Source organism: Coregonus clupeaformis, chromosome 23 (genome assembly GCF_020615455.1).
Source record: "Coregonus clupeaformis isolate EN_2021a chromosome 23, ASM2061545v1, whole genome shotgun sequence".
NCBI lineage: Eukaryota > Metazoa > Chordata > Actinopteri > Salmoniformes > Salmonidae > Coregonus > Coregonus clupeaformis.
In genome coordinates, this window is record NC_059214.1 from 39,393,652 (window position 1) to 39,537,830 (window position 144,179).

General features: G+C 43.9%; 3 protein-coding genes and 1 long non-coding RNA gene across 5 annotated transcripts; 1 reads left to right on the plus strand and 3 right to left on the minus strand.

Annotated features, from left to right (window-relative positions):
• Window positions 1–14,052: 14,052 nt before the first annotated feature.
• Window positions 14,053–45,435, plus strand: LOC121536974 (integrin alpha-4). The gene is made up of 28 exons (XM_041844669.2): window positions 14,053–14,488; window positions 14,838–14,953; window positions 15,814–15,908; window positions 18,459–18,588; window positions 18,832–18,899; window positions 19,584–19,713; window positions 20,193–20,278; window positions 21,132–21,194; window positions 21,382–21,519; window positions 24,152–24,260; window positions 25,444–25,538; window positions 26,200–26,290; window positions 27,612–27,657; window positions 28,072–28,226; window positions 32,822–32,976; window positions 34,931–35,080; window positions 35,974–36,050; window positions 37,491–37,641; window positions 37,851–37,949; window positions 38,250–38,326; window positions 41,766–41,855; window positions 42,297–42,384; window positions 42,504–42,611; window positions 42,800–42,925; window positions 43,177–43,302; window positions 43,450–43,548; window positions 43,849–43,968; window positions 44,574–45,435. The coding sequence occupies exons 1-28, from the start codon at window positions 14,307–14,309 to the stop codon at window positions 44,673–44,675; spliced, it is 3,072 nt and encodes a 1,023-aa protein (XP_041700603.1). The 5' UTR covers window positions 14,053–14,306; the 3' UTR covers window positions 44,676–45,435.
• A 3,038-nt stretch (window positions 45,436–48,473) lies between these two features.
• LOC121536976 lies at window positions 48,474–50,832 on the minus strand. The gene is made up of 2 exons (XR_005994934.2): window positions 50,663–50,832; window positions 48,474–48,779 (listed from the first exon to the last, which is right to left on the minus strand). It is a non-coding gene; the product is annotated as an uncharacterized LOC121536976 (long non-coding RNA).
• Window positions 50,833–52,772: 1,940 nt separating this feature from the next.
• LOC121536975 (ceramide kinase-like protein) lies at window positions 52,773–112,956 on the minus strand. 2 transcript variants are annotated; one of them, XM_041844670.2, is made up of 7 exons: window positions 112,232–112,956; window positions 101,294–101,527; window positions 85,664–85,795; window positions 59,175–59,249; window positions 54,027–54,204; window positions 53,511–53,579; window positions 52,773–53,177 (listed from the first exon to the last, which is right to left on the minus strand). In XM_041844670.2, exons 1-7 carry the CDS (start codon window positions 112,590–112,592, stop codon window positions 52,991–52,993), a joined length of 1,236 nt encoding a protein of 411 aa, XP_041700604.1. In that variant the 5' UTR covers window positions 112,593–112,956; the 3' UTR covers window positions 52,773–52,990. The 2 variants fall into 2 exon arrangements, with proteins under 2 accessions (XP_041700604.1, XP_041700606.1); XM_041844672.2 differs by lacking the exon at window positions 101,294–101,527.
• Window positions 112,957–115,884: 2,928 nt separating this feature from the next.
• LOC121536973 (neurogenic differentiation factor 1) lies at window positions 115,885–118,903 on the minus strand. Its single transcript, XM_041844668.2, has 2 exons — window positions 118,724–118,903; window positions 115,885–118,092 (listed from the first exon to the last, which is right to left on the minus strand). The coding sequence occupies exon 2, from the start codon at window positions 118,081–118,083 to the stop codon at window positions 117,019–117,021; it is 1,065 nt and encodes a 354-aa protein (XP_041700602.1). The 5' UTR covers window positions 118,084–118,092; window positions 118,724–118,903; the 3' UTR covers window positions 115,885–117,018.
• Between the last annotated feature and the right edge of the window lie 25,276 nt (window positions 118,904–144,179).

Below are 144,179 nucleotides of genomic sequence, written 5' to 3' on the forward strand. Positions count from 1 at the left end.
GCCATCAAAAGGAACATACAATTTGACATCCCAATTAGAATCTGGCAAAAAATATTTCAGTTATAGAACCCATTGCTCGTTATGGTTGTGAGGCCTGGGGTTCCCTCACCAACCAATAATTCACAAAATGGGGCAAACACCAATTTGAGACTCTGCATGCAGAATTCTGCAAAAACATCCTTTGTGTACAACGTAAAACACCAAATAACGCATGCAGAGCAGAATTAGGATTATACCCGCTAATGATCAAAATCCAGAAAAGACTCGTAAAATTTTACAACCACCTAAAAGGAAGTGATTCCATTACAAAGCCATCACCTACAGAGAGATCAACCTAGAGAAGAGTCCCCTAAGCAAGCTGATCCCGAGGCTCTGTTCACAAACACAAACAGACCCCACAGGACAGCAACACAATTAGACCCAACCAAATCATGACAAAACTAAAATATAATTACTTGACACATTGGAAAGAATTAACCAAAAAACTGAGCAAATTGGAATGCTATTTGGCCCTAAACAGAGAGTACACAGTGGCAGAATACCTGACCACTGTGACTGACCCAAAATTAAAGAAAGCTTTGACTATGTACAGACTCAGTGAGCATAGCCTTGCTACTGTAGGCAGACCTGGCTGTCAAGAGAAGACAGGCTATGTGAGAGAGAAAGAAAGTGTCAGTACTCTACTCTGCTGTGGTGTGGCATCTTGGCTCTGCCTCTCTCTCTAATCTATAACCCCCAGGCACTGGGCTGTGAACTTGGCAAATATCTGATTGGCTGGGGTGAGCAGGGGGTAGGGGAGAGTGAGAGGGGTGTAGAGAGGGGGTAAGGGGGGGGTGCATCAATGACAGGGGCGCAGCTGGTAGTGAAGCGAGAGTCGCCTCTCTGTCTGTGTTGGTATCTGCAGCATGTCGAGCGAACGATGTGTGAAGTACAAAAAATGAATCCCTCAGTCTCAGGAGAGCCCTGCATATGTCAAGTATATCGTCCCATTATGCCAATCCATTTATCAAGCCACTGAATGCCAATTAAAATCCCAGGATGGTGCAGGTACAGTATATGGTGCCTGGGCTGCTGGTTGGTTCCTAACCTCAGCTACAGCTGAGCTTCTCTGGCTCGATAGGCTAGGCTCCTCACCATACCCCTGAAGGCCTCTCCCTGTGGAATGCTTGACGGGCCGAGGTGTGGGTGTAGTAACCTTCCTAAAAGGGCAAGTACACCCCACACACCACCCTCAGCAGTGATGTCCTGTGCAGAAACAGGGGGAGGCAGCGGTGCCCCACTTTCTCTTTCAGCCTGCTGCCTGCTCCCTGCCTGCCCCCCCGATGAAGATGTCAAGGATAAGGCTCGGCCTGGGCTGCACCGCTCCATGCCAAATGTCCTGTTTGGCGTGGAAATGAGATCAGGTTAATTTCATATCGAGATGATGGAGCGGGCGGACGATCAGATTCAGCTGGACCACTGGACCACAGCTGAGCCAGGCAGGACTAGGAGAGAGAGAGAGACAGAGAGAGAGAGAGAGAGAGAGAGAGAGAGAGAGAGAGAGAGAGAGAGAGAGAGAGAGAGAGAGAGAGAGAGAGAGAGAGAGAGAGAGAGAGAGAGAGAGAGAGAGAGAGAGAGAGAGAGAGAGAGAGAGAGAGAGAGAGAGAGAGAGAGAGAGAGAGAGAGGCAAAATAAAAAGAGTGTGGAGGTGAAGTAGATGGCGGTAAGAGAAAGGAAAGAATATTGGTGAACATTGGAGAAGAGGGCTAGGTGGAGACAAAGCAAATTAAACCACCACGGGACAGGCATGTTGTCAGTGAGAGAGAGACAGAAAATCACTGTAAAGTTCCATTTGAGATGACTGTTGTTTCTGCTGGGATAATAATGACTTATTCTAAAGGTCCAAGTGATACATTTGAGTCCGTCCACAAACACACTAACATCATCTGATTTAAAAAGCCATTTCTTATTCATGGTTGTGGTTCTGATTCTCCATGGTTGCTCACACACACACTCATGCATGCACACATATGCACACACACACCCATCTGCTGATGGATTCAATTAGCTTCAGTGTATCTGCGCCCACTGGGACTGTTGCTAGGGGGTTTGTTTGTCCTGAGGGGACTCTGTTGCTAGGGATCTACTAATCTATTCTCCCTCTCATTTGTTATTTTGACAGCTCTCCTGCATTATCATCTGACTGATCTCATGATCGGCTGTGAATGGCTAAACATTTACTATGGAGTCGCCCAGTTTTTGACAATGAAAAGCATTTATCCACTAAGCTGGAGTCTCAATTAGGATCTCAGGATTCATCTGACAAGAGAGGGCTAATGTCACTCAAGTTGGAACAGCATCACCCTCTGTGTGTGTGTGTTTGTGTGTCTGTTGGTAATCTTCTTCTTCTTTTTGTTCTTCCCCTTCTTCACTGTCTTCTTCTTCATCTCCCTCCCGACAATAAACATCACCTGTACAGACCAGTGTTGCGCACTGATAAATGGCATATTAACCCACCCAGTCCCATCATATATTTACTCCTGGTAGTTGATCCTCATGCTAACACAGAACCAAGGTAGTGCATCTCCTGCCTATAATGCAGAACCACCCCTCCCTATACCCTCTCCTCCTGGCCCATTGAAGTTTTGTAGTGGGTCCTGTGGAACCAGAGCATGCCTTGGCCACAGCTGGGGTCTGTCCTGAGCTGCTGCCCTGGGTGCAATTCACAGGCAGCTCATTATGGCTCTCCTCTCCTGAGAGATACTAGAGCCTCTCACAACCATGTGGATCGAGCTCAGGGTATGTGTGTGTGTGTGTGTGTGTGTGTGTGTGTGTGTGTGTGTGTGTGTGTGTGTGTGTCCTGAGATACTGTACACTAGGGCCTCTGACAGCCATGTGGATGGTGCTCAGGGGGGTATGTGAGGAGAAGAGAGGAACATATTGGGGTATTCTGATCGTTTTTATTGTCTTAGCTTTATCCACACTAACATTGGGATTTCATTGCTTCCTTTGATAGGAGAAACTGATGTTTCTGATGAGTGGTTTTCTAATTCTAAGTAAACACAGGGAAGATGCTATAAATCAATGGAATGGTTCACACATGGTGGTCAGACAGATATACAACCAGCCAGGCACATTTTCTGGATTATTTTCACGTTTATGGGGAGTGTTTCAAGTTGTTCAAAAGGCAACTCACATTTTTAAAGTTTAGATTAAGTGCCTGTAAATATGATGGCATCATACTAATAGTTTACACTGGTATAACAAGGCTGGTGTAATGGGCGGTACCTTTGACCGTTAGTATCTAATACAAGATATGTCACATGTTTTGAAGTACAACAGAGTTAAGAATGTACCGTAAGCTCACTCCACAGCTAGCTTGAAATGTCACCGATGGAGCTATCTAATTGGATATCTTTTTTGATATCTCAAACAGTTGGTACGTTATCAAGGAGGGCAGTCAAGTGTGTCTGCGAGCAGAGGATCACAGGTTTGAGCCCGTATGGGGATAGGACAGTGGAGTAAGCTACACTGTTAGCAGCACACTGATGTCTGTTTCAGAAGCAACACTGATGTCCTGTATGATGCCACCTTGCTAATGGCTTACAGTGGCATACAAGGTCTGGGACACTGGCTATGGAATGAGTTCACATACCTACTGAGACTATGCCTTGGAGAGAGTTGGTGGGCATTCAACAGCCAGCACATAATGCCACAGACGTACTCTTACAACCTCAGTTATTACAAACTGATGTAAAGCGTTGGGGCAGAGATGGGTGGTGGCATGGGGTGGTAGGGTACATACTGTACCCCGTAGAGTAGATTAACCACATCCTGCTATGGCACACACCAGTGGAGGCTCCTCAGAGGAGGAAGGGGAGGACCCTCCTCCTCAGTGAATTTCATACAAATTAAAATAGTGAAACATTTAAAAAGTTATCATTTTTAGATAAAACTATACTAAATATATTCACGTCATCAAATAATTGATTAAAACACACTGTTTTGCAATGAAGGTCAACAGTAGCCTCAACAGCACTCTGTTGGGTAGCACCATGGTGTAGCCGGAGGACAGCTAGCTTCCGTCCTCCTCTGGGTACATTGACTTCAATACAAAGCCTAGAAGGCTCATGGTTCTCACCCCCTTCCATAGACTTACACAGTAATTATGATAACTTCCGGAGGACGACCTCCAACCTATCAGAGCTCTTGCAGCATGAACTGACATGCTGTCCACCCAATCAATGGATCAGAGAATGAATGTAGTACAGAAAGCATAAGCTACAGCTAGCTAGCACTGCAGTGTGTGGTGAGTAGTTGACTCAAAAAAAGAGAAAGACAATAGTTGAACAGTTTTGAACAAATTAATTTATTCAAAAAAGAAATAGAAGCAAGAGAGAGAGCAAGAGAGAGAGCGAGAGAGAGAGAGAGAGCGAGAGAGAGAGAGAGAGAGAGAGAGAGAGAGAGAGAGAGAGAGAGAGAGAGAGAGAGAGAGAGAGAGAGAGAGAGAGAGAGAGAGAGAGAGAGAGAGAGAGAGAGAGAGAGAGAGAGAGAGAGAGAGAGAGAGAGAGAGAGAGAGAGAGAGAGAGAGAGAGAGAGAGAGAGAGAGAGAGAGAGAGAGAGAGAGAGAGAGAGAGAGAGAGAGAGAGAGAGAGAGAGAGAGAGAGAGAGAGAGGGAGCCGTGATGTTAGAGCTGTATTGGTAGAGGGCAGTGTAAGTCCCTAGTCTACATGGCTACTCTAGTCTAGTGCTCTCTCTCTCTGACAGCGAGGTCCACAACGTTCACTTTCACTTACTTAGCTAGAAAATGCAGCTAGCTAGTTTAGCCTACTCAAACACCCGGCTCAAACAGATGCTATGTTAGCTAGCTGGCTGACTATCCAACACAACAATGGAACTCTTCCAAGTCAAGGAAGCTTTTGGTTTTACTAATTTATTGCCACCAGGGCCCGCCGGTGTAACTGCTAAACTGCTTACTGACTGTACACTGTACTTCATGATTGTAGTGGGTTTACTGACACATTAGTTCTATTAGCTATGTTGACAATGACGTTATTTTAGCTAATATGGTGACAATGATGTAAGCTGTGTGTAGCGCTTATGATATGGTTTGGCTTGGAAAGGTTTTTAACCTGGTCACATACAGCTGATGTGTTGTGCATTTAAGTCCAAAAGCGAAGAGAAAAGATGAGAGGAGGAGAGTACGTAGATGCGAGAAGGAATACAACGTGGCTGCTATGAAAGTGAACTGTGTCTACATGTGATCAGGGGTGTATTCATTCCGCCGATTCTGTTGAAAAACGTTTCTTAAATGGAAGCAAACGGAACGAAACGGTGATATACTTTACATAACTGAATTTGTCCAAAAGTTACTTTCGTTTGCAACTATTGGACTAATGATTACAACCTAGAACAGCTAGACGCAGGCAAGAGTGTGCAAGGCAGTATTGAATGTATCACTGTCTGTCACTTCAAATGTTTCTCTCGACCTGTGTGCACCTACGTTGTAAACTTTCATTCATAGGCTAAGTTGTAGCAACCTCATGATGGGTATAGGAAACATTTGAGTATCATGTAGTAGCATATTACATTGAACTGGGTGAATGGAATATGAATGACAGTCATCCAATATGCTGTAATAGAAATAAGGCCATGCTCATGAAACCAGTCATCCACCGCAGGAGCCTCGGTCTGGCTCTGGTGCCATGGTGCTAGAAACGGTTGGTTACCTAAAACACATTGGAATGGCGTTAGGTTAGTAGAGGAGTGGCGGAGAGAGTTCTGGGCATATTCTGCCCATGGCAAGAACACCGACCATTCCCCTGGCCGGTCCTGGCAGGAGGACCGCAGGAACCTACCCACATCCTGATTTACCCGTTCCACCTGCCCATTTGACTCGGGGTGGAAACCAGCGGTCAGGCTGACCGAGACCCCCAGATGTTCCATGAATGCCTTCCAAACCTTGGACGTGAACTGGGGACCTCGGTCGGACACTATATCCTCTTGCACCCTGTAGTGCCGGAAGACGTGAGTAAACAGGGCCTCCGCAGTCTGCATGGCCGTGGGGAGACCGGGCAGAGGAAGGAGGCGGCAGGACTTGGAAAAAGGGTCCACAACGACCAGGATGGTGGTGTTACCTTGGGAGAGGGGAAGATCAGTCAAAAATCAACACTAAGGTGAGACCATGGTCGTTGTGGAACTGGTAAAGGTTGTAACTTACCCGCTGGGAGGTGCCTAGGTGCCTTACTCTGGGCACACACCGAGCAGGAGGAGACGTACACCCTCACGTCCTTAGCCAAGGTAGGCCACCAGTACTTTCCGATCAGGCAGCGCACTGTACGACCGATACCTGGGTGACCAGAGGAGGGTGACGTGTGTGCCCAGAAGATCAGACGATCACGGATAAGAGCAGGCACGTACCGCAGCCCAGCTGGACACTGAGGTGGAGATGGATCTGTGCGTAATGCCTGCTCTATATCCATGTCCATCGCCCATACTACCAGCACCACAATGCAGGAGGCCGGGAGTATGGGGGTGTTGTCTCTGGGCCTCTCCTCTGTGTCATACAGTCGGGACAGTGCGTCTGCCTTCACGTTCTTCGTACCCGGAATGTATGACAGTGTAAAATCAAACCGGGTGAAGAATAGGGCCCACCTGGCCTGGCGAGGATTCAGCCTACTCGCTGCCCGGATGTACTCCAGGTTACGGTGGTCCGTCCAGACGAGGAAAGGGTGTTTCGACCCTTCGAGCCAATGCATCCACACGGTCAAAGCTCGGACAACAGCCAACAGCTCCCGATCACCAACGTCGTAGTTCTGCTCCGCCGGGCTGAGCTTCTTAGAGAAAAAGGCATAGGGGCGGAGCTTGCATGGCGTGCCCGAGCATTGGAATAGGACAGCGCCTATCCCTACCTCGAACGCATCCACCTCCACTACGAATGGTAGTCATGGATCGGGGTGAGCCAGTACCGGGGCTGAGGTGAACAGACCCCGCAGTCTCCTGAAGGCCAAGTCAGTCTCAGCAGACCAGCAGAGCCAGGACGGCCCACCTTTCAACAGGGATGTAATGGGAGCTGTGACCTTGCCAAAGCCCCGGATAAACCTCTGATAGTAGTTGGCAAAGCCAAGGAAGCGCTGCACCTCCTTAACCGTGGTTGGAGTCGGCCAATTACGCACAGCTAAAATGCGATCTCCCTCATTCTCCACACCTGAGATGGTAATGTGGTATCCGAGGAAGGAGACGGACTGCTGGCATAAGGGTCATTTTCCAACAGTCGGGCCAGCACTTTGAAACCAGGGACACATGCTCTGCGAGCGTAGCGGAATACACCAGGATGTCATCGATGTAGACCACCACACCACGACCAAGCATGTCCCGAAACACCTCGTTCACAAAGGACTGGAAGACGGATGGAGCATTCATCAAACCGTAGGGCTTCACCAGGTATTCGTAATGCCCCGTGGTTGTGCTGAATGCTGTCTTCCACTCATCCCCCTCCCGAACACCCACCAGGTTGTATGCACTCCTGAGATCTAGCTCCTGTCAGTCGTCCTCCCGCAGATGGCACCGGAAATGGTTGAACAGGGCCCGTTCGTTCCGCTGCCAGAGTCCGAAACTCCAACGCGAAGTCCGAAACTCCCTGCCTCAGGTGGACCAGCCGCTCGCCCACCTCTCAACCCTCGGGCGGGTGATCGAAGACCCGTAGTCCTCCAACGCGGCTCCTCCTTCGTTCCAAACCACGTTGGCCCACTCCAGGGCTTTCTCCCGAGAGGCAGGAAATGAGGACGGACACCTTCTCCCGCTCCAATTGCGCCAGCCTGATGCTGGAGAAGTAAAGCTCCAGTTGGAGGAGGAATCCTTGGCAGAGCGCCGCCGTCCCGTCGAACGCCCGTGGTCTGGATATCTGGATCCCCCTGGGTGCTGGGGTGTAGGTGGCTGGATCCGGTTGGCCAGCTGGTCTCGACAGATCGGGTTCTCTCCTCTCCAGGCGTTAGACGACCTGAAGAACCTGATCCATCGCTTCCCCCAAGCTGGACCCGTGCCACGACTCCAGGCATGCGCTCTTCTCCCGCTGACTCCATAGCAAGGGGTAGGTGATTCTGTGATGAGTGTGATAGATGGAGTCAAGCGCAGGAGGGTAATCACAGAATGCAGAGTTTATTCCGTCGTACCCAAATAGCGCTGGATAGCGACACACGAAACAGGCACAGGGGAAAATCTACCCTGGCAATACAAGGTAACGGTAGCTCCAACAATAACAGGCACAGGGGAAATATCTACCCCGGCAATAACAAGGTACGATTAGCTCCACCGAGCTACACTACTCTCACAAATAAACAATCACCCACAAGGACAAGGGGGGCAGAGGGAACACTAATACACGGACTAATGAGGGGATAAGAACCAGGTGTGTGTAACTGACAAGACAAGACAAATGGAATGATGAATAATGGAGCGGCAGTGGCTAGTAAGCCGGGTGACGACGAACGCCGAAGCCTGCCAGAACAAGGAGGGGAGGCAGCCTCGGCAGAAGTCGTGACAGTGCCCTAATGATCACAACCCTGATATTGTTCCACCTCCTGCTGTATCAGAGATGTCACAGTGATTTCATCATCAGTGTTCCAATGGGAAGGTCCCCACCTTGCCATTATGTGCCATAGCACCAGAGGTATTACAGTTTACTACATGTATTAAAATACCTCAGATGACCTAAAGCCCACATTAAACATCCAGGCTTTAGAGAATAACCTCAAATGGATATATTGTAAAGGGCACAGTCATAAACTGGGATTTCTTATTTTTTCTAAGGGTGAAAAATATAGATGTTTCTTTCTTCAGGAAAAATTTATGTGACCTTTATGCTCCCTGTGTTAAACAAGTATTTTTACTCTCTCTAGCTGGAACACGAGGTAAGATGAAGTAGACAGCTGAGTGAACTGAACATCTGGACACAGACGACATAGACGGTCAGGTTAAATGTTTAAACACAGCCATGTGTGTACTGTGTTTATGAGAATCAGCATAATCCCTGAACGAGGGAACAGGAATGTATCTCTCCAGTCGCCAGGATTGTCGTAATACTACTATTAAGAAATTATCGGGGAAGCCTGGTGGTGTAGGGCTGAATCAAAGCTCCCATCTGGGCCGTGTGTGTTTGTGTGTGTGTGTGTTCAACAACATGAAGGGTTGTTTACAATGGTGGGATCATCTGGTGTCCACTCCACTTGTGTCTTGTGTCATTTGGAACCAATTGTCCATCCGAGTGACCGATCCTTGCATGGACAGTTAGTGCAATATAACTCACTCCCAGTTCCATTCAGCCCCACTAGAATAAGCTCCATCCACAAAGCATTAGCTCATCCCTGGGCTGGGCACAAGTGAACTCAGTTTAGTGTTTGTTCAATTGCCTAACTAAAGATGTCCCTCACTTGACATACCCCACGATTAGTTTCCATAAATCAACTCAATTACCTTTGACTAGAGAAACTATACATTGGGGTCTTTGTTTGTTTACATGATGACATTTCCTCAACAGAGCTAAAGAGGAGTCCTGAAGGAAAGTTTGCCCAATACTGCGGACAGAGAGATGTAGTAAGGCTTTTGTTTAGTTTATGACTTCAACTGTACTCCTTAAACAGAGAATATTCAGAGAATATTAACTAATGGGGATGAGGATAAGGGATGGAGAAAAACATGCAGTCATCACACACATACACAAATATAAACAGAGATAGAGAGAGAGAGAGAGAGAGAGAGAGAGAGAGAGAGAGAGAGAGAGAGAGAGAGAGAGAGAGAGAGAGAGAGAGGGCCATTAAGAGTGAGGAATCTCACATTAATTCTAGATGTTTAAATTGAGAAATGTCTTTCATAATTTTAGCTGAGTAATACTGGCTCATATTGTCATTGAACAGCTAGCATCATTACTCCAGCTGGAATCTGTCTGAATCAGTGGCAGAAGGCATTCCATTCACACACCAAATAAGGACATGTGAGTTGAGCTGAAAGACAGTCATGAATGTGAAATGTTAAGTAAGTCTTTGAAAAGAGAGAGAACTGCTTTATTACATGTTATGTTATGACTGCTGGCATGCATTCGCTGTTCTTAGAGATGTCATATGTGAGAGAAAAAGTTGGTTGAAATCAAACTGTTAGTGCAGTGCAGAGTTAGAAAACGCTGATTCATTGTCAGTTAAGGCAATCAGACTAATGAAGTTCCATTATATTAATTTGGACATTTAGACCTGTCTCTTTCATTTCTCTTTCCTTCTCTGTCCTTTATATGCTATTTTCCTTTACTTCCATAGGTATAACACACAGGAGGTTGCTGGCACCTTAATTGGGGAGGACGGGCTCGTGGTAACGGCTGGAGCAGAATCAGTGGAATGGTATCAAATACATCAAACACGGTTTCCATTTTTTTTATGCCATTCCATTCGCTCTGTTCCAGCCATTATTATGAGCCGTTCTCTCAGCAGCCTCCACTGGTATAACACCACATTACAAGCCTAATTAGCACACCAAATATTTTCTATGCTGTGTGTGGACTCTCTCACAAAAAAATTGTTTCAACCACCAACCTACTGTTAGGCCAACTGACCTACTATTATGCCAACCAACCTTCTGTTAAGCCAACCTACCTATTTGTTAAATCAACCAACCTACTGTTAAGCCAACCGACCTACTGTTAAGTCAACCGACCTACTGTTAAGTCAACTGACCCACTGTTATGCCAACCGACCAACTGTTAAGCAAACCGACCTACTGTTAAACCAACCAACTTACTGTTAAGACAACCGACCTACTGTTAAACCAACCAACCTACTGTTAAGCAAACCGACCTACTGTTAAACCAACCGACCTACTGTTAAACCAACCAACCTATTGTTAAACCAACCGACCTACTGTTAAGTCAACTGACCTACTGTTAAGTCAACTGACCTACTGTTAAGCCAACCAACCTTCTGTTAAGCCAACCAACCTATTTGTTAAACCAACCGACCTACTGTTAAGCAACCGACCTACTGTTAAATCAACCAACCTACTGTTAAGCCAACCGACCTACTGTTAAGTCAACTGACCTACTGTTAAGCCAACCAACCTTCTGTTAAGCCAACCGACCTATTTGTTAAACCAAACGACCTACTGTTAAGCCAACTGACCTACTGTTAAGCCAACTGACCTACTGTTAAGCCAACCAACCTACTATTAAACCAAGTGGACTTTGCCCAAACTCCCATCCAGCCCTCCACCAAAAATAACTGAGCAGGCAATTAGCCCAGCAGACCATTGGCAAGACCAGCACTGGCTCTGCATGGTTTATTGACACAGTGGGAATAATATCACTGGTTGGGTGCAGTAGATTATTAGCACACAAAAAACACACAAACACACACGCATGCATGCACACACACACACACACATGCATGTGCACGTATGGAGATGCTAAACAAGTTTATGTTAATTAACGGTCAATTACTGTGAGACCCGCAGTCTTTTGCATGACAATAACCGGCTGACAGAATGTCATGACCGCCACAGCCCTACGGTATGCACACACACGCAAACACACACACACATACACACACAGACACAATTCCTGACAGATGCTAAATTCCTCCCAAATTACACAGCAGGTCATTAACTTAAATTCACATCACGTTAAGAACTGACCAATTTGGGAAAATACTGTTGACAGACCAGACAGACATTCCCCCTGGTCTTGCCCTGTAGGATAACATTCCCAGTTTCCCTCAGACACTGACACTCAATCATAGTCCATATTAATTTGCTCTTTAAAATAACATATCAATAGACTAATTCCATTTGTTTTGAAAGAACTTTATTGTTAGTAAGATAAAAAATGTATATGTTTTGTATAAGTTACTTTTTCTATTCCTTCACCTATTACAAAAAGCGAATTTAGCATTATATTGGCGTAAATGTATAGTAGACCAGCCAGTGCTGCCACATAGCAAACAATCAATTTTAGCAGCATCTATAGTGCCTTCAGAAAGTATTCACACCCCTTGACCTTTTCCACATTTTGTTGTGTTACAGCCTGGATTTTAAATGGTTTAAATTGTGGAATTATGTATTCAACCCCTTTGTTATGGCAGGCCTAAATAAGTTCAGGAGTACAAATATGCTTAACAAGTTACATAATAAGTTGCATGGACTCACTCTGTGTGCAATAATAGTGTTTACAATTATTTTTGAATGACTACCTCATCTCTGTACCCCACACTGTAAGGTCCTTCAGTCGAGCAGTGAATTTCCAAAACAGATTCAACCACAAAGACCAGGGAGGTTTTCCAATGCCTCGCAAAGAAAGGGACCTATTGGTAGATGGGTACAAATAAAAATACATCAATATTGAATACCCCTTTGAGCATAGTGAAGTTATTAATTACACTTTGGATGGTGTATCAATACACCCAGTCACTACAAAGATACAGGTGTCCTTCCTAACTCAGTCGCCAGAATAAAAGTAAAGATACCTTCATAAAACAATGACTCAAGTAAAAGTGAAAGTCACCCAGTAAAATACTACTTGAGTAAAAGTCTAAAAGTATTTGGTTTTAAATATACTTAAGTATCAAAAGTAAATGTAATTGCTAAAATATACTTAAGTATCAAAAGTAAAAGTATAAATAATTCGTAATTCCTTATATTAAGCAAACCAGACGGCATAATTTTCTTGTTTTTTATTTTATTTACTGGAAGCCAGGGGCATGCTCCAACACTCAGACATAATTTACAAACGAAGCATGTGTTTAGTGAGTCCGCCAGATCATAGGCAGTAGGGATGACCAGGGATGATCTCTTGATAAGTGTGTGAATTAGACAATTTTCCTGTCCTGCTAAGCATTCAAAATGTAAAGAGTACTTTTGGGTGTCAGGGAAAATGTATGGAGTAAAAAGTACATCATTTTCTTTAGGAATATTGTGAAGTAAAAGTAAAAGTTGTTAAAAATATAAATAGTGAAGTAAAGTACAGATACACAAAAAACTACTGAAGTAGTACTTTCAAGTATTTTTACTTAAGTACTTCACACCACTGTTTAAAACAGTTACAGAGTTTAATCGCAGTGAAAGAAGAAAACAGTGTAGTTACTCCACAATACTAACCTAATTGACAGAGTGAAAAGAAGGAAGCCTGTACAGAATATAAATATTCCAAAACATGCATCCTGTTTACAACAAGGCACTAAACTAATACTGCAAAAAAAAATTGGCAAAGCAATTAACTTTTTGGCCTGAATATAAAGTGTTAGAGTATGTTTGGAGAAAATCCAATACAACAAATTACTGAGTACCACTCTCCATATTTTCAAGCATAGTGGTGGCTGCATCATGTTATGGGTATGCTTGTAATCGTTAAGGACTGGGGAGATTTGTAGAAAAAAAATGAAACTGAATAGAGCTAGAGGAAAACCTGGTTCAGTCTGTTTTCCACCAGACACTGGGTGATGAATTGACCTTTCAGCAGGACAATAGCCTAAAATCTGTACTGGAGTTGCTTACCGAGAAGACAGTGAATGTTCCTGAGTGGCCGAGTTACAGTTTTGACTTAAATCTACTTCAAAATGTATGGCAAAACCTGAAAATGGTTTTGTGGCAATGATCAACAACCAATTTGACAGAACTGGAAGAATTATTTTAAGAATAATGAGCAAAAAAACATGTTTTCACTTTGTCATTATTAAGGCTGTAACACGACGAAATGTGGAATAAGTCAAGGTGTATGAATACCGTACTTTCTGAAGGCACTGTCTGTGTGTGGCTTTGATTCAAATCAAAATGTATTTGTCACCTGCACAGGATACAACAGGTAAGCGATTTGCTGTAGGCCTACTGTTCTCCATTCTGAAACTTTAAAAACTTCTCACTCAAGGGTTGTACTGTTAAATCCAGTGGACACATATCTCTCTCAGTTTTAATGGTGTGGATAGAAGGTTTCAGGGTGGGTTGGAGGGTTGGAGGGTTGGGCTATAAGTTTGATGAGTTTGGGGAGCAGCATGCACGCTGCCCGCCAGAGGTTTAACTCACTTTTTGAAGTTTCACGTGACAGAATTTAGCCATGAGCCTGATGATGTGAGGTCGCGCACAGGCAGAACGACCGACGCATGAAGAAGCGCAATAGGAGTTGAGCGCGCCCAATCTCTATTCAACTCTATCCAACTGCCATTCTAAAGTTTGTGTTGCGATGTACGACTTTTCTCTGTTTCCCTGGATTTGAATCAACGACGTTTTTATTTTATTTTGTTTTCATCTGCCATTACTTGTAAGCTCTTCGTGTTAGAAAAGGTGGTATTTGTTTTACAAAAATGGAGCGAAAGAAGCCGGGGAATCTTTCTTGCTGTTGGAGCTTTCTTCTCTCATACTTCTGTTGCTGTAGTCTCACTGACTGTTACAATTTGGACGTAGACCACCCCATTAGTTTCAGTGGACCAAATGGATCTTTATTTGGATATTCTGTATTGTTACACAAGAACAAGAAAAACACATGGTAAGTGATTCAAACATGGTTGTAGGCTTTAAAAAAAAACACTTTATTCATAGAACACTATAACTGAATAGGCTACACACATTTAGGCTATTAGGCCTAGTTGTTGATGAATTAACAAAGTGGGTATTCATCCCCAAAATGTGTGAAAACTGTTAATTAGGGATTCTATAAACACAAGTACCTTTTGACACAAGAAACCACCAGAAACTGCACATTAAGAGTATCCATGTTGCCTTTTGAGTTTTTCAGTGTGAAGGATTTTTGTTGTTGTTGATATCCCACAGCTGTGGTATTGATGTTTATAAAACTGTAAGGTTAGTGATAATAATTTCCATATTGTCTGTTATAGGTTATTAGTCGGAGCTCCAGTTGCGAATTCACCTTCCTACCCAGCCGTTAAAGAACCAGGAGCAATTTATAAGTGCAGCATCTCGGACAAGAGAGAATGTCAGCAAATATCAACAGGTTTGTAATATTGATGTATTGAATATAAACTCGACTTTACAAAGAAAACAATTTGTGGGGCTTCCAAGTTATTTGACCAACGTGGTTTTGGGGATTTGTGAACTGACATTGACACATTTCCATTGGATTATAAGAAAGCACGTTTGTCAAATAACCAGAACCACTTCATTTTTAACATGGAGGCCCCAAAGATTGTTTTCAAAGGGTTTATATAGCATTATTAAAGGTCATTGCCACCTCTCAATTTCTCTCTCTCTCTCTCTCTCTCTCTCTCTCTCTCTCTCTCTCTCTCTCTCTCTCTCTCTCTCAATTAAATTTCAATTTAAGGGGCTTTATTGGCATGGGAAACATATGTTTACATTGCCAAAGCAAGTGAAATAGATAATAAACAAAAGTGAAATAAACAATAAAAAATGAACAGTAAACATTACACTCACAAAAGAATAAAGACATTTCAAGTGTCATATTATGTCTATATACAATGTTGTAATGATGTGCAAATAGATAAAGTACAAAAGGGAAAATAAATAAACATAAATATAGATTGTATTTACAATGGTGTTTGTTCTTCACTGGTTGCCCTTTTCTTGTGGCAACAGGTCACAAATCTTGCTGCTGTGATGGCACACTGTGGTATTTCACCCAATAGATATGGGAGTTTATCAAAATTCTCTCTCTCTCTCTCTCTCTCTCTCTCTCTCTCTCTCTCTCTCTCTCTCTCTCTCTCTCTCACTCTCTCTATCTCTCTCTCTCTCTCTCTCTCTCTCTCTCTCTCTCTCTCACTCTCTCTATCTCACTCTCTCTATCTCTCTCTCTCCCCGTTTGGTGTGTGTGCTTGCGTGTGTGTGTCTGTACTACAGGTGTGGATAGTTGTGGGAAGACTTGCTTCTCTGAGAGTGACAACCAGTGGCTCGGAGTCAGCCTGTCCAGACAGCCTGGTGATGGCCATGTATTGGTATGTTAAGTCATAAATGTATTTATAAAGCCCTTTTTACATCAGCAGGTGTCATAAAGGGCTTTACAGTGATGATCATGTATTGGAATGTAGATTAGGCCCAGTAGAGGTAAACAAATGTTACAATCCATTCTCAGATGGTCAAGTATTGGTGTAAATTCCAGTGATATACAGTCTTTGTGCCCATTCAAAGACCCAAATCAAATAATGAGATGGGTTACATCTTGTATTGGTGAACTTTGTTTAAGGCCAGGCACCACACCCTCATAGGGTATTTATTTTCCCTTAATCATATCACAATCCACTTTTACCAGTTGAATGTAGGATAACCACACACAATTTGGTGAATGCAGATGCTTCTGAAGCTGAGAAAAATTAGTTGGAGTGTGGGAAGAGTCTAACTTTCGGGAAATGGCAGTTGAAGACTGAATTTAGACTAACGCCAAACGCCTATTTAGACCCTATCACCATAAACAAATCAAAATATATATATATATTTGAGATTCTTCAAATAGCCACCCTTTGCCTTGATGACAGCTTTGCACACTCTTTGCATTCTCTCAACCAGCTTCATGAGGTAGTCACCTGGAATGCATTTCAATTAACAAGTGTGCCTTCTTAAAAGTTAATTTGTGGAATTTATTTCCTTCTTAATGCGTTTGAGCCAAACAGTTGTGTTGTGACAAGGTAGGGGAGGGTATACAGAAGATGGCCCTATTTGGTAAAAGACCAAGTCCATATTATGGCAAGAACAGCTCAAATAAGCAAAGATAAACAACAGTCCATCATTACTTTAAGACATGAAGGTCAGTCAATACGGAACATTTCAAGAACTTTGAACGTTTCTTCAAGTGCAGTCGCAAAAACCATCAAGCGCTATGATGAAACTGGCTCTCATGAGGACCGCCACAGGAATGGAAGACCCAGAGTTACCTCTGCTGCAGAGGATAAGTTCATTAGAGTTACCAGCCTCAGAAATTGCAGCCCAAATAAATGCTTCACAGAGTTCAAGTCACAGACACATCTCAACATCAACTGTTCAGAGGGGACTTTGTGAATCAGGCCTTCATGGTCGAATTGCTGCAAAGAAACCACTACTAAATGGCACCAGTAAGAATAAGAGACCTGCTTGGGCCAAGAAACACGAGCAATGGACATTAGACCGGTGGAAATGTGTCCTTTGGTCTGGAGTCCAAATTGGAGATTTTTGGTTCCAACCGCCGTGTCTTTGTGAGAAGCAGTGTGGGTGAACGGATGATCTCCGCTTGTGTATGGTGTGGGGGTGCTTTGTTGGTGACACCGTCTGTGATTTATTTAGAATTCAATGCACACTTAACCAGCATGGCTACCACAGCATTCTGCAGAGATACGCCATCCCGTCTGGTTTGGGCTTAGTGGGACTATCATTTGTTTTTCAACAGGACAATGACCCAACACACCTCCAGGCTGTGTAAGGGCTATTTTACCAAGAAGGAGAGTGATGGAGTGCTGCATCAGATTATCTGGCCTCCACAATCCCCCGACCTCAACCCAATTGAGATGGTTTGGGATGAGTCGGACCACAGAGTGAAGGAAAAGTAGCCAGCAAGTGCTCAGCATATGTGGGAACTCCTTCAAGACTGTTGGAAAAGCATTCCAGGTGAAGCTGGTTGAGAGAATGCCAAGAGTGTGCAAAGCTGTCATCAAGGCAAAGCGTGGCTGTTTGATTTGTTTAACACTTGTTTTGGTTACTACATGATTCCATATGTGTTATTTCATAGTTTTGATGTCTTCGCTATTATTCTACAATGTAGAAAATAGTAAAAATAAAGAAAAACCCTTGAATGAGTAGGTGTGTCCAAACTTTTGACTGGTACTGTATGTCCATTTTAAAGTGGTTAAAATTAATTAAAATGTATGACGGCAGTATGATAGAGAAAATAAAATATACATTTTCATGACGTTTAAAATTGTTTATTTTTACTTTCTGAAAATACTCATATTAATTAATATGGGGGCGGCGCACAATTGGCCCAGCGTCGTCCAAGGTAGGGGAGGGTTTGGCCGGCAGGGATGGCGTTTGCAATGCCAGGGTTGTGGGTTCAATTCCCATGGGGGGCCAGTATGAAAAAAATAATGTATGCACTCACTAACTGTAAGTCGCTCTGGATAAGAGCGTCTGCTAAATGACTAAAATGTGATGTATGTAATGTAATTGACCAAAGTACCAACAAATCTCAGAATTGATAGGTAGATGCAAAAATGTCATTTCAGCCTGTAGTGCCTGGTCTTAAACAAGAAACAAGACTAGCATCCTTTGCAACCCTACCAGACATATCAAATGATCCCCTATTACATTGATGTTTCTAGTTAGAAGACCCACATCATTTACATGTTTTGTGTTTAGCCTATAGTCTGTTGTCGTTTAACCTTATTTTGGAAACTAGCTGCTGGACAGTGCTCGCACTATTTCACATATTTTGTGTGTAGCCTATTCCATTGTTGTTACATTCCTCCTCTCAAACAGTTGCATTTCCTCCAACAACATCTGTGCTGCTTCTCGTTCCACAGGCATGTGGGCATCGTTGGAAGAACGTGTTCTATTCCAGGAACGACAACCAGAACAAGCTGCCTCATGGTGTCTGTTACAGATACGAGGCTGACCTCAAACAGGCTCAACCACTCATCCCATGCTACAAAGGTACACTGGTTTGCATTTACATGATATCTGTTTCTTATTCATTAATGCATATCGTAGCAAAATGTTTTGCAACAGAAAAATGAAAATGTGGGTTATAAATCACATAAATCAGTCAATAACCGAGGCCAACAGTTCTCGCCATGTCTAACACCTGTAAGCAACCTGCACTGAGCCTGAGAGCTTGTTGACAGTAAGCTTGCTTTATTTGCCTAAATGAAAATGCATCTGCCCCTCTTTCTGCAGATCACCAACGGAAGTTTGGTGAGGACTACGGATCATGCCAAGCAGGAATATCCAACTTTCTGACTGAGGTATCAGTTCCTCTACATATTCTGTTTAAACCTGAAGTTTATGTATATGCTGGTAATGCACTTGTACACATACACAAACACGTGTACATGTACACATACACATACACAAGTCACAAACTTTAAATGCACATAACCCATCAAACTGGGAACATTCCCAGAACATTAGTTAAGATTCCCTTTAAGTTCTAGTTCGTTTTTTTTCTTCTAAGATTAGGATGATAACATCCCCAAAACATTCAAATAATGTTTTTGATAACAAAATGTTTTTTTTTCTTCAGAAAATGTTTTAAATTAAATATCCTTGGAAGGTTTTCCTAACATTCACTAAAATGTTGTGCACAACATCTGTAACAACCACCACAGGACATTCCCGAAACGTTCTCATTAGGTTTCCAGGTAATGTTTTAACACAATGTACCAGTAATATTTTAAGAACATACTGCTGCAACAAAATATGAGAGCAACGGTCTGGGAACATTCTTTTAACATCAGGCAAATGTTTTATACAAACATTGTATAATGATCAGCACAACTGGATAGTTTTTGTGAGAATGAACATTTGCCACAACCTAAAAAAATTTATGGGAACTTTCACAGAACCAATTTTGGTTTGCTGGGAAATCACAAACATAAAACACAAACTGATCAATACTCTGATGTATGTGTTGTGTTGTTTTTCTTCAGGACTTGATAATAATGGGAGCCCCAGGGACATCGTACTGGACTGGGTCTGTCCTGGTCTACAACACCTCCAGCAGGGTCCTGTCTGCGTATGTGGATGACAACAGCACTGTCCTCTATGGCAGTTACCTGGGTCTGTTAATAATAATATGGTTGGAGACGATCAGAAGACTTGTCTGGTTGTCACACGTGTCATAAAGACACTCATTTGTTTTTGAGTTGGTGAAGTGTAACGTAAGGGAATACAGAGAGGAAGCATGCTTTTGTGTGTGTCTGTGGGGGAGGGGGGAGGTTGCTCAATATTTGCTCAATTGTAGTTACTGCAAATCATCATGCCAGTTACGTCTGGCTTGTTGCTCTTATCTCTTGTATCAACCAGTGCCATCTGGTTCTACGTGTGTAGTTGGGTATACTAAAGTTGTGCTAAGGTTGTACTAAGGTTTACAAATGTTGTATTAAGGTTTTACTAACGTTGTTTTGACATTGTATTAACGTTGTGATACGTTTCCATTGCCAGGCTACTCTGGTAGTCTGATTCTTTGGTTATATTAAAGTTGTACTAATGCTGTACTGGCGTTGTACTAACGTTATGATCCTTCTTTTCCTCACCAGGCTACTCGGTTGGGGCCGGCCACTTCCTCCACCCTGACTCCACAGAGATCGTTGGCGGTGCGCCCCAGCACGGGCAGACTGGTAAAGTAAGAGTTAATTTAATTCCTGCTTTTCCTTTTTCCCCCATCCTATCCCCATCACCCCACCACCCGTCTGTAGAAAGAAAGCACAGAACCAACACTTATATGTGGTTCGCTTCTTATGACCGGACAAGCTAAAGGCGGTAAGTAGAATACAGTATGTGTTTGAATCACCAATCAGGGTGATGCTAAATATATGATGCATTGGGCATTCCTCATGCTACTGGTGAAATGTATGAAAGATGTGCTACTGAAAAAGACATATGGGTTTTGCGCTGGTCTGGACTGGTACAGATGTACGATCTTAATTTGATCACCCTGTTGCAGGAGAACTTTCCTGCAATGCAGGACATTTTAAACTTGTCGGAAGGCTTTTATTCAGAGGTGCTTTAAGGATCTTATCGTCAATACATTCAATTTACATTTAAGTAATTTAGCAGCCACAGACTGTGTCCCAAATGGCATTCTTTTCCCTATTAAGTTCACTACTTTTGACAAGGGCCCATGAGGTCAAGTAAATTAATGTATCTGCAGAAAGTGGCCAATAATTTTGTCTTGTGGCAATTCTGTGCACATTTTATGGAGGAATCGTTTATTTTATTTTTTTGAAGACTGTAAAAGTTGCCAGTTCTTACCAAATACATGTCCCACAGGGATGTTAAGATGGCAGATGGGAGATATTTTATCAGTAGAAAGCAGATTATGTCTGTGTGGGTATTGTGATACAAATTATTATTATTATTATTATTATTATTATTATTATTATTATTACAATCTAAGTAGTGAATGCATTTTACCATTCATCCTTAGTTGGCTTTAAGTCCTGATGTGACCAGGTCTTTTCTGTCCTCTGATCCAGGCCTACCTATTCAGAGCTGAAGAAAACATGCTGAAGATAATCAGTGAAGTCAAGGGCAGCAAGGTGGGAATTAGTAGCCAGATATCTTTACAGCCAGTTTCCCTGACACAGATTAAGCCTAGTCTTGGACTAAGAATCTCCATTGAACATGCTCTTTAGTCTAGGACTGGGTATAATCTGTGTCTGGGAAACCGGCCATTAATGTCTTGATTGACTGTATTGACTTAAAACCTGTTTTCCTATACTGTAGCTGGGCTCGTATTTTGGTGCCAGTGTGTGTGCCGTGGACCTGAATGGAGATGGCCTGTCTGATCTACTGGTAGGATCTCCCATGTACAGCACCGTGAGAGAGGAAGGACAAGTCCATGTCTACATCAACCAAGGAGCCGTAAGTACTGGGATCTTTCCCAATTAATTTTTCCTTCAATTCAATACAACTTTATACACTGCTCAAAAAAATAAAGAGAACACTTAAACAACACAATGTAACTCCAAGTCAATCACACTTCTGTGAAATCAAACTGTCCACTTAGGAAGCAACACTGATTGACAATACATTTCACATGCTGTTGTGCAAATGGAATAGACAACAGGTGGAAATTATAGGCAATTAGCAAGACACCCCCAATAAAGAAGTGGTTCTGCAGGTGGTGACCACAGACCACTTCTCAGTTCCTATGCTTCCTGGCTGATGTTTTGGTCACTTTTGAATGCTGGCGGTGCTTTCACTCTAGTGGTAGCATGAGACAGAGTCTACAACCCACACAAGTGGCTCAGGTAGTGCAGCTCATCCAGGATGGCACATCAATGCGAGCTGTGGCAAGAAGGTTTGCTGTGTCTGTCAACGTAGTGTCCAGAGCATGGAGGCGCTACCAGGAGACAGGCCAGTACATCAGGAGATGTGGAGGAGGCCGTAGGAGGGCAACAACCCAGCAGCAGGACCGCTACCTCCGCCTTTGTGCAAGGAGGAGCAGGAGGAGCACTGCCAGAGCCCTGCAAAATGACCTCCAGCAGGCCACAAATGTGCATGTGTCTGCTCAAATGGTCAGAAACAGACTCCATGAGGGTGGTATGAGGGCCCGACGTCCACAGGTGGGGGTTGTGCTTACAGCCCAACACCGTGCAGGACGTTTGGCATTTGCCAGAGAACACCGAGATTGGCAAATTCGCCACTGGCGCCCTGTGCTCTTCACACTGAGCACGTGACAGACGTGACAGAGTCTGGAGATGCCGTGGAGAACGTTCTGCTGCCTGCAACATCCTCCAGCATGACCGGTTTGGCGGTGGGTCAGTCATGGTGTGGGGTGGCATTTCTTTGGGGGGCCGCACAGCCCTCCATGTGCTCGCCAGAGGTAGCCTGACTGCCATTAGGTACCGAGATGAGATCCTCAGACCCCTTGTGAGACCATATGCTGGTGCGGTTGGCCCTGGGTTCCTCCTAATGCAAGACAATGCTAGACCTCATGTGGCTGGAGTGTGTCAGCAGTTCCTGCAAGAGGAAGGCATTGATGCTATGGACTGGCCCGCCCGTTCCCCAGACCTGAATCCAATTGAGCACATCTGGGACATCATGTCTCGCTCCATCCACCAACGCCACGTTGCACCACAGACTGTCCAGGAGTTGGCGGATGCTTTAGTCCAGGTCTGGGAGGAGATCCCTCAGGAGACCATCCGCCACCTCATCAGGAGCATGCCCAGGCGTTGTAGGGAGGTCATACAGGCACGTGGATGCCACACACACTACTGAGCCTCATTTTGACTTGTTTTAAGGACATTACATCAAAGTTGGATCAGCCTGTAGTGTGGTTTTCCACTTTAATTTTGAGGGTGACTCCAAATCCAGACCTCCATGGGTTGATACATTTGATTTCCATTGATCATTTTTGTGTGATTTTGTTGTCAGCACATTCAACTATGTAAAGAAAAAAGTATTTAATAAGATTATTTCATTCATTCAGATCTAGTATACAGTATACAACAGACAACCTTGATTTCCCTGATTCCTCTTCTTGCCTTCTCAAAACTCATTGGAGGAGAAGGTCAGGGGGGAGGGACCTTGGATCCTCTCCTCCAATGTGGCTTGAGAAGGAGGTGAGGAGAGAGGATGCAAAGAATCGAGGAAAAACTAATTGAGAGAGATACAACCTTTCTTTCACCCCTATCATAAAAAAGTTATTGTGCAGTTATTGTGTTTCTAGCTGTGTGAGTTTTGCAAATAGCCTTGAATCTAAAGTAATTTGATGGTCCATTACCTATTGAAATGTTTACTATAAACTTTGCGAGGCTGTTATATGGAACACTGTCCCTGAAGATACAGTACTTGTTAAAACAGAACAACAACAAAAGAGACTTCCTCACCTCACCTCACATCTCACACACATACTGTTATCATCACAACTTCATTCTGTAATTCTTAAATATGATAGTAGTTAAGCATTTCATACAATACTGGTGTTGTGCACTGTTATAACAAAACCTTTTCAAAACCAAAGATGGTATCACTTAACATTAAGTTGCTCTTATACCTGTGTAGTAACATCTACACTAACTATTCAGCTTTCAGAACAATCAGATAATTCTATAGAAATGAATATGCTCAAGTAAAGAGATTTTTATTTTATTGTCATTTCCTATAAAAAGAAGAGGCTGGAGTTACTATATTACTGAACTGTCTTATACACTGGCAGATGATATAAAACAACCCAGCATGATGATAACAGGACCTAAGGACTGTTTCTATGACTGATGAGTTTGTATTATGGAACGCTAAACCAGCGGATATCTGCTACTTTTATAGCGTACTACTAAGGACCAGGCAACTGTGCATGACATGACTAACTTTACGTAATTACCAACCTAATGACTAAATAACTGCAATTACATGGAGCTTAGCTAGCTACTTCCCCCACATATCTCCATCAGCAAACAACAGTTTTTTCTCCCTGAATCCACTTTACAAGCCATTACCCTGGGAAGAGGAGAGAAGGAATCTTAAGACTGTAAATTAATGTGTTTTTAAGGCTAATATGAAGGAAGCAGAGTTTCAGTTGGTGGGAAGCAACTCGTATGCTGCCAGATTTGGGGAGACCATAACTGATCTGGGAGATATTGATGATGATGGCTTTCCTGGTGAGTGTTATGCATATGTTTTGCAAAGATGTAAAGCAATTCTTACTTTATATTTAAAGTTATAATGATGTGTCACAGTACAGCAAAACTATGATGACAAAATCAGCTACCCTAGCTAAGATGCCAATGTTCTGCATAGTTGTTTGTAAAAAATAAATACAAATAAAGTGAAATTGAACTTGGTGATATTCCAAGTAGGTGCTGTTCCAATTGTTGCACAATAAAATCTCCCCATATTTCAGTTGAATGGAATGTAGCCTGATCCACCATCCGGACCGCTGCGCTCTCATTTCGTTTCAATGTAAGCTCGCAAGATCAGGATGGTTGATCAAGGCTATGAGCAATGGGCAGCTCTAAAAGTAACAGAAAGCGAGCTATGCCAGTCAGAAAGAACTAGACTGAAGTCTGTGGTGATATTGGGTAACTGGGTACGAAGACACACACCATAAACCAGCCCCAGTCAACACAGAGGCAATACCACCAACCAACCAACCAACCAACCACATCCCCTACAGCTGATCACAGGGCCCCAGCACACTTCTAACTGCCACTTACACCAGCCTAACTGCCAGTTCCTCAACATCAGCACAAGCACACACACACACACACACACACCAGGGTTGGGGTCAATTCCATTTAAATTCCAGTCAATTCAGGAAGTACACTGAAATTCCAATTCTCTTCAATGCTTTTCAGTTAGGAAAATCTGGAATTGGAATTTGGTTTACTTTCTGAATTGACTGGAATTGAAATTGAATAGACCCCAACCCTGACACACACACACACACGCACACGCACACACACACACACACACACACACACACACACACACACACACACACACACACACACACACACACACACACACACACACACACACACTGTCCCAGCTCCCAGTGTAGACTAGACTTAGGTTACGTGCAGTCTGAGAGCAGTCGGTGGATATGAGGGTGTGCCTGCATGGTTGATTGTGAGAACGTTGTTATTTAGGTCATTATGTCCATGTAAACCTGTAACTTAACCTATATGTGTCTCCAAAATAGCACCCTAATTCCTATATAGTGCACTAATTAACTACATTACCCTATGGGCACTGGTCAAAAGTAGTGCACTATATAGGGAATATGGTGCCATTTGGGACGTATCCTAAATTAACCCCTGACTGACTGTAAATGTGTTCCAGATGTGGCAGTGGGGGCTCCGCAGGAGGAAGAGCTGCGTGGGGCTATATATATCTACAATGGGAGGAAGACAGGGATCTCTCAGACCTTCTCTCAAGTATGTACACAGCTACAGCTACATCCCTTCCAGCTGCTGTTTGTCTGCAGACTTCAGGGACAGGAGATTACTGGACGGAAAGAAGGAGGGATGGAGGGAGGGAAAAAGGGAGGGAGGGAGTGAAGGGAAGAGGGGTTAGGGTGTCCCTCCTCTGACCAATGATCAGGGACAATAGATTGGAGGGAGGGGGAGGGAGTGAGATAGGACGTGAGGATCAAATGTGCCTTTGTTTCTCTGTTTGCTCTCAGACAGTCGGAAGAGAGTTCCTCACTCTGAATTGCTATGATTTCCTTAAACTGTTTGGCCTCCTATTTTTCTCTGTCTGAGCATGTGCGACGGTTTAAATTAAGCAGTTACATTTAAATTACCTTCTAGTTATGCAATACCATGGAGATAAATCAATGTATATATGTAAATAAATGTATCTCAATGTGGAATACAACCTTTTGGAGAAAATGTAGTTACTGTATATCCAAATATAGATACATTACATTTCTTGCATATCAAAGCTCCGTATTAGAGAAAAACCTGAAATGTGTACTGTACAGCTTACATAGACAGCTCTCTTGGTTTGGGAAAGAAAATGAAGTGTATGAAATGTGTACAGTACAGAGGGTTGTTAGCTGTAAGAATAATCAGGCTGTTCTTGTTCCATCATCAGAGGATCACCAGCTCTGTTCTGGGTAATGAGTTAAAGATGTTCGGCCAGTCTGTGTCCGGAGGCATCGATGTTGATGGAAACGGTTACCAAGGTAACGATCCCTTTCTTGACTGTCACCGTTGTGTACAGTGCTTCCCTCCAGTACAATGTTTGAGTCTGTCTCTGTTTCTCTACGGCTGACTAGAACAGAACACACTGTAATGTCCCGTTATTATGTCACACATTAGTAAGGTCGTCAAAACATGGCGGTGGTGGGAAGAGAACTGAGGACAGGGGATGGGTAAATATATATGTGTGTGTGTGTGTGTGTGTGTGTGTGTGTGTGTGTGTGTGTGTGTGTGTGTGTGTGTGTGTGTGTGTGTGTGTGTGTGTGTGTGTGTGTGTGTGTGTGTGTGTTGGCTGCTACCCAGGGAAAACCAACTTGGGCAGTGATAATATCCTGGGGTTTAAATTAGTGATGGTTGTCTGCTTACTCTCTGCTTCTCATCTTCTTATCTTCCTCTAGTGATACACTGTAAACTAAACAGCATATCCTGTAGACTGACAGAGAGAGAGAGAGAGAGAGAGAGAGAGTCAGTCATCTCTTAGCTAGTCATCTCTTAGAACTGGTACATTGTAAAGTATTGTGTGCTGTCTGTGAATAAAACATTTCATTTGTTTTTTTCATGTGTTATTTGTTTTAATTGTTGTTTTTATAGATTGATTTGTAACGCAAGTGTTAAATACTTATCTAAAAACAAAACGCATCAGTTTATTACTGTTGATATCTGGTTATCTTGTTAGAAGTCTGTCTAAGATGTTGAGTGGAGATTATTGGATTTTTATTAGGGAGGAAATTACTGATGATTGTGACTTTGCTCTGGGATCTGAAGTGAATCTTTTGGCCAAATTCATAGCAAATGGTCCAAATAAGATCAGTTAACTACGTCCACACTGTAAAATAAATATTGTTGTTTATATGGTAACTTACTGGCAGCCAGTTACCTGTAAGTTACTGTAGAAAAAAAGTAGAGTATGTTACCATAAATTCCAAAGAAACTTTGGTTTAACAGTACATTACTGTAAAGTTTACAGGATTTTTTTTTACAGTGCAGTAAACTGTAAAAATGTGAAAAGGTGAATACATTTTGTCTGCAGGCTGATGTTGATTGAATGAACAAATGAATGACCGATTGACTGACTGACTGAATGAACGAATGAACAAATTAATGAATGAATGAATGAATGAATGAATGAAAAACATTCCACTGATACCTTATGAGCTGTTCTAAACTGAGTAACAAACTGGTTTAGAGCTTTAACAAGTACTAGAGCTTTAAGTCTAGAGAGCCTTGCAGCCAGATAGGCCTATAGCAGGAAATTGCATGTTCAAGATAATGACAACTATCTATCTGCATCTCTCTAAACCACAGATGTAGCAGTAGGGGCCTTCCTCTCAGACTCGGCTGTGGTTCTGAGGTAAGAACTGTGGTACATATCACATCACATCCACTAGATAACTGATCTCTGAAACTAGAATTACTGCATTAATGTCAGAGATGTCAGGTAGAGGTTAAACTTTCACTGAATATTGGTGAACATTTTATCTTACATTTCATTAATTTACTTTCTGAATATGACCTCAGTGAAAGTGGCCTGGCCCGTTTATTTGACCTGTATACTGTAGTTGCCTGGCCTGTATATTTTGAGCAACCATTTTTACCTTTTATAATACCTTTTGGTTTGTAGATTTGTTTATCTTCTGTCCCATAGACTGTAGCTCCCATATTCTAATGCAAATGTACAATTGTATTTGCTTTGACACTGAGTGTTAATGTGTTGTTTTAATGTTGTTGTTGTTGTTGTTGACATGTTGTTGTCTCCCTGTGCCAGGACTCGTCCAGTGGTAGTGGTAGAAGCCTTCATGCCCCTGCCTGTCAGTGTGAACCGCTATGTAGCGCTGTGTTCTGACAACGGTCTTCCTGCTGTCTGCATCAATGCTACAGTCTGCTTCAGGGTCCATGCTCGACTCTTTACCTCTTCAATAGGTGAGCAGACCCTCTCCCCGTGCTCCTGGCTCCCTCATAGCCCTGCACTGTGAAATCAACCTGTCTGTTTGCATTATGTTAATCGTTACATTAGTGAAGGTTATGTGTGCAGTGGCACTTACAAACAAAAGCCAGTTTTGGTTCTAGTGTGTGTACTTAATAGTGACCAAAAACTCATTTTCCAAACTCATTTTCCAATGTGAGCATTATTATACTACTAGTTTGTATGTGGAAAATGGTATAATGCACAAAGTCTAGTATATTGTGTCTCTCAGGAAATAGTCATGAAAGCCCCTGCCCTGGACTAGTTGACAGAAAACACTATTGTGTCCGAGACAGACTTTTTCTGTTTCCTTATCACTGTCAGTCCCTCCATCTTATCACTAGTCCCTGAGGCATGGGTCAGTTGGTTTAGTATGTTAACCCTGCCTTAACAACGGTTATCTCTGCAGAGCATTCCTCTGGTGAAAGTGTCCGTTAGAGCCTGTCCTGATAGATAGACTGATGTTGTCCATCAGGTACACGTTTTCTAACCACCTGTTGTCCTCAACATTATGTTTTTGGTGGGATTTCAGTTATTCAAAGTTATCTGGTATCACTGTGAAACATCACTGTCCTTTGATAGTAAACGAAAATGACTAATTTGAAGTGTCTTGCGAAATAAAACACAAGTCAATGTTATCCTCATTCAAAATATGTTTTCTCCATCTACAGTACAGTACATTTATGATTAGGAATGGGTCTGAGGTTGAGGCTGGGGCTGGGGCTGAGAAAGAGGCTGGGTCTGGGGTTGAGGCTTGGTTGCGGGCTGAGGCAGCAGACTTTGTGAAAATTAGTATTTGTGTCATTCTCAAAACTTTTGACCATGACTGTACAGTACATTTGTGATTAGGAATGGGTCTGGGGTTGAGTCTGGGGCTGAGAAAGAGGCTGGGTCTGGGGTTGAGGCTTGGTTGCGGGCTGGGGCTGGGGCTGGGGTTGACGCTGGGGTGGAGCCTGGGGTTGAGGCTGGAGTTGAGGCTGGAGTTGAGGCTGGGGCTGAGTCTGGGGTTGAGAATGGGGTTGAGGCTGGGGTGAAGGCTGTGTCTGGGGCTGAGACTGGGGTTGAGTCTGGGTCTGGGGTTGAGTCTGGGTCTGTATGTCTGGGTCTGGGGTTGAGGCTCGGTCTAGGTCTGTATGTCTGGGCTTGGGGCTGGGGTTGAGACTGGGGTTGAGTCTGGGGTTGAGTCTGGGTCTGGGGTTGAGGCTGGGTCTAGGTCTATATGTCTGGGTCTGGGGTTGATGTGTGTCTGCGGTTGAGGCTTGGATTAGGTCTGTATGTCTGGGGTGAGGCTGGGTCTAGGTCTGTATGTCTGGGGTGAGGCTGGGTCTGGGGTTGAGGCTGGGTCTATGTCTGTATGTCTGGGGTTGAGGCTGGGTCTATGTCTGTATGTCTGGGGTGAGGCTGGGTCTGGGGTTGAGGCTGGGTCTAGGTCTATATGTCTGGGTCTGGGGTTGATGTGTGTCTGCGGTTGAGGCTTGGATTAGGTCTGTATGTCTGGGGTGAGGCTGGGTCTAGGTCTGTATGTCTGGGGTGAGGCTGGGTCTAGGTCTGTATGTCTGGGGTAAGGCTGGGTCTGGGGTTGAGGCTGGGTCTATGTCTGTATGTCTGGGGTTGAGGCTGGGTCTATGTCTGTATGTCTGGGGTTGAGGCTGGGTCTATGTCTGTATGTCTGGGGTTGAGGCTGGGTCTATGTCTGTATGTCTGGGGTTGAGTCTGGGTCTAGGTGTGTATGTCTAGGGTTGAGGCTGGGTCTAGGTCTGTATGTCTGGGGTTGAGGCTGGGTCTAGGTGTGTATGTCTAGGGTTGAGGCTGGGTCTAGGTCTGTATGTCTGAGGTTGAGGCTGGGTCTAGGTCTGTATGTCTGGGGTTGAGTCTGGGTCTAGGTCTGTATGTCTGGGGTGAGGCTGGGTCTGGGGTTGAGCCTGGGTCTAGGTCTGTATGTCTGGGGTTGAGGCTGGGTCTAGGTCTGTATGTCTGGGGTTGAGGCTGGGTCTAGGTCTGTATGTCTGGGGTGAGGCTGGGTCTGCGGTTGAGACTGGGTCTAGGTCTGTATGTCTGGGGTTGAGGCTGGGTCTAGGTCTGTATGTCTGGGTTGAGACTGGGTCTGGGGTTGAGGCTGGGTCTAGGTCTGTATGTCTGGGGTTGAGGCGGGGTCTAGGACTGTATGTCTGGGGTGAGGCTGGGTCTGGGGTTGAGTCTGGGTCTAGGTCTGTATGTCTGGGGTTGAGGCTGGGTCTGGGGTTGAGGCTGGGTCTAGGTTTGTATGTCTGGGGTTAGGCTGGGTCTGGGGTTGAGTCTGGGTCTAGGTCTGTATGTCTGGGGTTGAGGCTGGGTCTGGGGTTGAGCCTGGGTCTAGGTCTGTATGTCTGGGGTTGAGGCTGGGTCTAGGTCTGTATGTCTGGGGTTGAGGCTGGGTCTAGGTCTGTATGTCTGGGGTGAGGCTGGGTCTGGGGTTGAGCCTGGGTCTAGGTCTGTATGTCTGGGGTTGAGGCTGGTTCTAGGTCTGTATGTCTGGGGTTGAGGCTGGGTCTATGTCTGTATGTCTGGGGTGAGGCTGGGTCTGGGGTTGAGGCTGGGTCTAGGTCTGTATGTCTGGGGTTGAGGCTGGGTCTAGGACTGTATGTCTGGGGTGAGGCTGGGTCTGGGGTTGAGTCTGGGTCTAGGTCTGTATGTCTGGGGTTAAGGCTGGGTCTGGGGTTGAGGCTGGGTCTAGGTTTGTATGTCTGGGGTTAGGCTGGGTCTGGGGTTGAGTCTGGGTCTAGGTCTGTATGTCTGGGGTTGAGGCTGGGTCTAGGTCTGAATGTCTGGGGTTGAGGCTGGGTCTAGGTCTGTATGTCTGGGGTTGAGGCTGGGTCTAGGTCTGTATGTCTGGGGTGAGGCTGGGTCTGGGGTTGAGCCTGGGTCTAGGTCTGTATGTCTGGGGTTGAGGCTGGGTCTAGGTCTGTATGTCTGGGGTTGAGGCTGGGTCTAGGTCTGTATGTCTGGGTTGAGGCTGGGTCTGGGGTTGAGGCTGGGTCTAGGTCTGTATGTCTGGGGTTGAGGCTGGGTCTAGGGTCTGTATGTCTGGGGTTGAGGCTGGGTCTAGGTCTGTATGTCTGGGGTGAGGCTGGGTCTGGGGTTGAGGCTGGGTCTAGGTCTGTATGTCTGGGGTTGAGGCTGGGTCTAGGTCTGTATGTCTGGGGTTGAGGCTGGGTCTAGGTCTGTATGTCTGGGGTGAGGCTGGGTCTGGGGTTGAGGCTGGGTCTAGGTCTGTATGTCTGGGGTTGAGGCTGGGTCTAGGACTGTATGTCTGGGGTGAGGCTGGGTCTGGGGTTGAGTCTGGGTCTAGGTCTGTATGTCTGGGGTTGAGGCTGGGTCTGGGGTTGAGGCTGGGTCTAGGTTTGTATGTCTGGGGTTAGGCTGGGTCTGGGGTTGAGTCTGGGTCTAGGTCTGTATGTCTGGGGTTGAGGCTGGGTCTAGGTCTGTATGTCTGGGGTTGAGGCTGGGTCTAGGTCTGTATGTCTGGGGTGAGGCTGGGTCTGGGGTTGAGTCTGGGTCTAGGTCTGTATGTCTGGGGTTGAGGCTGGGTCTGGGGTTGAGGCTGGGTCTAGGTTTGTATGTCTGGGGTTAGGCTGGGTCTGGGGTTGAGTCTGGGTCTAGGTCTGTATGTCTGGGGTTGAGGCTGGGTCTAGGTCTGTATGTCTGGGGTTGAGGCTGGGTCTAGGTCTGTATGTCTGGGGTTGAGGCTGGGTCTAGGTCTGTATGTCTGGGGTTGAGGCTGGGTCTGGGGTTGAGCCTGGGTCTAGGTCTGTATGTCTGGGGTTGAGGCTGGGTCTAGGTCTGTATGTCTGGGGTTGAGGCTGGGTCTAGGTCTGTATGTCTGGGGTGAGGCTGGGTCTGGGGTTGAGCCTGGGTCTAGGTCTGTATGTCTGGGGTTGAGGCTGGGTCTAGGTCTGTATGTCTGGGGTTGAGGCTGGGTCTAGGTCTGTATGTCTGGGGTGAGGCTGGGTCTGGGGTTGAGGCTGGGTCTAGGTCTGTATGTCTGGGGTTGAGGCTGGGTCTAGGTCTGTATGTCTGGGGTGAGACTGGGTCTGGGGTTGAGGCTGGGTCTAGGTCTGTATGTCTGGGGTTGAGGCTGGGTCTGGGGTTGAGGCGGGGTCTAGGACTGTATGTCTGGGGTGAGGCTGGGTCTGGGGTTGAGACTGGGTCTAGGTCTGTATGTCTGGGGTTGAGGCTGGGTCTGGGGTTGAGGCTGGGTCTAGGTTTGTATGTCTGGGGTGAGGCTGGGTCTGGGGTTGAGTCTGGGTCTAGGTCTGTATGTCTGGGGTTGAGGCTGAGTCTGGGGTTGAGGCCGGGCCTACTGTAGGTTTGTATGTCTTGGGCCCTTGTTCATGTGAACACTGGATGCTCTCTGAAACAAAAACCTCATGCTCTCTCTCCCTCACCCTTCTTTCCACCCTCCCTCCCTCCCTCCCTCCCTCCCTCCCTCCCTCCCTCCCTCCCTCCCTCCCTCCCTCCCTCCCTCCCTCCCTCCCTCCCTCCCTCCATCTCCTTCACTCACTCTCTCCCATAGAGCTCCAGTATAATCTGACAGCAGACACGCACCACAAGGAGTCCTTCCCCTCGCGTTTCCATTTCCACGGAAACGGGACGTCCAACGCTACAACAGGGCGGGTCAAGATCAGACATGACCAGCTGACCTGCGTCCCCCACCAGGCCTTCATGAGGGTGAGTAAGAGGTCAGGGGTTAGGGGTCGGGATGTGGGAGTCAGCAGCTGTAACCACTGAGAACTGTTGCCAGTTATGCAATGACTTCAGGTCAGTTTAGAACCCCAGCCCAGACATTATAATCACTAATTCAGAGTCAGTTATTGTAAGACCCTATGCATGGCATCATTCTGCTTGACATCAAAGCACTGACCTCAAGTCAGTTTAGACTGTGGAGTCAATTATTAAAATATCATCATGCTACTGATATAGATCAAATTACTGACTTCAGGTCAGGTCAGCATGCTACTGATAGAGTTCAAAGAACTGACTTCAGGTCAGGTCAGCATGCTACTGATAGAGATCAAAGCACTATGAGTCAGTAGAGTAGAGGGACATTAGGCATGGTTTGATGGTCATAGACCTGTTTTACCTTTCAGACGATGACTGGTTTGTTATCAGGATGGACCATCAGTTGGTTAGCAACTGCGTCAGCAACCAATGACTCATTCAGTCTAGGTCTGATAAAAGGGTCTAATAAGATGGACAGTAGGTGACGTTGGGAAGTCCAGAACAACGTATCACTTTACATGGGAAGGAGCATAGTGAACTGGATAATAATAAAGGGGTACTGGGAGGAAAGGAGGGGGGTGGAGGGGAGCCCCTCTGGACTCTCTCTCGCTCTCTCTCTTTCTATCTATCTCTCTCTCTCTTTCTATCTCTCTCTCTCTCTCTCTCTCTCTCTCTCTCTCTCTCTCTCTCTCTCTCTCTTTCTCTTTCTCTCTCTCTCTCTCTCTCTCTCTCTCTCTCTCTCTCTCTCTCTCTCTCTCTCTCTCTCTCTCTCTCTCTCTCTCTCTCTCTCTCTCTCTCTCTCTTTCCCTCATTCTAATCAGGGCCATCTAAGCTAGCTCATGTTTTAACCCATGCACTAATTAATGGATGTCTCTCTTTGTGCTGGGCCATACTGGGCTGTTCTTATTAATAGCTAGAGATGGAGTTATTGGAGACCATAAACCAGCATCATCATCTGTCAGAGGAAATCCCAATGAGGGTGTGTGTGTGTGTGTGTGTCTGTGTATTTTTTAAGTGTAATTAATGGGCAATGGCAGTAATGAATGTTATAAACAGACGTAACAGTACAGCAGTACAGAGGACTGGTAGGGGAATGTGACTGACTGATGTGACATGGGATATAGTGGGGCTAATAGTGGCTCAGGGGCTTTTGCCTTGTCTTTTGGTCGTCCATTTTAGAGTTTAGCTGTTGTGTAGGTATATTCCGCCACCCACAACAGTACAGACATGAGTCAGTGTGTAATTGTAATGTTGTTTATGTTAATGAATGGCCTCTGGGGAGTGTGTTTTCCATGTGTACAGAGAGAGAACACAACATGCTGTTACTCGGTTGTGACCAAACCAAACCTCATAGAAAGCTTTGCATGCATAGCTAATGAACCGCTAGTTTATAGCTGCTATACGTGCTCACTGATAAAAGGAGAAAGGGTGGGACATAGGAATCATGGTCTCGTTCTATAGATACCATTCTTCACAATGTTATGTATTCAATCATTAAGCCATAGAAATGTATAACAGTCCTTTTTTGGTATCATAACATTATGACTTAGTCAGAACACCTTTAGCAACAATTTAGCAACAGCTAAAATATACATCTTTGTCTTCAATAAAAACTGTATGTCAGAATTAGGAGATGACTGTAGTTTGCTGTCCATCCTTAAGCTAAAGGCATGCGTCTGAGCTGGAGGAGAGGCTCTTCGGGACATCTGCAGTGGCCACAAGCCAACTCTTTTAGTGGGACAGACAGCACAGGACACTGTAACATTATGCCAGAGCACAGGCAGGCCCCCACAACAACCTACCCCAGAACATAAATTAGCACAGTCAAGCAAGAAGCTCCCCTCTTCTCAAGGTTGTATGTAAATTAATCCTTTCATTTTCTCTTTCTCTTTACCTCTTGTAGAAAGATGTCCAAGATATCTTCACGCCCATCCGTTTTGAGGTGACGTACGCCCTCAGAGAGCACACTGTCCATAACGGGGGATCCACTTTTCCTGCTCTGAAACCCATACTGCAGCAGAGAGGGGAACACGGTAACCTGGTGGCCAATAAGGTGAGTCTCATAGGCCCAGTTTTCCAGACACAGATTAAGGCCTAGATTCAATCAGATCAAGCATTAACCGGCAATAGCGGACACATTTTACATTTTAGTCATTTAGCAGACGCTCTTATCCAGAGCGACTTACAGGAGCAATTAGGGTTAAGTGCCCAAGGGCACATCAACAGATGTTTCACCTAGTCGGCTCAGGGATTAGAACCAGCGACCTTTCGGTTACTGGCACAACGCTCTTAACCACTAAGCTACCTGCGGACACCCGCGTAGCTGATGTTTTGGCGGTGTCGGAGGTGTAACTGAGTTGGAGCGGTCAAATCGGTGAGCAGATGCAGATCATTGTCACGAAGCCACACCCATCTCACTCGCGTTAGAAGTTCAGAATGAGAAAGTGTAGGCTATACAGAAATAATGATGCTCAAATTGAAAATCATTAAACAAAATAAATAATGAGGATTTATATCATCCTTATCGAGGTGTAGATTATCTCACATTCCAGTGTTCCAATTTGTAAACAAGGCTGCATGGGATTTCTCTTAATGCGAATCCATGCAGCCAATGGAAAAACTATCATTTTGATGTCATGGATGGTCAGTCCTTGTATCCATAGCTCTGTCTATGAATTTGAGAGTGGTTGCATTTTTCCTATCTCTCAGCTTTTCAACGAAACGGAGCCGGGGTGATCGCTTTGTTATTGTTTCAATTAAAGGATTCTAGCTTTAAGAATCATGCTCTATGGAGAATCTACATTGAAAGTGCTCTTTTGCCCAGGTACTAGGCTTAATCTGCGCTACAGTTCTCCACTCATATTGATGCATGTTATGGTAGAGGATTCATAACTGTACGGAAGGCCCCATCATCTTACACTTTGTTTGGACCTTTCTTCTCTACAGACAATGTTTGCTCGGTACTGTTCATTGGCCAACTGCTCAACCAATCTGCAGGTCTCTGCTCAACTGGTGTTACCACAGTAAGTACTGTAGCATTTCATCATGTTCAATTACAATATGTTCAGGTGTTTTCTTTTTCTCACAACCTTTTGTCTTGAAGCTTTGACTTTCTATTTCTCATCTCTGCTGTGGACAAAGCTGAGCTCTTGAAACAAACAGTATTTCTGGAGGGAAAACAACCTTCATAGGACCTAGATCAGGTGTTGTCGGTAGAGCCTCCATTACAACAATATGGTCACACTTCCCCTTAAACGCTTAACCGCCAGGCTATTTTAGCCTGTACCTCCCAGATAATAATACATTATCTGATTATTCATGAGGCGTGTGTGTGTGTGTGTGTGTGTGTGTGTGTGTGTGTGTGTGTGTGTGTGTGTGTGTGTGTGTGTGTGTGTGTGTGTGTGTGTGTGTGTGTGTGTGTGTGTGTGTGTGTGTGTGTGAGTGCGTGTGCTTGCGTTCTTTTGTGCAGACTTGTGAGCCCCTCAGTGTTGGTGGTGTCAAGGAAACACACACACCCCACCACCCACTATAGGCCCTGGTCAAAAGTAATGCACTATGTAGGGAATATGGTGCCATTTAGGATGCAGCCCTAGTCTCAGTGCCAGCTCAGTTCAGTTCCCCTCCCTAAGTTGTGGTTACTAATTTCCTGCTGTAAAGCCAGGAAACCAGCACGTCCCAGATGGCACCCTATTCCCTATGTAGTGCACTACTTTTGACCAGGGCCCATAGAGATATAGGGAATAGGGTGCCATTTGGGACATGTTGGTTCTCTGTGGTCCTCTGTAGCTCAGCTGGTAGAGCACGGCGCTTGTAACGCCAAGGTAGTGGGTTCGATCCCTGGGACCACCCATACACAAAAATTTATGCACGCATGACTGTAAGTCGCTTTGGATAAAAGCGTCTGCTAAATGGCATATTATTATTATTATTATTCTCTCTGTTGTTTCTAAAACTGTCACTGTTTAGTCTGCTGGTCTCCTCTGAAATCATGAGGCTGGCACTTTTTGGAAAGTTATACGACTCAAATCTAGTGAAGTATGAAATAAGGTGTTTTGTTGTATGACTGAAGTCAATTGAAGTAAGGCAATTGCCTGCACAAGAGGGTATGATTAATTATGGTTTTAGCACAGATGTGGGCTAGTCACAGGTATAAGGAGAGAGCCTTTCAGTTTTATAATTAAGCAATAAGGCCAGAGGAGGTATGGTATATGGCCAATATACCACGGCTAAGGGCTGTTCTTACACACGACGCAATGCGGAGTGCCTGGATACAGCCATTAGCCGTGGTATATTGGCCATATACCACAATCCCCCAAGGTGCCTTATTGCTATTGTAAACTGGTTACCAACGTAATTAGAACCATACAAATGTATTTTCTACGGTCTGATATACCACAGCTTTCAGCCGATCAGCATTCAGGGCTCAAACCACCCAGTTTATAATAAGACTGTTGTTATTGCAGGAGACACAACAACATGCCGTACTTTGCACTTGGCAATGGGAAGACCATCATGTTGAACACAGCCCTGGTGAACACTGGAGATGATGCATTCCTCCCCAGACTCCAGCTCCGATTCCCCAGTAACCTGCACTACATCAAAGTGCTTGACACAGTAAGTGTTTGATTGATGTATTTATTTATGTGATGATTACCCAAAGTTATTCAAGTTCTCATATGATCACCAATGTAATTTAGACGTTGTTGCACTGACAGTTCAAGAAAAACACACACAATGCTGTGAAAAAGCAGAAGAATCTGTGCCCTCTTGGATTGCAATAAGTAACTCACACAATCCCATGATCTATCTGTTATTGTTTTCAGGAGGAGAAGTTTGTGAGCTGTGACATTTCAGAGGAGAACAAGACAATAGTAGGAGTGGATTGCAGTGTGGGAAACCTGTACCTCAGCTCTGGGGCCAAGGTGGGTTTCACACTCAATCGTACTCCAACCTTACTCCAATGTTACTCTTACATTACTCTAACACTACTCCAATGTTATACTCCAACCTTACTCCACTGTTACTCCATTAAACTGGATCTGAGTATTCTCACTGCTTGTTGGAAACACCATCAGCTGATGACTAATTTGAACTAATTACTCAGACCAATTTATTTAGTTAGGTGCCAATGTTCCTGCTGTTTTCAAGGTGGTGTCTTATTTTCCACAGCTTCTGCTGTTGTCTTGCTTGGTAGCTAATGAGACTCTCCGTCTTTTCTGCAGGTCAATATCAGTTTTCTGTTGGATGTGAACCAGAGTAGTAGTGTTGGTGACGTTAGCATCTTCATCAACGCTAGTGGGTAAGTACAGACCCACCTTTGTTGAATGATCCTGCAGTGTTATTGAGCGCAATGTTTCGACCCAAAGGTCTTTGTCAGTATCTTTCTTTCATGACTTTTGCAAGTAACTGCTTTTGCAAGTAAGTGCTTACACTACTTCTGACCTAAGAGCAGATCTCCTAATCCCCGAACACATTCTCTCTCCGAAATACATGAAATAATCAAATCACAGGAGGCCGGTGGCACCTTAATTGGGGAGGACAGGCTCCTAGAAATGTCTGGAACTGAATTAAATAGAATGGTATTGAACTCATCAAACACATGGTTTCCATGGTTTCCATGTGTTTGATACCATTCCATTTACTCCATTCCAGACATTATTATGAGCTGTCCTCCCCTCAGCAGCCTCCTGTGAATCTAATGGCATGTTTTTGAAACTGACGTCTTGTTACAATGTCGGTGACGTCTTGCTACTGGCCAGCCTTATTAAACCAAACAGGCAAACAGAGAATTGTAAAACAGCCCAGTGAGACACAGTGAGATATGATGTAGTTAGTTTATGTGTTTGTTCTGTTGTTAGGGGAACAGGAAACACAAAGTCTGAGTTAGCTGAACCCTTCAAGTCAGAGGGTGCTGCAGGTTCCCTCTTTTGGGTTCTGTCCCGTAGTTGTTAGATTGTGTGGTTAAGAAATACTTCTGGCATTCTGTGTTTTGTCATTTGGGTAAATAATGGCTTTGGAATGTTTGGCCGTTCCAGAACACTCTAGAACAGGGGTGTCAAACTCATTTTAGCTCAGGGGCCACATGGAGGAAAATCTATTCCCAAGTGGGCCGGACCGGAAAAATCATGGTATATATAACTTAAAAACAACAACTTCAGATTGTTTTCTTTGTTTTAATACGATCAACATACAACATAAAGCTGGAGCCTGAGGACAGTGTGTCCAAAATAGTACAAGCACAACATCACTATTAATCATAAAACACGTCAAGTTTATTTGAAAATTCTAAAGAAAAAGAACACACAAACACACACTGCCTCAGTGATTAACAGAACTGTTTCACAGATCACAGAACTATATCAGGGTGTCATTTCTCAGGCAGAAATGTAGATGCAAATAATGAAATCCTGTTCCCCAAACAAGTGCAAGAACCACAGAGTCAAGAATAGGTTAAATATACAAATAAAATAAAATCAATTAAAAACAATAGCACATCAACATAAAAACATATAAACATAAATCTGAAAGCGTTGCTCAAACTCCCGTAACAGTCCCGTTATTTTATCTTTGAACGGCTTCATGTCTGCCACATGTTGGGTCGCGCACACATTTTTCAGACAGGGGAAGTGAGCTGCATCACCACCGGCAAGTTGCGTCTCCCACAATGACAGCTTCAACTTGAAAGAACGTATGCTGTCATAATACTGCGTGACAACTTTGTTGCGCCCTTGCAGCTGTTTGTTGAAGTTATTCAGGTGCTCTGTAACATCCACCATAAATGCAAGGTCCTGCATCCATTCTGCGGAATGAAATTCTAACACTGGTTTGCCCTTTTCTTCCATGAACTGTTCAATTTCTTCTCGTAAATCAAAGAAACGCCTCAGCACAGCACCTCGGCTTAACCATCTTACCTCAGTGTGGTATGGCAGGCCATAGATGTGGTCTTTCTCTCTGAGAAGGCTGTCAAACTGACGGTGATTCAGGCTTCTGGATCGGATGAAATTAACAGTTTGGATGACCACCTTCATGACGTTATCCATCTTTAATGACTTGCAACACAAAGCCCCCTGGTGCAAAATACAGTGAAAAGTCAAAAATCACGTCCTCCATTTGCAGATTGCACTTTCTCTCTGAACTTTGTCACAACGCCTGCTTTTTTCCCGATCATTGAGGGCGCACCATCTGTAGCCAGGCTGACAGCGCGGGACCAGTCCACTCCGACCCTGTCCAGCGCGCCGACGAGTGCGGTAAAAATATCAGCTGCTGTTGTTGTATCTGTCATCGGCACCAACTCCACGAACTCCTCGGTGACGGTCAATGTGTCATCAACTCCGCGGATGAAAATGGCCAGTTGTGCAACATCTGTAATGTCCGTGCTTTCATCAATTGCAACCGAAAACGCAATAAATGACTTTACTTTTTGCTTCAACTGGCTGTCCAAATCCACTGAAAGATCGGAAATCCTGTCTGCAACTGTGTTTCTTGTCAGGCTGATATTTGCAAAAGCCTGCCGCTTTTCAGGGCACACAATCTCCGCTGCCTTCATCATGCATGTTTTTACAAATTCACCCTCACTAAATGGTTTTGAAGCCACTGCGATTTCATTAGCAATGAGGTAGCTAGCTTTCACTGTAGCGTCACTGATGTCTCGGCTGTGAGTAAACACAGACTGCTGTTTCTTCAGACCCGCCAACAGTTCATTCACCTTCTCTCATCTCCGCTGTCCTTGAAAGTTGTCATATTTGTCGGCATAAAGACTCACATAGTGGCGGGACTGAAGGTTATATTCTTTCAGCACTGCAACATGCTCTGAACACACCAAACATACAGCTTTCCCATTCAATTCCGTGAATAAATAGAAGGATGACAATTTTTCTTGGAACACTCTGCACTCTACGTCCACTTTTCTCTTTTTGACAGAGACATATTGGGGCAATGAGGGTGCCAAAGCACATAATGTTAAAAGTAGAAGCCGTAATAAATATTGCGGGCAAAACAAAGTAGCTCATTGGCTGCACGTGCTTGACCTACTTGCTCTGCCCCGGTATAAACAGTTTGCTTGCTTAACACAATTGCTATTGCGCCATCCAGTGGACGCAATTGGAACAGCAGTTTATTTTATTGAAAAATTGCAGCGCATTTTTATACTTGACAAAATTATTATTAATGTTTTTTATTATTATTATTTTTTTTAATCATCTCGCGGGCCGGATTAAACCCGTTTGCGGGCCTGATCCGGCCCGCGGGCCGGACGTTTGACACCCCTGCTCTAGAACATTCCATGTTTGAACTTAACTGGAGTTTTGTTCAAAGACGATAAATATGAAGTTACTAAGACCTGACTTCCTTCAAACATATTTTGAACAGCATTTGAATTGGATCAAAGGTAGTTAATGTTATAAACTCCTCTTTAAGGGCCCAATTCAATCAGATTCACATAGGTGATGTTTTGACTTGTCGGAGGTGAAACTGCATTAGAGCTGTCAAATCCACAAGCACCTCCCAGCATTATACCTAAAGCGGACATTGCCCTTGGCTGCACGGAGTCACATTAAGAGAAATCCCATGCAGCCTTGTTTGCAAGTTCGAACACTGGAATGTGAGATGTAATCTACATTATTTTGCTTTGAGTCCTTTACCAGTATAATGGCATGAGCTATGTTATTAGGCCTGCATCACTATACAATGTAATCAAAATAGATAATTTATTATTTTATCTTACATTGTGTCTTTTCCAGGGACAATTATGAAAACGAGGATCTTCTGCACGACAACTCTGCCACTTTGATGTTACCACTGAGATATGGAGTAGATGTCAACATCCATGGGTAAGACATTGATTTACAGCAGGGGTAGGCAACTAGATTCAGCCGCGGGCTGATTTTTGTTGGGGTGGTTTGTACACCTGACCACAACTAAGCCCAAAAAGAGATTGTATTTGAAAATAACAATCATTTCATTACTTCATTGCATTGATACACGATCAAATATCTTTTTTTAATTCATGGGAATACTTAGGAACAGATTTCCTAAATAATTTTTTTTTGCTGAATTCCTGGGGATTTTACAGTCTTTTTGACCAAAAACTATTTTTACTAAAAACTTTGGGGGACCAAAACAGACCACCCGAGGGACGGTTTTGGCTCGCGGGCCGCCTGTTGTCGACCCCTGATTTTACAGTAACAAAGACAGTTCCTTGCTCTTCATTGGCAGTATATATAAACACATATTATTGTAATTCATAAGATAATCACTGCTCTCCTTTGCAGGTTTATGACTCCAACATCCTTTGTATTTGGTGACCAGGAGCCTATTCCAGTTGATTGCTACACAGAGGCATTCAATTACACTTACAAGGTATGTACAGTACACACTTATGAGAGACTGATAGACTCACTAGAGCTTAGTTGGAGATTTTGAATGAATTAACGAGTTTATACTGACCTAATACCTGTGTACTTTCCTCCACTTGACAGGTTGTCAATATTGGTCCAAGCAAATCTCTCAACACGATAGTGGAGATTGATATTCCCAAGATCCTATCGCCATATCCATACAGATTACTCCACATCACAGACTTCCAGGTATGTTTGGGAATATTCATAACTTGTCACATGGATGTCTATTTATAAACGTTTAACTAGATTATAGTTATATTATTATATTTTTCTGTTATTCAACTTTTCTATTCTACTTAATACAGTATGAGCATGTTTGCATTGTGATATAAGCATACATTAATTAATGTTTAACTTTATTTTCCATCTGTCAGACGTCTCTTGGAGAATGCTCCATTAAAAACGGCTCCATTGCAGTGGAGGATGACTGTGAGGTGCCACAGTCCTCTTTCATCAAAGAACTGGTCTTCTTCTTCTCCAAAACCAGCAAACGCAAAATGGTAAATACCACCCCCTACATACTCCTCCCATCTGATATATAGTTATCTATACCACTCATTTTGTTGAGGAAGTGGCATTCCAATTGAGTGTCCTTTGTCCTTATTTCAGCATTACCATTGAATTGCTGATTGTTGTATGTTTGTATATTTCCTGTCCTTTTTTATTGTGAGAGCTTAGATGAGGAAGATTTCCAATGTATCCATTACACATAAAATAAAATATAACCTTGAATTTGAACCTTTCTCTCCAGTTCTGTGCCCATGGTGACGGCCTGTGCCTGACTCTCGAGTGTAGACTAGGAGACATGGATATCGGGAAAGAAGCCTCCATTCACATGGAAGTGAAGCTGAACCCTACCGTTCTACAGCTCTCACCTGTAAACACTTCACTTCTGCTACACATACACTTGTAAATCTCATAAATGTACCTGTGTGTGTACGGGATGGTCTGAGTGTTCCCCCCCTTTCTTGTCATTCTATTTCTATTGTCTACTCAAGTTGATTTCCCTCCCCTCTCTTCTCAGGGTCGTCATGGAGTGATGCTGATGGAGAGTACTGGCATCATCACATCACCAAGGGAGGACCCTCAAACCATCCTCCTACAGCAGATCCCTATCGCTCAGGTAAGTAAAAGTGAATCTTATACAGTAGTCTTATGGAGAATACACTCATTACGATTTATATACTATGTCCCTTTTCCACAATTGAGGTCACTCAAGTCCATGTCCTGGTAGAGTGAGGAGGTGTCAGGAAAGCTCTGTAACCTCCAGTACCTCTGTTGAGTTTCAAACTGTATAAACTCTGGTATCCATAGGACAGTGCCGGTAATGACAGCCCTATGTAAAATACCTGCTATGCTGTGTCAGGTCATAGAGATATTATATCAGTTCTATAATATAGTTTTATTTAATTCTGTGTCTCAGGTTGTGTTGGAGGCCCACTTCAGCCAGAAGCCTCAGGCAGCAGTGGAGGTGTTTATCATTGTAGTGAGTCTACTGGTGGGACTCCTGATCCTGACCCTGCTCATCTTCGCCCTCTGGGAGGTCAGTACTACTCCCTTATATCATACACAAGACAGGATGCAAACACACTACAAAGTGAATCTGAGAGGTGATTTGAAGGAGTCAGGCGCAGAAGGGTAAATCACAGAATACAGAGTTTATTCCGTAGTACCAAGTTACGCTGGATAGCGTCAAACAATCCAGTGCACAAAACAGGCGCACTGGAACAAAACAGGCACACGGTGAAAATATCCCCGGCAATACAAAATACACAGAGCTCAACCAAGCTACTCTCTCCTCACATTCAACAATCACCTACAAGGACAAGGGGGGCAGAGGGAACACTTATACTAATGAGGGGATACAAACCAGGTGTGTGTAATAGACAAGACAAAACAAATGGAATGATGAGATATGGAGTGGCAGTGGCTAGAAGGCCAGTGACGACGAACGCCGAAGCCTGCCCGAACAAGGAGAGGAGGCAGCTTCGGAGGAAGTCATGACATGGAAACCAATCACAGTTTTCTTCTCCTCCTTCTTCCTTTTCTTCAAATACATAATTTGAAGTACTATATTTATAGATGGTAGCTGTATATCAATGTAAATACTGTAATCTGAAACTGAACCCTGTTCTCCTTCCTTCTCAGGCTGGTTTCTTCAAAAGGCAGTTCAAGAAGGAGGATGAGATCAGTAAGGATAGCTGGGACTATGTACCCAAAAATTTGACTAAGACTGAGAGTAGATCCTAAGAGTGAGACCAAGACTGAGAGTGACTGTGTCCTAATACAGAATGGTGCTATACTACAACATGGACTAACTGCTGTGGAACAGCATTTTACTAAGAGGCACATTTTGACTGAAATCATCCAAACCCAAGGGAAAGAACTGATGGACCATTGAAATTGTGGTGGCTCTTGACAAGGAAAGAAAGAACGTAATTTCCCTAAAACATGAGGAAAAGGCTGACCATGTGTAAGTTTAAAATGTGTTGTCAGCGGGACAAATATATTACACTTTACCTCTGGGCTTGGTGGAGTGAGACTATAAAACATTGGAGTGTTTACATGGAATGTACGTTAGAACATGTTATGTACATTAGAACACAGAATGTGTACATTAGAACATGGAATGTGTACATTAGAACATGGAATGTGTACATTAGAACCTGCTTTCATTTCCTACCAAGATCTCAGGACATGAAGACGGAACATTCCATGGTCTTGTTCAATAGGCACAAACCGAAACAAGGAGGTACTATCTGTACCTGTCCATTAATTGAGGCCCGCTCATTTTCCGTTGCAAAACATTTTGCTACTGTGTGCCCTAATGAACACGACCCATGTCTCACAGACCTGACTACTTGGATTCAGTCGCAGTACAAAACATTTATGAATGCACTGCTGAAGCGTTTCTTTATGCATAGAAACTTCATCTGTATACACTCAGTGGCCAGTTTATTAGGTATACCACCCCGTTCACAAAAATGGTTCACTCCTACAGACAGTGAGTCACGTGGCCGTGGCTTGCTATATAAAGCAGGCAGAAAGGCATTGAGGCATTCAGTTAATATTCGATTGAACGTTAGAATGGGCAAACGAGTGACCTAAGTGACTTTGTGCGTGGTATGATCATCGGTGCCAGGCGCGCCGGTTCCAGTATCTCAAAAACGTCCGGCCTCCTGGGCTTTTCACGCACGACAGTGTCTAGGGTTTACCGAGAATCGTGCCACAAACAAAAAACATCCAGTCAGCAGCAGTCCTGTGGGCGAAAACAGCTAATTGATGAGAGGTCGAAGGAGAATGGCAAGAATCGTGCTAGCTAAGAGGCGGGCAACAAACAGGCAAATAACGGCGCAGTACGACAATGGTATGCAGAACGGCATCTCGGAACACACAACTCATCGGTCCTTGTCACGGATGGGCTATTGCAGCAGACGACCACACCGGGTTCCACTCCTATCAGCTAAAAACAAGAAGAAGCGGCTCCAGTGGGCACGTGATCACCAACACTGGACAATTGAGGAGTGGAAAAACATTGCCTGGTCCGACGAATCCTGGTTCCTGTTGCATCATGCTGATGGCAGAGTCAGGATTTGGTGTAAGCAGCACGAGTCCATGGCCCCATCATGCCTGGTGTCAACGGTACAGGCTGGTGGCGGTTGTGTAATGGTGTGGGAAATGTTTTCCTGGCACACGTTAGGTCCCTTGATACCAATTGAGCAATGTTTCCATGCCCCAAACATTTCAGGCTGTTCTGAAGGCAAAGGGGGTCCGACCCGGTACTAGATGGGTGTAACTAATAAACTGGCCGGTGAGTGTATATCGATATTTACACATCTATATGTCAAATCTATATCATCAATAGGTGTGTATATATATATAGAAGTGATGGGACAGAAGGTTTAAGATTATTTATGTAGTATAGAACTGAAGCCAACAGAAGGATGAGGAGGACTGTGTAGGGTTATCAGTGAAAAAAGGAGCTGTTGGGTGTCACTCAACTCACTGACTGACTCACTGAATGACACATGCCACTCCTCAAGGGGACAGCACCCTGTTTGTGTGTGTGTGTGTGTGTGTGTGTGTCATCAACTCCTACCAGTCAGGTCGTTCAAGATTGACGTCAAAATTGGACATCTATGTCCTGCGGACGTCAGGAAATGCCTTCAAAACCAGCCACTAACTGTAGACATGCATAGAAACTTCATCTGTATACACTCAGTGGCCAGTTTATTAGGTATACCACCCCGTTCATGAAAATGGTTCACTCCTACAGACAGTGAGTCACGTGGCCGTGGCTTGCTATATAAAGCAGGCAGAAAGGCATTGAGGCATTCAGTTAATATTCGATTGAACGTTAGAATGGGCAAACGAGTGACCTAAGTGACTTTGTGCGTGGTATGATCATCGGTGCCAGGCGCGCCGGTTCCAGTATCTCAAAAACGTCCGGCCTCCTGGGCTTTTCACGCGCGACAGTGTCGAGGGTTTACCGAGAATCGTGCCACAAACAAAAAACATCCAGTCAGCAACAGTCCTGTGGGCGAAAACAGCTAATTGATGAGAGGTCGAAGGAGAATGGCAAGAATCGTGCTAGCTAAGAGGCGGGCAACAAACAGGCAAATAACGGCGCAGTACGACAATGGTATGCAGAACGGCATCTCGGAACGCACAACTCATCGGTCCTTGTCACGGATGGGCTATTGCAGCAGACGACCACACCGGGTTCCACTCCTATCAGCTAAAAACAAGAAGAAGCGGCTCCAGTGGGCACGTGATCACCAACACTGGACAATTGAGGAGTGGAAAAACATTGCCTGGTCCGACGAATCCTGGTTCCTGTTGCATCATGCTGATGGCAGAGTCAGGATTTGGTGTAAGCAGCACGAGTCCATGGCCCCATCATGCCTGGTGTCAACGGTACAGGCTGGTGGCGGTGGTGTAATGGTGTGGGAAATGTTTTCCTGGCACACGTTAGGTCCCTTGATACCAATTGAGCAATGTTTCCATGCCCCAAACATTTCAGGCTGTTCTGAAGGCAAAGGGGGTCCGACCCGGTACTAGATGGGTGTAACTAATAAACTGGCCGGTGAGTGTATATCGATATTTACACATCTATATGTCAAATCTATATCATCAATAGGTGTGTATATATATATAGAAGTGATGGGACAGAAGGTTTAAGATTATTTATGTAGTATAGAACTGAAGCCAACAGAAGGATGAGGAGGACTGTGTAGGGTTATCAGTGAAAAAAGGAGCTGTTGGGTGTCACTCAACTCACTGACTAACTCACTGAATGACACATGCCACTCCTCAAGGGGACAGCACCCTGTTTGTGTTTGTGTGTGTGTGTGTGTGTGTGTGTCATCAACTCGTACCAGTCAGGTCGTTCAAGATTGACGTCAAAATTGGACATCTATGCCCTGAGGACGTCAGGAAATGCCTTCAAAACCAGCCACTAGAGGCAACAGTGAGCGCCATTACCATCAAGTAATCGTCGGGAAATGCCTTAATGTTTTAACCCTATCCCAAACCTTAACCATTACCTTAACCATTCGGACCCTCAACTTCGAAATTTGACGTTTGGAGAATGTGGATGAACATCTGATTCTGTAGTGAGACTGTGAGAGCTCGTTGCTCGTACACCATGCCAGCAGAAGTTTCTAACGCAGTCAGAAAGAAAAAATGTAAGAGCTTGTTCTTCAGAAATGACTCAGAAATGTTCCTCAAAGCATAGCAGACATGCCAGGCCTTAAATGCGACACACGGAACTGGCCTTTCCATTGGAACATTTTCATCCCTTTGGATTCCCTGTTGGAATCTTTGGAATCAGTGGATTGTGTTCTTACTGTAGCTGTAAGGGATTGGAACATTCAGGTTTAGGAGATGTGGTATACCTTGATGATGATTATGTTTTGTTGTTGTATGAGGAAGAGTAACACGTGTTTTTACTGCTTGCATTTTAAGGTTCAGGGCAGTTAATTGAGGGAGTCAACCTTTCCTGACCAAGTTGTCAATTATGACAAAAATAAATGGGGCACATTCACATTTTTTTTTCAATAAAATAAAATTTTAATTTTAATAAATAAGTGTGTGGTGTGTAAAAATGGACAGACAACATTTTGTTTGTCAACACATTTTGCTTTGGTCTGATAATGTATGTAATTGTGCACTGGAATGTGTTATTATGTTGTCTTTGCTTTTATATAAATGAACTTTTTCTATTTAATGTGTCAGTTTTAAATGGTATCACTTCGTGTCTACAGACAGTGTTAAATGCAGCTGCACTTGATGTGTGCCTCCTCTGCCTCCTCGATGTCCACTCCAAACAGTGTCAGGAGTTGGGGATGTACCCTGGTGGTGAAACAAAAAACAAGAGGTTTCAAATGTCCCGTATTTGACAGACAAATTAACAGTACTGCTAACTTCCCTCTACTTCAGTGAAGCAGTTCTTGGATACCGGGTTTGAATTAAATACATGATCGAAAAGATGGTCAAATTATACTGAACATGACCTCTAAGAACTCTCTTTTGGGGTGTAAATGAAACCCAGAGTAATATGGCCATGCAATTACAGGTAGGGCTATACTTAGTGAGCAGCAGTAGGTCATTGCCTTGGTAACATGTTATTTGAGACAGGGGTTGTATCCAGGTTGAAGGTCTATCTGACAGTGCAGGTGCTATGGGGCTTTAGACCAGCTAAAGGATAGAGTTGTACCAACTATATCGGCCAATGTTCACACAGCGTCGTAGAGTTGGACTGCTGATCTAGGATCACTTTTAGGATCGGCACTTCTACTCTGAGACGCTTTATGAATACAACGCCTAGGGCTGGATTCAATCCGTATCGGTGAAGTTCAGTGCTATAGCACAACTGAACTTTAAAGGTAATTTCCGATTGAGCCGACATATGCAGCGTTTACCGTCAATGCAGTCTCCGGGAACATTGCCTTGAAATTGCAATCGTGCTATAGCGCTGAACTTCAGCAATACGGATTGAATCCAGCCCCTAACGTATGAGGTTTATCAGTGTAGGTGCTGTGGTGCTTTGGGCTAGGTCAAGACCAAGAGCTGTATCCTCGGAGGAGATTATGGGTGTGTTCTTAGATTCACACTCTCCGTTGTCCTCGCAGACATCGTCAGACCAGCTGCACTGAGAGCGGGGGCGAAGCCTCACAGCCCGCACCGTGTGTGTCTCCACAAAGGAGATACTGAACTGGGGGGGAGGAGGAGATTACTTTATTGTCCAGTTGTACACAAGGAGGATCCAACACCCCTCTCTAGGACCTCCAATAAGTTTTGAGAGGGAGGTGAGGAATAGAGGAAGGAAGGGCTGAGGAAACAAGACCATCGTCTCAGTCGTTTCTAACTACAACCACTAGGGGGCAATGATGATGCACAGGGTGAATACATGTCCCCAACAACACTATTCCCTAAACAGCAATGACACCATTATATGACTCTGGTCACCAAGGTTACATCTGGTCCTGGACAAAAGTTTAAACCAGTTAAGCCAGCGGAAACATGAATGTAGTACATATGAATGACAACACCTATCTTTTGTCTATGAAGTATACAGGGAGTACATGGAGTACAGGTGTGTATACATGATAGTGGCACATTTCCTACCACAACTCACATTGTTTGGCTTATGTATTCTGACTCCCCATCAGCTTTGTAGGATGTAAATGTGTTTTTCATTAGTTGTTTTTCAGACTCTGTTTCCCAGAAATCGTTCAATAGAAGTCAGATAAAATAAAAGATATCCTCTCAGGTACAGTAGACTCCCACACACCGTGAGTGATCCCTGCCTGCCCAGTCACAGAGTAGCATCACCCTGTATACAGCCAACTGTATATTTAGAATGTAGGTTAACAAACAGGCTTAGATTAGATTGCGTTGGATGGAAAACAGGACAGGCGGGCTGCTGGGCTCTTAAATGGACTAATCTGTATTAGCCTGAAAAGTGTTTTAGGGAAATTTGACAGTCAGTGATTAATTTGACTTGACAGTATGCTAATTCCGCTTAAGCTCGCAGGGAAGCTAACTCCATTAGTGACAGCGGGATTTCCTCTCTCTCTCTCTCTCTCTCTCTGTGTGTGTGTGTATTTGTGTTTGTGTTTACATGTGTGTTTACTGTTTACATGTGTTTATGTGTGTGTGTGTGTGTGTGTGCGTGCGTGTGTGTATGCGTGCGTGTGTGTGTGAGGAAGGAAGGTCTGCCCTGGTGACCTCACCTGATTGTTTACACTTGTTGTATCTCTTCAGGTGTTTGATGAACTCTGACCTGGAAGTGTTTCCTGCTGCGATCAGGGCCATGCTTCCATTGTTCAATCTTACACACACACACACTCTCCTGTTAATTCTAATTGTAATTATTTTGCACTATAGCCTATATATTGCCTTACCTCCATAACTTGCTACATTTGCACACACTGTATATATATTTTCTGTTGTATTTTTTTGACTTTATGTTTTTTTACCCCATATGTAACTCTATGTTGTTGTTTTTATCGCACTGCTTTGCTTTATCTTGGCCAGGTCGCAGTTGTAAATGAGAACTTGTTCTCAACTGGCTTACCTGGTTAAATAAAGGTGAAAAAACACACAAAGAGAGAGAGAGAGAGAGAGAGAGAGAGAGAGAGAGAGAGAGAGAGAGAGAGAGAGAGAGAGAGAGAGAGAGAGAGAGAGAGAGAGAGAGAAATGGGTTAATATGTTCAGTACATCACTGTGGCCAATTCAATCCAAGCAGGTTGATAAAGCAACATATCCTATATTTTTCCTAATTTGTCACCATGAAGACAAATAGATAATGTCAGGAACAGAACAGAGAGCAGTATACATTAGTTCCAACTTCATTAGTACCACATTATGTGTTATTGTAAATGTGTCAACATCAACCATACTATATTTACAAATACTCCTACTGTTCCTGTCTTGTGTAGTTAAGGTTGATGATGCTATAATACGCAGTGTGGTTCCACTGCACTGTGTGAGGCCTGTTGCTCTACTACATGCTATATCATTACTGTAGCCAGACTCAGACTGGTGTCTCAAATGAAACCCTATTCCCTATATAATTCACTATGTAGTAGTGCACTATATAGGGAATAGGATGCCATTTGGGCAGGCTGAGCCACCTAGGAGGCCTGTTCCTGCAGTGCCCACAGATGCTCTTGTCTTTATGTCCTCCCTCTCTGACACTCCCTTTAATAAGCTTTGTCATGCTCTTTAATTAAGTTCTGTCACTCCCTTAAATCAGAGTTGTTATGTGCTCATTAGTCCAGTTAGAAGCCTTTGACCTCGGTAGTCTGATCCAAAGACTGATCCCAATCTCATCGGTTTACCTGGAACTGGCTAGTATGTCCCATGTATGGTACCGACCCCCACCGGGAGTGACCTCCTCACCCTACTTGGGGGATAACCAGGCCGGGCAGGGAGGCTGGGTTCCATGTCTACTAAGATACTACAGAAACACTGACCCAGTGCACTCATGGGCTTTATTTACTCACACACACTGAACACATTTTACATGTACATTTTAGTCATTTAGCAGACACTCTTATCCAGAGCAACTTACAGTTAGTGCATTCATCTTAAGATAGCTAGGTGGGACAACCACATATCACAGTCAGAGTAAGTTATTTTTTTCTCAATAAAGTAGCTATAGGCAAAGTCAGAGCTAGTAAGAAACAAAAGGAGAAAAAAAAGTCAAGTGCAAGTATCGGAGGGGGTTCGAGGGGGGGTGATGTGGGATTATTTAAGATACTCTTTGAAGAGGTAGGGTGTCAGATGTTTTAGGAAGATGGGCAGGGACTCTGCTGTTCTAGCTTCAGGGGGAAGCTGGTTCCACCAATGTGGTGCCACGATAGAGAAGAGCTTGGACTGGGCTGAGTGGGAGCTGCCCTCCCATAGGGGTGGGAGGGCCAAGAGACCAGAGGTGGCAGAAGAGAGTGCTCAGGTTGGGGTGTAGGTTTTGAGCATAGCCTGAAGGTAAGGAGGGGCAATTTATCTTGCTGTTCCGTAGGCAAGCACCATGGTCTTGTAGTGGATGCAAGCTTCGACTGGACGCCAATGGAGTGTTCGGAGGAGCGGGATGACATGGGAGAACTTGGGAAGGTTGAACACCAGGTGGGCTGCAGTGTTCTGGATAAGTTGCAGGGGTTTGATGGCACAAACAGGGAGCCCAGCCAACAGCGAGTTGCAGAAGTCCAGACGTAAGTCAACAAGTGCCTGGATTAGGACCTTCGCCGCTTCCTGTGTGAGGTAGGGTCGTACTCTACGGATGTTGTAGAGCATGAACCTGCAGGAGCGAGTCACTGCTTTGATATTTGCAGAGAACGACAGGGTGTTGTCCAGGGTCACGCCAAGGTTCTTTGCACTCTGGGAGGGGGACACCGAGATGGAGAGGTCTTGGAGCAGGCAGGCCTTCCCGGCATAACACGGCACAGCATGGCAGTTTGGTAACCCCATGCCATTATCACTGGTCCAGGACGTAGGTCATGCACATTGCGCAATGCTCAGTCAACAACACACATATACTAGGCACAGATGCAGGCTTGTATTCATGTATTGTACTCACACATGCAGGAGTTGATTGTTTTAAGAGAGACCCACATACCTGGTGTTAGAGACAGGGGATGGCCATGATTCTGACGTTGAAGAACAGACCCTGGTTGGTCATCCACAACTCTTGCTCTTCTAGAGAAGACCAAGGAGGGGGGTGGGGTTTCAGTGATGGACAGAGTCACACTATAAGAGATAAGATATAGAAAAGTTCACATTGATAAACATCATCCATGACAGACTCACCTATGTCGTTGTCATCTTTCAAGGACTCAGTTCTGAATAAAAAAAAAAAAAAAAGCTATTTATTTTCAAATGCATCATTTTGTCTTTTGTCATTCTTTGTGAGATTCTCCCCCCACATAATTAGTCGGTTGATCTGCTACATCGGAGGCATTTTGGTTTCCTTCCAATGATCAATTAAGCCCACAGAGGCCTGTTTCAAATCAAATTCACACAGCTAATTACTACCAAACGTGGAGTACAGATTTTATAATCAGACAGACTTCTGTCACTTACTTTACTAGATCCAGCATCTCAGTCTGGACTTTCTTCACAGGAAGATAGGATAATTCACAGTCTTCAGGCCTGTAATCAGACATACCAAGATAGAGAGGGAGAGGAAGATGGAGAGGGAGAAGAGAGCAGACTTTAGATGGCTGGATTGGAGAAGAGGAAGGATGGTTCTCTAGAGACAGATTCATGTGTGATAAAGAGACTGTTCAAAAGGAAACCCTAGCTTTGAGAACAGGCAGGCAAGTCTCTTTCCCTGGAGGCTTAGGCCAGACTTTATGAGGGAACGTGTGTGTGTGTGCGTGTGCGTGTGTGTGACTCTCTAGAGCAGGTGTATTCAACCCTTACCCTACGAGGTGCAGAGCTTGCTGGTTTTCTGTTCTACTTGATAATGAATTGCACCCACCTGATGTCCTAGGTCTAAGTAAGTCCCTGATTAGAGGGGAACAATGAAAAAATGCAGTGGAACTGGCTTCGAGGTCCAGAGTTGAGTTTTAGGGCTCTAGAGAGAGACTGTCTTACTTGAGGTTTGCTAGCGTTTTGATCACAGCAAACTCCCGTCTCTGCCCAGGTGGCATCCAGCGATGCCTTTCTGCCATGGCCAGCATCCGCCCACCAAAACCAAACACGGCAGAGAAGCCCAAACGCAGGAGGCGACCCAGAGAACTGAAACTACACACATCTACCTCCTGATGATGACCTGGAGAGAAACACAGACAGGAGACAAAGGGAGGGAAGAGAGAAGAAGAATAGATATCACAGATATCGATGAATGTACTGTTTGAAGTTGGCATCTTGATGCTGCAGCTTGAATGACATGCTTCTACTCGGTGATGGGTTCTCTGTCAGAGATAGAGATAGAACCAGTACATGTATGGCCTACATTTAGTCCAGCAACAAAATGGCCAATTATTAACCTCTGGTTAATAACTTCCAATATATCAAACTATGCCATGGTCATTGTCATTGCTCTTGTGGCAATATAGGCTTCTGATGGTAGAGTCACAGGTCCCATCCTATTGGCCTATACACATTCCTGACCTCTTTCTGTCTCGCCCATATAATATATGGCTCCTGACCCCATATCTCATGAATATTCATGAAGGTTTAAAACATCCTGCCAGTTGGCCTTATTCACATGCATAAATATTGCTTAATTAGAAAACGAACAAGCCCTATATCGGCCAGTCGTTAACAAGCATTTCCACGCCTTGTTCGTATCAGGTGTTCTGTGTTGTTGTTTCGATTATTTTGCTTCTAACCCAAACATTTTGTATGTGTGTTAATTGTCCCCCACGATGAAATCGGGCAGGGAACTGTGGATCTATGGATCTGTCTCCATCTGTACATTCGTTCATACGTTCGTTAGTCACACGCAATATCTCAGACAGAACTGGCCCGATTTTGATTAAACTTAGGTGAATGATGCGTCTTGCCATAGAGATCCGGCATTTACAAAATTACACTGATTGGCCAGATGGTGGCACTATAACAAGAAATTGAAAATGCAAACTTTGACCTAAAGTCATGAAATGTGTTACATAGGTCCCTCTCCTCACAAGGAAGACATTTGCCTCAGGGACCCATAAGGTCCGCCATGATGGATTTTCCTCCATTTAGAATTTTCTGAAAAACGCTACTGTTCTAGCACCGAATTACCGATCTACACGAAACTTGATATGTGACATCTATGGATAAAGGTCTCTCAGCGCAATATTTCCAGACTAGTAAGTAAAACAACATGGCCGCTGTTGACCAACAAACATTCACGTGGATGTGGTCTGGAACATAAATGCATATAAATCAGTAAAGGATATTCGTATTATAACACAATTTGGTACACGTGTTGCAAACACTGCCGACTCAACATACGCAAGAACATTCATATTGACCACACGGTGGTGCTATAATGGGCACATGTTTATATTTCTTGATCTGTTTGACTTAGGGTGCTGAAATGTGGCACACATGCTCAGGGATATGAGTCTAGCTAACCCACGCGATATCTCCGACACCACTGGCCCAATTTTGACAAAACTAGGGTGAATGATGCGTCTTGCCATAGAGATCCGGCATTTACAAAATTACATTGATTGGCCCAAGGGGGGCGCTATAGTAATCAACTGTACATATGTTAGTCACGAGCAATATATCAGACACCACTGCCCAATTTTTATGAAACTTGGGTGAATGATGCATCTAACCATAGAAATTTGTCATTTACAAAATTACACTGAAAAGCCCAAGGGGGGCGCTGCATCATTCGTGGGGGAGTACATGTTTAATGTTACCTTTTTTGACCATGGTTAGTGATACACCCAGCAGCCATATGAGACAGAACTTACTTATAACCAAGCTGTCACCAAGCTCCCTCTCTTGCAAGACTGATTGGAGAGGTCGTGTGGAGGGCTCTGTCCCTTTTCTTTCGCTTATTGCTTTCTTATTTCTATTTTCACATCGTTATTGTCCCCCACGATGAAATCGTAGGGAGGACTTGTTTCTAATCAGGTGCAATTCAGACATGACAAAACTTAAACTTAGGAAATGTTGTTAGTTTGCATTCCCTGAATAAGATGCTTAGACAGGGAGACAATCTGTTCATAATTTAATTATCTGATTCTCCTCCATATTGGTTATTCAGAATAAAGTGTGAATGCTATTCTGTGTAGAGGAATCTGAACACAATACCAATCATCTATCAACATAACCGCTGACAGAACTGGACTGACTGAACTGCATGGTCTATAGATGTTGCTAGAAGTCCCACCTAGCTCAGTGTTAGAGCTATGGATTACAGCACCATATGGCCTATAACGTAAAACAGAGAGGATTTACTGAAGACTAGGGTTATCTCGTGTAGTTGAGGTCAACATTTGTTTAATAATAGAAGTCTATTGTACCATGCGTGATTGTTTCAATAGGATTACACTTTGTACTGTACAATTTTCTGCATGGGATAGATGTTATTTTTTCATAACATTTCTAACTGATTTTAGTATACATTATACTGCATTTATAACAGGGATGCAGCTAATGCAAGAAACGTATTGTTTGAATGTCCACAAAAAAAAGGGCAAAATATTTCAGATTATTTTCTATTTTTCTATCACGTTGGAGAGTTCTCTACCTTAAGCACTACAGGAGAAATCTACAAATGATATTTTGTGTGGCATGTTTTCCAGTGAGCCCTGCTACTTTCTGTAATCTCGTCACAGCCCAATCCTCTTGCCTGTCAGGCTAAGCCCAGGAGAGGCTCACACAGCACCGCCAACACAACATACGAGACATTTCATTACCAGGAACTTCCATCCTCCTCCTCAGACACACAGACAGACAGAGAGAGAGACAGACAGACAGACAGACAGAGAGAGAGAGAGAGAGAGAGACATACAGACAGACGGACAGAGACAGAGACAGAGAGACAGACAGACAGACAGACAGACATACATAAAGACGGATGTATGCTAAGGTTTGTAATCTCCGAACACCAGAACCAAATATCACCCGCCCAAGCCAGCTAGTAGAATTGTTAACATTTATGTTAACAGTCTGTCACAAGAGACTCAGCGAGTGTGAGAAAGCCCTATCTACGGCGTGAGAGAAAATAGAGAACATGTGAGGGACAGGATGACAGCCCTTCCCCCTTGTTCTCCAGGGACTGTTCATTCTTCCAGGGGGCCTGTTAACCAGATCTAGTAGTCAGAAAACAATACCAGCAGCTCTGCTCAGGGCCTCCCACATCCCACAATGGCAGCGATGGAGCTAATTAAGGACTTTCAGCACCAGATTGCACCAACCGCTAGTTCCTCACCAACCATTCTATTGTGGCGAAGGAGACCCATATACTATTGAAACCCATACCTATGTGTACGCACGCAGACACACACACACAACATGGTCCAATTGTAAAGTAAATCTGCATACCATTTACATATTAATCCACTCAGTGTATATTTGAGCTACAGTGCCATTCGGAAAGTATTCAGACCCCTTGACTTTTTCCACATTTTGCTATGTTACAGCCTTATTCTAAAATTGATTAATAAAACAATTTCCTCATCAATCTACACACAATGCCCCATTATGACAAAGTGAAAACAGGTTTTTAGAAATGTTTGCAAATTTGTTAAAAACTAAAAACAGAAATACCTTATAAGTATTCATACCCTTTGCTATGAGACTCGAAATTGAGCTCAGGTGCATCCGGTTTCCATTGATCATCCTTGAGATGAGTCCACCTGTGGTAAATTCAATTGAATGGACATGATTTGGAAAGGCACACGCCTGTCTATGTAAGGTTCCACAGTTGACAGTGCATGTCAGAGCAAAAACCAAGCCATGAGGTCAAAGGAATTGTCCGTAGAGCTCCGAAACAGGATTGTGTCAAGGCACAGATCTGGGTAAGGGTACCAAAACATTTCTGCAGCATTGAAGGTCCCCAAGAACACAGTGGCCTCCATCATTCTTAAATGGAAGAAGTTTGGAACCAAAGACTCTTTCTAGAGCTGGCCGCCCAGCCAAACTGAGCAATCGGGGGAGAAGGGCCTTGGACAGGGAGGTGACCAAGAACCCAATGGTCACTCTGACAGAGCTATGGAGTTCCTCTGTGGAGATGGGAGAACCTTCCAGAAGGACAACCATCTCTGCAGCACTCCACCAATTAGGCCTTTATGGTAGAGTGGCCAGACGGAAGCCACTCCTCAGTAAAAGGCACATGACAGCCCGCTTGGAGTTTGCCAAAAGGCACCTAAAGACTCTCAGACCATGAGAAACAAGATTCTCTGGTCTGATGAAACCAAGATTGAACTCTTTGGCCTGAATGCCAAGCATCCCGTCTGGAGGAAACCTGGCACCATCCCTTCGGTGAAGCATGGTGGTGGCAGCATCATGCTGTGGGGATATTTTTCAGCGGCAGGGACTGGGAGACTAGTCAGGATCATGGCAAAGATGAACGGAGCAAAGTACAGAGAGATCCTTGATGAAAACCTGCTCCAGTGCTCAGGACCTCAGACTGGGGCGAAGGTTCACCTTCCAACAGGACAACGACCCTAAGCACACAGCCAAGACAAAGCAGGAGTGGCTTCAGGACAAGTCTCTGAATGTCCTTGAGTGGCCCAGCCAGAGCCCAGACTTGAACCCGATCGAACATCTCTGGGGAGACCTGAAAATAGCTGTGCAGCAATGCTCCCCATCCAACCTGACAGAGCTTGAGAGGATCTGCAGAGAAGAATGGGAGAAACTCCCCAAATACAGGAGTGCCAAGCTTGTAGCTTCATACCCAAGAAGACTCAAGGCTGTAATTGCTGCCAAAGGTGATTCAACAAAGTACTGAGTAAAGGGTCTGAATACTTATGTAAATGTGATATTTCAGTTTTTGTATTTTTAATAAATTAGCAAACATTTCTACAAACCAGTTTTTGCTTTGTCATTATGGGGTATTGTGTGCTGATTGATAAGGGAAAACAACTATTTAATAAATGTTTGAATAAGGCTGTAACCTAACAGAATGTGGAAAAAGTCAAGGGTTTGAATACTTTCCGAAGGCACTGCATATTAGATCCCTTTTCCATTGCTCAAGGTCTCTGTGTTATGAAGCAGCTTTATTATCAATAGCATTGTAGTGATGTCTACATCTTAAATGGGATAATACAGGAGAACATGAGAACGTACCCATGATGATGTGCATTGCAGCGGTGACAGGGTGCCGTATGCCATGGACAGAACACGCCACCATGTCAGTGGAGCCTGGAGAAAAAGAGATGCAGAACAACATCAGTGGAATGCCATACAAATGATATAGTCATCAAACAATAAGTAGTTCTCAAATGGGAAATGTCTCCACCATCCAGGTATTTCTGCTATTTGCATTCACTCATTCTCCTATCAATTCTCCTATTTAACAAACCTATGTCTGAGCATAATTATTGCAGAAGTAAGCCATCTGAATGTAGCAAGCTATCACGATTCTCAATGATACAAAAGACGAGGAAGTCTATGCAAACACAATGTATCCCACTATTTGTAGATGAGGTAGCTAGGGTTAATAATTAATTAATTAAACTTAATATTGTCTGGTGCCAATTAGGCCGAGTTTACCTTGCTGGCAGTGGTGGCCAGGATAGAACAGGTGTCTGTGTGTTTGTACTAATTATAGACATAGACAAACACACAGGACGGAGAGAGAGAGAGAGAGAGAGAGAGAGAGAGAGAGAGAGAGAGAGAGAGAGAGAGAGAGAGAGAGAGAGAGAGAGAGAGAGATTTACTGTATATACAGAGAGATAAAGACAAAGCTAGAGACAAAGAGACAGAGAGAGAGAGCGATAGAAAGAGAAACGAGAGAAAGAGAGACAGAGATTTACTGTTTATACAGAGAGAGAGAGTGAGAGAGAGAGTGAAGAACAAACACCATTGTAAATACAACCCATATTTATGTTTATTTATTTTCCCATTTGTACTTTAACTATTTGCACATTGTTACAACACTGTATATATACATAATATGACATTTGAAATGTCTTTATTCTTTTGAAACTTCTGAGTGTAATGTTTACTGTTAATATTTATTGTTTATTTCACTTTTGTTTACTATCTACTTCACTTGCTTTGGCAATGTTAACACACGTTTCCCATGCCAATAAAGCCCTTAAATTGAATTGAAATTGAATTGAGAGGGAGAGAGAGAGGAGAGCAGAGAGACAGATAAAGAAAAAGAGAGAGAAAGATAGCAGAGAGAAAGAGAGAGCAGGTTGTCTCTGTCACTAGGTGAGTAGGCATTTCCTTTCAAGCTGCTATCTGTCATGTTGTTTGCTCAGATTAACAGGATATGAGAACTGATGTCTGTAAAGGAGTGCAGTACAGACAGATAGGACAGGCTGGGTGGGTGAGTGGCTGGGTGAGGGATTGACTTGTTCCTCCTCTCCTATGAAATGCAGTGGAGGCCTGAACAGCACCGAGCACATTTTTACATTTGTAGTCATTTAGCAGACGCTCTTATCCAGAGCGACTTACAGTTAGTGAGTGCATACATTTCTTATTTTTTCATACTGGCCCACCGTGGGTATTGAACCCACAACCCTGGCGTTGCAAACACCATGCTCTACCAACTGAGCTACACGGGACTATGCTCAGACAGGGGTGATGCTCAGACAGCTTGGCTACCGATAGATATTATATAGTGCTGACCTCTGACCTTCCAGTTCACTGCTACTATTACACTGTTACTGTAACAAAGTTGTTCCCAATGATACGATTTATTTTATAGTAATCTGGATATTCATTGCTACAATTACCGTTAATTGTATTAAGACAAGACATTCAATTGCAAGTGGGTTATATTTTCATTCAATATGTTGATTGGACTAAGACATTTCAAAATGTTTAGATGCTTAGGGGTAAGCATTGTAATGACATATTACGCATATTAACTCTCATTTGCATAGTGTGATTCATCTCTTCTTTACCCCATTGCATGGAATGCTTTTGTCCGTTATAATCCCTCTGAAAGTATTCCGACCCCTTGACTTTTTCCACATTTTGTTAGGATACAGCCTTATTCAAAAATCTATTAAAATGTGTTTTTCTCTCATCAATCTACACACAATACCATATAATTACAAAGTAAAAACTGTTTTGTATATATTTTTGCTAATTTATCAAATATAAAAAACTTAAATATCACATTTACATAAGTATTCAGACCATTTACTCAGTACCTTGTTGAAGCACCTTTGGCAGCGATTACAGCCTCGAGTCTTCTTGGGTATGACGCTTGGCACATCTGTATTTGGGGAGTTTATCCCATTCTTCTCTGCAGATCCTCTCAAGCTCTGTCAGGTTGGATGGGGAGCATTGCTGCACAGCTATTTTCAGAGCTCTCCAGAGATGTTCGATCGGATTCAAGTCCAGGCTCTGGCTGGGCCTCTCAAGGACATTCAGAAACTTGTCCCGAAACCACTCCTGCATTGTCTTGGCTGTGTGCTTGGGGTCGTTGTCCTGTTGGAAGGTGAACCTTCGCCCCAGTCTGAGGTCCTGAGCACTCTGGAGCAGGTTTTCATCAAGGATCTCTCTGTACTTTGCTCCATTCATCTTTGCCTCGATCCTGACTAGTCTCCCTGCCGCTGGAACACATCCCCATAGCATGATGCTGCCACCCCCATGCTTCTCCGTAGGGATGGTGACAGGTTTCCTCCAGACGGGATGCTTGGCATTCAGGCCAAAGAGTTCAATCTTGGTTTCATCAGACCAGAGAATCTTGTTTCTCATGGTCTGAGAGTCTTTAGGTGCCTTTTGGCAAACTCCAAGCGGGCTGTCATGTGCCTTTTACTTAGGAGTGGCTTCTGTCTCGCAACTCTACCATAAAGGCCTGATTGGTAGAGCGCTGCAGAGATGGTTGTCCTTCTGGAAGGTTCTCCTATCTCTAAAGAGGAACTCTAGAGCTCTGCCAGAGTGACCATGGGGTTCTTGGTCACCTCCCTGACCAAGGCCCTTCTCCCCCGATTGCTCAGTTTGGCCCGGGCGACTCTAGGAAGAGTCTTAGTGGTTCCAAACTTCTTCCATTTAAGAATGATGGAGGCCACTGTGTTCTTGGGAACCTTCAATGCTGCAGAATATTTTTGGTACCCTTCCCCAGATCGGTGCCTCGACACAATCCTGTCTCGGAGCTCAACGGACAATTCCTTCGACCTCATGGCTTGGTTTTTGCTCTGACATGCACTGTCAACTGTTGGACCTTATATAGACAGGTGTGTGCCTTTCCATAATCATGTCCAATCAATTGAATTTACCACAGGTGGAATCTCAAGGATGATCAATGGAAACCGGATGCACCTGAGCTCAATTTCGAGTCTCATAGCAAAAGGTCTGAATACTTATGTAAATAAGGTATTTCTGTTTTTCATTTTTAATACATTTGCAAAAATGTTTTCGCTTTGTCATTATTGGGTATTGTATGTAGATTGATGAAGAAATTGTTTTATGTAATCAATTTTAGAATAAGGCTGTAATGTAACATAATGTGGAAAAAGTCAAGGGGTCTGAATACTTTCCGAAGGCACTGTGCTGATCAATGCCACATGAGATTTCCCCAATACTACAATCGAACTAGTGTAGATGATTATGTAGTATTTTCCATTATCAGTTGTGTTAGCATCTATTGTTCCTTGCCATTGTTGTGTGTGGTGCTCACATTATCAACAGCGACTGTAATTCCGTAATTCACCCTCATTCATTTCCCCTTCCCAAAAGGCACACACACTTCCTCATACTGTGCCAACAATGTCAGCATCTCCATATGAACACATCACCCATACAACAGCATGACGGATGAAGAGAGCTAACATGCAGACGGAGAAGGGGAGGAAGAGAGTCAGAGAAGGAAAACAGAGAGACAGAGAGAGAGAAGGAGAGAGAGAGAGAGAGAGAGAGAGAGAGAGAGAGAGAGAGAGAGAGAGAGAGAGAGAGAGAGAGAGAGAGAGAGAGAGAGAGAGAGAGAGAGAGAGAGTGTGTGTGAGAGAGAGAGAGAGAGAGAGAGAGAGAGAGAGAGAGAGAAAAAAAAGTGTCCTTGGAAGTGCAGAACAATTAAATTAATTAAGCAGACATCATGAATATTCATAATCCCATTAATGTCTCCCCGCCCCTATCCAGGCCAGCAGCTGAATGTGATCTAATGACTCGCTAGTCTAGTCAAGCATGTCTGAGAGAGAGAGGGAGAGAGAGAGAGAGAGAGAGAGAGAGAGAGAGAGAGAGAGAGAGAGGTGGGGGGAGTATATAGAGAGAGAGGAGAAAGAGAAAGAGAGGGGGGAGAGAGAGAGAGAGAGAGAGAGATGGGAGACTTAGGAGAGACACAGGAAGGGGAAACTAACGGCACCAACATTGGAATATCAAAGAAATTAACAGTCCCCCTGAAACCGTTTAAACCAGTCAAATTAATTACTATTACAGTGCCTTGCAAAAGTATTCATCCCCCTTGGCGTTTTTCCTATTTTGTTACATTACAACCTGTAATTTAAATGGAGTTTTATTTGGATTTCATGTATTGGACATACACAAAATAGTCTTGTTTCAAAAAATTCCAAAAAATAAATAACAGAAAAGTGGTGCGTGCATATGTGTCACGATCGTTAGAGAGAGTGGACCAAGGCGCAGCGTTGCAGGCAAACATACTTTATTTAAAGAGAGTAAACATTCGAACAAAACAACAAACGATACGTGCAGTCCTACGGTACAGACCAAACGGAACAAATCAACTGGAACACACCGAAAGGAACAAGATCCCACAACTATTGTGGGAAAACAGCCTCTATAAATATGGCTCCCAATCAGAGACAACCAGCAACAGCTGACACTCGTTGCCTCTGATTGGGAACCACTCTGGCCAACACAGAAATACAATACATAGAATATCCACACCCTGGCTCAACATATAGAGTCCCCAGAGCCAGGGTGTGACAGTACCCCCCCCCCTAAAGGCGCGGACTGCGACCGCGCCTAAACATCAACAAACCAGGGGAGGGCGGGGTGGGCATTCCTCCTCGGAGGCGGTTCCGGCTCGGGCTTGACCACCACCCTTCAACCATCCCCCCCATGGCGCCCCTGGTCCGGTCTGGCCCCGCAGGCTGGAGCTGGACTGGACATCGTAGAAGCGGATTGCTTCAGCTCCGGTGTGGAGCAGCTGACCGGTACCTGACCAGGCACCGGTGACCCAGGCACGGGTTGTGCCGAGGTGACGCACACCCCTGGCTTGGTGCGTGGAGCAGGGACGGGCGGACCGGGCTGGACGATGCGCACCCCTGGCTTGGTGCGTGGAGCAGCTACGGGCCGGACCGGGCTGGCGATGCGCACCCCTGGCTTGGTGCGTGGGCGGAACGGGCCGTGCCGGGCTGACGATGCGCACCCCTGGCTGGGTGCGTGGAGCAGGAACGGGCCGGACCGGGCTGACGATGCGCACCCCTGGCTTGGTGCGTGGAACAGGAACGGGCCGGACCGGGCTGACGATGCGCACCCCTGGCTTGGTGCGTGGAGCAGCTACGGGCCGGACCGGGCTGACGATGCGCACCCCTGGCTTGGTGCGTGGAGCCGGAACGGGCTGACCGGGCTGACGATGCGCACCCCTGGCTTGGTGCGTGGAGCAGGAACGGGCCGGACCGGGCTGGCGACGCGCACCGTAGGCTTGGTGCGAGGAGCAGGAACAGGCTGGGCCGGGCTGGCGACGCGCACCGTAGGCTTGGTGCGTGGAGCAGGAACAGGCCGGGCCGGGCTGGCGACGCACACCGTAGGCTTGGTGCGAGGAGCAGGAACAGGCCGGGCTGGGCTGGCGACGCACACCCCTGGCTTGGTGCGAGGAGCAGGAACAGGCCGGGCCGGGCTGGCGATGCGCACCGTAGGCTTGGTGCGAGGGGCAGGAACAGGCCGGACCGGGCTGTGGAGACGGATAGGAGGCCTGGAGTGAAGAGCTGCCACAACCCGTCCTGGCTGAATGCCTACCTTCACACACTCTGTGTGAGGCATCCGCACAGGACGTACAGGGCTGTGTACCCGTACTGGCATAACAGCACGTGACACTGGCGCAGGATATCCGGGACCGAGGAGAGGCACTGGAGGCCACAAGCGCTGAGCCGGCAAACTCCGTCCTGGCTGCATGCCCACCTTCGCACGACACGTGCGGGGTGCTCGCACAGGACGTACCGGACTATGCCGGACCACTCGTGGCACAGTACGCAGCTCCGCATACCGCGGAACCTGCCCAGTCTCATGCTGCCATGCCTGAGTACGGGGAGTTGGCTCTGCTCTCCATCCAGGCTCCGCCAACCTGCCTTCTGGCCCCCCAAACCCGGTGGCCTCCTCTCCAAATCTCCCAATTCGCCCTGTGGCAGCCTCCTGCTGCCCAGTCGCCCATGCCGTGTGCCCCCCCCTAAAAATTTTCTGGGGTTGCCTCTCGTCCGTCCGACGACGACACTGCTGACGCCGTTGCTCCTCTCTCGCCAAGGCCTTAATCTCAGCCCATGGCCCTTTGCCCCCGAGCATGTCCTCCCAGGACCACGATCGCCAACCTTTCCAGCTCCTTTCCCGGCGCTTCCTCCCATGTCCAGGCCGCCTGCTCCTGGACACGCTGCTTGGTCCTGGTATGGTGGGATCTTCTGTCACGATCGTTAGAGAGAGTGGACCAAGGCGCAGCATTGCAGGCAAACATACTTTATTTAAAGAGAGTAAACACTCGAACAAAACAACAAACGATATGTGCAGTCCTACGGTACAGACCAAACGGAACAAACCAACTGGAACACACCGAAAGGAACAAGATCCCACAACTATTGTGGGAAAACAGCCTCTATAAATATGGCTCCCAATCAGAGACAACCAGCAACAGCTGACACTCGTTGCCTCTGATTGGGAACCACTCTGGCCAACACAGAAATACAATACATAGAATATCCACACCCTGGCTCAACATATAGAGTCCCCAGAGCCAGGGTGTGACAATATGTAATCACTCCCTTTGCTTTGAAGCCCCTAAATAAGATCTGGTGCAACCAATTACCTTCAGAAGTCACATAATGAGTTAAATAAAGTCCACCTGTGTGCAATCGAAGTGTCACATGATCTGTCTCATGATCTCAGTATATATACACCTGTTCTGAAAGGCCCCAGAGTCTGCAACACCGCCAAGCAAGGGGCACCACCAAGCAAGCGGCACCATGAAGACCAAGGAGCTCTCCAAACAGGTCAGGGACAAAGTTGTGGAGAAGTACAGATCAGGGTTGGGTTATAAAAAAATATCTGAAACTTTGAACATCCCACGGAGCACCAATAAATCCATTATTAAAAAATTGAAAGAATATGGCACCACAACAAACCTGCCAAGAGAGGGCCGCCCACCAAAAATCACAGACCAGGCAAGGAGGGCATTAATCAGAGAGGCAACAAAGAGACCAAAGATAACCCTGAAGGAGCTGCAAAGCTCCACAGCGGAGATTGGAGTATCTGTCCATAGGACCACTTTAAGTGCCGTACACTCCACAGAGCTGGGCTTTATGGAAGAGTGGCCAGAAAAAAGCCATTGCTTGAAGAAAAAAATAAGCAAACACGTTTGGTGTTCGCCAAAAGGTATGTGGGAGACTCCCCAAACATATGGAAGAATGTACTCTGGTCAGATGAGACTAAAAAAGAGCTTTTTGGCCATCAAGGAAAACGTTATGTCTGGCGCAAACTCAACACATCTCATCACCCCGAGAACACCATCCCCACAGTGAAGCATGGTGGTGGCAGCATCATGCTGTGGGGATGTTTTTCATCGGCAGGGACTGGGAAACTGGTCAGAATTTAAGGAATGATGGATGCCGCTAAATACAGGGAAATTCTTGAGGGAAACCTGTTTCAGTCTTCCAGAGATTTGAGACTGGGGCGGAGGTTCACCTTCCAGCAGGACAATGACCCTAAGCATACTGCTAAAGCAACACTCAAGTGGTTTAAGGGGAAACATTTAAATGTCTTGGAATGACCTAGTCAAAGCCCAGACCTCAATCCAATTGAGAATCTGTGGTATGACTTAAAGATTGCTGTACACCAGTAGAACCCCTCCAACTTGAAGGAGCTGGAGCAGCTTTTTCTTGAAGAATGGACAAAACTCCCAGTGGCTAGATGTGCCAAGCTTATAGAGACATACCCCAAGAGACTTGCAGCTGTAATTGCTGCAAAAGGTGGCTCTAAAAAGTATTGACTTTGGGGGTGAATAGTTATGCAGTTTTCTGTTTTTTTGTCTTATTTCTTGTTTGTTTCACAAAAAAATATATTTTGCATCTTCAAAGTGGTAGGCATGTTGTGTAAATCAAATGATACAAACCCCCCCAAAAATCAATTTTAATTCCAGGTTGTAAGGCAACAAAATAGGAAAAATGCCAAGGGGGATGAATACTTTCGCAAGCCACTGTACACATAACAAACGGTTATTTTTATATATATATATATGTTTTATTGTCACATACACCCAATAGGTGCAGTTTATAATAGGCTAGTATGTAACCCTTATTTTGAAGTTACATAAATGTATTTGTAATCCTCTTAGTAAAAAACAAAAAAAAATTTTTATATATACAGTACCAGTCAAATGTTTGTACACACCTACTCATTCAAGGGTTTTTCTTTATTTTTACTATTTTCTACATTGTAGAATAATAATGAAGACATCAAAACTATGAAATGACACATATGGAATCATGTAGTAACCAAAAAAGTGTTATACAAATCAAAATATATTTTAGATTCTAGATTCTTCAAAGTAGCCATCCTTTGCCTTGATGACAGCTTTGCATACTCTAGGCATTCTCTCAACCAGCTTCATGAGGAATGCTTTTCCAACAGTCTTGAAGGAGTTCCCACATATGCTGAGCACTTGTTGGCTGCTTTTCCTTCACTATGCGGTCCAACTCATCCCAAACCATCTCAATTCGGTTGAGGTGAGAGGATTGTGGAGGCCAGGTCATCTGATACAGCACTCCATCACTCTCCTTGGTTAAATAGCACTTAAACAGCCTGGACGTGTGTTTTGGGTCATTGTCCTGTTGAAAAACAAATGATAGTCCCACTAAGCGCAAACCAGATGGGATGGCGTATCACTGCAGATTGCTGTGGTAGCAATGCTGGTGTGACTTGAATTCTAAATAAATCACAGACAGTGTCACCAGAAAAGCACCACCACACCATCACACCTCCTCCTCCATGCTTCACGGTGGGAACCACGCATGCGGAGATCATCTGTTCATCTACTCTGCGTCTCACATTGACACGGCGGTTGGAAACAAAAATCTTAAATTTGGACTCATCAGACCAAAGGACAGATTTCCACCGGTCTAATGTCCATTGCTCGTGTTTCTAGGCCCAAGCACGTCTCTTCTTATTATTGGTGTCCTTTAGTAGTGGTTTCTTTGCAGCAATTCAACCATGAAGGCCTGATTCACACAGTCTCCTCTGATCAGTTGATGCTGACATGTGTCTGATACTTGAACTCTGTGAAGCATTTATTTGGGCTGCAATTTCTGAGGTGCAGTTATTCTAATGAACTTATCCTCTGCAGTAGAGGTAACTATGGGTCTTCCTTTCCTGTGGCGGTCCTCATGAGAGCCAGTTTCATCATAGCACTTTATGGTTTTTGCGACTGCACTTGAAGAAACTTTCAAATTTCTTTCAATTTTCCGGATTGACCTTCATGTCTTAAAGTAATGATGGACTGTCGTTTCTCTTCGCTTATTTGAGCTGTTCTTGCCATAATATGGACTTGGTCTTTTACTAAATAGGGCTATCTTCTGTATACCACCCCTACCTTGTCACAACACAACTGATTGGCTCAAACACATTAAGAAGGAAAGAAATTCCACAAATTAACTTTTAACAAGGCACACCTGTTAATTGAAATTGCATTCCAGGTGACTACCTAATGAAGCTGGTTGATTGAATGCCAAGAGTGTGCAAAGCTGTCATCAAAGCAAAGGATGGCTACTTTGAAGAATCTCAAACATAAAATATATTTTGATTTGTTTAACACTTTTTTGGTTACTACATGATTCCATATGTGTTATTTCATAGTTTTGATATCTTCACTATTATTCAATAATGTAGAAAATAGTACAAATAAATAAAAACCCTGGAAAAGTAGGTGTGTCCAAACTTTTGACTGAGACTGTATATACCATATAGGTGCAGTGAAATGAGTTGTTTTACAGCAGCCTACTCCAATTGGCGGCCCGTAGGACAAATTTTATTTGGCCCCTGAGTTTTTGTGCAAAAAAAAAATACAATTGTTGTTGTTTTTATAATTGCTATATTGTTGGATATAAAATACTGTAAAAACACCAGCAAATCAGCTCCAAGTGATTTTAATTTTGGAAATCTGTTCCAAAGTATTCCCACGCATAATAGCGAGATATATGTGATTGTATACAAATGTAAGCAAGGTTTGAAATGATTATGTTTTAGTCAAATATTATATCTGTTAGGGCTTCTTGCGTTCAATTTGCAGTCTACAAATTTTTTGTAATTATGTTCCGGCCCCCTGACCATCCACTCAAGAAAAAATCATCCCGCGGCTGAATCTAGTTGATGATCAGCCATAGTAGTACAGCGCTCCTGGAGCAAATTAGGGTTAAGCGCATTGCTCAAGGACACATCTACAGATTTTTCACCTTGCCGGCTGAGGTATTCGAACCAGCGAGACTGCCGCCCTTAGCTCAATTTCAAAATCTCAGTAGACAAACAAATTCATTAAATGAAACAACTGTAAGATAGATAATAAATATGGATATTGTTGAGAATATGAATATAATGGTTTACTTTGACAGTATTTTCTAAGTTCAAATGGTGTAATTTTGATAAACTGTGGAGTTCATTTATTATTTCCTTCAACAAAGGAGACATGATAGCATCCCTCCTTCAGTCTCAGGAGTGACATAGTCATAGTACAGCGGTGCTTATCTCTCCTCTCTCTCCTGTTTGTGACAAGACACTGTTCACAAATACTCCCGTGGGAACACCCACTAATGAAGAGAACCAGTGATCTCTGAGCGGCCAATTTGCAGCGAGTGCAGAGTGGCTGCTAACAACAGCACTCCATTTTACCACCCACTACCACAGCCTAGAATGACACGTGAAGGTCAAACTGTTGGCCCAAAAAGCCGGACTGGCCCACGGCAGCGTTGTTGATACCCTCGCTGCTGGCTGTGGTGTGTAGGGTCATTCATGATGTGTGTGTGTGTGTGTGTGTGTGTGTATGTTTGGCTATGAGGGTTTAATCCACCAATTATTGGAGTGATGAGCTCTCTTCATCCATGTTTCTCAAATGTCAAATTTCGAAGTTGTTCCAAAAGACACATTCTGAAGTGTTTAAAACTACAATATGTAACTTTTTGGGCGATCTGACCAAATTCACATAGAAATGTGAGTTATAGATCTGTCATTCTCATTGAAAGCAAGTGTAAGAAGCGGTAGATCTGTTTTATGTGCGCTATTTCTATGCTTCCCGTTCTTAAGTTTTGTTTTTGCATCTTTTACTTTCGGTTTTGTACACCAACTTCAAACAGCTGAAAGTACAATATTTTGGGTTATGGAAAATATATTTCACAGCGGTTTAGATGGTACAATGATTCTCTATACTATACTTGCTGATTTTGTCACATATAATGGCTTCAGAAAGTATTCACACCACTTGACTTTTTCCACATTTTGTGGTGTTATAGATAAAATGTAGATTTTTTTGTCCCCAGCCTACACACAATACCCCATAATGTCAACATGGAAATATGTTTTTCAAAATGTTCCCAAATTAATAAAAAATTAAAAGCTGAAATGTCTTGAGTCAATGAGTATTCAACCGCTTTGTTATGGCAAGCCTAAACAAGTTCAGGAGTAAGAATTTACTTAACAAGTCACATAATAAGTTGCATGACTCACTCTGTGTGCAATAATAGTATTTAACATTATTTTTTTATGACTACCTCATCTCTGTACCCCCACACATAAAATTATCTGTAAGGTCCCTCAGTCGAGCAGTGAATTTTAAACACCGATTCAACCACAAAGACCAGGGAGGTTTTCCAATGCCTCGCAAAGAAGTGTAAAAAAAAAAAGCTGATATTAAATATCCCTTTGAGCATGGTGAAGTTATTAATTACACTTTGGATGGTGTATCAATACACCCAGTCACTACATGTCAAAGGCTGATGTGTATGCGGTGGTGGAGTCAGGCGCAGGACACAGAGGATAAGTAAAGACGACTTTACTAGAACACGAAATACGCACGAAAATAAACGTCTCCAACACTGGAGGGAAAAAACACCATATGCGTAAAATGGCACAATGAGTATAACACCGACACAAGGCATCCAAGACACGCGGACAATAACATACAAAGACAAAACATAAAACAGGTGAACTTATACGTGACATAATCAATACAGAATACGCAACAGGTGTACCCACTAGACATGACAAAACAAACATCGAAAACATCAAGCGGTAGTAGCTAGTACTCCGGGGACGACGAACGCCGAAGCCTGCCCAAGCAAGGAGGAGGAGCAGCCTCGGCGGCATCCGTGACAGTAACCCCCCCAGCCGTGCGCCGACCCCGGCCTCGGGGACGGCCAGGAGGACGCAGAGCAGGGCGCGTGGGTTGACTCCGGTGGAACTCCGTCAGGAGTGAGGGATCTAAAATGTCCCTCCTAGGCACCCAGCACCGTTCCTCCGGACCGTACCCCTCCCACTCCACGAGATACTGCAGACCCCCCATCCGACGTCTCGAGTCCACGATGGACCGGACTGAGTACACCGGAGCCCCCTCGATGTCCAGTGGGGGCGGAGGAGTCTCCCGTATCTCACTGTCCTGGAGTGGACCAGCTACCACCGGCCTGAGGAGAGACACATGGAATGAGGGGTTAATGTGATAATCATTAGGCAGTTGTAACCTGTAACATACCTCGTTCAATCTCCTCAGGACTTTAAATGGCCCCACAAACCGCCGACCCAGCTTCCGGCAGGGCAGGCGAAGGGGCAGGTTTCGAGTCGAGAGCCAGACTCGATCTCCAGGTGCGTACACTGGACCCTCACTGCGGTGGAGATCGGCGCTCGCCTTCTGCCTATGGATAGCCCGCTGCAGATGTACATGCACAGCGTTCCATGTCTCCTCCGAGCGCCGAAACCACTCATCCACCGCAGGAGCCTCGATCTGGCTCTGATGCCATGGTGCCAGAACCGGCTGATACCCCAACACACACTGGAAAGGGGTCAGATTCGTAGAGGAATGGCGTAGAGAGTTCTGGGCAATCTCTGCCCAGGGGATATACCCCGACCACTCCTCCTGCCAGTCCTGGCAATAAGATCTCAGAAACCTACCCACATCCTGGTTCACTCTCTCCACCTGCCCATTACTCTCAGGGTGGAAACCCGAGGTAAGGCTAACCGAGACCCCCAAGCGTTCCATGAACGCCCTCCAGACTCTAGAGGTGAATTGGGGACCCCGATCAGACACTATATCCTCGGGTACCCCGTAGTGCCGGAAGACGTGGGTAAACAAAGCCTCAGCAGTCTGTAGGGCAGTAGGGAGACCCGGCATTGGGATGAGACGACAGGCCTTAGAGAACCGATCCACAACGACCAGAATACTGGTATTCCCCTGGGAAGGGGGAAGGTCCGTGACAAAGTCTATCGAGAGGTGAGACCACGGCCATTGTGGAACGGGTAGGGGTTGTAACTTCCCCCTGGGCAGGTGTCTAGGCGCCTTACACTGAGCGCACACCGAGCAGGAGGAGACATAAACCCTCACGTCCTTAGCCAATGTTGGCCACCAGTACTTTTCACTAAGGCAGTGCACTGTCCGGCCAATACCAGGATGTCCAGAGGAGGATGACGTATGAGCCCAATATATGAGACGATCACGAATCTCGAGCGGAACGTACTTCCGCCCCACTGGACACTCTGGAGGAGTAGGGTCGGTGCGTAACGCCCGCTCGATTTCCGCATCGACCTCCCACACCACCGGTGCCACCAGACAAGACTCCGGCAGTATGGGGAGTGGGCTCAATGGACCTCTCCTCTGTGTCATATCGCGGGACAGGGCGTCTGCCTTACCGTTCTGGGACCCTGGGATGTAAGTGAGCTTAAAAACAAACCGGGCCAGAAACATGGTCCACCTAGCCTGACGAGGGTTCAGTCTCCTAGCTGCCCGGATGTACTCCAGGTTACGATGGTCAGTCAGAATGAGAAAAGGGTGTTGAGCCCCCTCAAGCCAATGCCTCCACACCTTTAGGGCTTGAACCACGGCTAGCAGCTCCCTGTCCCCCACGTCATAATTACGTTCCGCCGGGCTGAGCTTCTTAGAGTAAAAAGCGCAGGGCCGGAGTTTAGGAGGCGTGCCTGAGCGTTGAGACAGTACAGCCCCAATACCGGCCTCTGACGCGTCCACCTTCACCTGGAACGCTAAAGCGGGGTCCGGATGTGCCAGCACTGGAGCTGAGGTGAACAGGTCCTTCAGTTTACCAAACGCCCTGTCCGCCTCAGCCGACCACTGCAAACGCACCGGTCCCCCCTTCAGCAGGGAGGTGATGGGAGCTGCTACCTGTCCAAAACCCCGGATAAACCTCCGGTAGTAATTGGCAAAACCCAAAAACCGCTGCACTTCCTTAACCGTGGTTGGAGTCTGCCAATTTCGCACGGCTGAAACGCGGTCAATCTCCATCTCCACCCCTGACGCGGACAGTCGATGGCCCAGGAAGGAGATGGACTCCTGGAAAAACAGACATTTCTCTGCCTTGACATACAAGTCATGCTCCAACAGCCTACCCAACACTCGACGCACCAGGGCTACATGCTCGGCTCGTGTAGAAGAGTAAACTAGAATGTCGTCAATATACACCACTACACTCTGCCCATGCAAATCCCGGAAGATCTCGTCCACAAAGGATTGGAAGACTGAAGGAGCATTCATTAACCCGTATGGCATGACGAGATACTCATAGTGACCCGAGTTGGTACTAAATGCTGTCTTCCATTCATCTCCTTCCCTAATGCGCACCAAGTTGTAGGCGCTCCTGAGATCCAGTTTTGTGAAGAACCGCGCTCCGTGTAATGATTTCGTCATACTCGCAATCAACGGGAGAGGATAACTGTATTTAACAGTGATCTGATTGAGACTACGGTAATCAATACACGGGCGCAACCCTCCATCCTTCTTCTTCACAAAAAAGAAACTCGAGGATGCGGGAGAAGTGGAGGGCCATATGTATCCCTGTCTCAGAGACTCGGCTATGTATGTCTGCATAGCCGCCGTCTCCTCTTGAGACAGAGGATACACATGACTACACGGAAGTGCAGCACCTGCCTGGAGGTCTATCGCACAATCCCCCTGTCTATGAGGTGGCAATCGCGTTGCGTCTTGCTGAACACGAGTGCCAAATCATCATACTCAGGAGGAATGTGCAGTGCGGGCACTTGGTTCGGACTTTCCACCGTGGTCGCCCCTACGGAAACACCTAGACACCGCCCGACACACTGGTCAGACCACTCCTTGAGAGCCCTCTGTTGCCACGAAATGGTGGGGTCATGGGCGATTAACCAAGGAAGCCCCAGCACCACAGGATACGCAGGAGAGTCGATCAGATACAACTGAATGATCTCCTCATGACCCCCCTGCGTCTTCATCTTTAGTGGCGCTGTGACCTCCCTAATCAACCCAGATCCCAACGGACGGCTATCTAGGGCATGGATAGGAAAGGGCACATCTACTGGTAGGAGGGGAATCCCTAACTTAACACAAAAATTACGATCAATAAAATTCCCAGCTGCGCCTGAATCGACTAGCGCCTTATGCTGGGAATGAGATGCAATCTGGGGAAACACTACTGGTATACACAGGTGAACAACAGAGAGCTCTGGGTGAGATGGGCGCCTACTCACCTGGAATGACTCCCCAGTGCGTGACCTGTTGCCTCGATCCCCTGGAGGCCCTCCCCAGCACCTAACCACAGTGTGTCCTCCACGGCCACAGTTGGTGCAGAGGACGGCCTGCCTCCGGATCTCTCTCCTCCTCTCTAGCGCCAGCACCCCGAGCTCCATTGGGCTCGGCTCGGAGGTGCTGGGGGATGGAATGGACGGCCCCAACTCCGGACGTCCGCGGGTAGCCAGCAGGGTATCCAGACGGATTGACATGTCCACCAACTGATCGAAGTTTAGATTGGTGTCCCTGCAGGCCAACTCTTGTCGAACGTCCTCTCGCAGGCTGCACCGATAGTGGTCGATGAGGCCTCTCATTCCACCCCGCATCCGCTGCTAGAGTCCGGAAGTCCAGGGCGAACTCCTGTGCGCTCCTCTTCCCCTGTCGGAGGTGGAACAGACGCTCCCCCGCCGCTTTACCCTCTGGGGGATGATCGAAAACAGCCCTGAAGCGGCGGGAGAACTCCGCGTCGCTGATGGTGGCGGCGTCTATTCCCCTCCATTCGGCATTGGCCCACTCCAAAGCCTTGCCGGATAGACAGGAGATGAGGGCGGAAACGCTCTCGTATCCCGAGGGCGCCGGGTGTATGGTGGCCAGGTAGAGTTCCACTTGAAGTAGGAACCCCTGACACCCGGCTGCGGTGCCATCATATGCCCTTGGGAGCGAGAGCCGAATCCCACTGGACTCCTCCTTTCCCATCGGCGCAGGGTGTCCATCACGTCTTGCATGGCGGAGCCGAGTCGATGGATCATGGCGTCCTGGCTGCTGACCCGATCCTCCAGTGACTCGGGCACCACCGCTGCTCCTGCTGACTCCATGGGTTGGTATGTTATTCTGTCAAAGGCTGATGTGTATGCGGTGGTGGAGTCAGGCGCAGGACACAGAGGATAAGTAAAGACGACTTTACTAGAACACGAAATACGCACGAAAATAAACGTCTCCAACACTGGAGGGAAAAAACACCATATGCGTAAAATGACACAATGAGTATAACACCGACACAAGGCATCCAAGACACGCGGACAATAACATACAAAGACAAAACATAAAACAGGTGAACTTATACGTGACATAATCAATACAGAATACGTAACAGGTGTACCCACTAGACATGACAAAACAAACATCGAAAACATCAAGCGGTAGTAGCTAGTACTCCGGGGACGACGAACGCCGAAGCCTGCCCGAGCAAGGAGGAGGAGCAGCCTCGGCGGCATCAGTGACACTACAAAGATACAGGCATCCTTCCTAACTAAGTTGCCAGAGAGGAAGGAAGCCACTCAGGGATTTCACCATAAGGCCAATGTTGACTTTAAAACAGTTACAGAGTTGAATGGCTCTGATAGGAGAAAACTGAGGCTGGATCAACAACATTGTAGTTACTCCACAATACTAACCTAATTGACAGAGTGAAAAGAAAGAAGCCGGTACAGAATAAAAATATCTAAAACATGCATCCTGTTTGCAACAAGGCACTAAAGTAATACTGCAAAAAATGTGGCAAAGCAATTAACTTTTTGTCCTGAATACAAAGTGTTATGTTTGGGACAAATCCAATACAACACATTACTGAGTACCACTATCCATATTTTCAAGCATAGTGGTGGCTGCATGATGTTATGGGTATGCTTGTAATCGTTAAGGACTTGAAAGTAAGCACAGGCTAAATCCTAGATGAAAACCTGGTTCAGTCTGCTTTCCACCAGACACTGGGAGATGAATTCACCTTTCAGCAGGACAATAACCTAAAAACACAAGGCCAAATCTACACTGGAGTTGTATCCCAAGAAGACGGTGAATGATCCTGAGTGGCCGAGTTACAGTTTTGACTTAAATCTACTTGAAAATCTATGGTAAGACCTGACAATAGTTTTCAAGCAATGATCAACAACCAACTTGACAAAGCTTGAAGAATTCTGAAAAGAGTAATGGGCAAATGTTGCACAATCCAGGTGTGGAAAGCTCTTAGACTTACCCTGAAAGACTCACAGCTGTAATCGCTGCCAAAAGTGTTTCTACAAAGTATTGACTTAGGGGTGTGAATACTTATGTAAATTAGATATTTCTGTAATTAATTTTAAATACATTTGCAAAAATAAAAATATAAAAAACAACTTTCTATCTCTGGATTTGAACATGCAACCTTTGGAATAAGTGGCAACCTTTGGAATAAGAGGCAGATGCTTACGGGTTAAGGTTTGGGATAGGCTTAAAACTAAAATATCAAAAACAACTTTCTATCGCTGGATTCGAACATGCAACCTTTGGACTCAGATGCTTACACCATCTACCATCCCCATCCACAACACCCTAGCAAAACCGAAACCCTAGTGGCCGGTTTCCATGTCATCTCCCGACGTCCTCAGACATGGATGGATGTCGAATACTGACTTGTATCACGGGTGACCTGCCTGCTCTATAACCATCTACTACTGCATGAGGTTCACACATGAGCCACATGCATTTTCAATAGTTGATGGACAGACAATTTTCACCATTCTAAAGTGGAATAGAATGCCGTATAATTGTGGTTCCATCTCGAATACAAGGCAATTATCTCCCAGTGCAATCAAACCAAATTGCAATTAAACCATGTTGAAAATGATACCCTTGCTTGAACGACCAGTTTGTTTTCAATGGAGGAGTAAATAACTCTCTCTATGGAAATGTCATTGACATTAGACAATATTGTGATGTTTGTCAATTACATGGTCCTGAATCAGTTTTGATTGGGTAAGAAATCACTTAGCTCTATTAACACAATTTCACAATGCTCAAATTTGAGAAGCCTCTGCTATGCTTCAAGAAAACGTTTAAAACCATATGACCTCTATGGACTGATGGTGTGTAATAGTATACAAGCAAAAACCATTCAAATCAATATGGTGTTGTATTAGCGGATGTACACTTCATAAACTACATGGTCATCTCATCACCCGGAGAAAAACTGTTCTAAATATTGGGTGAGGATTGAGAACAGCTGCAGAAGAGAGAGGTCAAGCCATCCTTGCTCCTCACCTGCTGGTATTAGCCCTAGAGGAAGTGGTGCTCGGACAGGCGTAAACATGGAGTCTGTGTCCCTGCCTGACTCCATCTGGGCCCGTAGCAACAACCCATGGGCCACCTCGGCCACCGAGCCATCCCCACCGACAACCACAACCCTGGAGAAAACACACACATGCATGAGATACAGCACACGCATAAATCGGCCACGAGTCGTCGACGCCGACACAAACCACCCTGAAGGATAAAGTACAACGTTACACACACACAGAGCAACACACACATACACACACACACACACAGAGCATGAAACAGTGCACTTCAATGCAGCTCAGGGTAAATGCATGAGTAAGGACTTCCTACCCTCAGCCTATGTAGCTGAGGTAAACATGACATACTGACATAGCAAGATAAATCAGTCATATTAATCACCTGACTAAACAGAGAACACATCTGTAATGCAGGTCATGGCCAGACAGACAGGCGCATACACACGCAAGAACGCACACACACACAGATACAGACACGCACGCACGCATGCACACACACACACACACACACACACACAGGCCTACTGTCTACACTGTGCTGGTTGACCTAGACCTGTTTAGTATATAAGTCAAATCCATTTCAATTAATTGAAATGATAATTTCCATTAAATGTATTGAATAGTCAGATTATGTCATGGCTGCAGCATTTTCCAGTAATTGGTTAAAATCTGTTAGCCTGAGCCTATTAAGCTCCTATAAGCACATTACTAATAAATGTACACTGATGAAAGCTTATTACAGTTCATTTCAGAAATGCTTTTGAACAATACCTTATTCTACCGTTTCTAAAAAGATTAGTTTAGCCTCCAATCCATGGCTAGTTGTAATTAAAGGGTGATTATATTGTGTACAAATGTATTATAGTATTTTATTGGCCCCTCCCATTGGATTATTTGCCTGTTACTAAGGTTTTGATATTGAGCTGTAGTTTACATTTTACATTTACATTTTAGTCATTTAGCAGACGATCTTATCCAGAGCGACTTACAGTTAGTGAGTGCATACAGTTTTTCATACTGGTCCCCCGTGGGAATCGAACCCACAACCCTGGCGTTGCAAGCGCCATGGTCTACCAACTGAGGCCCTGGTCAAAAGTAGTGCACTTTAAAGAAAATAGTGTGCCATTTGGGTCACAACCCATGTAACAGGGACTTCGTGGAAAAACAGTGGTAAAGAATATATTGTTTTCCTTAAACACAGAGATTAATGAGTTATGATCTGTTAATGAAGACATGTGTGATTTGCGTTATATGCCTTCGCAACACTTCTCAGTCTTCTGGGGTTAATTAAGCTGGGGTTGACAAGACAAAGAGGAGATGATCTAGAATAAGACCACTGTGAAGGACCCTGTATCTAGAACACCACATCCTCTATGGGGAATATGTCTTCCACACAGAAAGTGTCTCCTTAAGCGGACTACTCTAGAAAACCTCATCCTCTATGGGGAATATGTCTTCCACACAGAAAGCTTCCCCCTTAAGTTCTCTACTCTAGAAATCTCATCCTCTATAGGGAATATACTGTACGTCTTCCACACAGAAAGCTTCCCCCTTAAGTTCGCTACTCTAGAAATCTCATCCTCTATAGGGAATATACTGTACGTCTTCCACACAGTCTGTGAAAGCTTCCTATATAGCTAGACACAATTCCTTTCTACCCAAAGTAGAACCGCTCTAAAAAACCTTTTTGAAAAGCCACCTCCATAGAGACGGACATCCAATAACTTAAAATGTTGTGTGAAATAAGCATTGTGTTCATCCTGTACAATCAGGTTGTGACTCTGATTGAAGTGCATGTTATGCTGTCTCTGACTAGTTTGAGGGATATTGCAAATAAATTAGACGTTACATGACACTTGTATTAGTAATACCACAGCTTCCCTGCTTAAAGATTATCCTGTTCAACAAACAACTGAACAAGGCTATGTTGGGTTAAGTAGTTTAGCTTGAATCTTCAGGGACTTACCCAGTGATTTTGCCATGCAAACAGAACATATGTTTGACTCTTCACGTCAACCATAAATCCAAACATAACAACCTACAGTACATAGGCTACATAGTACCGTGTAGCTCAGTTGGTAGAGCATGGCGCTTGCAACGCCAGGGTTGTGGGTTCGTTTCCCACGGGGGGCCAGTATGAAAATGTATGCACTCACTAACTGTAAGTCGCTCTGGATAAGAGCGTCTGGTAAATTACTAAAATGTAAATGTAAGTACACAATACACATTTGTTCTTATCATGTAAAAAATATTGAGATATTCATTGCGATATTGGTTGTGTATACATGTCATAATGTGTGTAATATATGTGGGCCACAGTAATGAGGTTGTGAGAGCAGGACAGAAGGATCATGAGCTCAGCTTTTCTACCAGTCACCCTTCACACCTGCTCCATCTGTCCCTCATATCAGACCTGCAGAGCATGAGCCAGACATCCCTCCATCTTTCCCCTCTCCCTCCCCTGCCTACCTCCCACCCCTACATCTTCTTCATGCCTCTACCTCCCTCCTCCTCCTTCTCCTCCTTCCCCACCCTGCCCCCTACCCCTTTCTCCCCTACCCCTCCTAAGGGTGGGGTGGTGGTGTAGACTAGTCTGAGCTGATCCGCTGAGCGACACCAATGCAGCAACCCTGATTTAACAGGAGCTACCTAAGAGGATCTAATTGTGACTGTAATGTAGACACATGGGAGCTATGGTGTGGCAGTGTGGTGTAAAAACGCACACACACACATGCACACACGCGGACAGGGAGAGAACGCATACACACGCACACACACACACCAGCAGTCTGCTGGACGGAAGGTACTTCATCACTGCTTCCAGAACAAGTAATTAAAGTGCCACCTGCCGTGCCCACACCGGAGAGGACACACACACACCCACACACTCCTTTACAGGAGACTGCCTCGGCTGGGTCGACTTGGTCCCCCGGCACACTGTTCTAATCATAGTACTTTCACTAATTTTAAAAAAAACCTGGACTCTCCCTTCCTTCACTGTCTCTCTCTCTACTCTCTCTCTCTCCTCTCTCTCTCCTTTTCTCTCTCGCTCTCCTTCTCTCGCTCTCCTTCTATCTCTCTCTCGCTCTCTGTAGCTCTGCTTTTTATTACAGCTACTCTAAATGTCACCAAAAGAAAATAAACAGAACAGACCATACCACAGAAATGGCATTACATCCTCATCTGGCTTTGACTCTGTGCCATCATCCATTCCCATCCCTCCATCTCCATCCCTCCATCTCCATCCCTCCATTCCCATCCCTCCATCTCCATCCCTCCATCTCCATCCCTCCATCTCCATCCCTCCATCTCCATCCCTCCATCTCCATCCCTCCATCTCCATCCCTCCATCTCCATCACTCCATCTCCATCCCCATCCCTCCATCTCCATCTCCATACCTCCATCTCATCCCTCCATTCCCATCCCTCCATCTCCATCCCTCTATCTCCATCCCTCCATCTCCATCCCCATCCCTCCATCTCCATACCTCCATCCCTCCATCTCCATCCCTCCATCTCCATCCCTCCATCTCCATCCCTCCATCTCCATCCCTCCATCTCCATCCTTCCATCTCATCCCTCCATCTCCATCCCATCCCTCCATCTCCATCTTTCCATCTCCATCCCTCCATCTCATCCCTCCATCTCCATCCCCATCCCTCCATCTCATCTCCATACCTCCATCCCTCCATCTCCATCTCCATCCCTCCATCTCATCCCTCCATCCCCATCCCTCCATCTCCATCCCTCCATCTCCATCCCTCCATTCCCATCCCTCCATCTCCATCCCTCCATCTCCATCCCTCCATCTCCATCCCTCCATCTCCATCCCTCCATCTCCATCCCTCCATCTCCATCCCTCCATCTCCATCACTCCATCTCCATCCCCATCCCTCCATCTCCATCTCCATCCCTCCATCTCATCCCTCCATTCCCATCCCTCCATCTCCATCCCTCTATCTCCATCCCTCCATCTCCATCCCCATCCCTCCATCTCCATACCTCCATCCCTCCATCTCCATCCCTCCATCTCCATCCCTCCATCTCCATCCCTCCATCTCCATCCCTCCATCTCCATCCTTCCATCTCATCCCTCCATCTCCATCCCATCCCTCCATCTCCATCTTTCCATCTCCATCCCTCCATCTCATCCCTCCATCTCCATCCCCATCCCTCCATCTCATCTCCATACCTCCATCCCTCCATCTCCATCTCCATCCCTCCATCTCATCCCTCCATCCCCATCCCTCCATCCCCATCCCTCCATCTCCATCCCTCCATTCCCATCCCTCCATTCCCATCCCTCCATCTTCATCCCTCCATCTCCATCCCTCCATTCCCATCCCTCCATCTCCATTTCTCCATCTCCATCCCTCCATCTCATTCCTCCATCTCCATCCCTCCATCTCCATCTCCATCCCTCCATCTCCATCCCTCCATCTCCATCCCTCCATCTCCATCCCTCCATCTCCATCTCTCCACCCTCATCCCCACCCTCACATCACAGCCCAGTATAATACCTCATATTAATTAGAATCTCGCCATGATGATTACTCAACTCCATATCAATGTGGTGTTTTTGTTTACCTACCTAACCCCTTAATAAAGAAAATAATAAAGTGATTGGCTTTATTAATTGCATTCCCGTACTGGGAGCACTGGCTCAGATCAGTGTATTGGTTCGTTTTCTTTCTGTCTGATATCATTTTATGGAGAGGATTTATATGGACCATCTAACAGATTGTGTGGCACGCAAACCTACCCGTCATATCCATCCAAGTTAGATTATTTCAGAACGGATAAAGTGTGCCCTTTTCTTTCAGTGACTGTGAAGAGAGAAAGACAAGAGAAAATACATCAATGTGTTAATGAATGAAATATTAAATCAGAGGGCTGGGCTGGCACAAAAACATGGCTTTTAGTATCTCTATCCAATGTTAGTTTGGCACATGACTGATGAACATATGGGGGTGGCTGTAAAGCACAATTTATACTTGCATGCGGTTTGCATTTTTAATCAAGAAAAGAGAAGCAGTGCAAAGAGGCTGCCTCCTGAGTGTCAATGCTTCTCTCACGTATGCAAAACAAGGTCAGTAATGCCACTACTCGTGTTCATTATTTGTTTATAACACGTGTAGTTGGTGTGGATATTTTAAATCCTTTGCAATACTGATGTTCATTATTTAGTAATAACACATGTGTAGTTGGTGTGTTTTGTCAGGCAGAAAGAGGTCAAACGTTTGGGGGGGAAGGACATCCGAGGGACACAGTGACACTAATATGATGTAAAACAGCACTGGAGCGAGTTGATACATTGACAATTTGGGATGTGGGCATATCCACAGTGGGGGTGTGGGGGAGACAGGAAGGAGAGAGGATGGCACGCCAGGGAGAGGAGAGGAGCACCCGTTTCCCCACCCAGTTCTCCAGAGACTAGGTAACTGTCACTTTGCATCGCTGTCCTTAACACACACACACACAGATACAATCACCCCCCCACACCTCAGCCCCCACCCGACACACACACCCACAAAGGGAGATGTCAGTGAATAGTGAATATGAGGGAACAGGGTTCCATACCGCAGATGGCATTACATGGCCTTGCCCCACTTAGCATTTCTGGGGCACCTCCTCTCCGTCGGAGCAGGTTAGTCCCAGCTGTACCCACCATCACACACACACGCACACCCTTGCACACACACACACACACAACCATCACAGGCTTCACCATGATGGATGTGACACTTGCAGATGAGGTTTTGTTGTGTGAGAATGTGTATCATTATCTATCTGCAGGACCACATGGATATTTCATTCCTGGTCTCTGTCTCTGGTACCAGTGCCTACCACTGCAGTTGTATTGTCACATGGAAATGTTAGGTGGACATATCACTGAGTGTACAAAACATCCAGGTGAAAGCTATGATCCCTTATTGATGTCACCTGTTAAATCCACTTCAATCAGTGTAGATGAAGAAGACAGGTTAAAGAAGGAGCTTTAAGCCTTGAGATAATTGAGACATGGATTGTGTATGTGTGCCATTCAGAGGGTGAATGGGCAAGGCAAAATATTTAAGTGCCTTTGAATGGGGTATGGTAGTAGGTGCCAGCTGCACAGGTTTGTGTCAAGAACTGCAACGCTGCTGTGGTTTTCATGCTCAACAGTTTCCTGTGTGTATCAAGAATGGTCCACCACCCACAGGACATCCAGCCAACTTGACACAACTGTGGGAAGCATTGGAGTCAACATGGAATGCTTTCAATAACTTGTAGAGTCCATGCCCTGACGAATTGAGGCGGTTCTGAGGACAAAAGGGGTGGGGGGGGTGCAACTCAATATTAGGAAGGTGTTCTTAATATTTTGTCCACTCAGTGTACAGCAAAAACGGGGACTTGAACATATCCTGCTATCCGGAAAGATATACACTATAGCCTAAAATGATCTGCAGGAATTTTTCATTCCTGGTCCTTCCCTGGTACCAGTACTGCAGTTGTATTGTCATATCAAGATGATGTTGATGTATGTTGTGTACATACAATAAAAACAGTCACTATGCAGAGATCCTTTTTTATCCAGAAGAAATGGGCAATATACATAAATTCACATAAGGGCATAGTTTCAATGATTAGTCATGCATTAGATATTCTATGCAACTATTATTCTAAATATTACAACTATATGCTTACAAAAAAAATATGTTTTCTCTCTGTTTCTACCTGACTGTCATTATATTGTCCTAATGACATTATCATTCACTTGTTAAAGTAAATTGCGGACACATTTGTCACCATCACAATTCATTGAATTAATAACATCATCAATAACAGAAATTATAACATCATCAAACCCAGTTGGTCCCAACTGCCACTGCAGTGTATTGTAGACTCCAGAACGGCTCCCAGCTTCCAGCCAGGGCCCAGAATGAGATATTTAATTTATATTAGGTAAAGTATGTTTTAATGGCTCCTCGTCGACCACTCATCCCCTGCCCTCCCCACGGGGAGAACACATCCTCAGGAAAGAAGGGCTACGTCCCAAATGGCACCCTATTGCCTACATAGTGCACTACTTTTGACCAGAGCCCTATGGGCCCTGGTCAAAAGTACTGCACTGTATAGGGAATAGTGTGCAATTTGGGACACAACCAGATTCTATTACAGTTTAAATGGCTTTTAGAAGTCTCTGGAATCAGGTAGTAGCATTCATTAGAGCACACACACACACGCACGCACACAATACACAGACAGGAAGAGGAGGAGGATGAGAGGAGGAGGAACAGGAGGAACAGGAGGAGGAGGTGGGGGAATAGGAGGAGGAACAGGAGGAGGAGGAGAGGAGGAGGGGAGGAGGAGGAGGAGGAAAAGAAGGAGGAGGAGGAGGAGGAGGAGGAGGAGAGGGGGAGGAGATGAACAGATGGGCCTAGCCCCTCCCCTGGGTCAGGTTACTCAGTGAGGAGAGGAGACACTGCTCCTGTTATTAAGTGTGAGACGCACTTTAGACTCACCAGAGTAGTACAGCTGCTGCTATACACACACACACATGCATGCGTGTACACACACACACACACACACACACACACACACACACACACACACACACACACACACACACACTCACACTCTCATGGGACACTTACTGGTGACATCAGCCTTGATGTCTGCTAGCTGAAAAAGTGGTGCAACATAGTCTCTGTAGATCTGATAGGCCTCTTTCTTATGGCTGGTAGGGTTCACTAACACCTTCAGGGACTTGGGCCTGTTCTGGAAACCTGCAAGAAGACAAGGGGATAAGCATTCAATCAAATGTATTAATAAAGTCATTTTATATCACAAAGTCCTGGTCCCCAAAAGAGACAGCAAAAACAGAAGCAGAGGACAACAGAATTAAAAAGGGCAAACAAACAGGTAAACGTCTGCTTCACTGTGTTTTCCAGTCCAGGTCGAGCACATCTGTTAGTCAGTGAAAGTAGCCATCCTTACCAGGCGTGATCAGTTTTATCACTGTGTATTGAGCTTCTGTCTGAGGCACATGCTGTAAAATCAGCTGAACAAAGAGTGAGTTGAGTCTGCTCTACTTCTAAAGGTCAGTAGGTTTGATGCTCTCGTTTACACAGCCTGAACTGCAGCCAGGGAGTCTGAGCTGAGGGAGATAGGGGGGAGTCATGACTCTCCGTCTAACTCTCTCCCCTTCCCTCACCCCTCACCCCTCGCCCCTGACCTCTCTCTCTATTCCCGCTGCCCTCTCTCTCCCTCTCTTCCCCCTCTCCCTCTCCCTCTCTTCCCCCTCTCCCTCTCTCCCTCTCTTCCCCCTCTCCCTCTCTTCCACCTCTCCCTCTCCCTCTCTTCCCCCTCTCCCTCTCCCTCTCTCCCCTACCCTCCATCCCTCTCATCCCCCTACCCTCTCTCCCTCTCTTCCCCCTCTCCCTCTCCCTCTCCCTCTCTTCCCCTACCCTCTCTCCCTCTCTCCCCTACCCTCTCTCCCCTACCCTCTCTCCCTCTCTTCCCCCTACCCTCTCTCCCTCTCTTCCCCCTGGCCTCTCTCCCTCTCTTCCGCCTCTCCCTCTCTCTGTGCTCCCCCCTGCCCTCTCTCTGTGCTCCCCCCTGCCCTCCACTAAGCACCCAGCCACTGAGCTACTGAGCTTCCACACTGGATCAGAATTAGGCAGAATTAGGGAGTGTTCCTTCCTGGCTTTCCTGGAGCCTGGTGGAGACCCAGGGATGGATGGGGAGAGGCAGCATGCTGAACCTCTCATCCCCCTCATCGTCTCCATTATCCCCCTCATTACTCTAATCCACTGGCTCCCTGGTGGTTGGTCCCTGAAGGTCCTGACCTCGACACGCTAATGAGCCCTATGCCCCCTGAGCCCCAGCCTGAGCCTCAGCCTGCCAGCCCTGACTCTACTCTGACAGAGCCCCTCTGAGCCCGGACCCCCGACCCTCTGCCAGCCACCCAGCTATCCATTCTGACATTACATTGTGATCTCTGGGGTTTCAGGGGCACCCGGTGTCACATGTTGAAAAGGAAGGGAACGAGCAATGATCAAGGAGGATGTGCAGACAGAGGGGACCAACGTCCGGGTCCCAGGGAGCGATGGTGTCATGGGGGACCGGGAGAGGAGAGGAACAGAGTGGAGAGGCGCACAGGAAGGTACAGTAGGCCTGGAGATGTGACCCCATCCTGCTCCCTCCAGTCTCTCTAGAGGATAGACAGATGCGGCTGGAGAGCAGGATCACATCTCCAGGCTTACAGGGCCTTCCTGCCCTGCACTCCACTTCTCTCTACACTCCCCCTATGACCTCCAGGCCCACTGTGCCACTCCTGTCTCTCTATCCTCTCCCACTCCTCCTGGGCTCGGAGGTCCTGACGCTGGGAGCAGGTGCAGGAAGGATGCTGTCATTGCTGTCTGGGTTGGGGCTGTGGTTGGGGCTCAGGAGGACCAGGGTAGGCCAGGGGGTTAGATCAGGAGACTCAGCCCAGGAGGCTCAGGAGGGTTTGGAGGCCAGGGGAAGGCTAGGGGGGACTGGGGGAGGAACAGGGGAGGTTAAGGAGGGTAAGAAGTGGCCATGGGAGGGGAGGGGACTACAGACACACACTAAGCCACACTTTGTCTGACACAGACAGATACGCAAAACAGATACACAAAACTCAGTTTTTCATATAATATCGAAAGAGACACTTTAAGCCATATATGGGTATTAGAGCTAGGTCTATTTATTAGGTAATTGGCTGTTATTTGGCTGTTATTTTTAAGTAAACACCATATAGTGGAGTACAACATTATAGTAACATTTCATTCTTAGGTACAGTATCTAAGTAACTAATGTATTACACTGTAAGTAACCATAGGTCATTGAAACCTTATGACCGTAAATCTGGTTGGCCTTCTCCTTTCTAAAACAACAGGAAACCGACATGAGTCTCCATACAATCCAGAATATTATGTTTCAGTCCAGTAGTCAGTAGAGCTCTCCTACAGGCTTCAGAATATACAGAGGATTATGTACCATAGCAACACGGAAAGCTGGGTAGCCAGGCTGGGGAGGGATCTCTCTCTTCATTCAGGGTTTAACTAAGTCCTCTCTTCCCCGCGAGGCGAGGAAATGTTTACCATCAACACTGGATAACACACACAGTGTCCATACAACAGCAAAATTGATTTACAGTGGGGAAAAAAAGTATTTAGTCAGCCACCAATTGTGCAAGTTCTCCCACTTAAAAAGATGAGAGAGGCCTGTAATTTTCATCATAGGTACATGTCAACTATGACAGACAAATTGAATTTTTTTTTCTCCAGAAAATCACATTGTAGGATTTTTAATGAATTTATTTGCAAATTATGGTGGAAAATAAGTATTTGGTCACCTACAAACAAGCAAGATTTCTGGCTCTCACAGACCTGTAACTTCTTCTTTAAGAGGCTCCTGTGTCCTCCACTCGTTACCTGTATTAATGGCACCTGTTTGAACTTGTTATCAGTATAAATGACACCTGTCCACAACCTCAAACAGTCACACTCCAAACTCCACTATGGCCAAGACCAAAGAGCTGTCAAAGGACACCAGAAACAAAATTGTAGACCTGCACCAGGCTGGGAAGACTGAATCTGCAATAGGTAAGCAGCTTGGTTTGAAGAAATCAACTGTGGGAGCAATTATTAGGAAATGGAAGACATACAAGACCACTGATAATCTCCCTCGATCTGGGGCTCCACGCAAGATCTCACCCCGTGGGGTCAAAATGATCACATGAACGGTGAGCAAAAATCCCAGAACCACACGGGGGGACCTAGTGAATGACCATCAGAGAGCTGCGACCAAAGTAACAAAGCCTACCATCAGTAACACACTACGCCGCCAGGGACTCAAATCCTGCAGTGCCAGATGTGTCCCCCTGCTTAAGCCAGTACATGTCCAGGCCCGTCTGAAGTTTGCTAGAGTGCATTTGGATGATCCAGAAGATAATTGGGAGAATGTCATATGGTCAGATGAAACCAAAATAGAACTTTTTGGTAAAAACTCAACTCGTCGTGTTTGGAGGACAAAGAATGCTGAGTTGCATCCAAAGAACACCATACCTACTGTGAAGCATGGGGGTGGAAACATCATGCTTTGGGGCTGTTTTTTCTGCAAAGGGACCAGGACGACTGATCCGTGTAAAGGAAAGAATGAATGGGGCCATGTATCGTGAGATTTTGAGTGAAAACCTCCTTCCATCAGCAAGGGCATTGAAGATGAAACGTGGCTGGGTCTTTCAGCATGACAATGATCCCAAACACACCGCCCGGGCAACGAAGGAGTGGCTTCGTAAGAAGCATTTCAAGGTCCTGGAGTGGCCTAGCAAGTCTCCAGATCTCAACCCCATAGAAAATCTTTGGAGGGAGTTGAAAGTCTGTGTTGCCCAGCGACAGCCCCAAAACATCACTGCTCTAGAGGAGATCTGCATGGAGGAATGGGCCAAAATACCAGCAACAGTGTGTGAAAACCTTGTGAAGACTTACAGAAAACGTTTGACCTGTGTCATTGCCAAAAAAGGGTATATAACAAAGTATTGAGAAACTTTTGTTATTGACCAAATACTTATTTTCCACCATAATTTGCAAATAAATTCATTAAAAATTCTACAATGTGATTTTCTGGATTTTTTTTCTCATTTTGTCTGTCATAGTTGACGTGTACCTATGATGAAAATGACAGGCCTCTCTCATCTTTTTAAGAGGGAGAACTTGCACAATTGGTGGCTGACTAAATACTTTTTTTCCCCACTGTATTGGGTCACTTCAGTACACCAAAAAATACACCAATAGGTACATTTACCGCCTAGTTCCTGCTAGATGAAAGAGACTTGTAAGCTATGTTTTTCAATTGTTTAGCATCCTCAGAATCAACCTTACAAATATAAAGTGTATACGAGTTATCTTATGAGTTGCTAACATGACATGGAAAGCTGGTCATTCGTGGGAGCTTGGGTGACATAACCAATGATGGTGCTACATTGACTGAATATTGACCGAGTTACTGTATGTGCAATTAAAGAGTGATGTTGTCCATGTTGTGGACTTGTGGAGAACAACATGAGATCATCAAATTTGCATCCGATGATGATGTCTTCGGTCTCTGACTCATGGGTTTAATGCTGTGTTATCTCTGAGGACCATAAGGCTGGCCTAATGTCACCCAACATACACACACACACACTAATGTCGCCCAACACAGTGACTACATCGGTCTCTGACCACCACTAAGTGCAGACAGACAGAACCAGGAGGAGAGGAGGGTGGCTCCTGTGGTTGTGGTCGAGATTCAGTCACCATAGCATCTGCTTAGACCTGCTAAGGGCTTCTCTCTACCCCTGGAGACAGCCACAAGTCACCAGGGACTACTTTTCCCATAATCACCAGTAAATTATCCAGAGCTGAGGTCAGGTTTCTCATTGATTCCTATTGGAAAACAAAGCTTCTGTCCTACCGGGAATACTAAGAGCCTCCTCCCCTCTGGTGGGCTAACGATCACAATGGGGATATGATGGGAAATATGGTAATGTCCCAAATGGCACCCTATCCCCTATATAGTGTACTCCTTTTGAGCAGGTCCCATAGGGCCCTGGTCAAAAGTAGTGCACTTTACAGGGAAGAGGGAGCCATTTGGACTCAACCTATAGCTATAATAGCTGAGGCCAATTACTCAGCCTGAGCCCTGGTATACCAATGTTGTGTTGTCCCTGTTCTTTTTCATTTGGCTGTGGGCTACTAATCTCCCGTTTAATGAGTTCAAAAACACTGGGAGGGTGAGTGTTCACGAGGCAGAGAGAGAGCGAGAGAGAGAGAGAGAGAGAGAGAGAGAGATGTAATGCACATATGCAGCTCAGTGATTGCTCCAATGACAATACTCGGACACAGACAGGCTTTCAGAAGGGCACAGAATATTTACTAATCCTTTAGGAACAGATGTCTTATTTTTTCCCCGCTGAAAATCCCTGGCTGACTGATTCGCTGGCTGGCTGCCTGGCTGGTGAGGGGGCCATGACCCTCCTGGCTGAGCCCAGGCCGGGGGCCCTGGGTGTGGGGAAGGTCAGGGCCTCGTAGGGCCTCTAAGGGGCTAGATCCACGCCACGTGACAATGACCATAGGAGTTGGCCAGTCAGTACAAACAGATTTGGGACCAGACTAACTTAGTACTGAGTCGTGTAGGCTGGACTCGTCTTGTCCCCATATTGTCCCCATCTTGTGCTCCTTCTCCCGGGCGCATGGCATACGGGTGGCGAACCCAACACCCCAGACCTTTCTTCAGCTCCTCAGATCCCCTGCCAAACAGGAGCATCTGGCACTGAGTCAGGAGCTGGCATTAGAACGCATTAGTGGTGGGGGAGCCCCCAGCCCAGTCCCTCCACGAACCCCCACCCGAGTCCCCTCCCCACCCGGCCATCTCCAGATTTACCCCCTCAAGCAGGGGGATCACCGTGCTGAGGCTCTAGATCTGGTGCCCAACACACACACACACACACAACCCTCCCTCAATATGTGCTCTGCCCCCCAACCCAACCCAATCCTCCCTCCATGCTGGATAAACGGACCAGATATTTGGGATTATTTGGGCTGTGTGTGTACAGTCTGTATTATTTTTTATAATCCAATTCACCCACAGAGAGATGTAGATGTAGGCAGAATAAAAAAATCCCCCAGACTTCATCAGGATTTATTCACAGTACTTTAACAACTGTGTTGTGAATATAATAACTGTGTTGTGAATATAATAACTGTGTTGTGTATATAATAACTGTGTTGTGAATATAATAACTGTGTTGTGAATATAATAACTGTGTTGTGAATATAATAGCAATTGTTATCTGCGTGTGATTTGGGTTAATAAAATAAATAAATAAATACTGTATTTGGAAATCCTTAAATAATCCCAAAAAAACAATGGGAATGTGTCTCTGGTTACTTTCACAAAAGGTTACCATTATGAACTTTATGAATATGTATTAGCACTAAGTACATTATAAACCAAAATATTACAAAAAATAACATACTGTAAGTACAGTGAAGAGATGTATAGCAGCATATGTGTTTTCACTGTATCTGATAATCCTGTGCGTTATATTGCTGGTGTGTTTTCACTGTAGCTGATAATCCTGTGTGTTATATTGCTGGTGTGTTTTCACTGTAGCTGATAATCCTGTGTGTTATATTGCTGGTGTGTTTTCACTGTAGCTGATAATCCTGTGTGTTATATTGCTGGTGTGTTTTCACTGTAGCTGATAATCCTGTGCGTTATATTGCTGGTGTGTTTTCACTGTAGCTGATAATCCTGTGTGTTATATTGCTGGTGTGTTTTCACTGTAGCTGATAATCCTGTGTGTTATATTGCTGGTGTGTTTTCACTGTAGCTGATAATCCTGTGTGTTATATTGCTGGTGTGTTTTCACTGTAGCTGATAATCCTGTGCGTTATATTGCTGGTGTGTTTTCACTGTAGCTGATAATCCTGTGTGTTATATTGCTGGTGTGTTTTCACTGTAGCTGATAATCCTGTGTGTTATATTGCTGGTGTGTTTTCACTGTAGCTGATAATCCTGTGTGTTATATTGCTGGTGTGTTTTCACTGTAGCTGATAATCCTGTGTGTTATATTGCTGGTGTGTTTTCACTGTAGCTGATAATCCTGTGCGTTATATTGCTGGTGTGTTTTCACTGTAGCTGATAATCCTGTGTGTTATATTGCTGGTGTGTTTTCACTGTAGCTGATAATCCTGTGTGTTATATTGCTGGTGTGTTTTCACTGTAGCTGATAATCCTGTGTGTTATATTGCTGGTGTGTTTTCACTGTAGCTGATAATCCTGTGTGTTATATTGCTGGTGTGTTTTCACTGTAGCTGATAATCCTGTGCGTTATATTGCTGGTGTGTTTTCACTGTAGCTGATAATCCTGTGTGTTATATTGCTGGTGTGTTTTCACTGTAGCTGATAATCCTGTGTGTTATATTGCTGGTGTGTTTTCACTGTAGCTGATAATCCTGTGTGTTATATTGCTGGTGTGTTTTCTTTTATAAATGCGGTGTGTATGTGTCAGACAGTGACATGTGTTCTGTGCTTCAACAATGACTGATAACACCTCTAGTGTGGGGTTTGGTGTGACAGCACAGACAAGGCCAGATAGACAGACAGAGAGAAAGACAGACATAAAGATACACAGACAGTTAAAGTCAGACAGACAGACAGACAGAGACAGACGCGGTCAGACAGACAGACAGAAGGGGCCAGTCTGTGGGGAATACACTAAGACAGGAACAGTACTCCATCCAGTGAAAGTGATATGGCTGTGATACCTTTGTTACGGAGGACAGCATCTGCTACTCTCTGTTTCATCCTCCGCAGAGAGAGAGGAGACAGATATACACACACTACTGCTCTCCCACGGTGATGAGAGCCCACACACACACACACACACACACTCCCTATTATATGCTCTCCCACGTAACACATGCTCACTCACACACTATTTTCACACTAACTTACTGTTCATGATCTCTTACTCTCCTACTCATCTAACTTACTTACTGTCTTCCATGATCAAATGAAATCACTCAATCACCAACTCCTTGATCCACTTTCTTTCTGTATCCATCACACACACCTCAATCCCTTACTCACTCACTCATTCACCCACTCATTCATTTTGCTACATTATATCCACACAATTCACCCTCTAACTGATTAACTTGACTCGCCCAGGGGGAAGTTTTCTCCACCTCACCAAACTAAGTATACAAAGACCAACAGAAAACATTGTTGACTAAGCTAGGTTGAGCGAGGGACTGCTATCTATTCAGAGGAGCTGACGAAAATGTGGTGTCTCCATGGATACACATGGTGAGTTAATGGAAAGCCTGTTAATGTGTAACATTATACACTCAGCTAGCAAGCAGGGACCAGGGTAACCTTCTACACTAATCCAGTCAGCTAGCAGACAGGGACCAGGGTAACCTTCTACACTAATCCAGTCAGCTAGCAGACAGGGACCAGGGTAACATTCTACACTCATCCAGTCAGCTAGCAGACAGGGACCAGGCTAACATTCTACACTCATCCAGTCAGCTAGCAGGCAGGGACCAGGGTAATATTCTACAATAATCCAGTCAGCTAGCAGGCAGGGACCAGGGTAACATTCTACACTCATCCACTCAGCTAGCCGACAGGGACCAGGGTAACATTCTACACTCATCCACTCAGCTAGCCGACAGGGACCAGGGTAATATTCTACACTAATCCAGTCAGCTACCAGACAGGGACCAGGGTAACATTCTACACTAATCCAGTCAGCTAGCAGACAGGGACCAGAGTAATGTCCTTCATACACTCATCCAACCAGGAAGAGTACTAATATCCTACAGAGGATATGACCACATCAGGATAGGGGAGGTTGCTGGACACATGCTGACAAATAGGTTATCTGTTATCTGCTGTAAAGCAATTTAATTCATGAACTTTATGCAACTGTCACGACTTCGGCCGAGGCTGCCTCCACTCCTTGTTCGGGCAGGCTTTGGCGTTCGTCGTCACTGGCTTACTAACCACTGCCGCCCAATCATCATCACAATTGTCTTGTCTTGTCAATCACACACACCTGGTTCCTATCCCCCAATTAGTCCGTATATAAGTGTTCCCTCTGCCCCCTTGTCCTTGTGGGTGATTGTTATTTGTGAGAGTAGTGTAGCTCGGTGGAGCTACTCGTAACATATTGTTGCCAGGGTAGATTTTCCCCTGTGCCTATGTATATTTGGATATCCGTTACAGTGTATTTGCCAGGGATGATAGTTTCCCCTGTGCCTGTTTCGTTGATCGCTATTTGAGAGCATTTGTGTGTGTCTACGAAGGAATAAACTCTGTATTCGGTGATTACCCTCCTGCGCCTGACTCCTTTCCATCACACTCATCACAGCAACTGATTGTACTAACTTTTTGCATATGATAAATACGGTTCTAAGGACAGGCGGAGCTACTCAGAGACTCCTACTCTGAGACCCCTACTCTGAGACCCCTACTCTGAGACTCCTACTCTGAGATGCTTTATGAATACGGCCCCAGATGTTTAGTTTTTTAGCCTCTCTGATAGAAGGTGATTATAAAGTCTCAGTGTCACATTAAGCGGTGGATTTTATGCTCCTGTGTGCTCTGAGATGTGAAGTCTCTGTCTCTCAGCTCCTTCATTAGAGTTCCTCCAGACAGCCTTAGCCAGGTTCTCTGTGTGTGTCCGTCCTGAAGAACAGAGGCATGCTGCTATCTGATACTACATTAGCTTCCCACATTAGCTAACTGACCTGCCTGCCTGGGAGAGAAATGCATTACTTTGGGCCACATGTCACCTTGGTCCGCGCCACGCATGACTGCCTGTTAAAATTATACCTTGATAGCCTCACACAATGGAACATAAAGGACGGTGTGCTAGCTCCTCCTCTCTCTCGCTCTCTCTGTTTTCCACAGGAGGATGTCTTTTGTTTTATTATAAGGCTGTTGTTAAGTCAGTGGTGCTGCTGAATAATTTCTCCCTCAGGGGGAATTTAAACAGTGGTATGCTGGATTACAGGAGCTCTCACCTGTTACAGTGGGAATGGTGTATCCCTGCGCCCTCGTTTCCCAGGGAGCCTCTAATAACGTCGCACAATGAAGGGAGTGTCTCAGCTGACAGTTAAACACAAAAGGTGCTGCTGTATAACCCCGTCTCCCTCCTTGCCTTTTTTTTAATCAACCCCTCTCTCTCCTTTCCTAGAGATGGATTCTGAATGCTGGAAACCAAATGGAGGCATTGCCTTGGCCAGTGCTGTGGTCTTTGCTGGGCCATCGCAGTGACAAGCCATGTGATGTGGTCTGACACATGAGGTGCCGTGGTCCATCTGAGGGTGTCAGCCACCAGATTAAACCAGCCGTCAGTCGTCTAGTAATGTCACCAGCCCGGTCACAGACAGACCAGCATGTGTAGAGGCCAGCGCTAACAATGGCAGCACCTGTACAATGGCAGGATGTCCGTGTCTTTCTCATACCCTTGCCTTGTGCGAGCGGAGCGATGCTGTGTAGAGCTACAATCCTACAATCACCTCCATGGCATTTTTAAAGCCCCCTTTCTTTCACAGATTAGTGGGTCCTGTGTTGGGCAGGTCAATCAGACCAACCAGGCCCCTCATAGCCCACACCAGGCCGTCTGCCCTCTCTGGACAGATAATGTGGCCTTGGTGCTCTTGTCAAAGTGGATGGTCACACTCCTGCATCAAGTTTAACTTTATTGTTGTTGTAGCTAAAGGCCCTCGGGAGGGGGGAGAGTGGAGAGAGAGAGAAAGAGAGAGAGAGAGAGAGAGAGAGAGAGAGAGAGAGAGAGAGAGAGAGAGAGAGAGAGAGAGAGAGAGAGAGAGAGAGAGGAGAAAAAGAGAGAGAGAGAGAGAGAGGGGAGAAAAAGAGAGAGAGAGAGAGAGAGAGAGAGAGAGAGAGAGAGAGAGAGAGAGAGAGAGAGAGAGAGAGAGAGAGAGAGAGAGAGAGAGAGAGAGAGAGAGAGAGAGAGAGAGAGAGAGAGAGAGAGAGAGAGAGAGAGAGAGAGAGAGAGAGAGAGAGAGAGAGAGAGAGAGAGAGAGAGAGAGAGAGAGAGAGAGAGGGGGAAAAGCTCAGAGTTCAACTTAGAGTTGATCCATTGGCCATTGTCCTCTAAACTGAATTAATTTGTCTATTGATAAGTCATAGTGTGAGAGCTACATAAACCCCTTAGCTAAGTTGTTTAACAACAGAATGGAAAATATTTTTTTTACCCTTTATATTTTAACTCTTTGTATAGAGCCTATATGAATATATGCATGATTCATGTAGTTGATGGCTATTATTTAATCGTATATAACATTATATGTATATTGTTGATAAGGACAAGAAGGTCTGTTATGCCCTTAATTTACTTTTGTACTTACTTAGGCCTTGTTGTGCCAGGTGAAGGCTAAGGCCTCTGCATTATGCTCCTAATACCACCTTTTAGCAGGGTCAATATTTTGAGCCGCAGTGGATCTTTGTCAGATCAAACCAGAGCCGTATATTTATTTAGTACATGAATCTGTGTCAAACCATATTCGCCCAGCACCTGAGTGTAATGAGATGCAGGTTTTATAACAACCAATATCTCTTGTTGATTTAATTTAGTAGTGCAAATGCACTGCCACTGTGTTACATAAAAGGCGAAACTGCTTGTAGTTCAGCACTCCTCTTCTAAAATGCTTTTTGAATACGGGCCCAGGCTTAGTTTCATAAGATGATTTTTCTGCATCATATTAACCAAAAAATGCCAGATAATATCAAATTGTTGTTTTTTCCATTTCTAATCAATTAATTATTGTTTTTGTATGTTTTTTCTTCATAAATAAGACTATTCAGTGTCCTGTAGGCCACCTCAAGGCATGTGGTTTTAATTATGTTAATAAATTCATGTTAAAGTACAAAGTACTTGCAGCCCCCTCACACAAAAACCAAAGGTCTACGTCCCAAATGACACCCTATTCCTTACATAGTGCACTACTTTTGACCAGACGCCTTGGTCAAAATCAGTTCACTATATAGAGAATAGGGTGCCATTTCGAACTCAGGCAAGTCTTTGGATCCTCCTAAGGCTGAGGGAGGTACAACTTTAAAAGTCGGCTTTGCCAAAGTTGTACTGCATCCTAAATGGAACACTATTACCTACACAGTGCACTACCTTTGACCAGGTCCATGGGGCTCTGGTCAAAAGTAGTGCACTACATAGGGAATATGATGCCATTCGGGACACATCCTTGGTTTGCCTGAGGAACAGAACAGTACAGGGCTATAACAGAGCGGACAGGCCTGAGAAAGGAGAGATGGTGTAATGCCGGCTAGATTGAGCTAACATAACAACAATCCCTTTTAATCTCAGATGACTAATGCACAACTAATCACATAGTATTAGCTGGCTGCTACTGTAACGAACGTTACAGGGATTACGCTGAATTGTGTTAACACAGCATTATGTACAGACAGACAGTGTCACTAACTGGGGCTGTCTAGATTTCTAGTGCTTGTCTAAGCTGCACCTGGTAGGGCTTTCTCTAAACCAGGTTTTTCACTTACAGAAACAGTCGGACTCCAACATACATTCTATGCACACACTGTACTGTATATTAGGCAACATTTCTGGGGTGGATATTTTAGATCAGGGGTGTCAAACTCATTTTAGCTCAGGGGCCACATGGAGGAAAATCTATTCCCAAGTGGGCCGGACCGGAAAAATCATGGTATATATAACTTAAAAACAACAACTTCAGATTGTTTTCTTTGTTTTAATACGATCAACATACAACATAAAGCTGGAGCCTGAGGACAGTGTGTCCAAAATAGTACAAGCACAACATCACTATTAATCATAAAACACGTCAAGTTTATTTGAAAATTCTAAAGAAAAAGAACACACAAACACACAATGCCTCAGTGATTAACAGAACTGTTTCACAGATCACAGAACTATATCAGGGTGTCATTTCTCAGGCAGAAATGTAGATAAAAATAATGAAATCCTGTTCCCCAAACAAGTGCAAGAACCACAGAGTCAAGAATAGGTTAAATATACAAATAAAATAAAATCAATTAAAAACAATAGCACATCAACATAAAAACATATAAACATAAATCTGAAAGCGTTGCTCAAACTCCCGTAACAGTCCCGTTATTTTATCTTTGAACGGCTTCATGTCTGCCACATGTTGGGTCGCGCACACATTTTTCAGACAGGGGAAGTGAGCTGCATCACCACCGGCAAGTTGCGTCTCCCACAATGACAGCTTCAACTTGAAAGAACGTATGCTGTCATAATACTGCGTGACAACTTTGTTGCGCCCTTGCAGCTGTTTGTTCAAGTTATTCAGGTGCTCTGTAACATCCACCATAAATGCAAGGTCCTGCATCCATTCTGCGGAATGAAATTCTAACACTGGTTTGCCCTTTTCTTCCATGAACTGTTCAATTTCTTCTCGTAAATCAAAGAAACGCCTCAGCACAGCACCTCGGCTTAACCATCTTACCTCAGTGTGGTATGGCAGGCCATAGATGTGGTCTTTCTCTCTGAGAAGGCTGTCAAACTGACGGGGATTCAGGCTTCTGGATCGGATGAAATTAACAGTTTGGATGACCACCTTCATGACGTTATCCATCTTTAATGACTTGCAACACAAAGCCTCCTGGTGCAAAATACAGTAAAAAGTCAAAAAATCACGTCCTCCATTTGCAGATTGCACTTTCTCTCTGAACTTTGTCACAACGCCTGCTTTTTTCCCGATCATTGAGGGCGCACCATCTGTAGCCAGGCTGACAGCGCGGGACCAGTCCACTCCGACCCTGTCCAGCGCGCCGACGAGTGCGGTAAAAATATCAGCTGCTGTCGTTGTATCTGTCATCGGCACCAACTCCACGAACTCCTCGGTGACGGTCAATGTGTCATCAACTCCGCGGATGAAAATGGCCAGTTGTGCAACATCTGTAATGTCCGTGCTTTCATCAATTGCAACCGAAAACGCAATAAATGACTTTACTTTTTGCTTCAACTGGCTGTCCAAATCCACTGAAAGATCGGAAATCCTGTCTGCAACTACGTTTCTTGTCAGGCTGATATTTGCAAAAGCCTGTCGCTTTTCAGGGCACACAATCTCCGCTGCCTTCATCATGCATGTTTTTACAAATTCACCCTCACTAAATGGTTTTGAAGCCACTGCGATTTCATTAGCAATGAGGTAGCTAGCTTTCATTGCAGCGTCACTGATGTCTCGGCTGTGAGTAAACACAGACTGCTGTTTCTTCAGACCCGCCAACAGTTCATTCACCTTCTCTCATCTCCGCTGTCCTTGAAAGTTGTCATATTTGTCGGCATGAAGACTCACATAGTGGCGACGAAGGTTATATTCTTTCAGCACTGCAACATGCTCTGAACACACCAAACATACAGCTTTCCCATTCAATTCCGTGAATAAATAGGATGACAATTTTTCTTGGAACACTCTGCACTCTGCGTCCACTTTTCTCTTTTTTGACAGAGACATATTGGGGCAATGAGGGTGCCAAAGCACATAATGTTAAAAGTAGAAGCCATAATAAATATTGCGGGCAAAACAAAGTAGCTCATTGGCTGCACGTGCTTGACCTACTTGCTCTGCCCCGGTATAAACAGTTTGCTTGCTTAACACAATTGCTATTGCGCCATCCAGTGGACGCAATTGGAACAGCAGTTTATTTTATTGAAAAATTGCAGCGCATTTTTATACTTTACAAAAAATATATATATATATATATATATATATATATTTTTATCATCTCGCGGGCCGGATTAAACCCGTTTGCGGGCCTGATCCGGCCCGCGGGCCGTACGTTTGACACCCCTGTTTTAGATTGTCAAGGATATTATTTCTGATGAGGCAGAATGTAGTAGATATTGGATATGGCCACTCTTTTTGTGTGATGGCCATGTCATTGCCCTAGACTACTCTGGAGCCACAAGGGCCTGAAGAACAGGTTGATGGTGGCCACCCTGTAGTTAGTAATTATCTTTCCTTCTACGGGACTGACAGGGGGAGACAGTGGGTGGAGGGGGGGGAGGGGGCGGGGGGGGCGGGGGGCTGCCAAGATGGTCCAGCCCAGCAGGGCCCTCAGAGACAGGTGTCCCCATCATGGAAGGTCTCTTCCTGGAGACACTCACAGAGCCAATAACCACACAGGGGCGCTGCTTAAAAAAGTCATAAAAAATCACAACAGGAAGATATTGGAGAATGTCTTTGTGTGACAACCTGTAAAAAGATTGTGATATCCTAGTGACTATAGTGATCGATAATGCATAGCTTTATTATCAGTGAACGTTAAGAGACCAACTACATGTCTCAAAATCTTTGTGGGTTGTTGGCATCATAAATGTTTGATTGCACTTTACAACATCACTGCAAACTGCTGTCCACAATAAATGCCCTGATATGTTTGGTGTTCAAATATTTGTCAAAAGCACAGCCCACTTAGGGTAGTAACATTTAGTTTGGGGCCATAGGTTGAGTCCACATAAAAATGCACTACATCAGTTGATGTTCTCCTTCTTTTTACTCAGTCATACCAGATACTATATGAGCCAGTTTACCAGGCCCAGACTCAGTCTTAAAAGCAGAATCGCCACTGAGTCTAGAACTAGGCTTAATCTTTGTCAGAGAAACCAGTCCAATATGTTTAAATTATTTTTTGTGAAGCACATTGACACTTACCACTGAGTATCTCCTTAAAAATGTTTAACCAGATCTCACAGTGGTCCACGCTCATGTTGTTGAAGTGAATGGCATGGTCCTTCAGCTTGGGTCCTTTCTTCTTACACTGAAACAGAGTGATGCCCAAGAGAGTGCCCGCTGTCTGCTGGCCCGCAGAACGACGTCTCTTCACCTTCACTCCAAACACATCCTTCAGCTGCACGTACTCTGTACGCCTCAGAGTCTCTGACTGACCTGGAGATACACAGGAAGCAAAGACATGCTCCAGAAGTGCAGGAACTCTTTACTACAATGCCGCCATAAAGGCTTAGGCCTATACTTGAACAAATAAATAACTTTAGTTCTGAGAGATAATAGCTTTAAAAGTTTTAAAGGCCCAGTGCAGTCAAAAGCGTGCTTTTCCTGTGTTTTATATATACTGTATTTCCACACTATGAGGTTAGAATAATACTGTGAAATTGTGAAAATGATGATAATTCCCTTTTAGTGTAAGAGCTCTTTGAAAAGACTGCCTGAAATTTCAGCCTGTTTTGGTGGGATGGAGTTTTGGCCTTCCATGGTGACATCACCATGTGGTAAATTAGTTAATAGACCAATAAGAAAGAGAGTTCCAAACCTATCAGCCAATAATAGCTCATTTTCAGTTTTCCCCTAGACAATGCTAGCAAAATTCTTGTTTGACAAATTGCCCTTTGCAAAGAAGCTATTTTTGAGCATTTTTGAGCATTTTAATTTAAAACAATCACAGTGCAGAAATGATTTGATCTTGAGATAAAAATGGCTGCATTGGACCTTTAACTCTTAATGGGTAATGTGTTGACAGAGAGTGTGACATCACAGGATTGTTTAGTGTCTCATTCTCCCTGGGTCTCCTGCTGAAGACAATCAACATCATACACAACTCCAATTAAACAGCTCTGGGTTCTTTGTCCAAGATGGCCAACTGTCCTGACTGTGACTCCCTCTCTACTCTAAATGAGTCTGTCTCTCCTCATGTGAAACGCTTTCTTCATTAGGAAGATCCCCAGCCCCGGCCCCAGCCTGTTCCTCAGACGGTGTTTCAGAACATTAACTACCATCTATCCTCTCACATTACTGAGCTGAGCGGGACACCACGGCTGACACCATCTGTTCCTGGTGATCAGGCTCCTTCCAGACCTGGGTTCAAATACGATTTGAAATTTTTCAAATACTTTGAGTGTTTGCTCTAGGCTGCTTGAAGTGCCAGATGGGAAGGGTTTGCAGTTGTGGAACTATTCTATTGGTTCCATTATGCCAGGCAAATTCAACACAATATAAAGTACTTAGCATCAGTATTTAAACTCAGGTCTGCTGTCCTTAGGCTTCTTCTCCTCCTCTAACTCCACAATATCACTCTATTTATCTACAGTATCTTCTCCATCCCGCTCTATTGTTGGCTGCTACAAAAATAACACATTTAATTAGAGGGAATAAAGATAATCTCCCCCGATTGACAGAATGACCTGGCTGTAGACAGGGACCAATGATAAACAGGGCCATATTAACAACAGCGATATATTAGGGTACAGGGGAAAAGGCACTCAGAGAAGGGGGTAGAGAGGGGGGATAGTTTGAGGCTTTAGAAAGGGGGAAGAGTCCCCCTCACCCGTTTCCTTCCTTCTTTCCCTCCAATATTACAGTCATCAAATCAAATAAAAACAATTTTTATTTACCACATGCGCCGAATACAACAGGTGTAGACCTTACAGTGAAATGCTTACTTACAAACCCTTAACCAACAATGCAGTTTTTAAGAAAATAAAAAAAAGTGTTAAGTAAAAAATTGATAAGTAAAAAATAAAAAATTGCAAATAATTAAAGAGCAGAAGTAAAATAAAATAAGAGTAGGGAGTGATGTACAAGGGAAGGGGGGGGGGGGGCAGAATTACAGTAAACTGGTGCTGGCACCCTGTCCTGTCTGGATCAATCTAGGCACATCTGCCTGATTACAACCATAAACAGGATTATAGGGGGACTTATCTGCTTGACGCTAATTGTTTTCGCAGTTTATGCACAAGCCAACTCTTTCAGGTGCTGCAACTTGCCATATAAAAACTCCATACACAGTGGTTGGCTGCCCTTGACTTCTTTCAGGCACAGGTCCATTCATAAAGTTGGCTGAGTTGTTTGGAACTTAGTTTGGTTTTTTTAGGGGTTTGGCAGGGGTTTGAATCTGTGAAACTAATTAGAGTAATGTTTTGGATTTGGAAATGGTTGGTTTGAATGGGATGTTTTGTCACACTGTGCATAGGCAATATAATGATATATAGAGATGTGTCATGGCATTGAATTGCAACTTAATAAAATATTAATATATTTGTATATTCTGTAGAGGATGTAGAGTATTTTTACAATTCTATATTTTTTCAGGTTTTATCTATTTTCTTAACGTCTTTTAAGTGATTGTGCAATTACAGAGAAGAGAAACGACTGGTGCATTTTTATTACTTACTACTATTAACAACTAGTCATAATGTTACAACTAGGGCTGTCAGAGTTAATCAGTTAACCCAAGTTAATATTAGTGCACATTTTTTTTTCCGTGATTAATCACATTGTCTGAAGCATTGAAAATACACTGAAAACATACCACATACATCATCTATACAGCAAAAAAAAAACAATGCAATGTTAAAACAAGTCGACATTAAGGTTAAAGAAAGTGTGCCTTCTCAATTTACCTAATTTTGCTAACCGTTACTTTAGACAAAATCAACGTCAATATTCTTGTAATCTTAAATTACAGCTTAATTTGAGCAAATTCAGAATGTGCGATGAATCGCGATGAATCACAGCAAATCCTGCGCATAACTCAATGTTGTTGTTTTTTTATAGTGTTTGACAGCCCTAGTTACAACCTGTGCTGTTCACTGTAAGGCATGTGTGTGTGGTGATAGAAATGCTTAGATTTACTTTTAAAATTAACACAGCGTGATGGACTGCAGTTGCTAGAAATACTATTGTGTGTAGTTTCATCCACCGAGTCAACACAATTCGCCATGATTGTGGGAAGTGCACATGACAGATTGAAAGGACTAATTTCTGCCGATATTTGCTCTACAATTTATGACAGTCAAAGTTAATTAGCTGAACGGTACAGTGAGTACAGTAACCACAGTGAGGGTTCAGAATGTGTGTGACCCCTCTGTATTACAAGAGGGACAGATAGAAAGTGTGTCTGTCCCAAATGGCACCCTATGCCCTATATAGTGCATTACTTTTGACCAGAGTCCAGAGTCCAAAAGCAGTGTACTATATAGTGCATAGGGTGCCATTTGGGACAGACACAGACAGACAGACAGACAGACAGTGTCATAGTCTAATTGCACAAAGGGAACAAACAGACCCTGTCGTCTGCTCTGTTTGCTTCCTGGGGGCTTGAAAACAGCAATATAAAAATGTAAATATTGGCTTTTGCTGTGGTTGTGTGGTTGTGTGTGTGTGTGTGTGTGTATGTGTGTGTGTGTGTGTGTGTGTGTGTGTGTGTGTGTGTGTGTGTGTGTGTGTGTGTGTGTGTGTGTGTGTGTGTGTGTGTGTGTGTGTGTGTGTGTGTGTGTGTGTGTGTGTGTGTGTGTGTGTGTGCGCGTGTTTGTGTGTCTGTGTCTCGGCAGGCAGGCCTCTGAAGGCACAGGTGGAAAATATGATCCTAGGCGCCTCACTGTGAACCACATGGCCAACACAACATGGGGGCAAAGAGGAGCACTACACTGACCTGGCACAGACGGCTATGCTTGGACAGTTGTCAACACGACAACGTTAGCTAGAGTTATCTGGGACTGAGAGCACTCTACTGTATGCCCCAACAGCAACAAAAATTAACAACAGTTGAAATGAGACAAAGAGCAGTTAAATCTGTAGAGAATAACAACACGTTGTAGTGTGAACTAAGACACACTTGAGATCACACATTAACACATTGAATGAAGAAGAACCCAACAGAGACATTCTTTTTTATAAATGCACCGTACAAATTTTAACAAAAAGGCATATCTGAGAATATTCCTATAATTTTTGCATTATAGCCAATGTTGAAAACGTAGTCATTTCGGGATGCCAGATTAAATGGATGTTTGAAAGGGTATTTTGAATTGTATTTATTTTAACCATACATTAATTATAGTACATGATATGATGCTGCTATGCCCACTATGTCTGCTAGGAGCAGAAGATGTGCTGGGAGGAAGCTTGTCTCCATCTGGCAGCAATAAAGTTTTCTAGAAGATGGCAGTTATACTTAATCTCTGAGCTCTTTCTTGTGCCCCAAATGAAAGGCTGTACCTATCATGTCGTTTCAAATCAGAATCATGTTTCGACAGAGAGAGAAACAATCCAGGCTGGTGAGCAGAGTATAGATACAGTACATGTATATAAGATACACTATATCTCAGAACTGTTCTAATGGACCAGAGTGCCTGTCATTGTTTTTTTTTTTTTGATTTGAGTTACTGAGGGGGGGGGGGGCACCTAGTAGGGAGCCTTGTGGGGCACCACATTATATTATTTTTGGCTCCATCAATGTCACAGACTTTTATATTATAAAAAAATATATATATTTTGTGTTCATATTTAAGGCATGGTGACCGACAACTTTTCATCAAAATAATATTTATATCCTGAATTATAACACTAATTTAATGGCTGCTTTTTGTTAGGTATTCCCAATATGTGCTCTAGATGAGAATTTAAATCCATTAGAGCAGAGAGAGCCCCCATGTGTTTATCTATCTATCTGATAAGATCTCTGGAGACAGTGGATATACGTATAATATAGATCTATAGTCAGGCTCTAGAGAGGAGAGACTCCATGTTATATGACCCTGTGTGTCAACAGACGTGTTGTATTGATCTGGTCCCTATACAGCCATGACCCACAACATATGGCTGAACTTATGGATGAATTTAGCCTCTGCTGTATGGCCTGGAGCAGATATACACATCACCAGTCAGCTTGTTGAAGACCTTGGTCTGGGAACATGGCTTCAGAAAGTATTCATACCCCTTGACTTATTCCACATTTTGTTGTGTTACAGCCTGAATTCCAAATGGATTAAATAGATTTATTTTTGCACATTTATTGAAAATGAAATACAGACATCTCTCATTTAAATGTATTCACACCCCTGAGTCAACACATGTTAGAATCACCTTTGGCAGAGATTACAGCTGTGAATATTTCTGGGTAAGTCTCTAAGAGCTTTGCAAACCTGGATTTTACAATATTTGCACATTTTATTTTTTGTCAAGTTGGTTGTTGATCATTGAAGACAGCCATTTTCAAGTCTTGCCGTAGATTTTCATGCCGATGTAAGTCAAAACTGTAACTAGGCAACTCAGGAACATTCAATGTCATCTTGGTAAGCAATTGCAGTGTATATTTGGCCTTGTGTTTTAGGTTATTGTCCTTCTGAAAGGTGAATTTGTCTCCCAGTGTCTGCTGAAAAGCAGATTGAATGAGTTCTTCCTCTTGAATTTTGCCAGTGCTTAGCTCTTTTACGTTTCTTTTTATCCAAAAAAACTCCCTAGTCCTTGCTGATGACAAGCATACTCATAACATGATGCAGCCACCACCATGCTTGAAAATACGAAGAGTGGTACTCAGCGATTTGTGGTGTTGGATTTGCCCCAAACATAACGTTTTGTATTCAGGACATAAAGTTAATTCCTTTGCCACATTTTTGGGCAGTTTTACTTTAGTGCCTTATTGCAAACAGGATGCATGTTTTGGAATAGTTTTATTCTGTACAGGCTTCCTTCTTTTCACTCTGTCAATTAGGTTAGTATTGTGGAGTAATTACAATGTTGTTGATCCATCCTCAGTTTTCTCCTATCACAGCCATTAAACTCTGTAACTGTTTTAAAGTCACCATTGGCCTCATGATGAAATCCCTGATCGGTTTCCTTCTTCTCCGGCAACTGAGTTAGGAAGGACGCCTGTATCTTTGTAGTGACTGGGTGTATTGATACACCATCTGAAGTGTAATTAATAACTTCACCATGCTCAAAGGGATATTCAATGTCTGCTTTCTTTATTTTTACCCATCTACCAATAAGTGTTCTTCTTTGCGAGGCATTGGAAAACCTGCTGGTCTTTGTGGTTGAATCTGTGTTTGAAATTCACTGCTCGATTGTGGGACCATACAGATAATCGTATATGTGGGGTACAGATTAAAAAATCATGTTAAACTCTATTATTACAAACAGTGAGTCCATGCAACTTATTATGTGACTTGTTAAGCAACTTTTTACTCCTGAACTTATTTAGGCTTGCCATAACAAAGGGGTTGAATACTTACTGACTCAAGACATTACAGCTTTTCATTTTTTATTAATTTAAAAATAATAATAATAATAATAATAATTCCACTTTGGCATTATGGGGTATTGTGTGTAGGCCAGTGACACAACATCTCAATGTAATCAATTTTAAATTAAGGCTGTAACACAACAAAATGTGGAAAAAGTCAAGGGGTTTGAATACTTCCTGAAGGCACTGTATGCACACTGTAGCCTACACACGCTCATATTTCAACCTGTATGTAGCCTACAAATGCTCATGTTGTGTTAGCCGTCAAGCTTCATCCCTGTTTTTTTTATTCATGCTGACAATTAGCTGATATCAATGTTTTGAGTAAACTGGTCATAAGAGTGAACTACCATAAGAGTGAACTACCATAAAAGTGATACCCAGAGCCTTTTTGCCAAAAGTTCACTAACTAGCTGTCTGTTCTGGACACAAATTTGACTTTTTAGTCCCCTTGGACACTATCAAATAGACCCAAGAACCTCTGTGGTGCAATTAACTCCAGAAAACTGAGGACAGACAGACCAGTAGCAGTGACAGAGGTCCTAATGAGCCAATATCTGCCTCACAGTCTCAGAGTCTTGGGAAAACCTAGGATATTTTTAAACATCAAATTAACACTTCAACACCCTACATCTAACAACCCACAAGTGAACTGGCCAGAGAAATCGTATCCCTCTCACAGGGACTGAACCTCATGGAAGGCTATCTAGGACAGAGTGAAATAAAAGGGAGCATAACAATATATACAATGAAATTGTATTTTGCAAACATTCACTGTGTGTCAATCTAAATCTTGTTGTTTTCTTAGACATCCATCCAATAAGAGGCATTTGACAAATAAACGTGTTTAACATGCTATTTAGTTCAAATGCTGTAGCCAGGGGCAAGATTTAATAAACCTCTATTGTTCTCCTTGCCTAGGTCAAGATACCTAGTACTGCCAAAGATGTGGGTTCAATCCCAGCAGGGATCACATACATGTACTAAAGACAGTAACCTCAGGCCAAGGTCCAATCACAGTAAACAAGGCCAATGAAAGCAAAGCCAGGGGTCTCAAGGTCAAGCTATTGTAGGAGCCTATGGGCAAACACAACGCTTCAGTAGGTTTACATTACATTTTTATTCACTATCAATATTATCTATGGTGGGTTGATGCACTTAGTGATTGAGATTGTGATATTAAAAGTATTGCCTCTCAATGATATGAGAGCATCAGATAAATACAGTGGGGGAAAAAAGTATTTAGTCAGCCACCAATTGTGCAAGTTCTCCCACTTAAAAAGATGAGAGAGGCCTGTAATTTTCATCATAGGTACACGTCAACTATGACAGACAAAATGAGAAAAAAATATCCAGAAAATCACATTGTAAGATTTTTAATGAATTTATTTGCAAATTATGGTGGAAAATAAGTATTTAGTCAATAACAAAAGTTTCTCAATACTTTGTTATATACCCTTTGTTGGCAATGACACAGGTCAAACGTTTTCTGTAAGTCTTCACAAGGTTTTCACACACTGTTGCTGGTATTTTGGCCCATTCCTCCATGCAGATCTCCTCTAGAGCAGTGATGTTTTGGGGCTGTCGCTGGGCAACACGGACTTTCAACTCCCCTCCAAAGATTTTCTATGGGGTTGAGATCTGGAGACTGGCTAGGCCACTCCAGGACCTTGAAATGCTTCTTACGAAGCCACTCCTTCGTTGCCCGGGCAGTGTGTTTGGGATCATTGTCATGCTGAAAGACCCAGCCATGTTTAATCTTCAATGCCCTTGCTGATGGAAGGAGGTTTTCACTCAAAATCTCACGATACATGGCCCCATTCATTCTTTCCTTTACACGGATCAGTCGTCCTGATCCCTTTGCAGAAAAATAGCCCCAAAGCATGATGTTTCCACCCCCATGCTTCACAGTAGGTATGGTGTTCTTTGGATGCAACTCAGCATTCTTTGTCCTCCAAACAAGACGAGTTGAGTTTTTACCAAAAAGTTCTATTTTGGTTTCATCTGACCATATGACATTCTCCCAATCCTCTTCTGGATCATCCAAATGCACTCTAGCAAACTTCAGACGGGCCTGGACATGTACTGGCTTAAGCAGGGGGACACGTCTGGCACTGCAAGATTTGAGTCCCTGGCGGCGTAGTGTGTTACTGATGGTAGGCTTTGTTACTTTGGTCCCAGCTCTCTGCAGGTCATTCACTAGGTCCCCCTGTGTGGTTCTGGGATTTTTGCTCACCGTTCTTGTGATCATTTTGACCCCACGGGGTGAGATCTTGCGTGCAGCCCCAGATCGAGGGAGATTATCAGTGGTCTTGTATTTTCTTCCATTTCCTAATAATTGCTCCCACAGTTGATTTATTCAAACCAAGCTGCTTACCTATTGCAGATTCAGTCTTCCCAGCCTGGTGCAGGTCTACAATTATGTTTCTGGTGTCCTTTGACAGCTCTTTGGTCTTGGCCATAGTGGAGTTTGGAGTGTGACTGTTTGAGGTTGTGGACAGGTGTCTTTTATACTGATAACAAGTTCAAACAGGTGCCATTAATACAGGTAACAAGTGGAGGACAGAGGAGCCTCTTAAAGAAGAAGTTACAGGTCTGTGAGAGCCAGAAATCTTGCTTGTTTGTAGGTGACCAAATACTTATTTTCCACCATAATTTGCAAATAAATTCATTAAAAATCCTACAATGTAATTTTCTGGATTTTTTTTTTTCAATTTGTCTGTCATAGTTGACATGTACCTATGATGAAAATTACAGGCCTCTCTCATCTTTTTAAGTGGGAGAACTTGCACAATTGGTGGCTGACTAAATACTTTTTTCCCCCACTGTAAGTACATGAATTTAGTATATTATAGCTACTTGAATAGGTTGAGTACCTAAAGAATACCTGTTTTATCTTATTATTCATTTCTGTCTATCAAAACAGCATAACATTGCATTTATTTGAACATTGGCATAACTTCAGCATGTCATATATATAGGCTACTGTGAGTCATATTTCAAACGATGATTGAAATTGAGACCACTGTACAGATCTGATCTGCTATCCCTGGGCAGAACAGAATCTCAAACCCTGTCAAATAGAGAACCTCCAGCGAATCAGACGTGTGCCTGTGGTTTTTTGGCAGTTTTGTCTGAGCATTTGGTAGTGGCCATAGGGGGTTATTAGACTGATGCTTTCTGGGTAATGAGAGTGCTGGCTTAATAACATTAGCTTGGATCACACATAACCAAAAAGTATTGCCTCTAAAGCTTAAGCAAAACGAAACCCAATCTGTCTTTCACTAAGCAATTGATGCTTTTGAGGGATCTATACTGTACAAAACAACAACAACAACAACACAAACAAAACATATGAAAGGGATGGATCCCCCCCCTCCTATACCACCCCATGATGATCACATGTTGTCCCATGTATCCATCCTTCAGTGTGGAGATGCAGATGGTGATATGTGAGTATCATTTACTTTGACATGTTCTAGGTCTGCTCCCCAAATGGCACCCTATTCCTTACAGTATATACAGCACTGGTCAAAAGTAGTGCACTATGAAGGGAATAGGGTGGCATTTGGGACGTAGCCTAAGTGTCCACATGAGCACCAGATGCCCTGCTTTAGGTGGTCACAATAGTCGGCCAGCCGGCTGGTCAGAGACGGAGTCTATTACCGACACATCTGTTACACATGACTTTCTGGCAACAGGCACTTTCTCTATTTTTTCTAGCTGGTTTAGTGATTTTATCTTCCATATACTTTGGCTGAGCGGTCGACAATAAATAAAGAATGCGTATTAGGCTATTGGCTGGCTAAGCTCTTCAAAAGGCAGCGTATAATATAATATATTTACAGCAATATAACACAAGATAAAGTAAGATCTGTCTGCTTCTTCCAGACTAATATTTGGTAGCCAAGACCTACATCATTTCACCAAAAAATACAAGAAGACAAGAAATAGTAGTATTACCCTACAGCAGGGGCTGGCCATTGAGTGTCACTCCCATTTATGTCACCATTGACAAGGGGGAATGAAATTGATTTAGACTGCTGTGTAACATAGTTTGATGACCAAATAAAGAAAATATCAAACAATAACGTTTTGAATATTAATAGGTTTAACAGGCAAACTGTTATAATAGGTTTAGTAACAGTCAATAGGCCTATAGGCCTACATCACATATTGTGTTAACAATAGGCTATGTGTAGGCTATAGTATAGGCCTAAGCATAATTTACTAAATATACTTTGTTTTATAACAAAAATACATTTTATAACGTTTTTTTTTTTTGTCAATATTGAATGTCTGTAGCATAGAGCCAAGTATGTTTACTTCATGGCTTGCAGTTGATAGGCTGTCATTGACGTTGCACATTTTCTTGGCTCAGCTACTGTATCAAGGAGTCAATCTTATCTTGAATCTAACCTACAGATAAATGAAACACGTACAACCCTCTTTTTCTCAAGAACCTTTATGTCACTTCATACAAGTAATGTAGGAAATGTCTGAAATTCCCGAATGCATGGATGGTGTAGGCTATGTTGGTCTGCATGCGGCACTGGCAGAAGAAACAGACCCGGTCAGCAGTTGTCATGGATAATGTGAAACAGTGAGCTCACCTGTAGGGGTCTCTGGCTGAATAAGACTCCATGTCACCCTCGTCGATGACAGAAGGACGTCGTGACTCTTCTTCCCTATTTGAAATATCCCTCTCACTATCGGTTCGTCTGTGTCATAATCGGTGTACGGTTTCTCTGACTGTTCTTGTTCTTGCTCACACGACTCCACGGCGCAAAGCTGTGCAGCTGAGACCGAGCGTTTATCGGGTTGTTGTTGTTGTTGTGGTTGTTGCGTTGTCTTGTTCTTCTTCCCACGGTTGCCTGTACTCACGGGAGACACCGGTGGCGTCTCGCTCAATTCCTCCTGGCTCTCTGACAATGCGTCCCGTTCATTTATCGATTTTCGAGGGGACTCAAACATTATTTAAAAACGGTAAAGTCTTATTTCCGCAATTGTGCCTGCTTTGTAGGCTATTACTGGGTTGCTTGCATGGGCGCGTGCCCACGACGGTAAGGCTTTGAACACACCGACTGTGTCTTTGCGCAAAATAGTATGCAGCATCATCTAGATATGTGTGCAACAAAAGTTCAACATTCACCTTCTGCAACCATTTCTGCCAACCCGTTTACCCATACAGTTTGACGCATACGTTCGATAAATCCAACACAGAACACACAGCAACTGCCTCCGCAACGCAATGCTGAAAGGCAAACGCAGCATTCCATTGGAAATGAATGTACTTCTGGTGTACCAAAACGCAAATATCGGTCCACCAGTTGAAACTTCCCCCTCGGCCTGGTTATGACTAATTGGGATACAGTTTATGTCAGAATTGACCAGAATGAACTTTTCGTAGCAGGTTAGGAGAACTTATGCGGCAGCTTGGGATAATTAACGTAGCAGGTTATGAGAATTAGGTTAAGGTTAGGAAAATGGTTAGGGTTAGCTAAAATGCAAGAATAAAAACTTTTGACGTAAATGTAACATCAACTGTATTCAATCTAGCCATGACCCCTCTGCCTGCTTCAAGTCACCAGGCGGAACGCACCCTGTGGAGTGTAGTTCCTCCCTGGCACGCGCCCACTGTCTAGAGTTCCTTTCTTGAAGTTCCCGACTTGCATCTAATTTTTATGGATATTATATTATATGGGCCCAAGATGACTTTGCTACTTTGACAAATAGTGAATCATGACTATGTTTAATTAGGATATAACCACATTACTTAATACAATGTAGATGCTAGAAAACTGTGGACGTGTTACATTTTTGTTTGACAAGGATGAATGGTAAAGTCTATTTCAATAAGGCCACTAAGCAACAATTGATTACGTTTATTTGAGATATTCCAATGTTATGCAAGTATAAGTCGCTCTGGATAAGAGCGTCTGCTAAAATGACTCAAATGTAAATGTAAACTGAACATGAAGTAAAGTTCAAAATAAAATCTCGGTCAAGAGTTTATGGGATATAACGTATGGTGTGTTTATATTTTACGCAGCCTACATGCCAGTTATTAGACCATAACTTGTATCATGCTATGGTTAATGTCTAAATTCGTTTACAGGCCTATGCACCGAATCCAAAGAGCTGGTGCGTAAAGTTTGAGTTACGCACAGGAATGGTATATATTTTTCAGTATCCTGTCTGTCCTGTCCATTATGCCATTGACTTTACCTCAATTTCGAGGGTTTACGAACTAATCAAAGTAATTATAGAACAGTGACCATTATAGGTATTTAATTCAATAAAATATCCTGGTATATCCTACCGAATAATACGGGTATAGGCCTATTGACATAGACAAGGCTGATGCACCAATATCCTTAGCAGCACCATGGACAGTTCCTGATTTAACAAAGGAATCCTGCGCACCCATTCAGAAAGTTACAGATGACACAGGGATGCTAGTTTCCCGATTTGACACAGTTTGCAGCAAACCCACCAGGATAGCGCTCAAATAAAAAAATAACTGTGTGCATTTATTAAATAATAAATTAGTATTTTGGGGACTCGTTGGCAGACACCAGATACAGATTTTAGGAGTACATATTTTGATTTCATTTTTTCGTTTTATTATTTCGGTTTATAGCATTACATTTACATTTTAGTCATTTAGCAGACGCTCTTATCCAGAGCATACATTATTTTTTATTTTTTTCATACTGCCCCCCCGTGGGAATCGAACCCACAACCCTGGCGCTGGGCCAATTGTGCGCCACCCCATGGGTCTCCCAGTCGCGGCCGGCTACGACAGAGCCTGGATACGAACCAGGATCTCTAGTGACACAGCTAGCACTGCGATGCAGTGCCTTAGACCACTGCGCCACTCGGGAGACCGGGAGTGTTTACTTTAATCTAAGATGTAGGCTAATAATCAAATGATTAAACGGGTCAGTGAAGATTCTAATATTAAGGAGGAAGGACGGATATCCAAGGAAACATTACTAATTGTTATTCAACTTTAACAGGGAATAAAGAAGCACCATTCAGAATATGTCTATCATGAAGTTGGCTCGCTGGTGTTTCCCTTATGATAGAAGTATTGGGTTATAGATGCAGCCAGTGAGTGTTCATGCATAAACAAGATCATTTTCATAAATTAAAAACCTCCCCTGCAGAAGAAACATCTGTGTCTTGCTTGGATTGCATACAAAATGGTGTTCCTACTAAATAGCACCCTATTCCCGTGTATGCTTGTGCAGGGCTCATGGTGCTCCGGTCAAAAGTAGTAGGGATAGGGTGCCATTTGGGAAGGTAGTAGGGATAGGGTGCCATTTGGGAAGAAACCATGGTGTCATGTGAATGCCCCTTGACTGACTGCAGCTATTCGTGGCATGGCAGAAACACGCTCGTTTTGTCCTTTTGATAAACAACGTTAGGTAAATGCTGGCTAGGGGGAAGTGCTCATTTTCACTCATATAGACTAGGCCTAAATGTTAATCACAAATGGATGTCTTAATATTTCTCATATCAATATGCTTTTAATTTCATGCATCTACAATTCATAATATAGCCTAGGACAATATAGGAGATAATTATTTAGTAGCCTATCCTTATGGGCAGAGAAATAGTCACTCTCCATGAGAAAAATTGGACGGAAACACATATTTTAGAGAATGTCTCGATAATTTGGACATCCAAGAAGTGTCGAATGTGGGTCTCAACGAAGTCAAGGTTATTTTGCGACCAGGCTGAGGGACGGATAGGAAAGCCACTGAAACTAATTTTGCCTTAACTCTGGGTTTTGACAGTTTTAGTCATAGGCTATACGTTTTCATTTAGGTTTTTATGCAATTTCATTATTATGAAGAACCATATAGTCGATGATTGAGCCACACCTGTCAACGCAATGTTGGCCTAATCAGTCTTGCTCAAAAGTTGCTATTTCTGTTTAGCTCCGTCATTGTCAATACAGATGTAGTATCTGAATTTGAGCCAGTTTGCTACAGCAGGAAAATAATCCTGCTGCAATAGGAAATGTGAATTATTATGTGGATTATAATTCATGGACATTTTTGTAGGGGTTGTAGAAAATTTCGTTAGGGCAAATAAAGTCTGAAATTTCAAAGTGGAAATTACAAACTTTAGAAGCCTTTTTAAACCTCAAATAGACTACAGGCTTGCATTTTCTGTGTAGGAAATTCTCAGCAACAAAAACGTGATCAACCTAAGATTCTACATCTGTAGATCCAGATAATAATTATAGAAATTGTAGGCTACTCATTCACTTTATTTTACAATAATAATTGAGTGCCCCTCATGAGATAAACATTTATCTCCACTGACTTATGTACACTTGAGTCACATTGGAAGAGAGTTTAAAACTAAAAACAAAATGTAAATATCGAACATATGAGTATAGCTCCATGGCATTCAGTCCCTATGCGTCCTGAAAACATCCTACATTATAAAATGTTTACAAACATTGAAGATGAGCATCATGCTGCAAATAGCTATTCTGCACTGATTTGGACATGCATGCAATGGCGCAATAAGAAGGTGCCTGGTATGTTCCAAAATGTGTTGCACTGATAATGAATTTGAAGATGGGCCACGGTTGAGATTTGAAATGAAATAATAAGTAGGCCTACTTCGTTTTATGCAATGAGCATTTCCAGGTGAAGCGTTTTATACACACTTACGTGTTTAGGATACTTTGCAAGTAGTAGACCATATGCATTATCCACCTTTTAAGTAGGCTATCAATGTTTCGGGGGAAAATAAAATTATCAATATTGTGCAACGTTGCATGATTTGCAGTAGGCTAAATAATTGCTAAGGCAACCGATTTGTATAACCACTTGCCTCTGTATCAATTTTTTTTTTTTATAAAACGGTTGTATCATATAAACATGACATAACAATATTTTATAAAACATTAACAACATGGAGTTGGGTGAAATGAAATAGGACTCGACTTTATAAAAAAGCAATTCATAATTCTGTACAAAATCACAACAAAATAATTCAGTATGGGAGATGTACAATACTGGTTGAAAAATATAGAAATCTTTATTTGATTTTTTTATTGGCCAAAGTATTCGTTTAAAATTGCATAGTTTTCCAAATTATTGCTTGTGATTTTGTAGCATGGATAATCAACACATTCTAAGTATGGTCACCACTATTTCCCCAATGTGACCTATAGAAGCGCTATAGAATACAATACGTAAAGTGAAAGAGAATATGCATATGTATCGGCAATTCTCCTAAAGGCAGTAACAACAATAAATACATAGCCTACATGATAGGATCAAGAGGATAATAATTGCTCTTTTGCATCAGTGGCACTTGGATATCATATCATGACGCACTCTTATCAGTCTTTGATAAAGGTTTAATGTATTCACGGATCATGAAATATAGCGTTAAGCTGAGCATTCATGACTCTCTCGTGATGAGTGTGTCCTTCGTAAGACATAATGTTTTCCATCGGTATCTCACACCGCTGCGCAGAGCTCGCGTAAAGGGGCGCGTGTCCCTGCGGACCCGCCAGTCCCGCGGCAGCCTGGTAGTGCATTGTAAATGCATAGTTCTTTTCGAACTCAGACGAAGGCTCGTGTTTGAAGGAAAAGTTCCCGTTGACACTCAGTGGTGGGCTTAAAGGTCCGTCGAATGATGGACTAGTGCAGTCTGTAAGCGGCAGCGCGGTCTCAAAGAACGGCTCCAGCGCGCTTCCGTATGAATGGGGCTTGACGTGGAAGATGTGGGAGCTGTCCATTGTACCATATGGAGGGCTGGGAAGACCCGGGGTCTGGTAGGAGTAGGGATGCGCGGCGAAGGAAGCACTTGCTGGTTGCATATGAGATGGTATCTCCTGTGTCTGCTCGGGGAGGAAAGTTCTGGGGTTGAGCTGGAGACAGCCTGCCACTAGATTAGTAGTGGGCTGAGACAAGCCCTTACACAGGGCCTGGACAAATGACATGATGTCTGGGCTCTTACCCGACCGCAAGATCTCTGACAGGGCCCAGATGTAGTTTTTAGCCAGACGCAGAGTTTCAATTTTTGAGAGCTTTTGGGTTTTGGAGTAACATGGCACAACTTTACGCAAACTCTCGAGCGCGTCGTTGAGTCCGTGCATACGATTCCTTTCGCGCGCGTTCGCCTTGTGGCGCCTCATCTTAAACCTCTGCATCCTGGCTTTTGTCATTTTCTTCTTTTTTGGTCCACGACGTTTAGGTTTTTGATCGTCGCCTTCTTCTTCCTCATCTTCCTCTTCATCATCATCCTCATCCAGTCTGTTTAACCCATCATCGTCGTCATCCTCGAGGTCCCCGTGCATGGATTCGAGCGCGCCGTTTTTCTTCTCCATATCCTGTTCGTCCTGGGAGCCCTGACACTCGTCAGTCCAGGTCGCAGAATCCTGGGGGTCTGATGACATCATGGTTTCTTCCGTGTAGGACTTAGTCATATCGGAAATCTGTCAATAAAAAAGACAGCCGTGAGCAGACTCACTTAGGACATCATTTGGTACTTGACTAATAGCCTATTCAGCATGAGTTTTTTGGGGGAAAATGTGCATTATGCTATACTAATTTTTTCACTCTAAGTCAAACAAAAATAATTTTGTATCAGAAGAACCAATATTACGTTTGGAATAGGAATTTGAGAGCAAAATGTAGAACAGTACTTTGTGGTCAGGATAAACCCAAAAAACATTATAGTAGCAAAATACATAAAGTATTCAATTATCACCTAATAGCTTGACATAACGAGTCCACAATTTGATCAAAATAATTGTCGCAATTACTTATTTTTAAATCTCCAGTCAGTTGAAACATCTATGAAATTTCATTGCTGAGTTCAATCAGAATATCTGAATCCCTGTTTCCTTTTTGTAACAGGTGACATATGGTCACATCATCTCTCATCTGAGCAGGTGTGTATCAATAAATAATTCAAGCCTATTCAGAAAATCTTTAACTGCTAAATAACTATACTTTATGGCAATGTAACAGATAAATCATAGCACACAGCACTCCATGCAATTACTTTCACCCAAAGCATTTGCATAAATAAGTTATTGCATTATAAGATTGAGAAATAAATACCTATGTTTTGCAGAATGATCTTGTTATGACTCTGGCATGCCCCTCCTGAAGTGTGAGGTCCTGTGGATGGATTGTAATGTGGCTGCGCGGACAGATGCTCGGGTTATATAGCGCTGCTGCTGATGCTGCGAGGGACTGACTGGGAGAGAGATGAACCTGTGTGTTTCTATGGCTGTATCGCTAATACCATCCCCATCGCGTAACCCAATGACTGGCAGGAACAGGCTCCACCCACCCAGGCCTTACTCCCGGCACGCGCCATATGGTCCATCTACGTCAGGCAAAAACGGCCTCAAGCGTCACGTGACATGGGACCATTTGTATTCGCCAGCGCTCTGTATTCCGCTCCTTTGTGGCCAAAAGAAAGTGGCCATCTGTCACCAGTTAGGGACTCCATAGACCTGTGTGGACCCGCAGGATGGATTAACCCTTTCGTGCATAGGACATATTCAATCACTACCAATACTCAAGCCCAACCCATTCCCCACGTGTGTCCTCTTTACATGGTTTGATTTTATTACTCATAAATCTCATAATTATGGAATAATGTAATTTTGCACATTAGGCTACTTTGGGGACATTGAACATACCTAACATAGCCCAATAAACACGCCAAGTCACCAAGGAAAGAATAAGGCCCTTGCTGGCAATATTAAAGTCCCCATACTGGCCCTTCATTACAACACATGCAATTAATTTAGACCAAATGCATACTTTGCCATTCTTTTTTTTGTTGCTCATTGCTGCCTGCATCAGTGTTTATCTGCAATAGTTCAAGTGTTATTGTCCCCATCTCTAACAGTGCGTGATTTTGATTGGCAACAGTGGTTGTACAATCTGGACCGAGCTCGAGCTGCTGAAGTAATGAGTCTCCCCCTCATTTTCAAACTGCAGGGCCGCACGCGAACTAACAAAAGCCTGTTTCACCGCTCACCACCCTGATCCAACGTCCAAAATCTGCTATCTTCTGTTCAATATAATGGCCAAAAAATCTACGTGTTGCCCGTTGGACAGACAGCGTAACAAGTGGGGGTAACAACATACAATCAAGACAGAACTGAACCACGAGACAATTTATGAATATTTAAGCATAGTTATAGAGTGGGACTATCAAATTAGTCCATAGGCCTAGAATGAGAAAGACATCATCTGCTACCCAAACTAAAACCATACGAACTGTCTGGTCATTCACAAAATGAGTAACTCTAGACCTATAGCCTAAATACTACCATATCTTGAGGATAGAACCATTGGGCATTTGCGTAGGCCTATATCGAAATACACCCATAAGCATATCATTTGGGATGAATTATCAATATCTTTAAAGAAACCTATTGATATAGCCTATAGTAGCCTAGGTCTATGCTTATGGATAATTGCTAAATTAACTCCATTATTTATGCCAAACAAAAAGTCTAAATTAAAACCATCACATTTTTAACTTGCAAACGCCCATTAGAATACCTTATTTTTTTTACATTTCAACTCGGTAGTTTCTGACACCGACACCCAGAGAAAAACACCGCACATTCACACTGTTTGCTCAGCTCTGAACCATCCGCGTAGGTCTATATTTAACAGCGTCGGTTAGGCTAATGGCCCGGCGGAGCAACGCAGAGCACGGGTAGGGTCGGTGATGTAGGTAACAGTCAAGTGTCCACATAACCTGGTCGCCTCAAAGTGCTGCCTGAGAGAGAACACCTTATCTTGACTCTTTCATAAAACCAGGACAATTTGTGTCAGTCGAAAGTCCCCTACGAGAACAAGGTGCGCACGCAGCTTCCCGGACTACGTGGTCGAGGTTTTCAGCACCACGGACAGCTACTCTTACAAAGGGGAATACAACACACTTCTCTTCGAAACTACATATGATTTGAGGATAGGTTTAACAAAACAATTTGTTTTATTTAACAGCTCATAATTACTAGGCTAACTTTGGTTTAAATATTACAGTAAGACCAGTCTATCTGTTAAACATATTGTCTAAACATATAACTAATTCCTGAAGAAAATGCACTGATAAAACGTGAATTTGCTTTAGACTTGCCTATGTCTGAACATAATTCACGCTGATATTGTCTTCATATTGTAGCCATATTGTAACATGTCTTTGCAAACATTATTCGTTTATTCGGTGCTCAACAATATGATACTTTACTGTTTTGCTCATAAAACCAAATTTTTTATGCAAAAAGATAAACCAAGTTTATAGAACATCCCACTTTGCACAGACATCAATTCAACGTCTATTCCACGTTGGTACAACTTAATTTCATTGAAATGACGTGGAAACAACGTTGATTCAACCAGTGTGTGCCCAGTGGGATGCATTGTGTTCAACTCGGTGTTTGGTTGCAAACATATCCTAAACCCACCGTATCTATTTGAATATGATGATCTGACCTATTCTCTAGCCCTAATTAGAACCCCTTGTCCCAGAGCAGGGAATCCAATTCCCTTCCGCTTGAATGGACGCTTAGATTGAACTAATTCCGCGTAGCATTTCATTGCACCTTCATCGCACTAATTGCTTATGCAAAAATGCAAATGTATATTAATTAGTTAGACCACTGATTAGTTATTTGGTATTGGCGTGTAATAAATCACAATTTTGGACTAGGATATAAAATCCTTGCTCGAAACCCAGCTGTGTATAGCGGGATGGGTTTTGGTTTCAATAATAGGCCTAGGATATGGAACCCTTCCGGCGCATTCATTTTGCAGGTGACCACCTGCTGCATGTATGTGCCTGCCTGAACCCCTGTGTGGAGTGCACATATGACCTATATATCTTATTAGGGAAATGCATAATATTAACAATAACACCAATAGGCTAATAATAACAATCAAATAATAATAATCATAATGTTTTTATTATTACTCTGTTGTAGCCTAATACAAGTATTAACATATGAGGCCTACACTGTTGTAATATAATAACACCTACTACTAGGCTTTTAATAATAACAATTTAAGTATTATACAAGTATTATTATTTTTCGGGCCCTCAGAATGAAGTCCAATAAATCAATGATTTTTAGTCAAAAACACACCACTTCGTTAAGGCAATCAATTTTGTAAAATGTTTGTAACCTTAAAGCTAGAATCCTTAGTTGATATACACACAGTTTTTGACTTATACATGAAGGATATAGAGGCCTATACCCACTGATTCTTGAAGAATATAACTTATAAATGCCTCATCCGCTTAGTTCAACTGTCTTACCACATCATAACCCAAAATATAAGCTTGGTTTACTCCAATGTTTGTAAACAATGTAAATGTAAACAAACACTGTATAGCCTCAGAACATGGTTAAAACTATAATGTTGATATCATGGATGGTCAGTCCTTGTATCTACAGCTCTGTCTACGAATTTGAGAGTGGTAACATTTATCCAGGCCCATCCCTCAGCTACTGTTTCAATTAAGGATTCTAGCTTCAATTGTGTTGTTTTTCTATTAAAACACACAAAGCCTAACAGTCACCCATAGATCACAATCACATCCTTCCCGATCTATTCTAAATTATTCGAATAGGCACTCATAAATAAGCAAGACAATATAACTTTTGTTTTCATAATTAAGAAACAGGGGTGGCACTTGAGGTGGCACTCGAATGTGATGAAATCAGCACATTTCATTGTTTATTTGTTAAAACGAGGTCCAGAATTTTTGAGTTTTGCGCTGGTGAGTGGAACGGTGACTTCATTGAGTCACTGATATGTGCACCTGGCACACTAAAATATGTCTTACCTCAATGGCTGGTAGTTTGTCCGGGCTGTAGGCTATTTCTCAAAAGGGCTGTAGGCTATTTCTCAAAACAGAGCAAGATTATTTATTTTTCTTTACAAAAAATGTTTTGTCTTGGAGGGATGCAGCCTACGACATGCAGCTGGATGCCGTAGTATTAGAGATGCAATGGCGTCGTCTTGTGGTGGATATGAAACATTATGTCGGAGGCACCAGGGCCGGGTTTTTCAAAACTTTTCATCTGTAATGCTCTTTTTCGCTATCCAGGATCAGATCGATCTGACTGTTTTACAGCCCGTTTTTCAGAAAATAATCGGATAGGATCATTCAGGTCCAGATACCAAAATATAAAGATTACAGAAACCGTATTTTCAATGCATTAACCAAACAAGCTTACACCTTGCCATCTACTACACTACCATTCAAACGTTTGGGGTCACTTAGACATTTCCTTGTTTTCGAAAGAAAAGCAATTTTTTTGTCCATTAAAATAACATCAAATTGATCAGAAATACAGTGTAGACATAGTTAATGTTGTAAATGGCTATTGTAACTGGAAACGACTGATTTTTAATGGAATATCTACATAGGCATACAGAGGCCCATTATCAGCAACCATCAGTCCTGTGTTCCAATGGCACGTTGTGTTTGCTAATCCAAGTTTATCATTTTAAAAGGCTAATTGATCATTAGAAAACCCTTTTGCAATTATGTTAGCACAGCTGAAAACTGTTGTGCTGATTAAAGAAGCAATAAAACTGGCCTTCTTGACACTAGTTGAGTATCTGGAGCATCAGCAATTGTGGGTTCGATTACAGGCTCAAAATGGCCAGAAACAAATAACTTTCTTCTGAAACTCGTCAGTCTATTCTTGTTCTGAGAAATGAAGGCTATTCCATGCAAGAAATTGCCAAGAAACTGAAGATCTTGTACAACGCTGTGTACTACTCCCTTCACAGGACAGCGCAAACTGGCTCTAACCAGAATAAAAAGAGGAGTGGGAGGCCCCGGTGCATAACTGAGCAAGAGGACAAATACAGTTTCTAGTTTGAGAAACAGGCGCCTCACAGGTCCTCAACTGGCAGCTCCATTAAATAGTACCCGCAAAACACCAGTCTCAACGTCAACAGTGAAGAGGCGACTCCGGGATGCTGACCTTCTAGGCAGAGTTGCAAAGAAAAAGCCATATCTCAGACTGCCCATCTTAATCTTTTCTTTTTATTGGCCAGTCTGAGATATGGCTTTTTCTTTGCAACTCTGCCTAGAAGGTCAGAATTCCGGAGTCGCCTATTCACTGTTGACGTTGAGTGATGTTTTGTAGGTACTATTTAATGAAGCTGCCAGTTGAGGACCTGTTAAGCGTCTGTTTCTCAAACTAGACACTCTAATGTATTTGTCAATTTGATGTTATTTTAATGAACAAAAAAATTGCTTTTCTTTCGAAAACAAGGAAATTTCTAAGTGACCCCAAACTTTTGAACAGTAGTGTATGTTACTCGTTCACTGTCATGGTGAAACAGAAATGAGTAAACTACATCAATTAAGGTAAAGATAATAACAAAAATAATAGAGCCTGCATTTTGCTTATAAGTAAGTAGCTAGGTTACATGCATTTGTTTGACACCTCTCAATATAAGAGCTGACCACATACCTATACTGCAGTCAATTTAACATTATGAAGCTTTGGTTTTCAGATGTAAGAATGTTTTTTAAACCTCCCCACCTTAGTTACATTTAAATATCTCGGTTGTAGTGCATTTCCCCTATCTAAATCCTCCCTTCCAGTGGGATCAAGATTATCCTGATTTTCGGGAATCAAAACTGTTCTAATAACTACCTTTGAGTTCTGAGAAACGCAAAAACAACATTTAATAAAGGTCGGATTGGATTACCCTATCAGGAGGATCAGAATCAAATTTTTCCGTTTTGAAATACCAAATTCGAGCATTTCATCCACAATTGCCGAAAATCAGTTTTGGCTAACCTAGTCCAAAGTTCCTGATACCCACTCTAGCACCGGTGGGATTTCACATCTTCATATAAGTTGACTGCATTACAGGTACATGGTCAATTGTTATATTGAGAATTGTCAAATAAATGCATCTACTTACTTATAAGTGATATGCAGGCGCTATCATTTTTAATCAAGGTAGCCCTACCGCTATTCATGTAGTTTACTCATCTCTGTTTCCCTATGACAGTGTAGAGGTAGTACCACAACCATTCAAGTAGATAGCATGATCCTATCCGATTATTTTCTGAAATCCCAACAGCCAGATCGATCTGATCCCCCGGATAGCAAAAAATGGATTACAGAACTGGATCATTCTGATCCAGATAAAACTTTAAGAAAAACTGGGCACTGAGTCTTGTGTACAAATTAAGTAGAATATACAAAGACAGACAAATTATAATCTACTACACAACAAAACAACAACGTAGGTAGGCCTATAAGCAAAAGTGATTCTATTTGATCTACTCTACACAAGGCCTATCCTATTGTACTCTATTCTATTGACAGGTGCTGCTCTGACGAAGCTCAAATACAGTGCATTCGGAGAGTATTCAGACCCCTTGACTTTTTCCACATTTTGTTACGTTACAGCCTTATACAAACATGGTGTGACGTCACGAGAGGCTACACAGCTTTCAGCGGGATTGCTCAAGTAGTGCAAGGAGACAAGGTTCAAACAAAACAAGGATTTTATTAAAGGTCTTGGGAAATTAACGAAAATATAACCAAATTCTGTTCTCTTGTGGCTCTTTAAGGGTTAACAGTTCAGGGATGTCTCTTCCACATCCAAAATCATAGTTCTCACTCGCTCAGTTAACTTTTCCCCCAGCCTTACTGTAGTCCACGTTGCAGCTAGTGGCCAACCCAGCAAAAAGTCCTTCCCAATGTCTCTCCCGTAGTTCCACAGGCGAATATATCCAAAGGTGAGTATTTCCCAAAGGTAAGTATCTCCAAATCCTTATATTCCTCATGGAAGTGGACGTGCAGCACTCTTGTCCTCCAGAGAGCCCAGGTTGGAGACTGTGTTACTTCACAACCCACACACTCCCTCAGTGTGTCTCTTCCCTTCCCAAACCTTCAGCTCATCAGCTCCTCATTTGTTTCAGCTGCGTGGGAAGATTGGCCATAGAGGGGTGGAGTTCCCGACCATACCAGCAGATGGAGCCATAGCTGTCTGGGTTTGCAGCCACCTCAGGGATGTAACGTCCCTCCAGGACACAGCCTCTCGTGACATCACACATCCCCCTCCTCGGGACCGACGTCCTCGTCGGGGTAAAGGCAGCGAAGAAGGCATCACGCCGGGAGGGGCGTCCGCATTGCCGTGGTGCTTGCCAGCCTGCTCTCTCTTCAACTCCTCCACCTCTAGGACCAGGGACTCAGCCTCCTGTTGTCTCTCCTTGAGTTTCTTACTGAACGCATCAGCCTTGGTTTTAGCAGAGTTTAGCTTCTGTTGAGCAGCTTTCAGTTCCTTCTCTCTCTCTGCCTCCGCATTCTTCATCTTGTTCTCCAACACCTTGTACTTCTCCTCTGCCTTCTTCTGGACCTCCTTACTACTGCGCAGGGTCTCCTCACACTCCTCGATGGTCCTGCGCAGCCTCTCCAGCTCCTCCTGTTGCTTATGGAAGGAGCTCTGTTGGAGTTTAGCCTGGAGGATATCTAACTCTTCTGTCTTCATGTCTAACTGTTGCTTTAACAAACGATACCTCTCAGCGGTCCCCTTCAGACCAGACAGTTCTTTGTCCAGATTCTGTAGCTCCGTCTTTGTGTCGGTCTGGGCACCTGCCATCCCTATCAGAGCCCGGGCGGGAGTGAGTAATTCGGAGGATTGCACCGGAGCCTTCCCAGGATGAGTCTTGCCTCTCCGTTTCCGAGGTACTCGGGTTATCCTCTCCTGAGACTCTCTCCAGAGTGGGTAAAAGGCTGGGCAGTCTCGTCCAATTAGGACAGGGACGGGGAGGGAATCAACCACCCCCGCCGTCGTGTGTATGGTTCCCCGTGTGCTGGTCATTGTAAGTTCAGTAATGGGGTATTCTCTGGTGTCCCCATGGACACAGGAAACTGGGAGGACTTTCCCCGGGGTCAGACACGTTGGGCCCACCAAATCCTTACGCACCAGGGTGGCCCGGCTACCAGAATCCAGTAAGGCCTCCACATCATGGTGATTCACAGTTACCGGGCAGGTGGGGGGTCGATCTGGGCCGCCATCTACGACTCCCAAGAGCGAGGCAAAACGGTGTGTGGGTGCTGAGCTGGAGGACTCCGCAGTGGGCATAGGTTCATTGGCTGGTTTCCCACACTGCCAGGAGATATGTCCCATCTCCCCACACCGGTAACACTGTCGAGTTTCCCCCTCCTGGTGTACTCTTCTTGGACCCGCCTGGTTTCTGGCTCCCCCTGGAGCCGGGATAAGTCCTGACGTGGCTGGGTTCGAGACCTTGGGGTCCTTTGGACGGGTTCTTCCCATTTGTGGTGGGGCCACACTCCTGGGGTCTTTTCGGGGAAGCATTCAGCATCTCCGCTGTGGCCTGGTACTTTTCCACAGCTTCCACGGTCAGATCAGCCGTGGTCAAGGCCTGTTGACTGATGACCCGTTTTGCCTCATAAGGCAGGGGCGCGTAGGTAACGATCCACCACAACGGCCTCCACCACCGCTGCTGCTGTATTCCTCTGCGGATCCAGCCATTTCCTTGCGATTCGGACAAGTTCATGCATCTGCGCCCGAGGAGGTTGGTCTGGTTGGAAGGTCCAGCTGTGAAAGCGCTGGGCCATACCAAACTTTGTGAGTCCATATCTGCTGAGGATCTCAGACTTCAGGGCATCATAGTCAGCAACCTGGTCAGGGGCCCAGGTCCCGGACAGCATTCAGCGCTTCCCCGGGGTTAGAAAGGGGGCTAACAGACCAACCCACTGTTGCTTGGGCCAGGCTTCCCTAGTGGCCGTGGCCTCAAATGCATGCAGGTATGCCTCAATGTCATCGGTAGCTCCCATCTTAGATATAAAGTCACTTGCCTTTATTGGGCGGGTATTTTGGACCACCCTCTGTCTCTGCAACTGCAATTCCTCTGCCTTCAGAAGGTTGGCTTTCTTTTGCTCCTCCAAGAGAGCCACGTTTGCTTGCATCTGGGCTTGCTGGCCAGCAACAAGGGCTTTCAATATGTCCTCCATTTCAGTCGGCGGGGAGCCTACGGCCAACTTGGAAAACTGGGTGATCAAACCTTCGGTATCCTCCTCTGACATGCACTATTAACGCTTGAGCGTGCCCGCATTCTCCACCATCTGCGACGTCACGAGAGGCTACACAGCTTTCAGCGGGATTGCTCAAGTAGTGCAAGGAGACAAGGTTCAAACAAAACAAGGATTTTATTAAAGGTCTTGGGAAATTAACGAAAATATAACCAAATTCTGTTCTCTTGTGGCTCTTTAAGGGTTAACAGTTCAGGGATGTCTCTTCCACATCCAAAATCATAGTTCTCACTCGCTCAGTTAACTTTTCCCCCAGCCTTACTGTAGTCCACGTTGCAGCTAGTGGCCAACCCAGCAAAAAGTCCTTCCCAATGTCTCTCCCGTAGTTCCACAGGCGAATATATCCAAAGGTGAGTATTTCCCAAAGGTAAGTATCTCCAAATCCTTATATTCCTCATGGAAGTGGACGTGCAGCACTCTTGTCCTCCAGAGAGCCCAGGTTGGAGACTGTGTTACTTCACAACCCACACACTCCCTCAGTGTGTCTCTTCCCTTCCCAAACCTTCAGCTCATCAGCTCCTCATTTGTTTCAGCTGCGTGGGAAGATTGGCCATAGAGGGGTGGAGTTCCCGACCATACCAGCAGATGGAGCCATAGCTGTCTGGGTTTGCAGCCACCTCAGGGGGATGTAACGTCCCTCCAGGACACAGCCTCTCGTGACATCACAATGGATAAATTCTACACACAATATCCCATAATGAAAACAGGATTTTAGAATTCTTTGCAAATGTATATATATATAAAAAAACTGAAATACCTTATTTACATAAGTATTCAGACCCTTTGCTATGAGACTCGAAATTGAACTCAGGTGCATCCTGTTTCCATTGATCATCCTTGAGATGGTTCTACAACTTGATTGTTGTCCACCTGTGGTAAATTCAATTGATTGGACATGATTTGGAAAGGAACACACCTGTCTATACAGTGGCTTGCGAAAGTATTCACCCCCCTTGGCATTTTTCCTATTTTGTTACCTTACAACTTGGAATTAAAATAGATTTTTGGGTGGGTTTGTATCGTTTGATGTACACAACATGCCTACCACTTTGAAGATGCAAAATATGTTTTATTGTGAAACAAACAAGAAATAAGACAAAAAAACAGAAAAATTGAGCGTGCATAACTATTCACCCCCCCCCCAAAGTCAATACTTTGTAGAGCCACCTTTTGCAGCAATTACAGCTGCAAGTCTCTTGGGATATGTCTCTATAAGCTTGGCACATCTAGCCACTGGGATTTTTGCCCATTCTTCAAGGCAAAACTGCTCCAGCTCCTTCAAGTTCGATGGGTTCTGCTGGTGTACAGCAATCTTTAAGTCATACCACAGATTCTCAATTGGATTGAGGTCTGGGCTTTGACTAGGCCATTCCAAGACATTTAAATGATTCCCCTTAAACAACTTGAGTGTCGCTTTAGCAGTATGCTTAGGGTCATTGTCCTGCTGGAAAGTGAACCTCCATCCCAGTCTCAAGTCTCTGGAAGACTGAAACAGGTTTCCCTCAAGTATTTAGCGCCATCCATCATTCCTTCAATTCTGACCAGTTTCCAAGTCCCTGCCGATGAACAACATCCCCACCGCATGATGCTGCCACCACATGCTTCGCTGTTGGGATGGTGTTCTCGGGCTGATGAGAGGTGTTGGGTTTGCGCCAGACATAGCGTTTTCCTTGATGGCCAAAAAGCTCAATTTTAGTCTCATCTGACCAGAGTACCTTCTTCCATATGTTTGGGGAGTCTCCCACATGGCGTTTGGGGAACACCAAACGTGTTTGCTTATTCTTTTCTTTAATCAATGGCTTTTTTTCTGGCCACTCTTCCGTAAAGCCCAGCTCTGTGGAGTGTACGGCTTAAAGTGGTCCTATGGACAGATACTCCAATCTCCTCAGTGGAGCTTTGCAGCTCCTTCAGGGTTATCTTTGGTCTCGTTGTTGCCTCTCTGATTAATGCCCTCCTTGCCTGGTCCGTGGGTTTTGGTGGGCAGCCCTCTCTTGGCAGGTTTGTTGTGGTGCCATATTCCTTCTAGTTTTTAATAATGGATTTAATGGTGCTCCGTGGGATGTTCAAAGTTTCAGATATTTTTGTATAACCCAACCCTGATCTGTACTTCTCCACAACTTTGTCCCTGACCTGTTTGGAGAGCTCCTTGGTCTTCATGGTGATGCTTGCATGGTGGTGCCCCTTGCTTAGTGGTGTTGCAGACTCTGGGGCATTTCAGAACAGGTGTATATATACTGAGATCATGTGACAGATCATGTGACAGATCATGTTACACTTAGATTGCACACAGGTGGACTTTATTTAACTAATTATGTGACTTCTGAAGGTAATTGGTTGCACCAGATCTTATTTAGGGTGAATACACACGCACGCAACACTTTTCCATTATTAATTTTTTTGAATTTCTTGAAACAAGTTATTCTTTTCATTTCACTTCACCAATTTTGATTATTTTGTGTATGTCCATTACATGAAATCCAAATAAAAATCAATTTAAATGACAGGTTGTAGCAACAAAATAGGAAAAACGCCAAGGGGGATGAATACTTTTGCAAGTCACTGTTTAAGGTCCCACAGTTGACAGTGCATGTCAGAGCATAAACCAAGCCATGAGATCGAAGGAATTGTCCGTAGACCTCCGAGACAGGATTGTATCGAGGCACAGATCTGGGGAAGGGTAACAAATACATTCTGCAGCATTGAAGTTCCCCAAGAACACAATGGCCTCCACCAATCTTAAACTGAAGAAGTTTGGAACCACCAAGATTCTTCCTAGAGCTGGCTGCCCGGCCAAACTGAGCAATCGGGGGAGAAGGGCCTTGGTCAGGGAGGTGACCAAGAACCCAATGGTCACTCTGAAAGAGCTCCAGAGTTCCTCTGTGGAGATGGGAGAACCTTCCAGAAGGACAATCATCTCTGCAGCACTCCACCAATCAGGCCTTTATGGTAGTGGCTAGACGGAAGCCACTCCTCAGTAAAATGGCATATGACAGCACGCTTGGAGTTTGCCAAAAGGCATCTAAAGGACTCTCAGACCATGAGAAACAAGATTCTCTGGTCTGATGAAACCAAGATTGAACTCATTGGCCTGAATACCAAGCGTCACGTCTGGAGGAAACCTTGCACCATCCCTACGGTGAAACATGGTGGTGGCAGCATGATGCTGTGGGGATGTCTTTCAGCGGCAGGGACTGGGAGACTAGTCAGGATTGAGGGAATGATGAACGGAGCAAAGTACAGAGAGATCCTTGATGAAAACCTGCTCTAGAGCGGTCAGGACCTCAGAATAGGACAAACGTTCACCTTCCAACAGGACAACGACCCTAAGCACACAGCCAAGACAACGCAGGAGTGGCTTCAGGACAAGTCTCTGAATGTCCTTGAGTGGCCAAGTCAGAGCCCAGACTTGAACCCGATCTAACATCTCTGGAGAGACCTGAAAATAGCTGTGCAGCGATGCTCCCCATCCAACCTGACAGTGCTTGAGAGGATCTGCAGAGAAGAATGGGAGACACTCCCCAAATACAGGTGTGCCAAGCTTGTAGCGTCATACCCAAGAAGACTCGAGGCTGTAATCGCTGCCAAAAGTGCTTCAACAAAGTACTGAATAAAGTGTCTGAATACCTATTTCAATTTTTTCTTTGTAATAAATTTGCAAAAATGTCTAAACCTGTTTTTGCTTTGTCATTATGGGTCATTGTGTGTAGATTGATTAGTTATTTTTTTCTTTATCCATTTTAGAATAAGGCTGTAATGTAACAAAATGTGGAAAAGGTCAAGGGGTCTGAATCCAGTATCCAATATCATTCCAATATTGCACTAATACTGTAACCTACTATAATATGCTTAGCCTGACTACTCATACACATCGCTCTGGCCATACTAGTGTTTCTTCTCCACAATGAGTCTGGATTTGCTTTCCTCCCTGACATTTTCTAGAACACAAACACATTCTAACCGTTCTGATTGGTCCAAGAAACCAATGGGTTGGGCCAGAGCCGGCCTCCCCAAGATGATGTTATCAACTTTGATATTCTGATTGGTTAGATTTGTTAGAGATGATCCAATCACTGATTAATTAGTTTTGTACAACGCCCCTCATTTTGAGGTCAGCACAAACGACTTCTATGATGGCAGTTTCAGACTGAATGTATGTAGAGATAGATAGAGCAATGGAATTAAATTCAGGATGAGTCGTCAGGCAATACTAGGCCTACTGTATTTCACTGTTTGCACTACACATATGCCACAAGCAGGTTACAAAATATGCTTGTGGAAGACTCATCTCATCCCAGTTATGAAGACAGATGCTGCGCGCCCCTTGTTATGTTACTTTACTCCGTCCGGAAGCGGAAGACTAGGGTAAATGAAGTTCCGCAAAGTTTGTCAGATTCCATTTCCACGGAGCTGCTTTTCAACGCTTCAAACTCCTTTCCAACCCCCATCACAACGGTAGGCATAAGTGTTTGTTCTTATTGAAACATTACATACGAGTGTGTTTAGAAATATGATGCAAAACTTTTACTGTGGCGCACTTTGTCTGATGCAATTCACATGGACCTAAGTTGTCACTGATTTCAATCCTCTTCGTTTTTATCCGAAGGAATTTTTGGGATACAAATGAACAGCTTTTATGTCAAGGGGAAGTTTACATGGTAAGTCAGAAAACAATGTAAATTCATAGGATGTCAGCCGGTGTAAGACACGAATAGCCTTTGGATAAATCGTTTAGGATAGGGCAAAACATCTCAGGTGAGAGACTAGCTCGACTTTAGACACCTTTATTAATTATTTCATTTATTATTAAGCGGGCATTGACAGCTTGAGAGATATCGCCCGACGGGTTGCTGACTGTAGCCTACCTGTTTTAGCAGCACATGTCCCGCTTTGGATTTTATCCGTATTAACTGTAGACGGTTCTGGGCCCAGTTTCCCGATAGCGATGGATTTTAGGCTTACGAGTGTTTTAACGATACATCGTTCCTACAACGGCCGAAGATACAACATGCGTTTCCAAAAACACCACGCAGAGAGAATGTTCCCTATGTGCGCTGTAGGATCAAAAGAAAAGCAGCGCTGCTCTCGGATCAGCTTTCTCCATTCAAATCTTACTTTACCATTAGAATTATTCCACAATACTGACGACTCATCAGCTTCTTGAGGGATATATCACCCATGTTTGCAAATATTGGGGCGGCTTATTCTAATGTTTATAAGCATTACCCTATAATAATGCACTAAATAAAGATGTGGGACACACATCATTGCGCACATGTTGTTACACATGAGCACTGAGGTATAATAAGATCATTAAATATATTAAGTAAAAAATTACAGACAGTGGCCAATATGATTGAAATATATTGCCATGTAGCCTATAGGGCTACTGTATTTCCAGTATATTTTAATGCAGTTATCTCGGTTTTCATTGGAAGCATATGCTACTTTTATCGGTTTGTAACAATTGCAAAGACTTTGGCAACTTTAGTCAACTTTGTTTTGAAGTTATCAGGGTCACAGAGAGACCGATAAACATATTGATTCTGTGTTTAGTGGATATCTTCTGTGTATAAAGTGACGCGGAAGGGCAAAAAAGCATCTAATGATCACTTTGCTGTTCTATGAGTGGTCTGAGGCGGTTGGTAAAGGAACGTTTTCAAGTTAAACTTTAGTAAGGATGGTCTTTCTGTCAGTGTGCGTCTTGCTCAAATAAATGATCAATATTTTATTTGGATGGGCAAGGAGGTAAGGTAGGGGGTAGGGTGGGCCAGGCCTCCTAAGGCCCGCCCATAACACTGGCCTTGATGAGTGGTATTTTGATTTCAATAATAATTCTGTTAGTTTAATTTATGAATTGACAAATATAAACATGAATATATAAAATAATTGATTTGGCAAATTTTTCAATATATTGTTGAACATAATATACTCTATGGGGATATCAAAGTTCCAGAGTGCAACCTCTGCTAGTTTTTTTAAGTAATCGTCCATTTTACACAGAGAAATTGTCATAGTAGGCAATGTAACCAATCACAGCCCTACTTTTACTTGTATCATTGCACATCCTGAAATTCACCAGCAGAGGGCGACCATTTTGAATCAATTTTCACATTCACTCTGTTGGTAATGCTTACAAATTGGATCATAACTCTAAAAGTAGCATACAACCCACTCTGGAACTTTGATATGCCTGTAGAGTATATTACTGTATAACCGACGGTTATGGATGAAGACCTTCATGAAAATAAAATAACCGTTGTAACCATTTAAAAATAAATACAAATATGAGTTTATTTTTGGAACGAACTGCTGACTGAAGACTGGATGGCTGGGTATTCGTGCCATAGCCGCAGGAAGATGTTACGTTATTATTATTGTTATTATTATTATTTATTGTGTTTTTTCAGGGGGAGCTGCAGCACCCTCAGCACCCCTACTTCCTTTGGATATGAGTCGTGTGGTTGAGTCAGTTTCTGGTGTAACATGGACTCTTAACAATGTGATTAAACTTTGTTGCTCCTTGCTGAAACAAGTTTCATGGCAATATGCATTTAGATCTTCTTGAATAATGTAAGCAACTACTGTTTGGGCAAATTTCTGAGCAGATGGTGTTAGCAAGCTACAGCCTACCTGTATTTTGTTTAAATCAAAGCACATATTTAGCCTAGTGGCACGTGCGCTGTGGAGTTATGGCTGCATTGTGCTTTTGGTCTAACGGTAACGTTATACTATGCTATTATATTATATTTGGTATGCAGTGCATTTGGGAAGTATTCAGACCTCTTGACTTTTTCCACACTTTGTTACGTTACAGCCTTATTCTAAAATGGATTAAATTATATATTTTTCCTTATCAATCTACACACAATACCCCATAACGAAAAAGCAAAAACATGTTTTTAGAAATGTTAATAACAAAAAAAATGAAATATCACATTTAATGTTCAGACCCTTTACTGAAGCAGCTTTGACAGCGATTACAGCCTCAAGTTTTCTTGGGTATGACACTACTAGCTTGGCACACCTGAGTTGTTCCCATTCTTCTCTGCAGATCCTCTCAAGCTCTGTCAGGTTGGATGGGGAGCGTCGCTGCACAGCTATTTTCAGGTCTCTCCAGAGATGTTAGATCGGGTTCAAGTCCGGGCTCTGGCTGTGCCACTCAAGGACATTCAGAGACTTCTCCCGAAGCCACTCCTGCGTTGTCTTGGCTGTGTGCTTAGGGTTGTTGTCTTGTTGGAAGGTGAACCTTCGCCCCAGTCTGAGGTCCTGAGTGCTCTGGAGCAGGTTTTCATCAAGGATCTCTCTGTATTTTGCTCCGTTCATCTTTCCCTTGATCCTGACTAGTCTCCCAGTCCCTGCCTCTGAAAAACATCCCCACAGCATGATGCTGCCACCACCATGCTTCACCATAGGGATGGTGCTAGGTTTCCTCCAGACATGACACTTGGCATTCAGGCCAAAGAGTTCAATCTTGGTTTCATCAGACCAGAGAATCTTGTTTCTTATGGTCTGAGAGTTCTTTAAACTCCAAGCGGGCTGTCATGTGCCTTTTACTGAGGAGTGGCTTCTCTACCATAAAGACCTAATTGGTGGAGTGCTGCAGAGATGGCTGTCCTTCTGGAAGGTTCTCCCATCTCCACAGAGGAACTCTGGAGCACTGTCAGAGTGACCATCGGGTTCCTGGTCACCTCCCTGACCAAGGCCCTTCTCCCCCAATTGCTCAGTTTGGCCGGGCGGCCAGCTCTAGGAAGACTCTTGGTGGTTCCAAACTTCTTCCATTTAAGAATGATGGAGGCCACTGTGTTCTTGGGGACCTTCAATGCTGCAGAAATGTTTTGGTACCTTTCCCCAGATCTGTGCCTCGACACGATCCTGTCTCGGAGCTCTACGGACAATTCCTTCGACCTCATGGCTTGGTTTTTGCTCTGACATGCACTGTCAACTGTGGGACCTTATATAGACAGGTGTGTGCCTTTCCAAATCATGTCCAATACATTGAATTTACCACAGATGGACTCCAAGTTGTAGAAACATCTCCAGGATGATCAATGGAAACAGGATGCACCTGAGTTCAATTTCGAGTCTCATAGCATAGGGTCTGAATACTTACACTACATGTCAAAAGTTTGGACACACCTACTCATTGAAGGGTTTTTCTTTATTTTTACTATTTTTTACAGAATAATAGTGAAGACATCAAAACTATGACATAACACATATGGAATCATGTAGTAACCAAACAAGTGTTAAACAAATCAAAATATATTGTATATTTGAGATTCTTCAAAGTAGCCACCCTTTGCCTTGATGACAGCTTTGCAATATGGGCTATTATTTTAATGCGCCAAACAAAACCAAAGGTGGTTGGTCAGGATTGGACCAAATTGGAACCACTTATAGACGTCTACAGCTGTGTTTAGCTGATCTGATTGGATAAAAGACCAATTTGTAAAAAAAGAAGAAAAAAAAAGATCAGAATTGGGCTGCTTGTCTAAACGCAGCCCAAGTGTCACAAGTTTGGACATCAATGTACAGCACAGTAGTGTAAAGTACAGAACAGTAGAGTACAGTACATTATAGTGCACCCAACTCTAGTGTTCTCTGCTGTGCACAGAACTCTACTCTATTCTACTGTACTGTACAGTACTGTATTGAGCTATACTCAACTTTTCTTTACTGTACTGTGCTCTAGTGTACTGTACTGTGCGGTCCAATCTTGTGAAACATAGACATCTATGATTGGTTAAGACTTGGTCCGGACCAGACCAAATTGGAACAAATCATGGACCTCTATGTTTGGGGCAAATTATGGCCGGTCAAGACGTCTGTGGACGTTGAAATCAAGGCTGGTCCCGACCGGATCAAAAAACGACATCTGTGGACGTTGAAATCAAGGCCAGGGCAGACTGACCAAATGTAAACTACTTTTCAACGTCCATGGATGTCCGGTGTAGGTCAGTGCTCAATGGGTGAGGATGCTAGTTACAGTAAATGGAAAGAGCGGGGGCTCATGGGTAGGTGTCAGTAAGAGCCAAGAGAGGTGACATTAATTGAAGAGAGAGAGAGATAGCGAGGGAAGGAGGAGTTGTCCAGACTTTTCACACTCTCGCTTTAACCACCAGATGACAGAAAGATAAAGAAAACAGCTATCAGCTGAACATAACAGAAATACTGTCACTGATTTTAATCACTTCATAAACAAAATGTATATATCAGTAAAAACACAAACTAATTGATAGGTCTACCTTTACTTGTTTCTTCTGTGAACTTTCATTATCCTCCCTCATGAGGGAGAGAAATTAGAAAATATCTTAAAGATATGTGGGTTCATGGTAATGGAATTTAAAGGCACATGGCAATGTTTCTTAAACTTACTGGAGTCAGAGAAATGTATCCTAAACTAAAAATGTGTTGATATTAGATGGCAGGGGGTCTCTACTTCATAATTATTGTATTTAGATGTATTTCTAATACCTTTTTAAGACTTTTTCCTGGTAGTTGTTTTCTAAAACCCATTTTCTGTTTGACAAGAAATCAAAGCTTTTGCTTATTCCTAAATTGTAGGATGGAAAATGGTTGAATGTATACAGTGCCTTCAGAAAGTATTCACACCCCTTTACTTTTTCCACATTTTGTTCTGTTACAGCCTGAATTTAAAATGGATTAAATTGAGATTGTTTGTCACTGGCCTACACACAATACCCCATAATGTCAAAGTGGAATTATGTTTTTAGAGATGTTTACAAATTTAATAAAAAATGAAAAGATGAAATGTCTTGAGTCAATAAGTATTCAACCCCTTTGTTATGGCAAGTCTAAATAAGTTCAGGAGGAGAAATGTGTTTACCAAGTCACATAATAAGTTGCATGGACTCACTCTGTGTGCAATAATAGTGTTTCACATAATTTTCTCTGTACCCCACACATACAACTATCTGTAAGGTCCCTCAATCCAGCAGTGAATTTCAAACACAGATTCAACCACAAAGACCAGGGAGGTTTTCCAATGCCTCGCCAAGAAGGGCAACTATTGGTAGATGGGTAAAAAACAAAACAGACATTGAATATCCCTTTGAGCATGGTTAAGTTATTAATTACACTTCGGATGGTGTGTCAATACACCCAGTCACTACAAAGATACAGGCGTCCTTCCTAACTCAGTTGCCGGAGAGGAAGGAAACCGCTCAGGAATTTCACCATGAGGCCAGTGGTGACTTTAAAATAGTTACAAAGTTTAATGGCTGTGATAGGAGAGAACTGAGGATGGATCAACAACGTTTGTAGTTACTCCACAAAACTAACCTCATTGACAGAGTAAAAAGAAGGAAGCCTGTACATAATACAAATATTCCAAAACATGCATCCTGTTTGCAACAAGGCACTAAAGTAATACTGCAAGAAATGTGGCAAAGCAATTAATCTTTTGTCCTGAATACAAATTGTTATGTTTGGAGAAAATCCAATACAACACATTCCTGAGTACCACCCCATATTTTCAAGAATAGTGGTGGCTGCATCATGTTATAGGTATGATTGTAATCATTAAGGACTGGGGAGTTTTTCAGGGTAAGAAATTAACAGAATGGAGCTAAGCACAGGCAAAATCCTAGAGGGAAAACCTGGTTGTCTGCTTTCCACCAGACACTGGGAGATGAATTCACCTTTCAGCAGGACAATAACCTAAAACAAAAGGCCAAATCTACACTGGAGTTGCTTGCCAAGAAGACGGTGAATGTTCCTGAGTGGCCGAGTTACAGTTTTGACTTAAATCTGCTTGAAAATCTACGGCAAGACTTGAAAATGGTTGTCTAGCAATGATCAACAACCAATTTGACAGAGCTTGAAGAATTTTGAAAAGAATAATGGGCAAATATTGTACAATCCAGGTGTGCAAAGCTCTTAGACTTACCCAGAAAGACTCATAGCTGTAATCGCTGCCAAAGGTGATTCTAACATGTATTGATTCAGGAGTGTGAATAGTTATGTAAATTAGATATGTCTCTCTTTCATTTTTCAATACATTTGCAAAAAAATCTAAAAATATGTTTTCACTTTGTCATTGTGGTGTATTGTGTGTAGATGGGTGAGACAAAATATATTTAATACATTTTGAATTCAAGCTGTAAGACAAATTGTGGAATAAGTCAAGGGGTATGAATACTTTTTGAAGGCAATATATGTATATGCCTTAGTTACTGCCTGTTGGCTGGTGGTGTACCTTTGCTGGCCAGGCATAAAGGCAGGCAGGTGGACAGGCATGCAGGCTGGACAGGCAGGGAGACAGACGCACAGACAAGCAAGCAGGCAGACAGACATGTATGTGGACAGACAGACAGTAGTGCTGAGCGATTAGTGCTTTTTGAGGTCGGTTTCGGTTAGATTATAAAAAAATTATCATTGTTTCGATTATAAAAAATAAAAAAAAGTAATGCACTACGCATTATGTGGGTTGAATGCTGTAACAACACAGAATAAAACAATTAATACAATTCCCATGATGGTAGTGACTGCCAATTACTGCTTATCCCTTATTAACCATCATTTATTCACATTACTTTAACAAAATATTTCAGTTGTTGTGTATGTTACATTTGTTTTATTTGATTACTTTATTATTTCATCGCTAAGAGCTGCTGCCTATGCTGTCTGATAAAATCACTATTTGTAGTTCAGTGTAAATAAGGCATACATTTATGATTGCTGAATACCAACTATCAATCACTTAGATCATGTATTTTCAGGTAGAGACCTCGCGAAGCAACAGCTGCTCTCTATATCATCTCACGATCACGCATTCTTCTCTCTTCCTTAGCAGTCATAAAAAAACAGACCAGACAAGTAGACACGCAATGGATTATGGTCATTTTTGTTCATTATCACGTTTTATGCGCTAAACTATGTAGAATATACTCCCTACTACATCGTACAGTTCAGGCTGGATCTGATTTATCTCTAGAGAAACTGTGCGATGTGAATTCACATTGAGCTCACAGAAAAAACCTTAACGAAGTAGAATTCAGAAAGTTGAACCGATGTCGGACAATTAGTTGTTTAAAAACCGGAAAATAACCGAAATGTCGGTTAATCGCTCAGCACTAAGACAGACAGACAGGCAGGCTCAGGAGGTGAGCACAGAGGACAATGTTCCCAGACAATTTTGGCAGGGTGGCAGTCAGTCTGTCCAGTCCAGTGGGCAATTCCAAGGAAACAGAGTGATGCGGATACTCCGATGTTTCACTTTAAATTGTATGTCAAACAAAAACCAATGATAAAGTTAAACAAACCATACAACTCTATGCACAAGGACTACTTTTAACAATTCCCACTTTTTTCTTTTACAAAAACACATTTACTTGAAGAACAGTGCAGATGCAAAGTTTGGTTAGAGAATGACGGCACAAACCGTCATATCGTTACCAAACTTTGCATCTCTCTCTTCTTCAGCTCCCAGCTGTGAAAGTGATAGACTTGGGTTGAACTTGACACACTAAACATCTCCTGCCCTTTTTTACATTTATATAACCTCCTGTAAACCAGGGTCATGGTCAATTTTGCCAGCAGCAATCATTTTTGCTGTGTCACTCTCTAAACTATGGCACTGTGATTTAGGCATAGACTTAGGCTACATCCCAAATGGCACCCTAGTCCCTTTACATATAGGGATTAAGGTGCCATTTGGGACGCAATTTTAGTGGTCATCCCCGGTCTGCTTGCCTCTTCTAGGGGATAGAGGGTTAAAGTGACAGATGAATAGGTTGTGGTGAGAATATCCACAGAGAGGCAGGGGAACCAGAGGTGTGAAACCTCTGGCTGGAACCAAGCAGGAACACACTGACACGCGTGTCCGCACGCACGCACACACACACACACACACACACACTCCTGGGAGAATGCTTCCGCTGTGTCAGACCTGGAGCCTCTTTAGGTCAAGCACAGTTTAATCTTCCTCAAGATTTATCCCAACTTCACATCGCCGCGACGACGCTCTGTTTAAATTGAAGCGGAAATTTAGGCTTAAGCTCTACCCTGTCGGAATGAGAGTTTCACAAAAATACCAAAAGTGCTGATGCTATCATAAGCAATGTGTCACCTTGTTCTTAAATAAAACGTAGTCTTACATATTAGATTTATTTGGATTGGAACCCAGTCTGTTTGACAGATCCAGAATATATGATATTTAGTGAGAGTTTGAGACTCTTCTTGACTTGTCAGGTCTGACAGTACGTGGGTCATTCAGGCTTGTTGGGGATCTAATGCTACATGATATTGCTTCAGCTTTATTTGGTAGAACTTAAAGGTCCAATGCAGCCATATTTATATTAAATAATTTCTGGCTAACAATTGAAGGAGAAGTTGTTGTTTTTTACAACCAAATCTCTATTTTTGGATGTAAATGGCATGTTATAGAAGGATTTTTGTGATTTCATGTTTTTGAGAAACTTACCCCAAACAGCAAATTCCTCATCCTCGTTGTGTAGTACGAAGAAATATGAACAAAGGCTCCAAATTCACCCAAATACGTCCTTTTAGAAACGGCAAAGCTTTCAGTATAGTGATGCAGGTCTTTAGATGTTGCTCCATTGGAGCCGTCACTTCTTGTTTTTAGCTGATTGGAGTGGAACCCAGTGTGGTCATCTGCTGCAATAGTCCATTCGTGACGAGGACCAACGAGTTGTGCATTCCAAGATGTCGTTCTGCTACCTGCCTGTTAGCTTGCACGATTCTTGCCATTCTCCTTCGACTTCTCATAAGCAAGCTGTTTCGCCAATAGGACTGCCACTGGCTTGATGTATTTTGTTTGTCGCACCATTCTTGGTAAACCCTAGACACTGCTGACGATCATACCACGCTCAAAGTCGCTTAGGTCACTTATTTAGCCCATTCTAACGTTCGATCGAACAGTAACTGAATGCCTCGATGCCTGTCTTCCTGCTTTATATAGCAAGCCATGGTCACGTGAGTAAGAGCAAACCATTTCTGTGAACAGAGTGGTGTACCTAATAAACTGGCCACTTAGTGTATATAAAACACAGGAAAATCACGTTCTTGACTGCACTGGGCCTTTTAATAATTTTTATGGGGCACTTAAGTATTGGTTTCTTCAGGACTTGCATCCAGTTAATTAGGATTTAAAGTGCATTTTACACAAAGAGAAAGGGCACAGCAGAGGAAGGTGACCCACCTTAGCCCTTCACTGTTGCAGGATGACACACTGGCGCTACATTACTCTGTGAAACATTATCACAATAAAGAATGGAGTGTATTTGCGTCAGTCAGTGTGCTGCTGTGGTAGCTGACTGCACAAATTGGTAGCTAGCTAGACGCTTATGATGTCAGTAGAAAAGGACGTGTGCGTGACAAAGCAGTGGGGCGGCTGGAGGTCAAGGTATTCTGTTACCGCTCTAGACAAAGCAGGCATGGTTCAGATAGCCAGATTGCAGCTCTGAACCCCAGCATTGATTCTTGAATGGCACCCTATTCCCATATATTGCACAACTTTTGACCAGGGCCTTTAGGGCTCTGGTCAAAAGTAGTGCACTGTATAGCAAATAGGGTGCCATTTGGGATGCAGGCTGCGTCATTATAATTGACCACAGAATGTTTGAATTTGTTTAACTTTGAACTGGTTTGGCATAACGAAAGGCCGTTGTTGGCACAGATACGGAAGGCCTATTTTCCCAGAAGGAGTAGCCTTTATTTATATATATATTTTTATTTAACCTTTATTTGTAAATTAATCTCATTGAGATAAAATCTATTTTGTAAGATAGACCTGTAGAAAGATTGACTACTGTGGTTGACCCATTTTGACTAGTCTATCTACTCTACACTGCTTTAAAATATATATCATAGTAGTGCTACTTTGCTATGATGTTTGTTTTAGAAGGTCATAACCGATAGCTGGAAAAGAAAAACAACATAGTAGTATGTCCCTATAGAGGCAAGATCCTTGACAAGCTAAACAAAGGATACTTTATTTGTGCATTTTCTTTGCTTTCAACCCAACCCCCCGAGACATACCACATATGGAATGCACAACCCATCGGGGTTGGAAGCACTATTAAATAACTGTTATGTAGGCCTACACCACAGGAGGCTGTTGAGGGGAGGATGGCTCATAATAATGGCCGGAGTGAATGGAATTGCATCAAACACATGGAAACCATGTATTTGATACCATTCCACTCCAGCCATTACCACGAGCCTGTACTCCCCAATTAAGGTGCTACCAACCTGCTGTAGCCTACACTCTCTTAAGTTGTACATTACACTTCTAGTTCAGTAATGAGTTCTCACAGGATATTTGCTCTTAAGACATGACAACTTTATTACATGTTAAACTACTTGTTGGCTGAATGGAGTTCTTACTAAGTGCTTTGTTTTGTGGTGGGACTCGGGTGTTGCCACTTGGGTCGTGTTCAATAGGGCACAGTGGCACACTAGCAAAACATTTTGCAGAAAGTACCTCCCCGTTCCAGTCCCTCCCCCGTTCAGTTTCAGAGTATTTCCTTTCTGTGTGTGTGTGTGTCTTTGGACATGGTGGCTGTCACGATAGACGGACGAATGACGGGTCACATTTGGCCCATGATGTGGAAACTGGGACATCTTCAGTTCTGCTGAAAGGGGTTAGGGGGTCAGGGTTTAGGAGGTTTGTGTGTGTAGGGGGTGCAGACTATGACCTATACTGAACAAAAATATAAACGCAACATGTAAAGTGTTGGTCCCATGTTTCATGAGGTAAAGTAAAAGATCCCCGAAATGTTCCATACGCACAAAAAGCTTATTTCTCCCAAATGTTGTTTGCAAATTCACATACATGTTAGTGAGCATTTCTCCTTCGCCAAGATAATCCATCCACCTGGCAGGTGTGGCATATCAAGAAGCTGATTAAACAGCATGATCATTACACTAGTGCACCTTGTGCTGGGGACAATAAAAGGCCACTCTAAAATGTGTAGTTTTGTCACACAACACAATGTCACAGATGCCTCAAGTTTTGAGGGAGCGTGCAATTGGCATGCCGACTGCAGAAATATCCACCAGAGCTGTTGCCAGATAATTAAATGTTAATTTCTCTACCATAAGCCGCCTCCAACGTCGTTTTAGAGAATTTGGCAGTACGTCCAACCGGCCTCACAACCGCAGACCACGTGTATGGCGTTGTGTGGGCGAATGGTTTGCTGATGTCAACGTTGTGAACAGAGTCCCCCTTGGTGGCAGTGGGGTGATGGTATGGGCAGGCATAAGCTACGGACAACGAACACAATAGCATTTTATCAATGGCAGTGATGAGATCCTGAGGCCCATTGTTGTGCCATTCATCCACCGCCATCATCTCATGTTTCAGCATGATAATGCACGGCCCCATGTCACAAGGATCTGTACACAATTCCCGGAAGCTGAAAATGTCCCAGTTCTTCCATGGCCTGCATACTCACCAGACA

What these genes read in the sequence shown, in the direction of transcription:
- LOC121536974 (XM_041844669.2), top strand. Translation starts at nt 14,307, where the DNA reads ATGGAGCGAAAGAAGCCGGGGAATCTTTCTTGCTGTTGGAGCTTTCTT. An exon ending in AAGAACAAGAAAAACACATG is followed by an intron (nt 14,489 to 14,837) that starts GTAAGTGATTCA and finishes TGTCTGTTATAG; the next exon opens with GTTATTAGTCGGAGCTCCAG. An exon ending in TCTCTCAGACCTTCTCTCAA is followed by an intron (nt 25,539 to 26,199) that starts GTATGTACACAG and finishes TTCCATCATCAG; the next exon opens with AGGATCACCAGCTCTGTTCT.
- LOC121536975 (XM_041844670.2), bottom strand. Translation starts at nt 112,592, where the DNA reads ATGTTTGAGTCCCCTCGAAAATCGATAAATGAACGGGACGCATTGTCA. An exon ending in TGCAATGCACATCATCATGG is followed by an intron (nt 54,205 to 59,174) that starts GTACGTTCTCAT and finishes GTTTCTCTCCAG; the next exon opens with GTCATCATCAGGAGGTAGAT. An exon ending in AAAACGCTAGCAAACCTCAA is followed by an intron (nt 53,580 to 54,026) that starts GTAAGACAGTCT and finishes GTCTGATTACAG; the next exon opens with GCCTGAAGACTGTGAATTAT.
- LOC121536973 (XM_041844668.2), bottom strand. Translation starts at nt 118,083, where the DNA reads ATGACTAAGTCCTACACGGAAGAAACCATGATGTCATCAGACCCCCAG.